Source organism: Talaromyces rugulosus, chromosome III (assembly GCF_013368755.1).
Source record: "Talaromyces rugulosus chromosome III, complete sequence".
Classification (NCBI taxonomy): domain Eukaryota; kingdom Fungi; phylum Ascomycota; class Eurotiomycetes; order Eurotiales; family Trichocomaceae; genus Talaromyces; species Talaromyces rugulosus.
The window spans coordinates 2,559,734-2,678,650 of record NC_049563.1 but is presented as its reverse complement, the minus strand read 5'-3'; the positions used below and the strand labels follow the sequence as shown (position 1 = coordinate 2,678,650).

At 46.7% G+C, this 118,917-nt stretch overlaps 34 protein-coding genes and 2 non-coding genes across 36 annotated transcripts; 20 read left to right on the top strand and 16 right to left on the bottom strand.

Moving 5' to 3' along the window:
* Positions 1-2,316: 2,316 nt before the first annotated feature.
* Positions 2,317-6,222, bottom strand: TRUGW13939_05781 (uncharacterized protein; the record flags this gene model as incomplete). Its single annotated transcript, XM_035488939.1, has 6 exons — positions 2,317-2,571; positions 2,623-3,886; positions 4,142-4,487; positions 4,636-4,823; positions 4,879-5,702; positions 5,758-6,222. The coding sequence occupies 6 exons, from the start codon at positions 6,220-6,222 to the stop codon at positions 2,317-2,319; spliced, it is 3,342 nt and encodes a 1,113-aa protein (XP_035344832.1).
* Positions 6,223-8,526: 2,304 nt separating this feature from the next.
* TRUGW13939_05780 (uncharacterized protein) lies at positions 8,527-10,350 on the top strand (the record flags this gene model as incomplete). Its single annotated transcript, XM_035488938.1, has 7 exons — positions 8,527-8,694; positions 8,753-9,351; positions 9,422-9,440; positions 9,498-9,808; positions 9,865-9,982; positions 10,045-10,197; positions 10,258-10,350. The coding sequence occupies 7 exons, from the start codon at positions 8,527-8,529 to the stop codon at positions 10,348-10,350; spliced, it is 1,461 nt and encodes a 486-aa protein (XP_035344831.1).
* Positions 10,351-12,973: 2,623 nt separating this feature from the next.
* On the top strand, positions 12,974-13,882 carry TRUGW13939_05779 (uncharacterized protein; the record flags this gene model as incomplete). The annotated part of the gene is made up of 3 exons (XM_035488937.1): positions 12,974-13,040; positions 13,178-13,655; positions 13,720-13,882. The coding sequence occupies 3 exons, from the start codon at positions 12,974-12,976 to the stop codon at positions 13,880-13,882; spliced, it is 708 nt and encodes a 235-aa protein (XP_035344830.1).
* Positions 13,883-15,261: 1,379 nt separating this feature from the next.
* On the top strand, positions 15,262-17,528 carry TRUGW13939_05778 (uncharacterized protein; the record flags this gene model as incomplete). Its single annotated transcript, XM_035488936.1, has 8 exons — positions 15,262-15,316; positions 15,379-15,447; positions 15,504-15,850; positions 15,911-16,323; positions 16,383-16,431; positions 16,483-16,858; positions 16,917-17,018; positions 17,074-17,528. 8 exons carry the CDS (start codon positions 15,262-15,264, stop codon positions 17,526-17,528), a joined length of 1,866 nt encoding a protein of 621 aa, XP_035344829.1.
* An 891-nt stretch (positions 17,529-18,419) lies between these two features.
* On the bottom strand, positions 18,420-22,126 carry TRUGW13939_05777 (uncharacterized protein; the record flags this gene model as incomplete). Its single annotated transcript, XM_035488935.1, has 5 exons — positions 18,420-19,379; positions 19,438-19,579; positions 19,627-19,882; positions 20,012-20,048; positions 20,285-22,126. The coding sequence occupies 5 exons, from the start codon at positions 22,124-22,126 to the stop codon at positions 18,420-18,422; spliced, it is 3,237 nt and encodes a 1,078-aa protein (XP_035344828.1).
* An 817-nt stretch (positions 22,127-22,943) lies between these two features.
* TRUGW13939_05776 (uncharacterized protein) lies at positions 22,944-24,296 on the top strand (the record flags this gene model as incomplete). The annotated part of the gene is made up of 1 exon (XM_035488934.1): positions 22,944-24,296. The coding sequence occupies one exon, from the start codon at positions 22,944-22,946 to the stop codon at positions 24,294-24,296; it is 1,353 nt and encodes a 450-aa protein (XP_035344827.1).
* A 2,019-nt stretch (positions 24,297-26,315) lies between these two features.
* On the top strand, positions 26,316-27,290 carry TRUGW13939_05775 (uncharacterized protein; the record flags this gene model as incomplete). The annotated part of the gene is made up of 1 exon (XM_035488933.1): positions 26,316-27,290. One exon carries the CDS (start codon positions 26,316-26,318, stop codon positions 27,288-27,290), a length of 975 nt encoding a protein of 324 aa, XP_035344826.1.
* Positions 27,291-29,033: 1,743 nt separating this feature from the next.
* TRUGW13939_05774 (uncharacterized protein) lies at positions 29,034-32,199 on the bottom strand (the record flags this gene model as incomplete). The annotated part of the gene is made up of 6 exons (XM_035488932.1): positions 29,034-30,347; positions 30,403-30,690; positions 30,749-31,101; positions 31,190-31,307; positions 31,383-31,816; positions 31,905-32,199. The coding sequence occupies 6 exons, from the start codon at positions 32,197-32,199 to the stop codon at positions 29,034-29,036; spliced, it is 2,802 nt and encodes a 933-aa protein (XP_035344825.1).
* Positions 32,200-34,813: 2,614 nt separating this feature from the next.
* Positions 34,814-36,698, top strand: TRUGW13939_05773 (uncharacterized protein; the record flags this gene model as incomplete). Its single annotated transcript, XM_035488931.1, has 6 exons — positions 34,814-35,021; positions 35,075-35,241; positions 35,296-35,532; positions 35,587-35,809; positions 35,858-36,203; positions 36,266-36,698. 6 exons carry the CDS (start codon positions 34,814-34,816, stop codon positions 36,696-36,698), a joined length of 1,614 nt encoding a protein of 537 aa, XP_035344824.1.
* Positions 36,699-37,295: 597 nt separating this feature from the next.
* On the top strand, positions 37,296-40,512 carry TRUGW13939_05772 (uncharacterized protein; the record flags this gene model as incomplete). Its single annotated transcript, XM_035488930.1, has 7 exons — positions 37,296-38,337; positions 38,390-38,998; positions 39,052-39,494; positions 39,551-39,642; positions 39,695-39,863; positions 39,922-39,994; positions 40,049-40,512. 7 exons carry the CDS (start codon positions 37,296-37,298, stop codon positions 40,510-40,512), a joined length of 2,892 nt encoding a protein of 963 aa, XP_035344823.1.
* A 1,167-nt stretch (positions 40,513-41,679) lies between these two features.
* On the top strand, positions 41,680-43,365 carry TRUGW13939_05771 (uncharacterized protein; the record flags this gene model as incomplete). The annotated part of the gene is made up of 6 exons (XM_035488929.1): positions 41,680-41,979; positions 42,052-42,330; positions 42,385-42,563; positions 42,627-42,720; positions 42,779-42,873; positions 42,930-43,365. The coding sequence occupies 6 exons, from the start codon at positions 41,680-41,682 to the stop codon at positions 43,363-43,365; spliced, it is 1,383 nt and encodes a 460-aa protein (XP_035344822.1).
* A 320-nt stretch (positions 43,366-43,685) lies between these two features.
* TRUGW13939_05770 (uncharacterized protein) lies at positions 43,686-47,002 on the bottom strand (the record flags this gene model as incomplete). Its single annotated transcript, XM_035488928.1, has 5 exons — positions 43,686-43,739; positions 43,797-43,919; positions 43,996-44,475; positions 44,565-45,796; positions 46,564-47,002. 5 exons carry the CDS (start codon positions 47,000-47,002, stop codon positions 43,686-43,688), a joined length of 2,328 nt encoding a protein of 775 aa, XP_035344821.1.
* Positions 47,003-48,067: 1,065 nt separating this feature from the next.
* TRUGW13939_05769 (uncharacterized protein) lies at positions 48,068-50,116 on the top strand (the record flags this gene model as incomplete). Its single annotated transcript, XM_035488927.1, has 3 exons — positions 48,068-49,155; positions 49,359-50,016; positions 50,081-50,116. 3 exons carry the CDS (start codon positions 48,068-48,070, stop codon positions 50,114-50,116), a joined length of 1,782 nt encoding a protein of 593 aa, XP_035344820.1.
* Positions 50,117-54,768: 4,652 nt separating this feature from the next.
* TRUGW13939_05768 lies at positions 54,769-54,861 on the top strand. The gene has a single exon. It is a non-coding gene; the product is annotated as a tRNA-Asp (tRNA).
* An 87-nt stretch (positions 54,862-54,948) lies between these two features.
* On the top strand, positions 54,949-55,041 carry TRUGW13939_05767. The gene has a single exon. It is a non-coding gene; the product is annotated as a tRNA-Asp (tRNA).
* A 2,985-nt stretch (positions 55,042-58,026) lies between these two features.
* Positions 58,027-60,402, top strand: TRUGW13939_05766 (uncharacterized protein; the record flags this gene model as incomplete). Its single annotated transcript, XM_035488926.1, has 4 exons — positions 58,027-58,220; positions 58,271-58,346; positions 58,403-58,603; positions 59,053-60,402. The coding sequence occupies 4 exons, from the start codon at positions 58,027-58,029 to the stop codon at positions 60,400-60,402; spliced, it is 1,821 nt and encodes a 606-aa protein (XP_035344819.1).
* A 314-nt stretch (positions 60,403-60,716) lies between these two features.
* TRUGW13939_05765 (uncharacterized protein) lies at positions 60,717-61,803 on the bottom strand (the record flags this gene model as incomplete). Its single annotated transcript, XM_035488925.1, has 3 exons — positions 60,717-61,609; positions 61,669-61,707; positions 61,764-61,803. The coding sequence occupies 3 exons, from the start codon at positions 61,801-61,803 to the stop codon at positions 60,717-60,719; spliced, it is 972 nt and encodes a 323-aa protein (XP_035344818.1).
* Positions 61,804-64,257: 2,454 nt separating this feature from the next.
* On the top strand, positions 64,258-65,262 carry TRUGW13939_05764 (uncharacterized protein; the record flags this gene model as incomplete). The annotated part of the gene is made up of 1 exon (XM_035488924.1): positions 64,258-65,262. One exon carries the CDS (start codon positions 64,258-64,260, stop codon positions 65,260-65,262), a length of 1,005 nt encoding a protein of 334 aa, XP_035344817.1.
* Positions 65,263-66,129: 867 nt separating this feature from the next.
* On the bottom strand, positions 66,130-67,765 carry TRUGW13939_05763 (uncharacterized protein; the record flags this gene model as incomplete). Its single annotated transcript, XM_035488923.1, has 2 exons — positions 66,130-66,868; positions 66,921-67,765. The coding sequence occupies 2 exons, from the start codon at positions 67,763-67,765 to the stop codon at positions 66,130-66,132; spliced, it is 1,584 nt and encodes a 527-aa protein (XP_035344816.1).
* Positions 67,766-68,206: 441 nt separating this feature from the next.
* Positions 68,207-70,523, bottom strand: TRUGW13939_05762 (uncharacterized protein; the record flags this gene model as incomplete). Its single annotated transcript, XM_035488922.1, has 4 exons — positions 68,207-68,241; positions 68,301-68,467; positions 68,532-70,195; positions 70,323-70,523. The coding sequence occupies 4 exons, from the start codon at positions 70,521-70,523 to the stop codon at positions 68,207-68,209; spliced, it is 2,067 nt and encodes a 688-aa protein (XP_035344815.1).
* A 424-nt stretch (positions 70,524-70,947) lies between these two features.
* TRUGW13939_05761 (uncharacterized protein) lies at positions 70,948-72,379 on the bottom strand (the record flags this gene model as incomplete). Its single annotated transcript, XM_035488921.1, has 3 exons — positions 70,948-71,687; positions 71,749-71,832; positions 71,887-72,379. The coding sequence occupies 3 exons, from the start codon at positions 72,377-72,379 to the stop codon at positions 70,948-70,950; spliced, it is 1,317 nt and encodes a 438-aa protein (XP_035344814.1).
* Positions 72,380-72,746: 367 nt separating this feature from the next.
* TRUGW13939_05760 (uncharacterized protein) lies at positions 72,747-74,310 on the top strand (the record flags this gene model as incomplete). The annotated part of the gene is made up of 2 exons (XM_035488920.1): positions 72,747-73,147; positions 73,203-74,310. The coding sequence occupies 2 exons, from the start codon at positions 72,747-72,749 to the stop codon at positions 74,308-74,310; spliced, it is 1,509 nt and encodes a 502-aa protein (XP_035344813.1).
* Positions 74,311-76,729: 2,419 nt separating this feature from the next.
* On the bottom strand, positions 76,730-78,600 carry TRUGW13939_05759 (uncharacterized protein; the record flags this gene model as incomplete). Its single annotated transcript, XM_035488919.1, has 2 exons — positions 76,730-78,319; positions 78,388-78,600. 2 exons carry the CDS (start codon positions 78,598-78,600, stop codon positions 76,730-76,732), a joined length of 1,803 nt encoding a protein of 600 aa, XP_035344812.1.
* A 1,148-nt stretch (positions 78,601-79,748) lies between these two features.
* On the bottom strand, positions 79,749-82,474 carry TRUGW13939_05758 (uncharacterized protein; the record flags this gene model as incomplete). The annotated part of the gene is made up of 5 exons (XM_035488918.1): positions 79,749-79,990; positions 80,066-80,204; positions 80,267-80,802; positions 80,865-82,337; positions 82,393-82,474. The coding sequence occupies 5 exons, from the start codon at positions 82,472-82,474 to the stop codon at positions 79,749-79,751; spliced, it is 2,472 nt and encodes an 823-aa protein (XP_035344811.1).
* A 718-nt stretch (positions 82,475-83,192) lies between these two features.
* On the top strand, positions 83,193-84,673 carry TRUGW13939_05757 (uncharacterized protein; the record flags this gene model as incomplete). Its single annotated transcript, XM_035488917.1, has 4 exons — positions 83,193-83,219; positions 83,287-83,343; positions 83,422-84,591; positions 84,647-84,673. 4 exons carry the CDS (start codon positions 83,193-83,195, stop codon positions 84,671-84,673), a joined length of 1,281 nt encoding a protein of 426 aa, XP_035344810.1.
* A 317-nt stretch (positions 84,674-84,990) lies between these two features.
* On the bottom strand, positions 84,991-86,062 carry TRUGW13939_05756 (uncharacterized protein; the record flags this gene model as incomplete). Its single annotated transcript, XM_035488916.1, has 2 exons — positions 84,991-85,833; positions 85,901-86,062. The coding sequence occupies 2 exons, from the start codon at positions 86,060-86,062 to the stop codon at positions 84,991-84,993; spliced, it is 1,005 nt and encodes a 334-aa protein (XP_035344809.1).
* A 1,055-nt stretch (positions 86,063-87,117) lies between these two features.
* TRUGW13939_05755 (uncharacterized protein) lies at positions 87,118-88,402 on the bottom strand (the record flags this gene model as incomplete). The annotated part of the gene is made up of 3 exons (XM_035488915.1): positions 87,118-87,758; positions 87,941-88,305; positions 88,356-88,402. The coding sequence occupies 3 exons, from the start codon at positions 88,400-88,402 to the stop codon at positions 87,118-87,120; spliced, it is 1,053 nt and encodes a 350-aa protein (XP_035344808.1).
* A 1,501-nt stretch (positions 88,403-89,903) lies between these two features.
* TRUGW13939_05754 (uncharacterized protein) lies at positions 89,904-90,622 on the top strand (the record flags this gene model as incomplete). Its single annotated transcript, XM_035488914.1, has 3 exons — positions 89,904-89,976; positions 90,037-90,432; positions 90,519-90,622. The coding sequence occupies 3 exons, from the start codon at positions 89,904-89,906 to the stop codon at positions 90,620-90,622; spliced, it is 573 nt and encodes a 190-aa protein (XP_035344807.1).
* Positions 90,623-91,127: 505 nt separating this feature from the next.
* Positions 91,128-92,016, top strand: TRUGW13939_05753 (uncharacterized protein; the record flags this gene model as incomplete). The annotated part of the gene is made up of 4 exons (XM_035488913.1): positions 91,128-91,143; positions 91,214-91,585; positions 91,665-91,964; positions 92,012-92,016. The coding sequence occupies 4 exons, from the start codon at positions 91,128-91,130 to the stop codon at positions 92,014-92,016; spliced, it is 693 nt and encodes a 230-aa protein (XP_035344806.1).
* A 207-nt stretch (positions 92,017-92,223) lies between these two features.
* TRUGW13939_05752 (uncharacterized protein) lies at positions 92,224-96,693 on the bottom strand (the record flags this gene model as incomplete). The annotated part of the gene is made up of 5 exons (XM_035488912.1): positions 92,224-94,813; positions 94,895-95,086; positions 95,351-96,333; positions 96,395-96,548; positions 96,602-96,693. The coding sequence occupies 5 exons, from the start codon at positions 96,691-96,693 to the stop codon at positions 92,224-92,226; spliced, it is 4,011 nt and encodes a 1,336-aa protein (XP_035344805.1).
* Positions 96,694-97,203: 510 nt separating this feature from the next.
* TRUGW13939_05751 (uncharacterized protein) lies at positions 97,204-98,785 on the top strand (the record flags this gene model as incomplete). Its single annotated transcript, XM_035488911.1, has 4 exons — positions 97,204-97,329; positions 97,395-97,480; positions 97,539-97,773; positions 97,823-98,785. The coding sequence occupies 4 exons, from the start codon at positions 97,204-97,206 to the stop codon at positions 98,783-98,785; spliced, it is 1,410 nt and encodes a 469-aa protein (XP_035344804.1).
* A 533-nt stretch (positions 98,786-99,318) lies between these two features.
* TRUGW13939_05750 (uncharacterized protein) lies at positions 99,319-100,245 on the bottom strand (the record flags this gene model as incomplete). Its single annotated transcript, XM_035488910.1, has 5 exons — positions 99,319-99,721; positions 99,788-99,867; positions 99,931-99,973; positions 100,026-100,140; positions 100,236-100,245. 5 exons carry the CDS (start codon positions 100,243-100,245, stop codon positions 99,319-99,321), a joined length of 651 nt encoding a protein of 216 aa, XP_035344803.1.
* Positions 100,246-100,711: 466 nt separating this feature from the next.
* Positions 100,712-105,710, top strand: TRUGW13939_05748 (uncharacterized protein; the record flags this gene model as incomplete). Its single annotated transcript, XM_035488908.1, has 13 exons — positions 100,712-100,721; positions 100,775-100,792; positions 100,860-100,908; positions 100,963-101,056; positions 101,110-101,193; positions 101,253-101,542; positions 101,595-102,243; positions 102,298-102,435; positions 102,488-102,672; positions 102,719-102,807; positions 102,860-102,936; positions 104,393-104,408; positions 104,629-105,710. 13 exons carry the CDS (start codon positions 100,712-100,714, stop codon positions 105,708-105,710), a joined length of 2,781 nt encoding a protein of 926 aa, XP_035344801.1.
* Positions 103,253-104,156, bottom strand: TRUGW13939_05749 (uncharacterized protein; the record flags this gene model as incomplete). The annotated part of the gene is made up of 3 exons (XM_035488909.1): positions 103,253-103,923; positions 103,987-104,074; positions 104,139-104,156. 3 exons carry the CDS (start codon positions 104,154-104,156, stop codon positions 103,253-103,255), a joined length of 777 nt encoding a protein of 258 aa, XP_035344802.1.
* Positions 105,711-108,031: 2,321 nt separating the features above from the next.
* TRUGW13939_05747 (uncharacterized protein) lies at positions 108,032-109,273 on the bottom strand (the record flags this gene model as incomplete). The annotated part of the gene is made up of 1 exon (XM_035488907.1): positions 108,032-109,273. The coding sequence occupies one exon, from the start codon at positions 109,271-109,273 to the stop codon at positions 108,032-108,034; it is 1,242 nt and encodes a 413-aa protein (XP_035344800.1).
* A 7,534-nt stretch (positions 109,274-116,807) lies between these two features.
* On the top strand, positions 116,808-118,644 carry TRUGW13939_05746 (uncharacterized protein; the record flags this gene model as incomplete). The annotated part of the gene is made up of 2 exons (XM_035488906.1): positions 116,808-116,904; positions 116,963-118,644. The coding sequence occupies 2 exons, from the start codon at positions 116,808-116,810 to the stop codon at positions 118,642-118,644; spliced, it is 1,779 nt and encodes a 592-aa protein (XP_035344799.1).
* Between the last annotated feature and the right edge of the window lie 273 nt (positions 118,645-118,917).

Here is a 118,917-nt window from a genome sequence, read left to right as displayed (position 1 = left end):
ATAGATTTTCAGTTAATGTGAGTAAAGAATTGAGAGTAATATTGGAAGAGTCAGGTCAATGTATTGTTAAAGACTGCGTCGGGACAAGTGGGTGTAGCCTGGTTGACCGAGTCAGACTCAGACTCAGTCGGTGTGATGCGCATGTGGATGTGGATGTGGATGTGGATGTGGATGTGGATGTGGATGTGGATGTGGGTGGAATGCAAGGGATTGGTTTCTTGGAATGGACCAGACCAGATAATGTGTAACGTAAAAATAGACGAGGCTGGATCAGTTGGTGAATGTATTCAGATGCTGTCACGTCACATGTTGCCAGCCATTATTGAAACTGGTCAACATAGTTTACAAATATTCTAGATGTCAGTAGGTAGTATATTTCAAATACTGTCTCACGCGGTGATAGTCTGTTTATTTGAATACTTTTACTACTAGAATACATTGATAGTTGGACCTGCGAAATTGAGGTTCAAAATGACCCGCAACTATATAACCCTGTTACAGCAGGACTTCTCCCCAGCGAAAAAAAACCACTGCTTTAATATTCATCATATGCTTTATACCGAAGTTTTTACCACCCGCTTAGCCATTAGTTGATTAATTTTTAAATTAGAATCTAACTATCTCTCGCGGGTCATACATCCCGCCGTCGGTATTGGCTGTACATAGTTCAAAGTGAGAAATTTTGTTGCTTGGGGAGCTCATCATATAGTCCTAGAACGAGTCGTCCGCGCACGATTCTGGGCAAGAGTCCAGGCACGGATCCGGGAACTTCCCATATAGAATCCAGATCCCAAAGCAACCCAACTAAGTCGTTGGTCGTCCCATATGCAGATACCAAGGCAGTCTATAAATTGATCGTCGTCGTCGTCGTCGTGACCCGGTTTCGAATTTGAATAACCCAAAAAAGAAAAGTCCTTATCCCTACTCTTCAAACAAGCCATGACACGAAATCCAAGTCTAAGTCCCCTCGACCTGTTTTCGTTCTTCAAACCTTCCAGCACGGGTTCTCTTCGAAAACAGTAGTAAAGACCCATTTCTCAAGCCCCAATTTAAAAAAAGACTGGCGAATCGTAAACGGAGTAAATAATTCAGCGCGAATCATCATGGAGGAAGGCGGGAAAGCTCAAGAAATCACTGAGTAGCACCTAGATACACACTTCATCTCTTCAAGTGGATTCGCTGAACACTTCTTGAATGAATACGGTTTAAAATATGGATCGATGCGATTAATTGTTGCCCTGTATTTAATAAAGTCATAATTATCTGATGTTGTCATCATCAGATTATCGGGACAGATTTCTTGGATATTCCAATAAATAATTAGATTCCAATATGCACGCGTAATTCGCATCTTTTCAACCCTGGACAAAGACCACCATGCAACAGCCTAAAAATCAATCCCAGCCTTGGAATTTTTAATCGAGTAATGATTATGAATCTCTTTATTAGGCAGAATAGGCCATAAAGCCTCATGAATGTTATGGAGGAGCGAGACAAAGCATATGTGTTGAAGAGTCTCTATACGGTATGCGGTTAACACCAGGTAGCGAGGACCCGGTGTTCCCTTCATAAACGCACAAGATGCTGGATCCAGCTGTTGAAAGAAATTTTTTTCGGGAGATTTTTGTACCCATGGACCAGGCTTTCAAAGGTGAAATTCGATGATGATGATGATGACGACGGCCCTAAAAATGTGCCTAGAATAGCAACCATACGAGCTTCAGGCTTAAATTCTGGGATTGAGCGGGCTATCGCAGCATCCAAAATATAAGGCGAGTCGATGTTGAAACCTGCACTTGCATTCACGGAAGCAAAGATAGATTTGTATATCATTGAAAGATCTGGCGCGTGTCGAAGTATAATAATCCACACTTCCAGTGGAAGACGATTGGAGGAGCTGAGCATTGTGGTTGCTAAAAACGTACTTATTGTTGTGACTTTTGAGTCGGAAAAGAGTCAAGTGCTTTGATGCATTAAGGAAAGAATCGCCTTTTGGCAAGCCTGTTGTCTTGGAAGTGGAGTGTCCTATCAGAGAATCGCAATAATACAATATGTGGATGAGAGAGCTTGACAGAGAAAGAAGTTTTAATGGAAGAGTGTACGAAAGCTAGGCAACAATAACTATGACGAGGTGATGGTGTGGTAAAGAGCCGTGGTGACATCTGGACGATACGGTCAATGTACCCAATATTATTACATGTAATGCTGTATGCAATACCAAATGCAAATGCAAATTGTATGTGTATCTATAACTCTGCCAACATATATTTCCATATATACTCTCACATATATATATATATATATTTATATGCAAAATCACCGATACTTATCCATAAACTCGCCATGAAACTTGGTAATCCGTTGCACCCACTCCGTCCCAGGCGCCAAAAATGTCGTCCGGAAATGCAGAGTGCCTTCCTTTTGTCCAAACCCAGAGCCGGGAACGACACAGATGCCCGTGGCGTCCAACAGTGCGAGACAGTAGAACTCGTCGGCCTTTTTGCCGGCGGCTTCGGCGGCGGATATAGCTTTGGCGGGGAGAGTGATGGTGGGGAAGAGGTACATGGCGCCCTGGAATTATATTAGTATTAGAGAGAGAGAGAGAGATAGAGAAAGGAGTACCTGTGGCTCCTGGCAGTCAACACCCTCCATCTTCTTAAACGCCTCATACAGGGCAAAAGCTCGCTGCTTCAACCCCTCCTTGATGCCATTGTACTCCTCATTGTACAACTCAAAGCTGGGCTCGCCTTGTTTGGGAGGGTTGACCATCATCTCCACCAAACACTGGCCAATCACCGACGGACACAACATGATGCTAATAAACTTGTAGATTTGGGCCTGCACATCCGGATGGAAATTGACCAACTCAAAGTATCCGCCCCGGTGGCCGCATTCGCCAACCATACCCTTGGAGACACTGTGCAGCGAGACGAGCTCGATATTGTCGTATTTGCCGGCGACTTCTTGCTGCAGCTGGCGCAGGCGCTTTTTGAAAGAGGTGTGCTCGCCGATAAACACGTTGGTTTGGTAGACCTCATCGGCCATGATGACCAGGCGCTCCTCGACGGCGAGGTCGAGCACGCTCTTGATATCGTCCGGGCTCAGACTGGCACCCGTTGGGTTTCCAGGGTTGATCACCACGATGGCGCGGACATCGATGCCCTCGGCTTTGGCCTTGGTGACGGATTCGCGGATCGTGTTGACGTCGGTGCCCCATGCTTTACCTTCTTCCAGGTAATAAGGCACATAGTGGGCGTTGAGAAGCGAGAGCGTAGCCGTGTACAGAGGGTACTGCGGAATCGGCACCAGAACACCAGACGACTTGTTCTCGCAGATGACATTGAGCAGTGTGTTGACTCCAGACGAAGCACCGCCAGTCAAAAAAATATCCTTGGCTTCTGCCGGAAACCCATCACGCCGCTCAAGAAACTTGGCCACGCTCTCTCGCAGCAAAGGTGCTCCCTGACTGTGGCTGTACGCTCCCACAGTCTGGACTCCTTGCAACAGCCTCTTTGCACGGTCAATCACGTCCTGCTTGTACCCAAATGCCGACTTGAGCGCCTCCTCGTTGTCGAGCAGTGTCGGGTACTCCAAGATACTGAGCACCTGCCGGAAAAAAGTAATGGGCTTCTGGCCCAGTTGCTGCGGGTTGCCAATGTTGGCGAAGATGATGTTGTCAAAGGGTAGCGATTTGTCGCCCTTGTCCAGGCGCTCCTTGAACTCCTCGGCCTTCATTGCCAGCTCTCCGCGCACGGCATACTGGGCATCACGCACCTCGGGGCGGATGTTGTCGTATGTGAGTCGGTGGGTGGCCATGTTGCGACTGTTGTTAATGAATGGATATGCTCGGGTCACTGTAACACGCGGTTGAATCTCATCAGCAATCCTTCGAAGTAGGTATATATATAATGTAAGGTATATACAAGAACAACAAATATATATATAATAAAGTAAAATAAAAACAGTAAACCCGAATAAATCCCGGACCACGATCACACGCCTCGCAAAAAATCAGTCGAGCGAGAGGGGTCTAGTGTGGGGTATGGAGTAGACGAGTGGAGCAGGGACGACGCCAATAGCAGGCGTTCAGGCTTGCTTTCAGGTGCAAATATGACTCTTAAATAAAGTAAATAACTCGTACCTGATATCGGTTTCCCGTGGCCTAGCTGGCGTTGGCCGGCGGCAAACAGTGAATACGAGCATCGTTGTCGCGGGCTCTGGACCAGTCGCGAGACCGGAATCGGCTTGAAATGCATGGCGGAGAAGAAAATAATTAATGATTAATAAATCAAACCAGACGAAGAAACAAAACGAAGAAACAAAACGAATGGACGCGACAGATGCCGTATAACTGTCGAGGTCAGACTCTGAAGTCTGAAGATAACGGTGGGCGGTGAGTCGAGGCCCGGCCGGAGTCGGGCACTTCGCCGATTCGGGACCGGTGAGTCTCTCGTTCGTGTCCACGGAGAACGGGGAACTTTGTCCAACTTGTATGCAGGTAAGCATCACGAGGCGCCAACGATTTATTTACTATTGATAATTGTCTATCGTTGAATTATAATAATAACATGGTTTACTGCAATTCATTGTTGGCCATGCGAGATCAAGACTATGATGTATATTTATACTCTTAACTCCGCTCGCTTCCCCGCAGCCTCACATTCTGGCCGTACTTTTGCAGCTTGGTGATCAGAGCATCGCCTTGCTTGACGAAATCAGTGTACTGCTTGTTCTTGTCGTCCGGGCGGTTCGTCTCGATGACTCCGTTGACGCGGTCGATCGTGCATGATATCCGCTCGGCGGCAATGAATTTGGACAGGTCCCTAGGGTAGTCAATGTCAGATAGTTGTGCTTTAACATGCAGAAATGAGATCTTACCTGTCTAGGAAGTCGACAGTGACACCAAAGTCGCCCGCCATGCTGCTCAGTCCGACCACCCGGTAGCTCTGCAGTAGTTGTTGGTAGCCCCTCAAGCGCATCTCACGCACAAACCAGGCACGGTGCTCGTACAGGTAGCGGTCCTGGCTCAGGAAGTTGTCCTCTACAGCTGCCAGCGCAACGAAGAACGATGTGTAGGTTCCGCTGTAGAGACTGCTCACAAGGTTGGCCAGTGGCGAGAAATCAATGGCCCGCTCACTTTCTGCCTGCGCACTGGATCCCGCGCCTAGGCTGGTCAGGTTGATAGCAGTGGATGCCGCCCCAGGAGTAGAACTCGACGGCACATCTTTCATCTCTTCGTCTCCAGCACCAGGCCCAGAGGACACCGCACCGGAAAGGGCAGACACTACATCCTCACCCTCGCCGAGAATGGCGCGGATTTCCGGGGCATCGACGACCTTGGCTTTGAAATCGACTCGCTTGAGCGAAAGAGATCCTGCGAGAACAGCGTAGATGACGAGAGAGGAATAGCTGCACAGCTCGTAGCTTGTGAAAGTAGACAAACTGTCGAGCAAAAGAGGCGCGGCCAGGCTGTAAGAACGAGTGGTGAGGAGATGCAGGCCCTTGTAAGCCTTGAGGCGATTCCTACGGTCCCAGTCGCCACCGCTCTCCACCAGGGCATTCGCACGTTCCACAGTATTCTTCACAAAAACCTTGTCGCCAAAGAATAGACCAACACGGATCATGGCCAGGACCAAGTCGATTTTCGTTCCCAGGATATTAGTCTTCTCGAGCACTGCTTCGTACGTCTGAATAGCTTTGTCCTAAATCAGAATAGCTTGTTAGTATACGCATATAAAATGAGCAAGACGCATGTACCTTGTCTCCCACGCGAGCCCAGAACTCTGCGCGTTTTCCTTGGGCAGCGAGCACCTCGGTCTCACCCGCGGCCTCGCCAGCCTCGTCTTCCTCCTTCTGGTAAGACTCGAGCTCCTTCTTATTCTCCTCCTTTAATGTGTCGTACAGCTTCTCATCCCATGGAAAGTCCACCCGCTGAGGCAATTTCCGTCCGGTGAGCAAGTTGGACGTGATGATCGGTCGCCCAGAACCAGCTCCATTAGTCGATGGTTGTTGGGCAACTCCTTCGCCCGAGGTATTCAAGATCCCATCAGTAGGGTGTGCAAGATGCCTGTAAAGCGGGGCCATCTTGTGTTCCTTGATGGCATTATGAAGCCTCTTGAGCGAGCTTTGTCGAACCGTCGAAGTGCATGATGGGTTGGAGAGGTTGAAGACGTCCTGTGCGAGGGACAGGTCGGGATACTTGGCGAATTGGGGGTCGGCCATGATGGCGATGAAGGAATATAAATAAGAAAGAAAAAAGGTAGAGTAGAGACAGTCAGATCCTTCTGGTTCAGAGGACAACTGGACTGCGCTGAGGGAAGGGGGACAATAAGAGCAGAGTGGTGCGATCACTCGATGACGGAGCTTGCGTGGATCAGCAGTGCCTGAGCTTCGCGGGCGGTTGTTTTTCCGTTCCGCACGGCGGATGGAATATCGCAGCTCACCACTGTTATGGCAACTTCCAACTATCTCTATATAGTAGCTAATGCAGTAAGCTTTTAAAGGTGAGAAGATCTTTTTGCAACTAACAACTTGGGCTAGTTGGTTGCAATTTCTCCTTTTGATTTTTTGGCGGTGGTTCCTTCCAGCATATATGTATATATATATTACGATATTAATACAGCATGTGGATTAATCAGCCTCAACTAAAATTGATTTTTTACTATATTATGTATAAATTTGATATCATTCTCGCTTCCTTCATAATCTACATATGTTACTAGTGCTAAAATTTGAAAAAGCTACTAGTCTCGATGTATTATAATTATTTTATCGATTAATATATGTCTATAAATTTCTATCTTACAAGTATGTTTAACGTAAAGGATTAATCTATGACCTTAAAACCGTAACCAGAAGTATTTATTACAGAAATAAATATACCCTCTCACTGAAATGATGGTCTAAAGGGCGGATTAATTAATAAACGAGCAGGCTGTCAATTGATGAAAGAAGGATCATAGCACAATACTTTGGTTGGAAATAGAAGCACTAGCTTGATTCTAGAAGCACAACGAGAAGAATACTGCAAGGAACATAGATAGTACTGGAGAAACGAGTTAACGTTAAATGTGCACGTGATGCTTTTTGTTAACAATATACATCAAATGCTAGCTGGATTACCGACAACATTAAAAAAAACCCAAAGTTAAAGCCTTGCTATTCTTGGTATAGTTACCACCTGCTAAATCTATGGCACGCCTCCCAAACACAATAATGACTAGGGTAGTACTTGAAAAATGGATGGCCCCTATGAAACACGGTTCGGCGGATTGCTTGCTGGCTTCTAGAAAAGGGCCAAATAGGGCCAACCTGAGCCGGATTCACCGATTGGACCATCTATTTTGATCGTTCTGATCCGGGATCACCTCAACTTGACCTCTCAGCTAGAGTACGCATACCCCGTGGGCGTGCGAGGGCCATCGATTGGCCTTATTCGGTGGGCCGCCCGTTCGGCCTAAAAAGCTTAGCATTAATACTGCACTGTAAGTTTTTTGTTCTACATAAGGGGTATATTCGTTCCTATTTTTCATTGAAATGTATTGTCGTCCATGGGTGAGTTAGGTATCGAGTAATGTGTGCTTCTAAACAAGTGAAAATGTAGTTTAGAGTTCAGAGCCAGACGGAAATTGCCATGATTGTTTAGATGACCAAGCTAAGCCCTATAAGGAAAATGGCTAGAAAACCAGTTCGTTCCGCGGCGATGCTTGTTGATGCTCTCCCTTCGCTAGACTCTAGAGTATTGAGAACACTCTATTGTGGCGAGTCCAATCAATGCTGCTGTCGGCGGCATGCATTGAATAATAATGTCCAAACATGACGACGCTGGGTGCGAAGTTGGAAATAAATGCTGATAAGAACTGACAGGCATAGTTGGCTAGCGGATCCACTATTGCCTAATACGGCATGGCGGGAATCCGCATGGTCACGTTTCGGGTGGTTAGCCGATCCTTCACCACGCGGTGTTCCTGTCCTGGAGTATTTGAGAAGCCAGGCTATAAGAAAAAAAATAACATATTATAATAGTGCAGCTGACCAGCTTGACCAATTCCATTTCATGTAACAATGTTGCTGATATAGATAAGATAGCATCAATACAGGGCGTATCGGTAATTACGTACGCTGGCCTCGGGGTGGCCGCGTGCGCTTGGAAGCGGGGCTAAGGCTGCCTTGTGATTGGACCTTTTGCGGCCCCAGCAATCAGAAGGCGCGCTCGCGCAGCGTTACAGACGCTATTCCGTATTTGGCTGCGTTCGAGAAAAACACAGGTGGAGATCGCGCCCGCCCGCTCATGTGCCTCAGAGTCAGGACGCAGCAATGGCAATCGTATAAGTAGGCGCGCCAAGCGGCCTGGCTCTTTTTTTTTCTCTCTTCGGTTTCTCTGTCGTTGTTGGATGCTTCAACTTCCTTCATTCCGTCTCGACGCGCCCACTCGCACTCTTTTTTCCTCTTCCGTTTTGTACTTCTGGTCTTGAACAGCGATAGGCTATCCTCGACTCCGGCCCGCTTGACAAGCGACCTCATATCATGGAATACAACACCTCCGTCGATGAAAAGAAGGGGGCTCCCCAGGTCGACGCGGACGTGGAAGTCCACCGCCTCCCCTTGGATGCGGTGCCCAAGGGCCGCTGGGAGCGCATGTGGCCCGTCATTGCTTGCGGTGCCGGTCTGTTCTCGGACGGTTACTTGAACGGGGTGCGTCGAATGTTTGGATGAGAGAGAGAGAGGGATCAATTGCTGACCAGATTTCCAGGTTATCGGCCCTGTCAACACCATTCTTAGCACAATCTACCCCGATACGTATAGTACATCTCCTGCTAGTCAGAATGTCTCGTCTATCGCCTTCGTCGGCACTGTCATCGGCCAATTGGCCTTTGGCATCTCGAGTGATTACTGGTCTCGCAAATGGTCGCTGTTCATCTCGACTATCATTCTCATCGTCTTTGCTGCGTTGGGTGCCGCTTCATACGGATACCATGACAGCCAGACTGGTCTTTTCGCTGCCCTGACCGCCTATCGCTTCTTCCTGGGTATTGGTATCGGCGGCGAATACCCCGCCGGTTCAGTTGCTTGCGCCGAAAGCACCGGCGAGCTCGAGTCGGGCAGTCGAAACCGCTGGTTCATCATCTTCACCGACTTCATGATCGACTCTGGATTTGTGGTCGCCGCCATCGTGCCCACTGTTCTCGTTGCTATCTTTACCGAAGACCATCTGCGCGCCGTCTGGCGCATTTGCCTGGGTCTAGGTGTCATCCCTCCGCTGAGTCTCTTGTGGTTGCGATACAAGTTGAAGGAGCCCGAGGAGTTTAACCGCGAGCGCATGCGCTCCTATCCCTACTTGTTGATTCTCAAGTATGTTCGCTCATTTTTATTTTTATTTTTTTGTTGATGAAAAACTTGATAATGGCTAACAACATGACAGATATTACTGGAAGCGACTGGTTTGTTCAACTGATCGGTTTTGTTATGTGTGTCGTTTTCGCTAATCTTAGCAATAGTCCGTCGTCAGCTTGATTTGGTTCCTTTACAACTTCTCCTCTTTCTCTTTCAGCATTTACTCGTCCAGGTGGATCCAGATCATCATCGGTGACGATGCCCCGCTATGGAAGACCTTTGCTTGGTCCATTGTTACCAACGCCTTCTACCTCCCTGGATCTCTCGGAGGTGCCTACTTGAGTGACTGGATCGGCCCCAAGGCTACCCTGGGCTGGGGTGTTTTGGCCCAAGGTGTTGTCGGTTTCATCATGACCGGCGCTTACGAAAAACTGGCTACGCCCGAGTATGTTGCAGCATTCGTGGTCGTTTTCGGGTGAGTCTCTTCTCTGTATGCATATAAATATTGAATAGAGACTGACTGCGGGATAGCATCTTCTCCGCCCTTGGAGAGCTGGGCCCTGGTGACAACATCGGTCTTCTTGCATCCAAGAGCTGCTCAACTTCGGTTCGAGGCCAATATTATGGAATTGCGGCCGCTGTCGGAAAGGTATTTCTTTCTTTTCTCCTTGTAATGAGATAACAGTTTTCCTGACAGTGATATCAACTCAGATTGGCGCTTTTGTGGGCACCTACGTCCTTCCAATTGCCCAAAAAAATGCCCCGAATGCGACTCGCGCTGGCCAGGATCCCTTTTTGATTTCCAGCGCGCTCTGCATTTTCAGTGCCTTTCTTTGCTGGGCCTTTGTGCCTTATATTGGACAAGTCAGTACTGATTTTTATATTCGACATTTTTTCCCTTCTGGGCTAATAGCTTTGTTATAGGACACAATTTCGGAAGAGGACATTCGCTTCCGCGAATACTTGGTCGCTAACGGATACGACACTTCCACCCTGGGCAACAAGACTGACGAGTAAAATTAGTATATTTTCACTCGTGTTTTGATGCGCCCAGATGAGTAGCTAGAAGTAGCCGTGGTTTGGCCTCTTCTGCTATAATTTCTGTACTATTTGTAACTCGACCCTTGTTTGGCGCTTCTTATCAAGGTCGAGTATATTTGTAAGAATTCGGAGAGGCGTAACCAACAGTAATACGTATATAATTATATCAATTCATGTGCCCAAAGCAGCAATGTGCCATATTAAGTCATTCCTCACGCGACATCTCGGCAGTTTCTTGACATGTAGATGAGCGTTGAAACGTGATTTAAAAAAATATCGATTGATGTAGTTAGACAAATATTTACTTATATTACTACCTCCTATTTCACCAAAATGACTCGGAATAATAATAATCATCATAAGAAGAATTACCACATAACGTATTTTATAACCCCCGTCGGCCACATAAGCCATCTCGGCCACCCCCTCAATTTTCTCCCACTTTCCACCCTACACATATTTGAAAATCGCACCAACACAGCAATATGCCTCGGAACGCTGCAAAAAATCCCTCAAACGATGAGGGTAGACTTCAGCTTGCTGTAAACGCGTTAAAAAAAGGCCAAATCACCAGTGTGCGCGAAGCGGCGCGCCTTTTCAACGTTCCAAGATCGACGCTTCAAGATAGATATAGCGGTTGCTTTCAACGCTCATATAAGCGTGCCCATAACACCAAATTATCAGAAACCAAGGAAATATCACTTCGCGAGTAGATTATTTCTATAGATAAGCGTGGCTGCCCTGTTAGGCCTTCGATAGTAGAGCTTATGGCCAATTGCTTGCTTGCTAAACACAATTCTATTGATTTACCACCTACTGTTGGTAAATGCTGGGTGAATAATTATTTAAGACGCTAGCAAGACCTTAAGACTCGTTACATTCGCAAATATAACTATGAGCGCGCTTTATGCAAGGATCTAATAATTATAAGTGGCTTTTTTGACGATTTTATATACGCTTTTACCAAGTATAGGATTGTTGAAGATGACATTTGGAATTTTGACGAGACTGGGTTCGCTATAGGGATTATTTCTACTGTAAAAGTTGTATGCAGCTCTAATTATAAAGAAAAACCTTGTCTGGTGCAGCCTAGGAATTGGGAATAGGTCACAGCTATAGAATGTGTAAGTATACGTAGAATCGCGTTACCCTTACTTATTATATTGAAGTCAGTCAATAAGCTACTTGACTGATATAATTTATCCTGTTTATTCCCTGATTGATTAATTACTAAGTCGCCAAACGGTTAGACGTCTGACAAACTTGGGATTGAATGGCTTCAAAAGATTTTTAACCTTTGTATAAGACTGATTATAACTGGAAGGTACTGCATGCTGGTTCTTGATGGCTATAGCAGTCATTTTATACCTTTATTCAATCAGTACTACACCTAGAATAATATTATTCCTATATATATACTGCTACACTCGTCTCATCTGCTTCAGCTGCTTGATATAGGTGTTTTTACAGTTCTTAAGCGATTATATAGACATGCAGTCGAAAACCGGATGCGCTGTAGCGTCAACCATATCAATAAAGACAATTTTTTGATGATATATTTGGAAATTTGAGATAAAGCCTATTCCATACAAAATATTAAAAGCAGCTTTACAGCAACTGGTATTTCTCCATTCAACCCAGAACATGTACTATCGAAGCTTGATATTTAATTGTGAACACCTACCCCCCCTAATATAGCCCATTCTAGTGCAAATTAGTCCTTAAAAACACTAAAAAATGTCAAAAATTTGGCCTACCAGGCGAGGACGATAGATTGATTTATAAGACAATGTCTTACTAATTCAAATTCATCCACCAGGCGCGCGTTAGACTAGTTAATAAAAGGATGCTCTTTAGTGATGAATTCTGCTACTATTCTGGCACAAAAAAACCACAATCTACAAGCAGCGAACTATTACCAGAAGTAAAAACGTACAACAAGAAATTGTCCAATTGACCGATTAGGGATTTTGACAGTCTCTGAGGGTCGTGAAATCGCTGCAGCAGCGTTAACAGCCTAGGAAGCTCTACAACTTCCTAATCCAGAAGTGGCTTCGGGGGCACGCAGGCGCGCACCGCGGACCTGTTCTAATTGTAAACAAATCGGGCATATTCGCACGTACTGTCCAAACAATTTGACATAGAAATTATATAGTAATTCTGATTATTTATTCCATTTTTGTCGATATAATAATTTTTTGTGGGGCGGGTGGCCGAGATGGCTTATGTGGCCGACGGGGGTTATAAAATACGTTACCCCACAGGCAAAAGCCGGCCGACAGCTCTGCCTCGGCTCGGGAATCGGAGGAGACCCCGGAATCACTCAATTGCCGCTAAGCCAAGGAAACGCGGGATGCGCTTGGCTTCCCTTTCCGATCCATCGCGACTGTCTTCTCTTCTTCTCTTTCTTCTTTTCCATCTAGCTCTGTCCTCGAACTTTGGTCATTCTATTCTCACGACATTGGAGATTATCAGGTTGGTTATTTATCTTGTTTCTCGTCGCTGAGCCCTGCTATTAGCTTGCTGCCGTGATAACTGCTGCGATTGCGGGATTCTCACGTGAAAGTCCAACAAGGGAGATTCGAGAAAGCTGCTCAATATGGTCGCTGACGCTGTTGTCTACCACCCCTCGGTGGCTCACTACTTGCGCTTTGTCGCTACTACTCGTAAGTGTTGCTTTGGTTTTTGATGATTGGATTTGGTCGCACGTTACTCGGAAACCTGGAAACATGGCGCTGTGGTTGAAACTGGGGAGAGGCAAAAAAGGAGAGAGAAAAGAATGTATGGCTAATAATTTGCCCAGTCGGTCGTGACAAGGTCCTGAGAACACTGCAATACTTTGCCCGCTTCTACTCCTGGTATCTCTTCCGCACCAACAACACCAAAGCCGTCATTGCCCCCTGGGACGCCATCAAGAAACAGTTTGGTTTGACGCGAAAAGTGCTCCGCGCCGGCAAATTTGTCGAGCACCTCAAGGCCGCTGCCGTCGCATTCGACAACAAGAACCCCGCCGACCCCGTCCTGAAGAACCTGGCCATCGGCCGCCAGCTCGGATATGCGGGCTACCTCGGTCTCGATGTTTTGACGCTCGTCGACGCCCTCGGTGTCAAGAAATTTGAGAGCGCCAAGAAGCTCCAGGAGCACGCCTACCGTGCGTGGTTCTCTGGGCTTGTTTTCAGCTTCGCTGCTGGTGTCTACACGCTATACCGCCTGGCCGAGAAGGAGAAGACTGTTGACAGGAAGGAAGGAGAGGGAGTTGTCGAGGCCAAGAAGATTGAGAGGTATGTTACTGCCCTGTCGCAACTTTGTTGTTGTTTTTATGACAACGGGCTAACTGTCTTTAAGGGAGCGCGTCGCTGCTCGAATCCAGCTCGTTTCCGATGTCTGCGATCTGACTGTCCCGATTGCCGCCCTTGGTTATGCTAACCTAGACGATGGCATTGTCGGTATTGCCGGTACCGTCAGTTCCTTGATTGGTGTCTGGTCCGCCTGGAAGAAGACCGCTTAAGCGATTGAGTCTTGGGCGGAGCGGAAATGTGAAATGCTGTCGAGCTGTCGAGCTGTCAAACTGACGAAGAATCCAACGAATTACCAAAATCTCGACTACACACGAGTCATTCAAGGCCCTGTGTCCTTGTCCCTTTTTTTTTCCTTTTTATTTTTTTTTTATAATGTGTCTATCGGTTTGATGTGTATATCCATTTTGCAGGAAAGAGGGAATTCTGCCCTTGTTTTTATCTTTCCCGTTCTTTCAAAGATTCAGTATGTAGTAGATATATTGACCGTATTGCATTGACATTAGTTCATTATACTACGAGCATCAATTGATGCATATGTAGCCAGCCCTTGATTCTAGATTGTCTGCCAAGAGTCCTTATCTAGAGTGTAACTACCACTGTACATGCATGGATGATCTTTTTATGAGACTTGTCTTATCGCAGATGGCTATGGCCCTCGATTTTTAATTACTACTACTACTACTACTACTAAGTAGTACTAGGTATTAACGTCAAACTATTAAAAGGCAGTGTCAAATTGCCTAGCATTTTTGATTACCATGCATGGTGTTTATGCACATTCTTCGCGGCGGCAGCCCGAGAATCAAGCTTTCTCTTGGCAACCACATTCAGACATGGGATGACTCCACAGGGGCATTGGGTTATGCAGTTCTACTATTTGTAGGAGATAAGAGATATTGACATGTGCAATTGCAAGAGGATGTAATTGGCCAGTGGCGGAGGGCTTGTATATTTGGGCTTGTGGTATGACAAGCCTTGATTGATCCTGTATACATACACATACTCTGGGATACCTCATTGACGTCTTGCGTATAGGCATATACATGAGAGAAATATATTTGTTTATTCCATACAATCAGCCTATATACTTGATAGTACCTGTAGTCAACAAGTCGCAACGAGCATGCACAATTGTCTAGCATACCGCATCGGGAGCGATAATTTCCCAATCGGGAAATCCAGGGTACGCAAGCCGCTGCAAGGCAGGCGCGCGGGGACCCACTACGCTGCATTTCACTGTCTCTCTCTCTCTATCTATATCTCTGTCTGTGTCTCTCACGAGCCTGGGCTGAACTCCCCTTGCTTGGCATACCATTCCTGTGTTCGTCATCCCCCATGCCTTGTCGTCACTTTCGGTGTTCCTCGATGGGTAGGTAGTAGGGCAGTGTTCTGCTTGCTTGATGATATGCATTGATGATTCCTTTTGACTTGGAGAAGAAGCTCTTGCGACATAGTACATGTAAGCTGCGAGTATCAAGAATATCCCGCTCATGCTATCTTGTGGTTTTCAGAGCGACCTCGCTTTCTGTGAGCGTCGTCTAGACGTTTTCACCTCTACATCAAGGAGTTACTTGTTTTTCAACCCAAAATGTTGAAGCCTATTTTGGACATTGATAATCTCAATGTCTCGTTGACCGTTTTTGGTATCGTCCAAAGTTCGCAAGGATACAGACAGGCAGAACGCTAACTGGGATGTGATTGACAGGCTTGTTTATTCTGGCGTATGGCTATATTTCGGCAAAGATCCAGCGAACATGGTATCTGGGCGAGGCTTGTCAGTACCCTTTTTTTTTCAGTCCATGTCGCCCAAGCAGTTCTAACTCTAGTTAGTGCCGGCTTTTCTGCTTGGAATCGTGTTTGGTCCGGCTGCTAGCGATTTTATGAATGTTTCCGATTGGGATCGAGATGGAGTTTACCACAATACACACAAGGTTTCATATGTACAGGCAGATAGATACACCCAGAGAGAGATATGGGCAGACAACATGCTAATGGTTTCTAAGGATCTATCGCGCCTTATCATTGGCATTCAGCTCGTCAAGGTTGGCTACGAGCTGCCGAAGCAGTACCAGAAACAGCGCGCGATGGAAATGACTATTTGTCTGTTTCCAGTAATGGCTATGATGTGGCTGTGTACAACGGGGTGTATCAAGTTGATTGTCCCAAAGCTTTCTGTGGTATGCATTTCTTTCTTGGAAAACTTCCTAAGGAAAGATATTGTCCGCTAATTCGCACAGGTATCGGCATTGATAATTGCATCATGCGTCACCTGCACCGATCCCATTCTTTCCCAAGCTATCGCCAAGGGCCCCTTTGCTGAGAATTACGTGCGTCGACCCCTTCGTGAATTTATATCGTCCGAGGCCGGAGGGAACGATGGGTTTGGATTTCCGTTTTTGCTTTTTGCTGTCGCGCTCTTGCGGTATGCCGGAACACGAGCCAATGCAATTTCTCTCGACAATATGGATCTGGCCGAGGGCATTCCTGACCAGCTGGGAGGAGGGGAGATGGGGAGATATGGAGGAGGACTGGAAACTGCCTTGAAGCATTGGCTAATTGAAGGGGTTGTTTTCATGGTGCTTTTGGGGCTTGCGTATGGCGTATTCTTGGGTTGGGTGTGCCGTGTTTTTTTGAACCAGGCAGTTAAAAGGTTTGTTTTTGTTTTGTTTTTTTTGCTACGTCGTTGAAGAACAATGTTGACTTTTATAGGAAATGCGTCGACAACGAAAGTTATTTTCTTTTCCCGTTTGCCATCGGGGTAAGTGGGTAACCGTTTGAAGAGAAGCCCACAGCAATTAACTGATAATAGATCTTCATCGTCGGCACATGTGGCTGTTTCGGCGCAGACGACACGCTTGCATGCTTTGTAGCTGGAAACGCATTAAACTGGGATGGCCGGTTTCTAGCAGAGGCGCATCTCAGACACGACTCGTTCAACAACATCATCGAGAGGGTCCTAAACTTTGTGGCATTCATGTTTATCGGCCTTGTCATGCCATGGCAAGACCTCACTTCGCCTGGAAAAGTCGCGGTCAACGGGCTTACTGCATGGCGACTCGTTGTGCTGGGGATTCTCGTGCTGTTTCTGCGACGCATCCCGGCTATCATGCTCACGTACCGGTTTATGCCAAAGGTGTGCCGGGACTGGAAGGAGGCGTTGTTTTTGGGCTATTTTGGACCGATAGGTTGGTTTCATACAGCTTTTTTTTTTTTTTTCAGAGCGAGTTTTGCTGATAAATGCAGGCATTGGCGCGGTATCCTACGCCGAGTATGCGAGGCAGCTTTTCCCAAACCCAGGTCAGAGCGATAAGGAGATTGATGACCTGACTGGCGCCCTTATTCCAGGTATGTTTTTTGACCTTGGGTGTAAAACTTAACATCGACTAACAGGAAAAACAAGTGGTATATTGGCTAGTCTTTTGCTCCATCATTATACACGGCATTTCCGTGCCCATCCTAAACGCGGCATACAAATATTTCAAAGTCCAACCGGTGCACGACGAACCAGTCGAGATATTACTGCTATCAAACAACGAACCTCTCCCCGCAAACAGTACTGCATGCCCGCACCGCCATGCCGCCGTTCTCAATAATCGCTTCTCGCGACAAGACGGCCTGGATGATGAGCTAGAAGCCGAGGAAGTACGGCGAGCAGCAGCTGCTGCTGCAACAGAAAGAGAATCTGGCTTTGTTATGCATCGGTGCTCGACGCATGCCTCAGATGAGAGTGTGTTGTTGGGGGGAGGGGGTACATGTAGTAGTGAGATGGGCACGATTACGCCGGTGGATACATGTAGTACGCCATCATCGGTGGTGCCGCAGCAGCCGCGTCGCGATACGCGGAATATGGTATGATATTTGGAAGTTTTTTTTTTTTTTTTTTTTTTTTGTGAATAGAAGTAGAATATATGTATACACTGGCGTTTTTTTCTTTTATCTTCTTCTTCTGTTTCTGTCTCAATATTGTTTCAGGTTTATTGTTGGTAGATATCTACAAAGGAAATATAGTAATGCAGTATTCAACATTCCGTCCATTCCATCTCAACCCACTCCCACTTGTAGGATTCGTATGTAGGTAGGTAGACGTAGTTTATTTAAACCGGGCAGCTCTGTATTCGTTTTTTTTTAGTATAACTCCTCTGTCAACGGTATAAGAAAATTTGATACGTACAGCACCGCAGGACGTGCAGCTCTTGGTCTCGCCTGCAATGGAGGCACCGCACTTGGGACAACCGGCGTGGGACATTTTGATCTGCAATATTAAACATATTAGCATGCTGTTTATCACACCGAAGTGAAAGCCGGGGGGGGGGGGGGGGGGGGTTGAACTCACAGATTATTTTCCCGAGAGAGGAACTCTTGGAGATAGATAGAATGGGTTTCTTGAAATATTCAATATTGATGAAGAATAAATTAGATGAATGGGAAAAGAAAGAAAAAAGGCAGTACAAATATATAAATAAAATAAAATAAATAATAAAACTGTAAACCCCCACCTTTCTGACAGTAGCGGGGCAGTGATTCGTTGGAACCCCACCACCCATGGTAGTCATGCTGCGCGGGCGTGTGACCGTGTTTCTTATCGGATTACATATACTATTAGTATACACTGTTTTCTGGTTGATAAACTAGAAAGCCGAAGGGGGCTGTGGTTATTATCTACTAGACCAACAGGGACTGGTACTATTTGCTACGGCAAAAATGATATTAAAGGGTTCTTATACTCTTTTTGGGGAAGGTTTGGATTTAAGACAGAGAGAAAAGACCATGTCCAGCATACAGCTTCGCAGGAACAACCAGAGCCGCACCAACCAGACAGCACGCGCCACTAAACACAGACACCTGCGTAAAAGATTGATAATGCGACACCATAGCACCGCTCGCCGGCGGACCCGCCAGTGTCGCAAACGCCATAACCCCAAACCCCATGCCCAGATACGTGCCGATGTTTCTCGGATCTTTCGGGACGGAGCTGATGGCAATCGAGGTGCCCGATATAATGCCTCCAGAGAAGAACCCAAAAAACGCTGTAATAACTATGATGGAGGTGTTGCTGTGAGCGGCCTGCCAGCACAGGGCTAGCACTCCGCTCGTAAATGAAGCAAAGATGAGCATGTTGAGACGGCCCCATTTGTCAGCCATAAACCCTGTTAGGACTCGTCCGGGAAACGAGGCCGCGTTGAGAATAGCCACTAAATAAAAGGCGAGTTTGGAGCTCATGTTGTGTTGGATGGCGTATGTCGGGAAATAGAACATGGGCGGGTACATGCCCAGAGTAGAGAAAAAGCATGCAGCCACCAATACGAGGTAGTCTGGCTGTTTGAACGCCGAGAACATGAATAGCGACGACTTGCGAGACGGCAGACGCGCCCGGATGAATATGCTAGATGGCAAGATTAAAGCGAGCGTGATGAACCCCACGATTCGCACCGCCCATCCAAACCCGATAGTACTGCTGTGTAGCATTTCATTAAGTGCAATCGGTAAGATAACGCCCCCCAAAGATGAGCCCGCAACTCCCAGGCTCATAGCAAGTCCTCGTTTCTTCCGAAAGTAGTGGCCTACCGCCGAGATTCCAGGCGAGAAAGTCATTCCGGCTGATATTCCGCCGAGGATTCCTTGGGCTAGGATAAGTTGCCAGAGAGTTTTGCATATGCTGTTCATCATGATGGAGAAGACGTAGAGTAGCGCTGGGATTCGCATGGTCTATAATATAATAGTATTAGCCTTTTTGTAGATTTTAATGGAGAGAGAAAAACGTTACCGTCGCTCCGTATCTATCAAACAATGGCCCTCCAAGAAGAATCCCCCCAAACAAGAAAAACGCTTGCAGAGACCCAATCCACGAAATCGCCGATGGACTGGTCGTCTTCAAAAGAGTTTCTTCGTAATACGCTTGAAAGACACTGCTCATTGTGAGAAAAGGTTTATGAAAAGTCTGGCTTCAACATACCCGAAAGAATTGGTATAGCCCAACGTGGAAAATATCACAAAGGAAGCACTAATTGCCACGGACCAGGCCTGGAACCCTCCATCAGGAAAGCCGTCTGATATTTTCTCATCAACTTTGTCGACTTGGTTGCCATCCGGACTCTGAGTTTCATTTGGAATGCCATTTTCAAGTCGAGCAGACTCTTGATCGGTGTCTGTCTGTGCCATCGTAAATGATTCGGTAATAACTGTCGGCTTGCGTTGTAGTGCAAGGAATGCTAAGGAATATTTTGATATTTAAAAATCATGACTGCTGTTGTCAATCCACACATTTATAGCCTTGGTAGCTCCTGACAATAGCCCGTCAATATTTCCTAATTTCGGCTAATCCCCGGGTCTCCATATACTTCGGATATAAGCTGATGCCGGGTTCTCGGATATTACCTAATTCGGTAAATCTCCGTTTAGTCATAAATATCTCTCCAAGCACTTCATCTGTAGCTTTGGTTATTTCCAATGCTGATTGGTGTCAACTCAATTCCTGATCACTAGGAGGATTAAGAAATGTCATCCATATCTCCGGAAAGGAGCCACCATTGATCCACATCCAGCCAGTTGTTACGAGTCTGAGAAGTTTAGCCTAGATCGAAATAAAACAAAACAAAAAAAGGAGCTCTTACTGTAAGAAAATCCTGCCAGGTACCTGCGTCAACCCCCATATCATTTTCATGTATCGTGCCACTGTCGGAATTCGTTTCCTGCAGCCGCCCCCGAAGCACTTCATAACAGGATGCGAGATCATTCCGAATTTTTGCCAGGACTTTTTCTTCAACCGGTAGTTTCTCGCTCGTAGCATCAATTTGAGCTAGCAATGCCGACATCATAACATATGGCCGGATATTGGTTGGCCCGACTTTGAGTCGATCAAATGCCATTTCCAAATAGTATTCGATATACTTGCGAAGGCCATTCTGGCTATCTAAAAGCCTCTTCTCCCTGCTAAAAAATGTAGTATCGGTCTCAAGTTGATAGAGCATCTCTTCTCCGATAAAACCAGCAGCTTGGAGAGGGGTTGCTCGGAAGATACCTCCACCCCACAACTGAAGATGCGCGTATGCATCGTCTTGTATTTGGAGGAATAGCCGGGCTGTGTCGAGACAGACTTTTCTTGAATAATAAAACGCGGGATCCGATTTTGCTTTTATGGCATAGGGGTAGTGGAGAGCAAAAAGGTATTGGTGGGTGAGTAATTCAACCATGAAAATCTGAAAATCGGTAGGAAAATGTGATGACTCTTTGAACGCTCGGAAAGCAGCCGAATTGGAAGTGCAGTTTTCTGTGAGCCTCTTGGCAAGACCTAGGGCTTTGTCGTATTTATTGGAATCGATGCAAAACTCATTGACAAATGCCACGATTTCCAGTCGAAGGAGAAGAGAACTTGTCAACATGATCTGCAGAGACGACTGAGTGTATTTATGCGGTGGCCGCACAGTGGAAAGAGAATGCGCGGTATCTTGATCTAGATTCATGTCTTCCACATTTAATGGCGCTTTGCAGTCAAAATCCGAAGCACGAATAAGGGGAGTGGCACCAGAGTCAACGCTTGTCTGAACCACAAGCTCCAAAACAGTGGCCCACAGCTTTCGTCTCAGCTGGATATCTTCCGCGGAAAGGTTTTCAAAGCCATGCAATTCAGGATCTATATGCAAACCAATTTGCATGGCTGTCGAAAGCAAAGACCCAGAGGATGCTCGAAGAAAGTCACCATCAACATCGTGCGTGAGTTTGGCTAAGATAAGAAGACATTGGATTTGCAGACCTTCGATGGTCAAGCGATACTTATCAAACGGGGTGCTGACCCATGTCTGAGCTACATAGATCCATTGTAAAGCAGACGAGCGAAGCACCGTTGCTTCTTGTCGAGGCTGAAATAGTGTGCCAATAGCCATCATGAGCAATAGCCTGGTTACCATGCCATGACTGCTCGTTCGAGGGTTCATCCAATAGAGCTCATATTCCCTTTGAAATCTGGGAACGTGCATAATCCGGTATATAGGATCAAAAGTTTGTAGATATGACTGTAAAAGCTTGTCTGCAGTTTCACGTGGTGGAACATAATCGCTGGGATGAGAAGCAATGCTTGAAAAAATCTTTTCCTGAACCTTGATGTCTCTGCTAGCTATTTTGCATTTGTTGGTCAAATCGTATAATTCCGATTCCGGGTCCGTCTCATACTGTACCACCAGCCTCTGGATAGCCTGAAATGGAGTAACGTAATTCATCCAATGGCTCTGGCCGAAATATCGATTTTTGGAGACGACGCCTTTCAAGTCTCCTTGCCAACTACACGGAATCCAGCCATTATCTGCTGGAGGGGCCATAGAAGATTCCGAGGACGATTTTTGTTCTATTCGTCCTATTGACTGGGTTTTCTGGCTTGCTGGGGTACTTGTCTGTGTTGAGGGGCTGTCCTTGGGTGAATTAGATCGCGGACCCTGGGAAAGGCTGAACACCGAGGTCATTGAATCGACCGGTTTCCCATTCTCAACAGAATGATAAGAACAATCCAATCCCGATGACCTGCAATGTTCGCAGGGTTTACCTCGATCGCATCTATTGTCAAGTTGTTAATACAGCTTGGAAGACGAAGTCAGATATCCCACCGAGTCTCACTTGATCTTCTTTTGCCGACATTCTTTGCACGAAAGCGGCAGTCGCCTCCTCTTTCGCACCGCCGACATATCAGATATTATTGGGATATCCCACTCAAATTAACAACTGGGATATAAGTTTGGCACTAGCAAGTGGTACGCCTCGAATTTTGTGGAGTGATGTGAAAGGTTGAAGTTGGCAGGCAGGTCGGCTGTCTTGGCATTGATTAGTCTTCGTGGTATAGCCCGTCTAGTCCCCCATACACAGTATTACAATGATGATGATGATGACGATGATACCCCAGTATTATTTGGTAGTGGAGGGTCTTGTATAATTTTTTTATGATTTTGTCACGTTTAACATCCAACCAGGCTATTGGCTATTGTATATTGTAGACCGTAAAATTTTGATGCGGCTGAAAGCCTTTGAAATTATGCCTGATTATTTGGTTGGAGCATATTACTGTGAATTGGCTACATAAAGTAATGAACCGGCCATGTAGATTAGAACTAGAATTTTATGTTTTCTGGTTAAAATCAATCCAACAACATAATCTTGGCAGGAATCGCCGCAGGATGCCGAAGCTCCACCAGTTGGTTGGTAAGTTGGCAGCTTCTTCCTCTTCAACCCAACCATCGAGCCTCCAAGCAGAATTTTAGCAGTATATCAGGCAATAGATCGAGCAGCATGCCTTGGAGTCCAGTAAACGATAAAAAATACGAGCGCGCGGTCGGCGAGAATGAAACATTCATTAAAATACTCGGCGATGCCTCGCATCCCCTCAACCGGGAGCACTGGTCGATTAATGCTGTTGCCGCAATCACTCCGCTAGGCTCGTTCGCCCAGGAAGACTTGTGTTTGGTCTTGCGCGATGCCTGGAAAGCGTTGCGTTTCCATCATCCCACAATTGCCGCCTACATTGTGGACGAGAGATACGTCTATGATGTCCCCGACGGCGTGGCGCTCGAAAAATGGGCGTCGGAAACCTTTCAAGTGATTGAGGATAAGACGGCAGATGAAGTTATCGCATCGACTGCTACCCTTTGTCCTTATGCGACAGTGACATATCTTCCCCAGACGGGTGAGGTACTGCTCCACACGCAACACTGGCGAACAGATGGCGTTGGCGTGTTTATTCTCTTGGACGAGTTCCTTGCCCTAGTGGCTCAATCTCCTGTCGATGTGTCCTCCCTTCCATGGGGTGAAGAAACTGCCCGGTTGGCACCCTCCATTGAAGAAGCAGCTGGTATTTCTCTTAATCCATCAGAAGAAGACAAACGAATAGGCCAGCAGTGTGTTGCAAGTTTCGGCCATGCCGTTGGAGCTGTTGGGACTGTCTCTCGCGCCCCCCTTGAGACTCAACCAGGCGGTACACGTAGTGCTCGTCTTTTCTTTACCGAAGAAGAGACCAAAACCGTGATACAGGCTTGCAAAAGCCAAAACATTTCCGTGACATCAGCTGTACATGCCTCAGTTGCTGCAGCCAACTATGCACTGGCTGGTCCTGAAGATCAAAAAAAGCATTACACCAGTACCATCCGCTACAGTTTCCGCCGTTTTCTACCAAAACCGTATTCTGGCCGCGAGTATGCCAGCACCATATTTACTACGGGGTGGATGTTTCCTGTTTCGGCCGATTCCTCGTGGACAGAGCGGGCAAGAGCATATCATGACGAGTATCACAAGGGTCTTAGCCCGGATTTCATCTCGGCGCATCGCGAATATGCGATCGGACTCTGCAATCTTCTTCGGAGTCTGCCGGTGGGAGCTCCGTCACCGACGGATGTAGACATCAGCAGTCTGGGTGTGCTCGAGAACTTCGTGGCTAGGGAGAGGGGAACTGCAGAGCGAGGGATCCGCATTGGCCAATTGTCCCTGGGGCTAGATATGGTGAACCGCCAGTGTGGGTGCTATGTATGGACCTTTCGAGATCAGCTGTGCTTGAACTTGGTATATAATGAGGCCTTTTACGACAAGGCAAGTATGGATAGCTTTATAGAGATCGTCAAGGATTCTCTGCTCCGGGAATTGACTTCTTAGACGTGTCTGTGAATTCACTTGTCTTTTACGTGTATGAGCATGGCCTTGATAATGTGAGCGCTTTCCGGCAGTACACATCGTTTATATTGCTGCAGAGTCTGCTCATAGTTCTACCTATGCTATACATGTAATAAATGATGTTGACATGATAAACCATAGATTGACTGCCCGATAGACCAGAGATCCTTTGTGCACTAAATACAATATTGTCAAAATCAAGTACTTTAAACAGAGTAAAAAAACTCAAAGTAACTTGATCTTAGTGGAGAATTAAACGATCGATGGGGTTATGGAGAGGCATCGTTGGGGACTAAGGAAGCCAAGTGGACTTTCTGGGCTTCTTCCGGGCCTGTAATAGGGCTGCCGTAGGACGTGAAGAGAACAAGATACTGGTCAGAGCACGCTTCAGAATCGCGAGCTGCGCTGTAGACGCGAAGGAGTTTGGTGTCCAGTAGAGAACCCGGAGCGACAGGAGACGCAGCAGATATCTGTCTTAGACGGTTCGATCGGCGAGTACTATCAGGCTCCGGACTCAGCTACTACCGCTTTACGATTTGATGAGACCAAGCCAAAGATTATCATCTCTATATGGCATTTGCGTTTAGTCAAGAATAATGACTACATTGTTGTTGGCCAGAGTGGTGGATGCGCACTGAGCTTGAAGTATGGATTGAATCGGTTCCACGTGTGCAATAGTTGAGCCCATACCTCGGTCGTTCCGGTTGCCTTCGCAGCGCTGATCATTTCTTGCGTGAAGGCCATGGGTGATTTGCCGTCACGGATGTCGGCGATGAGTAACGAAGTTGTTGCTGCTGTTTTAAAATATGGGAATAAAGATGCTTTTATAACCGCCTGCTCTCGAGGCCAGTGATGCTTGTAGAGTCCCGTATTTTTCAGTTATGATAGTGAGCAGAGAGAAGGCGAGCGAAGACTGTCTTTCCTGATGCTGTCGTCCCTCGTACATAGACAACCCTATCCCGATCGAGTATTCTCGCTAGTTCTTGGGCTGTCTTCCCGTGGACATCTGAAGGTACTCTGCAGGCTTTTAGTTAGAAACTGAGACATGGATGTGGCCAAGAAAAAGAGATCAAGAAGCATGCCCATAATCCAGTAAGGGTCTTTCTTTGTCTGCTGTCTGTTGATAGCTAAATGTTGACGCCTGTGATAAACCATAATAGACCACAGATCTTTTGGTGCAGCTGTCAACATATGCTCCGTAGTAACTCCCTGGTGTAAAGTGTCTGATGAGCATAACTGTGCGTGCGGGAGTGAAGCGGATGAACGTCGAGGGAAGGAACAAAGCGTGGAGAGGAGCAATTACATATCACGTGTGTGATATATAGACCGCCAGCATCTGACCGCCTGGAGAAGAATGCGTTGCAGCAACAGTGATTCGAGGTATATTAGCATACCAATCCATTGATTTGAAAGGCACTCTTCTATCTAACAATATGCCAGTTATAGTATTTCCAATTTAGGAACTAAATTCCCTAAAGGCGTATAGGCTCGTACTATTTTGGGAGTTCTATCATCTCATCTAAAATGTTAAATATCTGCCTTAGGTAACTCTTAGCCACGTGTAAGTGAACAAAGAAAAAAATTTTCCTAAGCGAGCCACCCACAAATTCTGTCATAATCCTTAGGTGCGATTCTCCTCAAGGGACTAAATAACATCTGGGGGACTTCCCCAAGCCCGAACCCTACCTACCTTAGCAGCCCAGATCAAATACACCGCCGTAGTGACTGTGTTGTCCGGATCCTATAGCCTTGCTCTCTTTGTCTTATTGATACTATAATCCTATTAGATTCAATTAAATAGCACAGTACGAAAATTAAAATAAAAAACCTGGCAGCTGTATTCGCATTGCTTAGTCATCGCGTGGTTTGACTTCATGTTTCCTGCCTTTGTGCCTCCGTGTGTATACATCCCGCGAAGTGTGTCACTTATAATCATGTCCCATGACATATTGCTGGTTGTGTTGAGCTTCTCTGTAATTGTCGCACATTGCACGGTGTGGCATGGCTTCCACCGCCCAGCCTCTTACTCGCATCAAACTTCGTGGACATCGAAGGCGCAGAGTTGCTGATGTCCTCATCAATGCGCACCGAGTGAACAACAGCTCAGCACCACTGCTACGGAAAAGCCCAAATAGATCTTTGATTCGGGTAGTCTGTATTTCCGACACACATAACAAGAACCCAACGGTACCCTTAGGAGATATCCTGATTCACGCCGGAGATCTAACAGAGAATGGCTCCTTCGAGGAGGTGCAGAATGGCTTGAGGTGGCTTTCATCGCAGCCTCACAAATACAAAGTGTTTGTTGCGGGGAACCACGATGTCTTACTTGATGAGGCATTCCTTATGAAATATCCTGAACGGCGCTATGGGCAAAGCAAGACTAAGCAAGATCTTGATTGGGGAGATGTGATCTATCTACAAGATTCGGCCATTACCTTGGAGATCCCTGTGTGCACAAATGATGACGTTCAGGATATGAGGAATCTAAAGATTTTCGGCAGCCCATGGACGCCACAGTATGGAATCTCAGCTTTTCAATACCCCCCAAATGAACCTCACCATTGGGATGATATATTTGCGTCCCTCGATAAAACTAGCCCGCATATTATCGTCACCCACGGCCCGCCGCATCTACACCTCGACCAGCGCGACTTTCATCGTGCTGGATGTCCGTACTTGGCGGAACAAACTTTCCGCCTTCGACCTCGTCTTCATGTATTTGGCCATATCCATGCGTCATACGGCCGTGAGGATATAGTCCTTGATAGTGCACAGAGGGCCTATGAAGAAGTGAAGACGGGATGGACAGGCTGGGAAGGTGTTGCATTGATGGCCCTTATGGTTGTCTGGGCTAGAGTAAAGCGCTTTTTCATGGGGCCAAGCAAGCACAGTATGACGACTTTTGTCAATGCTGCGGTTGTTGGAGGTACCCATGATGAGCTACGAAATGACGCAGTTGTCATCGATATATAGTACTATTCAACTGAATCACTCCTTGGTTTAATCTTTGTCAATGCTTAAGTTTTCAGGGAGTTCGTAAGTAGTAACTCGATTGGATAATGGCATTCTGACGACTTTTTTACACTGTGTCAAAAGTGACTCCTTCACCACTAAATGCACCATTCTATTTAATGTTTGATCTTTGGAAATATTTGATTATTTATCAATGAATATTTCATGGTAGCTTGACTAAATGCAATTTTGTGTGAATCACATGATTTTAGTCTGGTATCAATTGATATCCTGTGTGTAGGAATTGTACTGGTCAGTTGACAGGAGTGGACTCTTTTTCTAACACATTTACCCAGGCATATATATATATATACAAAGTCAAACCTGATCAATTTAATGTTAGTTAATAGCACAGAATATCTATATATGTAGTTGACGGCGTACATCCAACCTTGGAAATGAACAGGTATTAATTGATATTTTAGGTAGGATCGAGGGCGATACTTTCAATGTTCCTAGTTTCCCAACCTGTCAACTGTTGCTATTCACCGATGGTCATACATCAAATTTTGAATGTTTTCCACTATATAAGCCAGTATATTCTTTATTCTAGTACATACGACCATAGGGTGTGGAAAACAGGGCTTCCCGTCCGCTCAGCCGTACTTAAGCCACACGCCGGCTGGTTAGTAGTTGGGTGGGTGACCACCAGCGAATCCCAGCTGTTGTATGTACATTTTTTTTCGTTTTTTGACTCTTTTGCTACGCTGCCAGCCCTAAATCCGCTGCCTACCCTAAGCCAGAATGTTCAGGGAACCGCCGTGAACTTCCGGCCCGCTCCGACCGGGTGCTTGCTATCTCCACCTGCTCTTCATCAGCTCTCCATCATCTTAAGTACGCTGTCTGGTTACATCACAATTGCGACATCATTATTAATTACTACTATACCTATTCGCCAAGCATTGCTGAAAATCGGTCTCGTTTGATCAGTAAACTATTTGACATCTTCAATTTGTTTAGACTGGATGTTTAGTCCTATAATTAGCAGTCGGAAACTGAGCTTTGGTCGCCTGACGGTCTTTCTAATCTTTACTGTTTTCTGAACATTCATTTCGCAATTTGCTCATCTAGTAATCTTTTTATTCAGTCATATTTACATGTATTAGTGATTGAGTAGATTCAAACGTAAGAGAGGGAAAAAAATCCATTAGAGGTTATGTCAGCATATATCTATGCAAAATGCACTTATACTTCTATGAAATTTGAAAAAGATCTGGTCATATTCATCAGTTGATCTCATGCAAATGCAGATCTGATGAACAGGATTATAATGTTCACTGTTAGTCACTTCTGAAGCCAGCAAAAATAAACAGGTTCCTTTTTATCATTTCTTATCTCTCATTTGGTATCTAACACCCTCTTACAAAAAGCTCTTAAGACTATATATCACCCTACATTTTCAAGATATAGTATTTCAGTGAAGTTAGAGTAAACATTATTAATAGCCTGACCCCGCTAACCTTGGATTTGCCTTATATCTTGTAATGTGATAAATTTTTTTGAAGCGAATTCATTGCTATCATTTCCAAATAAACGGATAGAGATGTTAAAATGTTGATCAGTTAGGAAAATACCTAAAAACAAATGACAGAGAGAAAAAAATACCGAAATTGGATTATTGATTTACTCATCAAAAGAGCCGTGCAGCATACCAAGGAAAAATCAATATTAGGGAGCAGCTTAGCTCTGAGGTAGAGCGTTAAGTTAACCAAATAGCAACGATTGTACGCTCTTAATCAACGAAGCCGTCTCATCTCCGTCTTCATCTTTGCCTTCATCTTCGTCTTCGTTGAAACTCAAGTTGTCTTTTCGTTCGACCATAGCTCGTATGAGTTTATCGACTTCATCAGGGCTGCCCTCCAAAAAGGGTGCCAATTTGTGAATAGCCCGACGTGTAGACGACTGGCCAAGCAAGGCAACATCTCCAAAGATACTCTTAACCTTTTGCTGGATTAGCCTTGATAAACTGAGCGCAGTGTCTCTATCTGATTTGCAGGCAAATGTGGCCTCCTTTATCCAGCTGACCATTCCTTGAAGTTGCGCGCAGGTTTCTTGCACCCAGGATTGAGATGACACAAGCAGCCTTTTTAGCCGATCAAAGTCTTCATCACCGCCATATTTCAATGTCAAAGGAATGTCAAATGGAGGCAATTTGTCCTCAAACTCGCAAAATTCAACTGGGTTATCAAGAAGATAAATTTCCTCGCCTCCAATTAGACTCTTGAGCTCCAACCAGCGTAGGCCTTCACGGATATACAACAATACCCCTCTGCGTTCCTTTCGATAAGAAGAATGCATTGCTGTATTTTCCTTGGACATTAATTCCTTGATAAGATTCTCCAGATCCTGAACAAATGTCTGTGGAATAAAGCCATCTTTAGCATAATTTGCTTTGATGGCAGAGCATCCCTGAGTCATATATAAGCGGGATCTCAATATGCAGGCCAAATGAAATAATAACATGTCATTGACATTGTCACCGTCAAAATGGCCCAACGAAAGACGCTCGATTGCGAGCTCCCAGTCAATATTCGCAAGACTATAGAACTTGGAGACCCGCACTTCATCGAAATTTCCGGACATGGTCGCTGATAATAGTCCATCCATATGAAGTAGGTCAAATTGCTCATATGCTTCGTCCACCAGGCCACTTTGAAGTTTCCTCGGGAATTCAAAGAAGTCTTCCGGTAATTCAAATTGATCAGGTGTTTCTTCTTCGAAGTTGGGATAAAATTCTTCTAGTATTTTAGATCGAAGCGAGAGACGATCTAAAGGCGCCGATATCTGTTTTTCTTTTACTTCCAACTTCGATTTGAAAGATTCAAAGTCAGTAAACATATCTCGAAATTCTTGTTGCGTGAATTTAATCAAAAACTTTCGTTCTAGCTCCTCCCAGCAGCTCGACCAAGACGGGAGGTTTGAAATCGCGATGTTAGCATAAACGAAGAGAGCCATATACAGGCGTTGATGGCGGTCTGTCCATTTCCTGATCGTTTCTTGGTCAAGAGACTGTTGCTTCTAGTCATGTTAGTTGAATATCCTCAATTACACATTCCGGTGTTTAGTATCATACTGGAGATAATTCAGCAGAATGTTCCCAATAGCCTGATAGTAGCCCAATTACCCCAAGAAGTGAAGTAATGACGTCATAGAGATCCGAAATTGAAAGTTTATATAACTTATTTACTGACTTCTGCAGGTAGCAAAATATGTCAATTTCAAAATAGCGTGTTGCAAACCAATCCACTAGCTGGGCTGCATTTTGAACGGCTTCGTTATCACCCATATCGTGTAGGGTGGCTGTTGAATCGTATAGTGCGAAAGTACGAGAACGACATGCACAGAAGAGAAGTTTTTTTGTCTATTAGGAATCAGTAAAACCTCAATAATTCAGGAAGGAGAATCTATAATAGACATACAAACAACGTCCTATGATCCAAATTCTTAAGACTGGGATCAAAGAAACATGGGGGCCTTCCACCTTTAAATTCCTCCGTTTTCATGAGTTCAGTTGGTGCTTTCTTTATGAATGGCGCAAGTGGTGGCAGGAGGTTGAAGTCAGCAGTTATCGCAAGATCCCTAATTGCAGGAACTGACATAAACATCAGAACTGCGATATTCCAGGAGGTCATAGCCCCTGCATAGAGTGGAATATCGGGAACCAGCTCTAGCCAAAATCCGGCTTCTGCGAGGCTAAAGGCTGTAACGAATTGCTGGAGAAAAGACATGTTATCGCATGTTTCAATAACAAGAGTCTGGTAAATATTAGAGACTAGAGTATTTCATCAGCTCTCTGAGTTGTAAAACCAATAGCACACCAATAAGCCGGCAGAGTTATACATGTAGCAATAAATACATACATTCAAAACAAGGGTTTTGCTCAACTATGTCAGAGAACGTGGCCTTTGTACAAGGCTGCTTTGAGAGCTTTGGTCCTAGATTCTTCAGACAGAAGCTACACGGAATTTCGCCATTACACTGTAAACACAAAGTTACTTTATATTTCCTTTCTTCGCTGTTTTTGAGCAGTAAATCATCATAGAGGTCACATACCTTTTTTTTCTTCTTACGGCATGTAATACAAGCCCCCTGTTCCCTCATTCTCTCGTGGTTCTCTCGCTCTGTTTGAGTCATCTTCCGACGCCTTCCACCTTTTTTCAATGGAGGCAGTACATAGTCTCGAGAAGGCCCAAAATTCTTCCTCTTCTGGGAGGTGATAGTCATCGAGATAGGTGCATCCGAACCAGAGGGCATAGAATTTTTAGATTCTATAACCCGACTCTCAAGGTCTTCTGATGCAGATAACAGCATGCTGCAAGACATACGCTCAGGCTGTCTAAGCTCGGTAAGATCTAATGGACCAGCTTCTCCATCGAATAAACAAGGATTAGGGGAAGGAATATCTTGTATCAGATCGGAGATATTCTCATCGCAGTTTTGTACTAGGAGAGAAGGATCTATGAAATGTGTAGAGGTTTCGCTAGACTCTTGCAAAATGTTAGATGCGCTAAAAAAGGAAAAAAGAAATAAAAAAGTAAAAAAATTTCACATCTGCTTATAGTTGTGGGTGCTCACGGTTTGAAGACTCTAGAATGAGTCTATTTGAAGGATCGCCAACAGTATTTATAGGGTCTTCCTGAGTTGGTCCCGGAGTTTGGCTCTCTGACATGAACACATCGTTATCTGGTTCTGGAAAATGACCAAAGAGTTCCACTGCACCACTAGATATATAATCATTTGGAAAGTCATGATGCCAAGGCACAGAGTGAGATTCAATATGGTCAGGAAGGAAAGGTGGCAATAAAGGGTCATCTGGAAGAGAGACGGTGGAGAAAAATTCATTGACATAAAGATCCTCGGGGTCCGACATTTTCGAAAGTGTTGACGCGTCTGCTGAATAGCTACTGAATGGAATTCCAGCCAGTATTTATACACAAGCCTAGCAGTGAAATATCAACACAATGAACGTATTGTCAGGCCCTCAGTTGTCAACAGAAGCAACGAATCAGAGGCTACGCATAGAAATTGACCAATAGTGTCCATAGGCGGCTAGGAAATATGGGGGCGTGAGAGACTAAAAAGTACCCATAAATTCAGGCATCCAATAAGACAAGGAGGCGGCTAGACCCTCACCCCGCTAGTTAGGTCTGTGCCGACCAGTTATACAATCTACTCCCATTCTCAGGGTTTTGTTAAGGCTAACGTTAAGTTTTGCTGACATCTTTCCAGCTTAAGAATTGTGAAAAGCTATATTGATATATCTGCCTTGCTGGACTTACCGTCAGTTTACATTTTTTGAACGCACCTGGCTGCAAAATGCCGTTCCTTTGGGACGCAAGCTGCACGAACTGGATCAGGATGAGTACACGCGATCTCCCACTCTATTAAATACATTGTTTGGTGTTAAATTTGTGGCGTTTACATCTGACGGCCAGTCATGACCACTTCAGTCGTAGCTGGCTCTCTTCAGGCTAGCCAATCGGAAGTTCCATCAAACTAGAACCCTCCCTACTCACACAGGAGCTGGTTTCAAATAACCAATGCACCATATCGACGAAGGACAGTCGTTAGCGTCCGTGTGCTGATAACTTATCCTAGTACGCAGCAGCAACAAAGCCTGATCGATTTTTTAAAGAAGCGATACCTACCCTACATTGTTGCCTGTATTGCTGCCTCTGTTTCAACTGTATATTAAGTCCTCTCTAGTAGAGGATTCCAAGCAAGTTAGCTAGTATCCTTGAATACTTACTTATTTCCCTCCAAGTCCATATCATGACCCTGAGTTCGTAACAGTTGTGTAAGAAATTATTGGGTGGTCGGCCATCGCTTCGAGTTGGCTCTGGCCGATGGGTAGATCGGTTGTTTATGAGTGTTCAGGTCGATTCAGGGTGTGCCAAGAAGCGTTCCCGCAACGGGCGCGAAGAGTTCAGATTCGAAGCGGCGGCAACTTTGGTGAGCACCGCCATGTAATTGATGTTGTATGTTTTTTGCTCTCGCTCACCCGTTCTCTTATCTTTTTATCTAGGCCATTCTGGACGTGAATTGCCTGGATTTAACAACTTTTGTGCATGCTGAGGTTGTTGTGTATACTGGCTAGTGTGTCAACCACAGGAGATTGTAGATAAGTACGTACACCTTTCTTCATAAATTCAAGCCGGATAATCTCGTTGAACCAATACAACGTATGACGCTCTGGCAGTTTCCTAAACGTTGATATAGATCCTGCTCAAGCTGGATAGACTCAATAATTGCCTGAACTTCAACATCACTACTATTCCCCCGTCTAATAGGTAATTTGACGGCTGTTTCATTGCGGAGGATAACTGAACCGGTTTTGCCAATTCCTAAAATCTGATCTGGAGGGGAGGAGCCAACAGATTCGATAGATAATAACGCAGACATTGAAAATTTTTTGCAAGGTAAATTGTAAGGAATTGATATAAGACCAAGTAAAAGTACTCGTGTGAAAGAATGTACAAGTATCAACAGTAAAATTTCCCAGAGAAGTTGTAAACAAGTCAGACCATACCAAAGCAGCCAACCTACGCAAGCCTATATACGTGCCACCTTGCCAAAATTCGGGTTTCAATTTCAAACTAAAATTCCATAAAATTACGCTAATGACCCAGACTCCCAATAGAATATAATTGGTGGAAATAACAGGTACGTATTGATTTCCAAATTTATTAAAAAAAGACGAATTTTGGCAAGGTGGAACGTATAATCTTCAGAATCTTGGCACGATTAATAAGCGTGTAAATTAAGAATAGAGTATAGATATAGTCCTATTGAATATAATATTCTAATTAATATAATCAATCTATTACTGTATGTAAATTAATTCACTTCTTGCACTTCTTCTAGACGCGCAACAGCGCGCTATTCTGATTTGAAATCTAAATAAAGACATTGTGTTTCAGTTGGCGCCTCGAACGACGCTCTTGAGTCTGGAGCAGCGTTACTTTCCAGCCACTACCTAGCATATATTCTGGTTGGTTAAATTATTAGACACATTAATAATTACTAAAATAACCCAAATCTACTAGTTCATTTGATCTATTGTCTGTGTCAACCATCATTTGGGCTTCAAGTGCCTTGCAACTGAATTTCCGATGTCATTGTTTTGGGTTATGTCAAGCGCCAAGCACACATTATTGAAAAATACGCAATGCGTATTGTATTGTTACTAATTATTAATTATTAGTATTCATTAGGTGAGCAAGTACAGAGTGCTCGAAAAGCGGATACGTGCCGGCAGGCAAATTATTGTTAGTATTCAAAATTAGCCTACTTGTCATGTGCATCCTTATCCTGTGTCGGTCAGTATTTCTGCCACAACCTCGACAACTGAACATCGACACAACAATTAGTTATAGACGGATTGTTGGTTGACAGCAATCAACCCTGCTTTGCGCATAACACCAAACCTTCGTCGTTTGTATTTACGTCCTCTTTTGTTTTGGTGTTCCCAAGTCAGCTGTACCATGTCTACGACCGCCGCGCTGGAAATCATATCCTCGACAAGTCTGTCGCCAACTGAACACCTAATTTTGAAAAATTTCATTAATGAAGCTGCGGACTCTGAGCTTGCTGCAAATTATTTGCTTTCAAGGATTGCCCGGGATACCCCGCTAGATACAGAAATCAGTTTGCGTGATTTCAAAAAGAATTGGAGACGGTTGGCGACACTGAGTAAGAACTTCTGTCTTCTTGACATCATTTATTCTCAGGCTAAATTACCGTAGTTAGCGGTTTAGATCCAGTCTCTAAACAATTGGGCGCTTCGGTTCGCCTTAGAGATGGTCCTCGATGTTCTATCACCAAGGATGCACGCGGTGGCTCGGTGGTTACCGCAGAGCTTGCATACGTAGTCCCTCCTTCAATGCTCCATGAGATTGAAACGGCAGAAGAGGTAAACTATAACCTATAACTGCTTGGATTCCAGATGTCTTAAAAATGAATATAGGGACGTCTTCTCATGATGCTCGAAGCACATCTATCTCCTTCTTACGTCGCCAAACTGCGGACTCAGCTTTCAAGCCAAATCGAAGATAATGAAGCTTCATTGCGAAATCTCTGGCTACTATTGCCAAGCGTTCATAGGGCTTTTCGAGAGGGCCACGTCTCTGTAAGGCTAACATCTCAGCCGTTCGGCGACTCCGAATCTAAGTGCGAGGCAGACGAAGAAATCCAGGATGCTTGGGTGAGTGGTATTATATCCGAAGCTACCTATTTTTCTAAAACATTTCATGCACAGTATACTATAGAGACCGGTTTCCCCGAGGAGATCTCGGGCCTTCTCCTCAGAGATGGGACCACACTTGAAAGCATGGCACTCTTTAAATTTTCCACGGCCAATGCTGAGACTCGACCAATCCCAGGCGTTTTTCTCTTTAAGATTCATCGTCGATTTGCCAACGCATTGCATCTTTTTTATATCGATGATAAAGCTGCAAGCGGCTGGTCACAACCACCTAGAGGTACGTAAGGTAGTTTTCTTATGTTACTGAGTGCTAAATATTTTTCAGACTACTTATCCTTTAATATTCCTATTCTCCGACAAGCTTTTTACAGATTATGGCTTTGCATACCGTTACAGATGCGCCTACGGTGCTATATTATCCTCAAGGATATTGGAAATTGGTTATATGGCCCTACGTTGGCGCCGTGGGTACATCGGCTACCGCTTGGGTTAATGTTGAAGCAGTATGTCCACTCCCAGCAGAATGAACCAAATTCATTGAGACTCGTCGAACGGTATACATCTATACCAGCACCTAGAGTAGTCGATGTCGGAGAGTATGGTGGCACAACATATCTGGTGATGACCCGTCTGCGTGGACAGATGCTTAACGAAGTCGTCCATCTAATGTCGTACGTCGAGCGCGATCTCTTCGCGGACGATCTTGGATCTTATGCCATGCAGTTGCGGAAAGTCCCCCCAATCAAACGGAGTTCTTGTTTTGCAACTCACTAGGAGGCCCGATTGTCGATCACCGTATACCTAATGGCACCGGAGGGCCATTTCACTCCGAGTCTGATTTCAACGCCCATCTGACAAACCATCTAGGATGCTCACCAGCAGAAGTAGTCGGCGAAGAGAACGTTCCACAGGGCCACCACTCGTACTTCACGCATTCTGATTTCCACCATACCAACTTACTCGTCGACCGCGGACGTTTAAGTGGTATTATCGATTGGGAGTGTAGCGGCTATATGCCTGAATATTGGGACTTCACTAAGGCAATGTACACTTCTCTTCAGAATCCTATTTTTGAAAACATATTTCGACGTGCATTTGGACACCGCTACGAGTCAGAGCTCAGTGGGGAGCGAAATTTTTGGTTTTACACCCCTTTTGGAGTATAGTTTTAAACCTGGCATATCCAGCGCATTCATGTCGGGTGGTGGTCAACTATTTTGGACCTGTCAAGAATTTCATTGTTGAATAGTGATATGATGTTTAATTATGCCCTCGAATTGTTCCCTGAACGGGCCTGAAGCCTGAATTAAAGTGACAGCGCCTGTTTTCAATGACAGTGAGCAGAACTATAGTTATCGCTATTGTATTTTTTTGATCACTTTTCCTTTTTTTGCTTTTATAATTTTTTGCTGGGCTTGATTCTAGTTGGTATGTACACCCTTAGGGTGGTGAGTATTTTTACTCACAAAAGTTCTACGTGAACATGAGCGATTGGACCCTAATTTTGTTCATGCACCCTGCTAATTTAAGGAGAATAACGTGACTTGACCTGCAGGCTGGGCAGATTTTGGACAGACGAGGCTGAACGTCGGACAAGGCTTCAGAGTAGAGTAAAATATTACCTTGCGAAACTCTTACCCGTGAATAAAAATCCCACGACACACAATTTTAGCATCAGCACTGTGATCGCTGATAGCTATATTAGACAAGTTAATTAGCTGGGTTCTTTAACTAGCGGTGCTCGGTCTAGAGAGTTGGGCAAAATGCGCCAGAATGCGCCAACAAACCGTGACGGGTTTAGTATCGCTATTATTTGCGCCCTCCCTCTCGAGGCCGACGCTGTCGAGGCGTTATTCGACGAAACATACGACAAATTCGGTAAGATATATGGCAAAAGTTTTCGAGACAACAACGTATATATCAATGGAAGAATTGGCCAGCATGATGTTGTCCTATGCTACTTGCCGAACATGGGAAAAGGAAGCGCTGCGAGTGCAGCTGCCAACCTCAGAGTCAGCTACACCGAGATTCAGCTGGCTCTAGTGGTTGGCATCTGTGGAGGTGTTCCGTTTCCCTCTGAAAACGCCGAGATTGTACTGGGAGACGTGATTATTAGCGATAGTGTGGTCGAATATGATTTTGGCGGCCAATATCCTGATGGATTTCGACGAAAAAAGGGTATTAAGGGCATGCTTGGGCCGCCTCCCCCTATAATCAGAAGCCATCTTGAAGCTCTCAAGAGTCACAAGGCGCAGAGCGAATTCCGAGGGCGGGTTTATCAACATCTTCAAGCTCTCCAGCAGGCCGGGCAGGAAGTAGAATGGCAGCACCCGGGTATTGAGCGTGACGTGCTCTTTGAGGCTTGTTATCGTCATAAACACTATCAGGAAAAAGAAATGGCGGTCAAATGTGTTTGTTTGCAATGCAGGTCCAGCAGTGATCCTATCTGTGAAGAGGCACTGGAGGGAAGTTGCGATGGTGTTGGATGCTATGGCCAGAAAGTCCCTCGCAACCGACATAACGCCGGAACTACCAATCCGTTTGTCCACATCGGGACGATTGCATCCGCAGACACGGTGATGAAATCCGGAGAGCACCGTGACAAAATGGCCAAAAGAGATAATGTCATTGGATTTGAAATGGAAGGTGCTGGGGTATGGAGAAACATGCCTTGCATAATCATCAAAGGCGTATGCGATTATGCGGACAGCCATAAGAATAAGACATGGCAAAGATATGCCTCAGCAACTGGAGCATCTGCTGCCAAAACCTTCCTGGAGTATTGGATACATACCACCAGAGGAAGTCAGTAAAATCATCTAAACCCCGAATCTGATAGTAACTAATTATAATTAAGGTATGACCGTGCCACTAGGTTCTGCCCAAGATCTACTCACTGCGATCCGTGGTTCAAGAGATGATAATATTCAGTTCAGCCGAGGAATATATGCAACCGTTCAACAGCAGACTGATTATCAAGTTTCTGCATTGAGAAAATTCTCTACCTCTTTTGCTGCAAATCAAAACACACTACAAACCCAAATATCTTCAATGAACAATACTGTAGAAGCAGTATCATCGGTTTCGCAGGGAAAAATGGATACCATGATGGGAATGCTCCAGAAGATATCTGGAAGACTTGAGCCTTCTCATATTCAGACAAGTGGTCAAAAAGATAGTTCAGGTCTAGATTTAGAGATGATCCGCAGCATTGAACGGCTTTGTGGCTTAGTCCAAGAGAAAGAAAGTACCATTGATACATACGACGACGACCAGGCAGATGGTATTATAGATGATTTGCAGGTTATATTGGCATCGGCACAGAAGAAAGTCGAGACGACTTGGCAGATGCCGGATAAGTGGTCGTCAGAAGAAAGTGAAAGGGCTAACAGCACGGATATTGTTCGCAAAATACAACGCTTTAATCGCCGCTTTGGTCGGGACGGGCTGGGATTAAACCAAGGAGGTAAGTGAATCCTCATTGCATTGCTTAAGTTGGAGTCAGCCAACACTTTACAGTTCAAAGGCGCATGTTTCAGAATAACACATTCACTCAACAAGAAAGTTCGTACAACAGGATTGATATTGGCATAGGAAAATTAACCGTCAGGTTCAATAAAAGAACCCGACCGTTGAGGATCACAAGAAAAGATGAAAGTTTCCATTTGCAAACCGATAGAGACCTCACAGACTACTCAATGACAGTTTTATTCACGCCAACTAACCCACAGCGGTTCCATATGCTGGTTGCGTCCTTCTTTGAGGAGGAGATTTACCATGAGAAGATGCAACGAAGGTCTATATCCTCCATATCCCGACTCACAGTGAATAGGGTTCTACCCAATGACTCACCCATTTTTCTATTAGTGCGGATGGGATATCTATCTACAGTTCAGGAAATGATTTTTAATGACCCATCCTTATTGAGATGTCATGATGACAATGGCAGGTCTCTATTGTTTGTAAGTGGTACCAATTACAGTTTTGAGGCTTTTAATAACCAAAATTTATACTAAAGTTTTCGATGCTGCAACCGGAAATGTGCAAGTTTCTGGTTGAAAATGGGTTAGACGTGGACCACGTAGCCTACTCCGACAATGGATGGTTACAGTACATATCTGTGATCCTCTACTTAAACCAAATATTTTAACTAGCTCTACAGGTCTCCTCTAGAGGTGGAATACCCTTGTCTTGGGGAAAGCAACAGTGAAGAAATCCGGGCGGTGGGTCAATGTTATCGACTACTTTTGGAGGCAGGGGCCGACCCAACCATTTCCTTGGACAAAGCTTCCTCTCCGTTCCTTTCCGGCGCCGTGGTTATTGGTATACCGGTTTGTTTAGCTCACCGCAACAACAATAGTATCAAAATCCGCACTAATGAGGCCATAGGATATTATTCGCATAGCCTGGAATCCTGAAATAGTTGGACATTTTGCTGATATCAACACGTATGATATAGACAGTATGCCTATGTTTCTTTTACACTGTTATAACTATGCCCATGGCTACATAAAAGATTGTTTTGCCGAGATGCTCCGAGCGGGGGCAAATATCAACATTCGCAATGCCGACGGACTGACATGTCTCCATATATGTCTCCAAAGTTCGGGCACTGGCCTGAGAGCAACCCTATGGCAACGACCTATTACAGAGTACGAAACACTGAAATTTCTTGTGGAGAGTGGTGCCGATCCCAGGGCAGTGAACTTCTCAGGAATGACAGTTTCAGATGTTGCGTACACTACATCAGGCCGGGGCTTTTGTGGAAGCTATCCTGGTGACCTCTGGGATTGTGTCCTACAGAGCTGCGACTACAATATTAAAGAATTCAGGTCGATATACCGTCGAAAAGCAAAGTACACACGTTTTTATACACGAGAAGTCTTCGAAAATCTTTGGCAAGGGAGAGAAGAGTTTTGCCCTTACTGGGATGACTCGCCATGGCCACCACGGGAGGATAGGAAATTAAAAGTCAAGTGACGATTATGAGGCAGAAGAGTGATTTTTCTGACGGATGGTCGATCTACTGTATCTGATAATTCAAGCTCGGAAAGAGTTACAGAGCCGGGTCAACAATGAAACGATTCGGCTCCTTATTTCTGCATTAAATGAGTGGTTAGGTTGGAATTATTTTATTGATATATAGTAGAGTTTGGCCTGGGATTTATAAATGCGCCGGTATTGCTGAAGGTCACTACGTCTATATATCTTTAAATGTTATATCTATTTATACCTATAGGGGTGACTAGTGTGTTGAACTAATGAGCTTGGTAATAAACACCTCTTTTGTCAAATCTCCCTTCTCCACAAGAATTTTTATTCGCTTTCCCTTCGCCGTCGTATTGTTTTAACTCGGCTACTTCCCGCTTATTGGAAGGGGGATGTACGTATCAATAAAGAGTTGTTTTGCCTCATTACTTTGTTTTTAGTGTATAGAGGTTGTCTAGATTATATGCGTAACATGGCTTGCTGACCGGTTCTCTTATTGGTCATGTTGCTTGATATGTGCCGGGTGTATCCTTTGTTTTAACTATGTTCATTTGTTGTACAAAAACTAAATTAGTTCTGCTAATCAAGGTTTCAATAAACGCTCTTTGGAGTTAGTAGATAGTAGAGATTTCAACAATTCTACTATCTCGATTCCCCTCTTCCTTTAGACATGAACTAGTCTACGGCATAGCCGCTTCAATTTCTAATAGATTCTTATTTTTAATTGTTATTTTAGATGAGAAATTGAGCGTAAAAAACTTAAGTATCCACTAAATCATTATTGACACTTATATTTAGTAACCAATACCGATATACATAATGACAATTATCCCGAACCGCTTGAGCTGGCAGCCAATTTTACCAAGTTGTGGCTTGATATTTTTTTGGTCAACCTTCAATAGATATGTTTTCGCCGCATAGAAAAGCGGATAAAAAAACCTTTTGATTTGCTGCTCACTTTTATGTTGGCTCTCGGGGCTCCACACTTTTACCGCTGAGATGAAATGAGATGAGTAAATTTAAGAGCAGGGAGAAGTTTGCTTTTTCAAGCCTGGCTCTTGACAGACAGGCAACAACTAAATTTCTCTCTCCTTTATCATCCCCCCAACTCACCGTTTTCCGACTACTATACGTTGAAGCCACTGCTACCTTGAAACAATGCAGTCTATCAAGCCAACTGGTACTCAGGCATCACTGGACTTATCCGTATACCCCAAGTTGTCTGACGAACAAACTGGCCACCTTCGCTACTTCCATAATCTGTGCTCGGCCGCTGATGGGAACTGGCCTCACATGGGGGCACAGGAACCCGGCCAAGAATTCCTCGATGCCAACCGCTACCAGCTGGCAACCATGGCATACGCAACCGGGCTCACGCATTACCACCGCCTTCCAGTTTTGCGCGGGCTCTTCAAGCCCCTTATTCGTGGTCTGATTCTCAAGATGCTGCAGCGCGAAGTATAGGGTTATTGGTATCTCACGTCCCAGTCCGGTAAGAGGTGCGATCCAGACCTAAAAGAGCTTCGCAAGCCGTGGGCCGACCTCATTGTGCGTGAGAATATCATGTACAGTGGGCATTTGTTGTTGATGACCAGTCTGTATGTCATGCTCTTTGACGACGACGAGTTTGAGCGCCCCGGCAGTTTGACGTTTAATTGGGATCCGATATTCTGGGGGATGGGGCCTGAGTCTTTTAGTTACGACAATCGAAGCCTTCAGAAAGCCATTCTTGCGGAAATGAGGCGGAATGATTGGGTTGGTGCTTGCTGTGAACCGAATCTGGTCTTCATTGTTTGCAATCAGTTTCCGGTATGGTGATCGATCCTTTTTACAAAAGAATTTGCTACTGATAGACAATAAAAGATCATCACTATGCATTACAATGATGTGCGAGATGGAACCGATGTAGTCAGTGGTGTTCTACAGAAATACAGTGCTGCCCTGGAGAAGAAAAACATGATTTCGCGCGATTTATTCCAGGATTGGGTGAGCGTTAAGCAGGGACGCACGGCACCTCCGAAGAGTGTTGGGCTAACTGCATGGTATGTTTTGACCTTCCTTTAATCATTTAATGTTTACCATGGATGCTAAGAAAAGGATAACAGGTCCGCTGCGTTTATGAATACCTGGAACTCAGAAGTTGTCCGCGCTGGTTTCACCAAGCAATCCGTGGGCTTCATTACCAAGATTGACGGCCGAGTCGAACTCCCAACATCCCATGATTGCGGATGCATACCGACGCATAATAGCTGAACAGAAACTTTCGTCCGGGAAGGCGCTGCGAAATGCCCGCGAAGTCGCAAAATGGCTTTCGGAACTTGGTAAAAAGGAAGAGCTCGAGGAATTGCTGACGTACGCTGATCACGTTTGCACCCGACGTGGGAGAACGGTGGTCTATTCTATCCCAGAAACGATCAGGCCACGGACAGTCAAGGATGCTGGACTCACATGGATCCATTTTCTGGAAATGCGGCCGTCGTTTACGCCAGACTGAACGTTGACGATGGTCAAAAGAAGATGTGGGGGCAGCCTTGGACGAAAGAATATCTGCAAACCCAGCCGTGGGTAGACGGACTGGAGTTCAACCAGGGGTTGGATTGTTTGAGAGGGGTGTGGGATGAACAGGCCAAAGCAATGATTATCACGGTTCGAGAGTGGGCTAGCAGAGCCACTTATGTAGGCTCCGCAGTCCATGGTCTTCCTTCTGGAACGTGGACAGTGTACCTAAAAAAAGATACAACACTAAATTACGAAGTGCCCACCGGGGAAAAAGGTGTTGCCATGGCGATGGAAACAATGGAGGCTGGAGAGGAGGTTGACTTTGTTATCATGAGAGATGTGTGAAGACAGATTACATAGATAACATCGTGCAAAATAAAGGTTGCCTATCCTAATATACATGTAGTTCATGCAGCTTGCCCCCCTAGTGAGTGGTAGGATACGATCAGATGAGGTATTTTATATTTAGCTATCTTTATAGCTTTCCTTGATCAGATATTATAAAACTAGGGTTTAGTTAAATCTATCTATAGTATCATAATGGTTCGGATATAGTTAGATTAAGGCTAAACCAAACTACTATAGTTTAATTTAAATGATTTTTAGATAACTAATTGGCAGTGATTACTCATAGTTTTTGCGTGAATAAGGACACTTTTTTCCCCCTACTGTATAGGCTCAGAAATAGCACCCAAGCTGACAAGACCTTCTTCTGGGTGCTTTATGAAGCGAACTCGGTAAGCTAACGAACTGGAATTCATAAGAGGATCGCTTACTTGGCTAGCATAAAACCCCGTAAGAATAGTTCCAGCTGCAATTGGTAATGGGGTTAAGCTTGATGAATCGGCCGAGTTTCCCTGAGGTTGAAAATGGATAGACCTCCCACGATTTGTCGAAATCTGTGTTTCGTTTGTAAATGGTTTATTAATAATTGCATCAATATACAGCCAAACACGTGGGCTCAAAATTACTAACCTTGAACGAGTTCAGTTTTCCATGCCTATAAAAATCGTACACATTATCGCCGTCTAGACGGATAAGACTGACTTCGACAGACTGTACGAGTTCCCCACCAGGGCCATCTATGGGAAAACGCATAGTGTCTGAGAAACTTGTTAATTTGCGACGGCCTAATCTCTGTGTTTTCAGTGATGCGGCCTTGGTTTCATAGTGAAACTCAATAGAGCACAAGGCCCCTAAGCGAATAACACAGATTTCAGTCAGGGATCGGAGATACACTCCATTAGGACCTCCAAATTGAATCCAGCATAAGGGCTGATATCCAGCAATAAGTGGGCTTTCCCCGGTAAAGGATTCATCGTTTAAATAGAAGTTCAGATGAGGGACAGCAGGATACCATAACGCAACTTCTCTCAATGAAAAATTCTGTGATATAAGTTTCGACATGTGAGAAGGCCCTTGCCCAGCTAGTGAAAGAGAAATTATTTTATACCCCTGATATTGTTAATAATGTTCTTAGCATGGAGGGTGGCAGACATTACATCTAGGCCTATTTCTAAGGCACTGATGGCCTCAGAACCTACCAGGCGCTCTGTCACTGGAGAGTTTCTGGGGCATCCAAACCATCTTGTAACCCTCCCATCACCGTTGACAACTTTGAGTGCCTGGATTCCTCGTGATCCCATCGCCAAAACGAACCCTTTCAGAGTTGCGATGTCGACAGAGAGTTCCTTATCCTCAGCAATGTAGCCCAGACAAATATGCGAACCATCCTTTGACGTGAAACGTATCCCAGCGAGATAGCCACTAATCCCTTCTTCCGTGACTGAAAAGGCGATTTTGACAAGATCCCTAGGTAAAATTGTAGATTGTTTTTCAAAAAGCCGACAACCTTCGTTAAAAGAATAGTTGGAAACTGTGCCTTGCTTAATATCCGCGGCTACCGTCCATCTAGGATCAGGATCCAGAATTACATGAGAGTAATCCGTATATTGAACCAGTTGGAAACGGAGCAAGTTAACCACCGCCTTGGTCAGACTCCAGATTCTCTTTCTATTCTTCAAACCTGGCGGGCTCTGTGCATCATTCGTCATTTGATAAAGGTAAATCCAATCTTTTGGCCGCTTGGCTCTGATTTCAAAAACAAAATCACGATCTCTACCACCTTGGAACCTAGATCTCCAAAAGGTCTGACTGTTCAAAAGTGGGAGAAAGGTCTTTGAGGACATAAGAAGGTTTGCCATATCTCTGGTCGACAAATGTATAGCAATTGCTTCACGGATCTCCCATGGAAGTACTGAAAAACAATTTTTGCTATTCGTGCGTAAGTCAGAATTTCGATCCTCTTGAGAGGACATTGATAGTAATTCATGTAACTCCGGGACGTCATATGGGTTATATCTGGCATATTGATAGGCTTCCGACTTGCTATATTGTTCCACAAGTCGGTCCTCCCATGGATAATGATCCTGGTTATTGATTGTACTTAAGCCCATATAATCATGGCCCCAAGATACGCCAATCCCTTGTATAGGAAAGGGTAAGGAGCTGCAAATCCTGTAAAGCCGCTCTAGAGGGATATCATCGAGCTCTACAGCTTTCCGTAGAAGACCCCAACAAGCATCATGGACAATATAGCCATGTCGATTGTTCTCTGGACGTTGTTTCATAACTGGAATCTCATCTCTAATTTGTTTTGTATAACCGTGATCGTCCCAACGCATATGTGGAAGAGGAGGTGCGATCCATACACCATCACTGGGGTCATCATAGCAACCGACGCCAGAAATGGAAATTCCTTTATGGCTAGAATAGACTGACTGACTCAGCAATAGATTATGGATTAAATGGTGAAAATCGTACTTTCACGAAACTCCTTCAACCAAAATTGAGTGACGGATCTGGTGTAACCATCAACCGCGTATCCACATATGATACAACCGAAAATGACAGGACTCATGATAATTTCAGAGGTGAAGAATTTTTTCGATTACTTTGGCGTCAATAGGGCAATGTATTGTTAAAGATATATTCTTCGAATCGGCAGGCGGGGCATAGTGGTGTTCCTTGCTCTTTCTACAGGACCCTCCAACTCCGCGCTAGTCACGCCAGAAGCGCGCAAACATCGCGCCTCACACAATTTTGTATATAAACCTATGTAATTGAATATTTTTATATGAAATGCCTCCAATACGGCGCACTGAGCGCAGAGAACTTGACCCTTGTATGAGGGCTCGTATATGCGAGATTTATCTAATGGCGTCTGTGCTGTAGAAATAATGTGGAGATAACAGGGACTGTTTTTCATATTCGGAATCAAAGCGACCACCACACAGCAGATTCGAAAGCAACCCCACGACTCATAACCTCTCAGCATGTTAGCTACTAACAAAAACTCTTCGACTGTTTTGATCGGCCCTTATTGTCCAACATGTTTTATCTTCTTCGATATAAACGATTTCCTTCTATTTATTTCCCCGTAGAAGGAACCAGGACTAAATGGAACCTCGAATCTCGTGTTTTTTCTCAGGGGAAATTGGACATAGGTGCGATCATGGCAGTGTTGAACCTTTCTTGGAGAACATGATCCACCATCAGTAAAAGATTCCGCTTCCTGGTACTTATTTTTCTGCTGGCGGACTCGTTCCATAGAAGGCTCGTTGAGGTACCAGGAAAAAACAAGACAGAAAATATCATGATCCCAATCTTCATCAAAGTCGACAGTATATTTTCCACCAGACTTGAGCTCCTTCATGATCGTAGAGATGATCGTGTCCCGCAAGAGCCGACATTCTGGAGTCACGCCCATATACCAGCTAAATTTGGCTGGATCAACGTAAAAATTAAAATCATCGACGATCAAATAACGTAGAATTGGATCAACAATTGGGTAGCATTGTTCATAGAATATAGGCATGCATTGCCTAAACATGTCGATAGTCATCAGAGCATCTTCACTGGAGTCGCTCAAGGTTGGTCGTGGGTCGTCAAGTGAAATGCAGTCTGCAGTAGGAGTCGCCATCTTGAAGTGAGACGTAGGAATATTGTCGAATACGATGATAACCAGAGGTCATAAAGCTTCGGAATATTGATGGCTTGAATAGATTAAATTTATTAGGAAACTAGAAGTAATCTGGGCAAGCGAAATCTTTTAATGTGCGAGGCGGTGCTTATACTGGCACCGCGATATGTGACAGACTCTTTTGTCTACCTTTAGCGAGGGCGGTAGGGCATTGCCAATGTGCCTCAGGTCACCAATAATAAAAGAATGGAAATTTTGTTGGAAACAAGGCTGACTAAACTGTCTATGGCTTTTTGTTAAGCGGTAACTTCATACTAAGAGTGTGGCTTTGTCTTGAAGAACTGTGTGCTTTGATTTTAGTATCGCCTTTGTTTATTTTCTGTAAAAAGAATATGTGATAAAACCGCCCGCCTAAAATAGGTTCCCATAAAGATTAATAGAATGTATATATTTTCCTGGGGATCTATTCTGGTCACCTTACAGGGATGTGTTTGATATAAGGCGGACCAAACTATCCATAACTTGGCCAAGAGGTAATTTCGTGCTGAGAAAATTGAGGAAACTCCAGAGTGTGACGGCTGAGCCTGAGGCTATCCCCAAGGGTAGGAGCGGCCTCGTGGCCGGATGGGAGGCCTCAGGCAGGAAGGGCATCAACCCTAACCCGCGGTGCCAGATCTGGGGATAGCCTCACCCCGGGGCCATAAGGGGTCAAGCTGGTTACCTAAGCACACAAGATAAAACCTTCCCGCAGGTCCTGGTAGTTAGATTCCTTTCCCATGCTTGTTGTTTTAGAGAATCGCACCCCTAGATAGGAATCGAATATCTTTGGAAAAGGCACGTCACATTACAACAAGCATCGCTACACTTTATCTTTGTCTTTCTCACGACTAGCACAGCCAGCACTCAGCTGCAGTCAGCGCTCTGGTCGGGGGTAGACTTTTCTTTATCTCAACCTCTTTGTGTTCAGCACGGTCCGTACAGCCACGACAAACGCCTTGTCAGCGCTCTGACCCTGAACCTTCATTTACCTTCATTCGAAACCTGGAAATCTTGTGAGCCAGCACGATGGCAAGACCAAGTACCGCTGACGGACGTCAGCATGGCGAGAGCGCCAGCAACGACGATGTGGGAGAGCCCAGTCGCCGCTTGACCGTTAACCTCGAAGAACTGAAGCTTGGAGATGTTCCTGAGGGACCACTCAATAAGGATGAATTCCTTGAGCTTTGCAGAAGCGACCCTGGAGGCCTGTTTGAAGGTTTATTCCAACACCTCTCCATGCAGGAGAAACGACTAGAAGAGGCTCTCGCTGAGTCTAGCAACAACGACACAGAGGAAATCGACTCTATGAGAGAGGAGATTCAGAACCTCAAGAGCAACCTGGCCGACCATCGCCAGGCCATGTCCGAACTGATCACGGAGCGTGATGCCGCAATCGCCAATACCTCTCCAGCCGGGGGAGACCACAAGAAGAAGACCACCAAGCTGCCAGATGGCCAGCTGCTATCGGATGGAATCGATCCCAAGTACGAATCATGGGAGATCGACGTCGAGAACAAGTTGGAAGCCAACGCCGACCATTACCCAACAGCCCTGGCCCGTATGGCGTACGTGAAGGGGATGTGTAAGGGAGAAGCGGCCAACCACTTGCTCCCACGATTCCGGAAGGACTCAGCACAACGTTACCAGGATGTCGGTGACATCTTCGAGCATCTGAGAACAATCTACATGGACGAGAACCGCGTGATCAATGCGAAGATGGAACTCCGTCGCCTAGCAATGAGAGATTCGAAGTTTCAGATCTTTTTGTCGAAATTCACGCTTCTTGCCCAGGAAGCTGGCCTCGCCCTATCAGAATGGAAGGAGGAACTCTACCACAAACTCTCGTTCGACATGCAGCGCGCCATGATCAAGGAAAGCACCGACCCAATGGTGTCGTACCAGACCTTTGTACAAGGATGCCACACTACTGCCAACCGCCTCGAGCAGATCGCTGAAGGGGAACGACGCGCCCGCAGCCGTGGGATTGGGAGCAGCAAAGGCCACAGCCAGGGAGGCCACCAGTCGAATACCTCCGGAGGATCGAAGCCGAAGAATGAAGCCCCTCAACCGCAGCTCTCCTGGGAAGAAAAGAAGAAGCTAATGAGCGAGGACAAGTGCTTCAATTGCAAACTGAGCGGTCACCGTGCTGACAAGTGCCCCCTCAAGAAGAAGGCTCCGGATCTGAAGGCCTTGGAGGATGACGCAGGCAAGGAGTCGGAAAACGCCCACGCCTAGGAGAAGTCTCCTTCTTAGGCGCATCAAGTACGGACAACGAAGCTTTGGATCTCTCACAGCTGATGGGGAGAGAGAAGGATAGCATGACTGTATCTATTCAGCTAGCTAAGAATGGATATTCAATTTGCACCAAAGCTTTGGCCGATACTGGAGCCAACGGATTTGCCTTTTTAGATGTATTTTTAGCGGAGAAGCTTGCACGACACTTTCAGACATACACAGTACCCGTTTCTGAACCCTGTGGGGTGAGAGGGTATGATGGGAAGACAGTGGAACCGGTCACGCACCTCATGATCTTAACACTGGTTGTTGATGGCCGGATGCAGCGGCATCTACCCTTTCTCTTAGTGCGACTAGGCCGTCACGATGTCATTTTGGGTCGTATGTGGCTGGAGAAGTACAATGTGTTGGTGGATTGCAGAAACCGTCGCCTTTTATGGCCGGAGGATGTGTCTCTCAAAGATCAAATGGAGAGAGAGCAGTTCATCCGCATGCCAAAGACAATACTAAGGAGAAATGGACCAGTCAATCTCGAGCACCAAGCTGATATGGAGCGCCGAGATCGGTTGATGGAAGAACCTGTCCCACTCCTACAACCAGAACCCCAAAGGAAAGCGCCTGCAGTTACAGGAAGAACGCAAAGGACGCAATCAAGGATGGAACTGCAGAAAATGGAGAAAGCCTTACGATCAGAGAACGCCACAGGACCCTTTGGCAGTACCAAGGAAGCGTCACCAGTTGTCAGTCCGACGAGAAACCCACATCGCCAACGCTCAGAAAGAAGGACGTATGGAATGGACATAGCAATCATCGGAGCTGCCGGATTCCATCGTTGTGTGAAAAGCAAGACTACAGATGTCTTCATGACTAGTCTTTGCGAGATAGAGCAGGCGCTGGAAACTGAGAAGGAAAGAACGGCCAAGTCGACTGAAAGCGAGGAGATCAAGCAGCAGCTGCCGGATCAGTATCGCGAGTTCGCCGACGTCTTCTCGAAGATCCGCTCAGACGAGTTGCCAGTTCACCAGAAGTATGACCACAAGATCGAGTTGAATCAGGACCTAGAGTTGGGTTATAGTCCTTTATATCGAATGTCAGAGGAACAGCTCCAAGCAGCCCGAGACTATATTATTGATAACCTGGATAAAGGATTTATCGTCCCTAGCAATGCACCATTCGCGTCTCCAATCCTCATGGCCAAGAAAGCCGATGGCGGATTCCGCTTCTGTGTTGATTACCGCAAGCTGAACGCTTTGACCAGAAAGGACCGATATCCACTGCCACTTATCGAGGAAGTCTTTGAGCGCTTGAGTAAGGCAAAGATCTTCACTAAGCTGGACATTAGGCAGGGGTTCCACCGAATCCGAATGCACCCAGACTCCACAGATCTGACCACCTTCCGTTGTCGGTATGGCACTTTTAAGTATGAGGTAATGCCGTTTGGCCTCACCAATGGACCAGCGACGTTTCAACGACTGATCAACGATATCTTCATGGACTACCTTGACCAGTTCGTGATTGCGTTCATCGACGATCTATTGATATACAGCGAGAACGAGCTAGAGCATGAGATGCATGTGCGACAGGTGTTGGAGAGACTCCGAGAGGCAGGACTGCAAGCCAGTATCAAAAAATGCGAGTTCCATGTCACATCGACCAAGTATCTGGGCTTTATCATTACCTCAGAGGGGATAGAGGTCGACCCAGCAAAGATTGAGGTTATCCTTTCCTGGAAGACGCCAATGACAGTTTTGGGAGTACAGTCATTCCTTGGTTTCTGCAACTTCTATCGGAAGTTCATAAAGGCCTACAGCCGAACTGCAAGGCCATTGCATTACCTCACTCGAACTGACGTTCCATTTATATGGAGTAAGGAGTGCGAAGAAGCATTTGAAAGTCTGAAAAAGAAATTATCGGAAGCCCCGGTGCTAGCCCATTACGACCCCAATCGCCAAACCCGCGTGGAAACGGACGCGTCAGACGGAGTAGTGGCCGCAGTCCTATCTCAACTGTGTGAGGATGAGGAATGGCATCCGGTCGCGTACTACTCCGCATCGATGACCCCAGCCGAGCATAATTACGACATCCATGACAAGGAACTACTGGCAGTAATAAAGGCTCTGAGGGAATGGAAGTCCGAATTGGTCGGACTGAGAGGACAGGAGTCCTTTGATGTCCTATCGGATCACCGGGCTCTTGAGTACTTTATGACTACCAAAGCTCTGAACGCCCGACAAGCCCGATGGTGCGAGTTCTTGGAGGAATACCACTTTGTACTCAGATACCGACCAGGAAAAGCGAATGTATTGGCGGACACCCTCACCCGGAGAGAAGATGAAAAGGCGAAAAACCTCGACCACCGGAACCGAACGCTACTGCCGCGGCATAAAATCGACGATAAGATCGCACTTGAGATGGCATATGCAGAACTGGTCACCCTAACTGCAGAGGATGATATTGTCACCAAGGTGTTGGCGGCCAACGAGGAATATGTGGCCGAGAAAGGTGCCGAAGTCTTACTCTCAGGGAAAGGGGAGAGCCATAGGGTGATTGAAGGACGACTTTTCTTTAATGAACGACTCTATGTTCCCAAGAAGGACGATTTACGAGCACGACTGCTAGACGAAGTACATCGACAACCCGCAACAGCGCACCCAGGACGTACAAAGATGCTGAAGCTAGTCCGAGAACGGTTCTACTGGGAGGCATGGAGCAATGATGTGAACCGGTATGTGGACAATTGCAAGACATGCAAGAGGACGAACACGCGCAGGGACAGGGCCCCTGGACTCCTCCAACCGTTACCTATCCCAGTACGACCTTGGCAGCATTTGTCGATGGACTTCATGGAGCTGCCCCAGGACAAACGGGGATTCGATAACGTTTTTGTCACCGTCGACCGCTTGACCAAAAGACCGGTCTCCATACCGTGCCACAAGGGGGTGACAGCTAGAGACATGGCAAAGTTATGGATTCGGTATATCTTCCCGTGGACAGGCCTGCCAGACAGCATTGTATCAGACCGAGGAGGCCAGTTCATCTCTGAGTTCTGGGGAGAGGCGTGCCGAATCCTTCACATCAAGGTAAAGCTGTCGACAGCACGGCATGCCCAGACAGATGGACAAACAGAGATAGCGAATCAGTATCTTCAGCAGCGGCTGCGGCCATATGTTAACTTTGCAATGGACGACTGGTCGGAGTACCTACCAATCATCGACTTTGCAGCTGCGTCACTGCCACAGGAATCTACAGGGATGTCCCCATTTGAGATAGAAAAAGGTTATGCTCCTCGGATGTCGTTTGATTGGGCGCCACCAACGCCGCCTAGAAGCTACACACTGAACGAGAAGGAAGCCCGAGCATGGGTACAGCGTTTAGAGCGCATATGGGACCACGCCCGCAATAATATTGCGGAAGCACAAGGCAGACAGCAACGGCAAGCGAACAAGCGCAGACGGGAGATAGACTTCGGAGTTGGTGACCACGTCTACGTCAGTAACGAAGGATGGGATACAGGACGACCAGGCAGGAAGCTGGGCCATCAGTCCGAAGGGCCATACAAGATACTGCGTAAGATAGGACATGCCTTTGAATTGGATTTGCCGCAGGGCGTACGAGTGCACCGTATCTTTTCCCCGGACAAGCTCCGCCGCGCCGCTTCGACCGAGCCCCTCGCTGGTCAACTGGAGGAGGAATGTCCTGAGCTCCAGGTCAACGGAAATTCGGAATGGGAAGTCGACAGGATCCTGGACTCCCGGATGCGCTGGAAGAAGCTGTGCTATCGAGTAAGCTGGCTAGGCAGGGACCCAGATCCAGTATGGTATCCAGCAGGGTACTTTTCGAACGCTCCACTGGCGCTGAAATCGTTCCATGATGCCAACCCCGAGAAGCCAGGTCCGCCGCGCCGGTTGGATGCGTGGATGAAAGCCATGGAGGAGGATCGATTTGTTGAAGAGCATGCAGATGATGACAGACCGGCAACCAACGCTTGAGGGCAAGCGTTTCCGAAGGGGGGGGTGATGTGACGGCTGAGCCTGAGGCTATCCCCAAGGGTAGGAGCGGCCTCGTGGCCGGATGGGAGGCCTCAGGCAGGAAGGGCATCAACCCTAACCCGCGGTGCCAGATCTGGGGATAGCCTCACCCCGGGGCCATAAGGGGTCAAGCTGGTTACCTAAGCACACAAGATAAAACCTTCCCGCAGGTCCTGGTAGTTAGATTCCTTTCCCATGCTTGTTGTTTTAGAGAATCGCACCCCTAGATAGGAATCGAATATCTTTGGAAAAGGCACGTCACACAGAGACCGCTCACTAACCAGATTGTAGGCTTTTTAGGATTAGCGATAGGCATGAGAACATATTCTTATATATACAATAATGAAAACCGATTTTTTGAATTGGCAGATCCATGAAATAACATTGAAACCAGACGCGTCCATGTCAATTGCATGTGGTGTTTACTCTAAGGGGGTTGATCCCAAAGTTGTAAAGATATATATCAACACTACATATGTGCCTTCAATGTTTCAAGGTATATATAAAACCATGCTTCTCATCCCTCCATGTCCCCCCTTTCTCTTCTAAATGTCTCACTAGCCAGTGTGCGCAGGTAAGCCTCGCTGCAAGCTTCCTCAGTAATTGATTTTGTAATCCTCTTATAAAGCCTTATTAACTAGCTTGCAGTCTTCTCAGGCGTGTTAAATTGGTGTGCGCAGGCCTACAGGCCTCGCTGCAGCTTCTTAATCTATAATTAGAATACTACATGTAAAAATACAAGCGATTTTTATGTAAATTATAATTCAATTTTCAATGTATTAAGAAATATAGACGTATCAATTTTCCGCAATGTATCGGATATTTGTAATTTGCAAGTGATTATAACTGTTTATATTTTGTAATATTATCGAACGTTATTATATTGCTGATATGTTGCAGAAAATCACTACGCTCATAAAATTATCTACGTAGTGACTTTGGTAACGGTAAGAGGTATGTGTTGCAATGTTGCAGAACGGTATCCGCGTTCCCCCCAAAACCGGTATTGAGTAGCTTCTATAAGATTATTACAACATTTCAAACCCATAAAGCATACAACTAATACAGGAATTTAATTTTAGTGTTATATTTTTAAGACATTTCATGATTTTTTAGATGTCTGTGATGCGGCCGGAACCGCTCTCGGAAGGTGTCAGAATGGACGGATCGGATGAGCCTACGAGGGCCCGACTAAGGTAGGTGTAAAGAAAATGAATATCTATCACCTGAAAGGTGATTCTAGCAATTGATAGCTGCAAGATGATTTTATACCGCGGCAAGCGCCTGACTTCCGGACGAATCGGGGAATCCGGCCCCGACCCAATCGGACATGCCGTTCGAGGTGAGATCTTTACAAATCCTTTTTTCTGTAAACTAGTATATTATTATTATTTATTTGACGGCGACCAACACTGTCTATTCGGAAGCAGAATATAATTTTAATATATACTAGATATACATCAATCCCCATTGGTCTAGTGGTCATGATTTCCGCTTGTCATTTTTCAAATGAAATTTCAAGCGCGGGAGACCGGGGTTCGATTCCCCGATGAGGAGCTTATTTTTTTTACATGTTGTTACATTTTGTAAGCCCCCGAATTTCAATTGTTTTTATAATAAAAAAAGCTGCTAGATATACATCAATCCCCATTGGTCTAGTGGTTATGATTTCCGCTTGTCATTTTTCAAATGAAATTTCAAGCGCGGGAGACCGGGGTTCGATTCCCCGATGAGGAGCTTATTTTTTTTTACATGTTATTACATTTTGTAGCCTCCGAATTTCAATTGTTTTTATAATAAGAAAAAGGTCTTGTGGGAAACATGGTGGCCGGGTGGGAGGTACTCGGCCCGGGGAGAGTTCTCTTGACGGGTTGTGGTCCGATTTCTAGCATACACAGACCACGACGAATGATGACCTGTGGTTTCCTAATGTGAAACCAAGCCTCGTCTTCGGTCTTTTGCACAGTAATTGAACCGACCCATCACGAACATTTCTCACTCACGCCTACTCTACCGGGTTTACACATATTCCACATTTATAATATATACGTGTATTTTATGCTATTAGGAAATAATATATTTCGTTTTCTTTTTCAAATAAAAATGAACCGCGCGAAAGCGCTACGCCAGACAGCGGCGAATTTTTATCACCGGCCCCTTCCCCCAGAGGAAATATTAGGAGAAATTGAAGTTAAATTCGCATATAAAGACGTCTAGAGAGATGAGTTCTTTGCAACTTAGGCTTGTATCTCAATCCAATCAAATTTGTCATCCAACTTAGTCTGTTCTAACATACAAAGTTCAATAGTTATAACCCTGGATCATTCAAAATTATTAATATTAATAGGGATTCTTGCAGTTTCTGTAAGAGCTTGAGCTTTTCTGGTGTAAAAAATAGGTTAATTCGATGAGCCAACATTGGGACGTCATTTCCGAACTGGGTTTAATGTATCGATACTTCACCATATGATTACAAGACGGGATAACTGCCCAAAACTCAGGCAAGTCAAGTAAAGGAATGAGGGAAGATTTCGAATAGTAATGAGTCTAGAACGTGCATCTTTAAACTCAGACTCCCGAATTGCGTCCTTTTAAGGCTTTTTCTTGTCGCTCCTTAGGAGCAAGCCGTATGAACTAGATTGGGACAGGTAAGCCCAATCTCGCATGATGTGATATATGTACATGCTGTAGTGCTAGGTTCAACTTGAAAGAAGGGAATAAGAATTATACCTTTATTTCGTATTTTTCGGTTGATTTATAATATACTATTGGTAAAGGTTATTTCAAACTTGAGAGCAGATGGCTAGTTACTACTAAGTGAAGATACTTAGACATGATGCCAACTAATACCAATACTAGGTACATATCGCTATGACGACATGTTCTCATGTCTCATTCACATGCAAATAACAATTAATAGTATACTCCGACTAATCAAGAGCCGTGTATATTCACTCGGGACATATCGGGACTGCCAACCAATCACGTCCAGTCTACTATACGCCCGCGGGGCCAATCAGGACCTCGTCACGACATTCGACGAAAATGGTCACGATTGCAATAATACAAAATAACACATGGTATCGAACAAACTTCGTTTACTAAGAAAATAATATCCAGAAAAATTGGTGCAGTGCTTGGGGGAAAGCATGTGTTTTCATCAGCTGATATTCCCTGGCAGTAGAGCCTAATACCCCACATAGTTACTAAGGACTGATCAAAAGGCGGGGGACGCTAGAAGGGTCTCGACAGGGCGATGACATAATGGAACCGGGAAGTACGTAGACGAAAACGAATTGTTTTTTTCTTTCTTTTTTCGCTCCTTTGAAATAATTATGCCTGCATGTGCAGGGATGGTATGTACTTCTGGTTGTTATCGGGTGATTGGCCCGGAGGAAACACCGAGATCAATAGATACGTCAAATAAATGCATACTCGCAGATTTTAATGGCGACGGAAGAAAAAAAGTGGATTTGCCTCTCCAATGACTTTGCTTTTGTTTCTGCTTTGTCAAAGCGTCGGGACATGTAGGGACTGAAACATGTTAAAAGTCGGCTTCTCCAGGGCCCATCGGGATCTTTGTTCGGCTAAGGTACAGAGACCCCCCACTAATCTAAATCATAATATGATTCTATTATGATGAAACAAGTCAGACTTGAATTTGAGCGGTGTATCACAGAAAACCAACCGGGAAGAGCAGGCCCAAAAAGGAAAAGGACGCTACCCGCAAAGAAGCGCGTACGCAGTAGTCTTTACCCGCGAATCTCTCAGTCTTATCCAAATGCGGAACTATTCGGAAGATGTCCTAAATCTACAGACCCTGAAACATTTGGGGCGAGTCTAATAAAAGCAAGTAGGATGGGCTTACGCGGACCATGAATCAGTATTATCGGAACGACAACTAAACAAAACTTGCCAAGCTTGGCCACATTCTCGTCGAGATTCTGGGGTTTTGATCCAGACCGTCGACAAGCCTCGCGCGTATCCGGAACGGCTCTAGCGCCGCGATCATATCCTCGGCTAGCCGAGCTGTATAGACTCTTAGACTCATAGCGTCAATCATCTGATTGTGCGAGGCAATATTAGGCCTGGCCCCACGAAAACCTTTTCTCCGCAATTGTGTGGATCGCCATCAGGGAGGAGGCGACTTCCTGCAGCCATTCAGAGACTGTTTCTTGCGACCTGTGCAGTTGTGCTTCAAGAATGAGGTCACTTTTGGTCTTTGGACTGTTCCCATGAGATCATCACTCGTAGGCTTTTTGCTGGGAATACCACAGAAATAAAGACCAGACTTAAAAAGGCAGAAATAATGTATTGAGTTTTCCCGCAAGTCAAGTGACCCCTCGTGACTTCTCGCTCCTCCTCCTTCCCACAAAGCCCAAAGCCCAGAACGAGTCATTTTATTTTCTTCAAACAAACAACCTGCTGCGCCCGCTCCCGATCTCTCGCAATTCTTGCCATCTGGTCCGCCTACGCCTGAAGCTAACGAACCCCAAACCCCTCGAGAACCAATCCTCTGGTCCCTTGCCCATATCTCGGCCCATCTGCGTCCGCCTTCGGGTCATTTCGGGCACATCGTCACGGCGTCAACCAGCAGCTGAATGCCTGAATCTCCATCATCGATCGCCATCCTTGCTTAACCCTCGAATTCGCCCGGTATTCTCCGTCCTGCCTGTGGAGCACCACATGGGATAGCCAGACTAATAGCAGCTTGCAGTCGCAATGAATCCCGCCGCCGCAATCTCCTCGACTGCTATTAATATACCCCAGCGCCGCCCTGTGTCTCCTGGTCCTATGCACTCAGATTTCATCCGGCAACAAGTCGCGAAGCAATCTTCCAACAATTACCACTCGTCCTCCCTCAAGATGATTACTCAATCCGTCAACAGAACTGCTCTGCACCCCGGTGGTGTCCAGTATGTTGCCTGCCTACTTTCTTCTTGTCATCCCACTGACGCTTTGACAGACCGGGCAAGAGCCACACTGAACTCGAGGAAGAACTCCACGAAACCGCCCACATTGACTATGACCGCGTTGCCATTGTATGACAACCATCGAACTGACTTGACGCTCGTTGTTGCTAACTGACTGTTCTCAGGTTGCCAACCCCTCCGTTGCTGCCCTCTACGAAGATGCCCTTGTCTACGAAACCGGTACTGCCATCACATCGAGCGGTGCGCTCACTGCATACTCTGGTGCCAAAACTGGCCGTTCCCCGTCCGACAAGCGTATTGTCCAAGAATCGACGTCCGAGAACGATATCTGGTGGGGACCCGTCAACAAACCCATGACCCCTGAGGTATGTTCTGAAAATAAAATCCCTCAAAGCTCCCTTACATTTTCGTTGCGGCTTTTTTTTGTTGGTCTTTTTGGCTCTTCACCTACACTCTGGGGAGACGTTGATGCTGTCGCGTGTGCCGTTACCTTGCAGGGCTCCACCCCTGCAAACTAAGGTGCTCCTTGCATACGTCGGGCTCCCCTTCCGATGCTTGTTTTTTTTCTGTATCATCCCGTGCCCCAGCAGTCCTGTCCTGATCGATGGAATGCGCGATTTTTGGCCAGCTGCACATGCTCGAGCGAGAAATTCCATTTCCCTCGGTTTTCATGTGGAACTCAGCCATTCCTCCCCTTGGATCGGCTGTCGTCGGCAGTTCGCCTGGTTTCCCCGAAGTTTCCCCCCCGCAAATTCCCGAAATAGTCTAGCGCATCCACATATGACATCACCGTATACTGACCAGCAAAACACAGGTCTGGCGAATCAACCGAGAGCGCGCAGTCGACTATCTCAACACCCGCAATCGTATCTACGTCGTCGATGGCTTTGCCGGCTGGGACGAGCGCTACCGCATCAACGTCCGTGTCGTCTGCGCTCGTGCCTACCATGCCCTCTTCATGCGCAACATGCTCATCCGCCCTTCGCGCGAGGAGCTCGAGCACTTCCACCCTCACTATGTCATCTACAACGCTGGATCCTTCCCTGCCAACCGCTTCACAGAGGGTATGACCTCGGCCACCTCGGTGGCTATCAACTTCGCCGAGAAGGAGATGGTCATTTTGGGTACCGAATATGCCGGTGAAATGAAGAAGGGTGTCTTCACTGTCCTCTTCTACGAAATGCCTGTCAAGCACAACGTCCTGACCCTGCACTCTTCGGCCAACGAGGGCGAGAACGGCGATGTCACTGTCTTCTTCGGTCTTTCGGGCACTGGCAAGACGACTCTCTCTGCTGACCCCAAGCGTGCTCTTATCGGTGATGACGAGCACTGCTGGTCCGACAAGGGTGTCTTCAACATTGAGGGTGGATGCTACGCCAAGTGCATTGGCTTGTCTGCTGAGAAGGAACCCGATATTTTCAACGCCATCAGGTTCGGCTCTGTTTTGGAGAATGTTGTCTTTGACCCAACTACCCGTGTTGTCGACTACGATGACTCGACCCTGACCGAGAACACTCGCTGCGCTTACCCCATCGACTACATCGAAAACGCAAAGATCCCATGTATCTCCCAGAATCACCCAACCAACATCATCCTGTTGACTTGCGACGCTCGTGGTGTCCTACCCCCCATTTCCAAGCTCACCACGGAGCAGACCATGTTCCACTTCATTTCCGGTTACACCTCCAAGATGGCTGGTACTGAGGATGGTGTCACCGAGCCCCAAGCTACATTCTCGTCCTGCTTCGCCCAACCTTTCCTGGCCCTCCACCCGATGCGCTACGCGACCATGCTTGCCGAAAAGATCTCCCAGCACAAGGTCAACGCCTGGTTGCTCAACACCGGCTGGGTCGGTGCTGGCGCCACCACTGGCGGCAAGCGTTGCCCACTGAAGTACACTCGTGCCATCTTGGACGCCATCCACAGCGGAGAGCTCGCCCAGGTGGAATACGAGACCTACCCGATCTTCAACCTCAACGTTCCCAAGACGTGCCCTGGTGTTCCGGCCGAGCTGCTCAACCCCCAGAACAGCTGGACCGCCTCGGTGCCGTTCTCGGATGAGGTCAACAAACTTGCCAAACTTTTCAACAGCAACTTTGAAAAATACGCCGACCAGGCCACACCAGAGGTCATTGCCGCTGGCCCTGTCGAGCAAACAGTTTGAGAGCCATTTCTTTGTTTTGTTTAGAGTGTATGAAATGTTTGCATCTTGTCCTGCATTGATTCCCAGCATCAGTTATGCGATACGATTTTTTTTTTTTTTGTTTCTGTCTCATTAATTTTGTCCGTCCACGGATTATATGTGATAGGGCTTATTGGATAGGCTTTTAAATAGCCAACGAATAGGAATGAATTATACCAAAACAATTTATACGCGTACATGTAGTGTTTGAAGTTCATGTAGTATTTCTCATGTAGAAGTATATGCATGCATTTTATCCATGCCCCGGATGTTATGTTAAGTCATCACAGGAAGGATCAATTAATCCAATTCCCCTCTTCGTCTTCGAATCCGAATTCTGCCCTAGTCCATCCCAACAAACCCTTGCCCTTTCCTGGGATATCAAACATCAGACCAGGAACTTCATCCGAAAAACGACATTTCCGAATCGTCTTGTGCGCATTATCCATAATCTCCATGTCTTCCGCAGGCAGCGTGATAAGCTTGATATTTTCCTCAATACGAGCCTGGTTAGAACTCATGGGGATAACAACCACGCCGCGCTGAACAACCCACGAAAGCGAGATGACCGCAGGCGAAACACCGTGTTTTTGGGCCAGATCAGTGAATAAAGAGTGTGCTAGGATCTCTGGCGCTTTACGACTGCCCAGTGTACTCCAGCTCATCACGCGCACGCCGCGCTCATGGCACCAGGGCACCAACTTGAGAGCCGGGTTGAAAGCGTGTAATTCGACTTGGTTAACGGCCGGTGATATAGTAGCTTCACGCAACAGAATTTCGAGTGTGCGTTGAGTGAAATTGCTTACACCGATGGCACGGCACTGGGGTCCAACCAGCTTCTCCATGTCTTGCCACACCTCTACAAACGTCGGCGACTCCTCCGGCCGCAAAGGTCGTGAGCCATCTTCTGTAAACGCTTGTGGCCAGTGCATCAGAAAAAGATCAATATAATCCAGTTTTAGAGCCGCAATGGAACGCGCGAGTGCAGCTGCGGGATCGTGCAACGAGGCTCCAAAGAGCTTTGTCACGACGGTTATTTCCTCGCGTGGGACACCGCTGGCCCGGATGGCTTCGCCGACAATGTCCTCGACGCCGTAAACTTGGGCAGTGTCGATGAGACGATAGCCCGATTTGAGGGCGTGGATGATGGTGTTGCGCATTTGGAGGGCATCCTCGCTGCCGGGTTGACCTGTGGCTGTTAGGTTTACTCTCTTTTTTTTTATTTATTTTGAAGGTTGAATTATGTACCTTGCCATGTACCGAGCCCAACAGCAGGAATACTGGCTCCTGATTAATATAAAGTTAACTTTTTGTTTCTATTTAAATGGGAGTATGGGATGTACCATTGTTGAGTTTAAAAGTCGTTTGACACACGTCGGCCATGTTGTATTTGATCAAGAAGTAGAAATAAAGACCAGGTAGATAAGACTGTAATGGCTGCAAAGACCGTGTTCTGTTACTTTAAATAGTTGAAAATGAGAAAAGTCGATGCTGTTGATTTGGGTAACAATTCTGGGTTGTAAGAAATTCTTCAGTCTTGTGTGAGCGGGGTTGTTGTTGGCGATCCACATTTTTGTTGTATACGACGTCGTTAGCAGCCTGGATAACACTAAACCTGAGGGATTATTATTGCTGCTTATCAAAGACTTGGCAGGTAAATTGATCATTTCAGTTGGGTTTCAGTTGACTTTTTTTGGTGTAGCAAGACTACTTAAGGGGAATTGAGTAGAGAGCTAATCGAGTTATGTATCAAAATCTATTTGTTATCAGGCTAACGTATTAGCCAGTTAGAACATATTAATTAATATTAAATACTACTATTAACCATCTCTTATTGGGCGAACCATAAAGCGTACATGTACATACATATATTACTAGCAATAGACGTGCGAGACGTCTGGTTCCCAATACTAATTTCCCAATACTAATGAAATTGTCAAGCTAGATAGCTATGCGTTCGAATAGGTAGATAGATCCTACTTCTCGTCCGAAAGAATTGGACGCCTGACGTTGACCGGTCTTTATATATACGCGCGGTTAGGTGCAGCCTGATAGGATCAAGTATAGCCCCGAGTCTTGCTACTCACGATAGGCTTAGGCCGACCACGAACCATGAACCCCTTAGAAGAAATAAACCAATATCACAAAACCTGCGCTCTAGACTCATCTAAACAATAATTGAGAGTTAGCTTTGACCTTTTTTTTTTTGTTGAGGATTCGTGATCGGATTAACCGATATATAGCCGTCGGTAGGACTCTTCGGCACAACTTTTCGGAACAGCTTGGTTGGTGGATTCCATCTTTCCGTCATTATTCTCTCATATATCCGATAAATCTAAGTCGGCATGGAAATATGGTAAAAAGTATAGCAATCAAAATGACAAGATCCGATGTTCGGGAGCTTCGCTCTGTTGTTGTTGCCATGAGAAATCCGGCCGATTCGGAAAAGCCTTCGTTTTACTGCCGATAACAGGCGGAATGCTCATAACCCTTTACGAAGAGTTAAACAAGCTAGATGCCGACTTCGCACCCCGTCTGGCGGGCCCGGGGGGCCTGTTTCAATCGGAACGAGCGAGTCAACCACGATATCTAGATCAGGGGCCCATCAGGCACACGTTGGCAAGCTATGCCGAAGACAGTTTAAAGCCTCATCCTCAATATCGCAGCGATTCAGAGCGTCCCGCGAGTAGCCAGCCAAGTCCCGCAAACGTGGCCCGGGTTGCCGAGGTCATAGCTAGGTGGCATCGGCACGGCAGTTAACAGAGGGACTGTCTGTATATACTGTATACTGTATGGTATACTGTATGTTGTTGTAGAGAAAAGAAGTTAAGGTCGAGACGGAATGGGTCGGAGGGAATCGCCGCTAGGCCGAAAACGGAAAGGCGACAGCACGGGGCGGGTCTGCCCTAATTCATACAGCTGCTAAGCTGCCTAAACAAGACGTTGATATTGTCGAGTCGACGATAGAATTATATCGATGTGCGCTCCTCAACCAGCACTACAGCCTCCTCGCCTCCTCACCCGGTTTCATCCCGCTGCGACCAGCATGCAGCGTATCAGAGTCGCGCATCGCCTTGATTGGCTTTGTCTGTGACGCAATGGAGGCCGCATACCCCGCATTATCATGCCTGGGATGGACAAAGTACCCCAGAAAGCACCAGACTACCAGTTGATCTGCTGCTGGTCCTGGCGGCGAATCAGGTTGTTCGTGTAGCAAATCCTGGGTGACTGCGTCGTCCACCCGGAGTCATCCGATAGATGGCCCTCTGCTGTCACACTAGCCTGGGGCCTTTCTCTAGGTTAGCTGATTACTTTAATTCATTTGTAAATCAGTGACATGTGTTGTAGATGGCTGCTTGATATGGAGCGACCCCCCTTTGTCCGTGCTGCCGTGTGAGCCGTTCTCCATAGTACTTCTGAGGTACACTTGTGTCAATTGGTATATAACCCTTTCCCTGCCCGGTTTCTTGTTTTCTTGTCTGTACTTGCACTGGACTCTTATATCCTCCTTGGTTCTCTATATCCCCCCATTACTCGGCTACTTCGTAAAGTAAGTATTGTCCGTTTCCTTCCACTGGCTTGGTAACGTGTGTTATATGATGAGGTATATTCTCTATCGGGCCATTCCCGTGCACCTGACAGGTGTTTGACTTTGCTGCCAACCTTATTCGTCTTGTGTCATCTTCCCAGCCTTGACTTCCCCTCCTTTCCCTCTTGTGTGTTTTTGCATTCCGGTATAATAGACGATCGCACGTCTGACTTTCCATCTCCTTTGATCAGATATATTCGCACTTGATATTAGGACTGTCCCTCCAGTCCGAAAATATATTCGAAATCATGGCATCCAGGTCCTTTACCGAGTCGGCCAGCAACGCGACCAAATCAGCCAGAGAAACAACCAAGAATGCGCTGGAGAACCCCTCGGCGACAGCCAGCAACGTCCTGCGCCAGCCTTATATGCGCGCCGCGTTACCCTTTATCAATGGCGGAATCGCAGGCATGACCGCCACCATAGTCATCCAACCCGTCGACATGATCAAGGTGCGTCTCCAGCTGGCCGGCGAAGGCCAAAAGACCGGTCCAAAGCCCACCGCACTCGGGGTGACCAGGAACATCATTGCCTCGGGCAAAGCCCTCGATCTGTATACGGGCCTTAGCGCGGGCTTACTCCGGCAAGCCGTCTATACCACCGCGCGCCTCGGGTTTTTTGATACATTCATCGGCATGGCCAAGACCCGTGCTGAGGATCAGTCCCGGAACGTCAGTTTCGGTGAGCGAGCCTTTGCCGGTCTCACGGCTGGAGGTCTGGCGGCCATGATTGGCAACCCGGCCGACCTCGCTCTGATTCGAATGCAGTCCGACGGACTGAAAGCTCCGGAGGCACGAGCCAACTATCGCTCTGTCATTGACGCCCTCACCCGGATCGCGAAGAGTGAAGGTATCGGCGCATTGTGGTCTGGAGCCACTCCGACGGTGGTGCGCGCCATGGCGTTGAACCTAGGTCAGCTGGGTTTCTTCGCCGAGTCGAAATCACAGCTCAAAGCCCACACGAACCTCTCCACCCAAACCCAGACTTTTGCAGCCTCTGCTATTGCGGGATTCTTTGCTAGTTTCCTCTCGCTGCCATTCGACTTTATCAAGACTCGTCTGCAGAAACAGCAAAAGAACCCACAGACTGGAGAGTTGCCATACAAGGGCGTACTCGACTGCGCGCGTAAAGTGGCTCAGGAAGAAGGCTGGCTCCGATTCTACCGCGGATTCGGCACATACTACATTCGCATTGCGCCACATGCCATGGTCACGCTGATTGTCGCTGATTACCTTAATTTGATCACCAAGTAAACCGGTTAGATTTCTTGAACAAGAAATATATAAGACTTGAGTCTGTTTGTACCGGAAACGATGGCTTCAAGCGTCTGCCAATGCCCTTTTTTCTTATATCGGTTGGATATAGACTGCGATGGCTTCAACACGTTTGTTCTTGGCACACACATGTTCTGATGACATGCGAGAGAGCGGACTGCTCTCGGATTGCTTCTAGTGATGCTATTGAGAGAGGGTTGTCTCACTGAGCGTATGACATAAGTGGTATTCTAATCAGGCGTGGGACCCAGCGTGTAGATCCATGACTATAGTCATGATCACTTCCAAATACTTAAAAGTCCGGATACCTTGTTGAGGGCTATGGAGCTTATGGAGAGCGAGAAGCAGTATGCGTAATTAATGATATGATTGGAATGTATTATTTCTTTTTTGTCTTGTGCACGTATACTGGTTTTATCGTGCTGTAGCGGTGTCATTGATTGATAGCGATTTTTTGATGTGATTAATAAATTTACCAGCAAATATATCTAATATTGAAAAAGTATTAAACTGTCAGCGTATTTCTTGCACGGGAAAAAAAGGCAATTAGTCTGATCGTAGTCAGTAAACTTTCCCGATTAGGAAATGCATGCCGTTATTGTCAGCCGTCCTCTTCAAATGTCTGACAGTCAAGTCATTATGACATTAATTTTTAGATTATGCCTACTAATAAATTGATTTGAATGTAAACATTAAGTAGCACGGCCATTTTCTCAGTTTATGGCTTACGTGTAAGTTCTTATAGATAAATGTTTCAAGGTTCAAATGCTAAAAGTGGCATTACATAGCGTTACAGCTTGACTAGAATACATCAAACAACCGAAAATGAAAAATAGCGGCGTTCGTCTAATCGTCTTGAATTTCATCGACAGCATACGGCGCCCTAGACGAATACCTCGATCGTTCCCTCTTAATCCTGTTTCTCGTATCCTCCTGATCGTCTTCCACTTCTACCTCGTCTTCATCGTCATCGTCAATACTAACCTCATCATCGTCATCCGAAGCAATCGTAAAACCACTCTTTCTGCCACCCTTTCGATGATGGCGTTTTCCTTCAAACTGCGTTTCTTCCTCTTCGCGCTGTTCTGCAGCTTTCGCTCGCAGCACGCGTCTAAGCAAAACGGGGTCTCGCTTGAGGTCATTTAACGTCAGCGCAACAGAGCAAACAGGACACTGCACAGCGCGCACACGGCGCGCGCGAGCACCACGGCCGCCGCCTTGAAAGTCCTGGTCTCCAGCAGCAATGGTCATGGTGCTGTTCTTAATGAGATCCTGGATGGCCTGACGCTCAAAGCTGTGTACGCATTTTGTGCTCTTGACGGGATCTTCGAATGTGCTGAATGTCAGCGGGCATTTCAATGAGATGCGTTCGCGTTCAATGGCGATTTCCTCGTCCTCGTCGTCGGGTGACTGATCGTCTCGGATTCTTCCATGGACTGGCGAGGCACTGCCATTTCTAGCCATGCCGGATTCGAGGTGTGAGAACCATGTCGATGGATGCGGCACTGGAGGAATTTCGTCGCCGGGATGTTTGGAATCATGCACAATGCGGTAGAACCCGACATAGGTGTTGTTTTGTGCGTACCTGAAACATTCATAAGTCAAGTTTTCTCATTATAAGAGAGGTGAGATCTTACCGTTGCCCCAAGGACTGTTCCTCCCATTGCGCATCAACCTCGTTCAGCTTATCGTTCAAGATCTGGCTTGGGATGATGGTAACGGTTTCATCTTCGTCTTCGTCCTCTTCCATGCGCGAATCCTCCATTTCTTCATCCTCATCCACATGCCTCCGGCTTCTAAGCCTGGATTGCCTCTCTCGTGCATTTGCCTCCGCCCCAGCTTCCTCGGCTGCTTTATGCACTTCTTCCACCACCTCTTTCATTGCGTTCAACTTGTACTCTCCGTCGACAATACCTCGCATCCTCTCTTCGAGCTGGACTGTAACTTCCTTGACTTTTTCATCTAGTTGGTCAAGTTTTCGGGCTCTCGAGGTGTCTTCATTCTCCCCTTCCTCTTCTTCTTCTTCCTCCTCCTCGTTTTCCCCATCCTCCATCTCTTCATCCTCTTGTTCCTCATCATCTATACTTTCATCTCCATCCCCGCTCCTCTTTCTTGATGCTGCCTTTTTCTTATTCCGCTCCGCACGTTTCTTCCTCCTTGAATTGTCATACCGAACTCTCGAATCGGTCGCCCGCTCATTCACCTCGGCGGCAACCTCGGTCAGTTTTTCGCCGGCTTGATTCAGGTGTTTTGCCATCTGCTGAAAGGAAGGCCCGGAAAGGAGCGCGGCGAGTGCGCGTTGGCCTGTCGGGTTCAGAGGCGTGCACATTGGTTCGTATTCTGGTGTGGACGGTCGCTGTCTGCCATTGTTGTTGTTGCTATTACCACCATGGCGACTTGAAGCAGGTGTGCGTGATGGCCTTGCTGTGGCGCGAGACGAGTGCATCTGAGATCGGCGCGAGGAAGACATTATACTCGACATGTTGCTGCTCTTTTTTTTTTTCTGTTCGTGATCCGAGATGCGAGATGTGGGTGTATCATATGAGATTCTGACAATCAGTCACATTCGTCAGACAATATACCACGACTGAAGAACCCCGATTATCACCCACGCGCTGAGCATATAACCCACAAGAGTGAAGTTCAATAGTCAACTAATCAAAGTACCGCGCGAAACCTGAGGTCAAACTTGGAGCTGATAAGATAAAGGTTCAACGCGCAACGTGACGTACGCGACACGCTAGACTATATTAGGATATACCTACAAAAAGAAAACCAAAGGCATATTTTCTATCTCAATATGTAATCTAGATGCATTTTTGATCCCCCGTTACTTTTTTTTTTTCTGTTATTATGGCCGTAAGACATGAAGTTTCAAAAAAAGAAGAATATACAAAAAGAACCCCCGATGTCCCTGTCCTTACTAAACCTTGTTGAAGACGAAGGCATGGTAAAAGCCTACATACTGCGTCAGATACTTTTGAACCCAAATCTATAGGGAAATGTCAAAAACTTACTGGCTGCTTCAAGTTCCTCGTCTGTGACTTGTGTCGGTCCACCATTACGAGCACGAACGCCCATGCGTTCGCTCAAGGGACCCAGTTCGGGATCATCCTTTTCTTCGTTCCAAATGTCTAGAAATGGCTTGCGGTACAAGAGCTCTAGGTTGTATTCCGTAGTCAAACTGAAGATTAAAAACGTTAGCTTCTCCCATTCAGGTCCGTGAAGGGACAAAAAGGTAAACTCACTATCGGAAAGCCTCCCACGGTACGACGTATTCAGGAATCTCTTCAACTGCTTCTTCCATGAAATAGCTGTATTTCCACCCAAATGGAGGACGGAAAACCCCATCTTCGGGCGTGCTTCCTGGGAACCGTACGCGATAGATGTCATTTCCCCATCCGAGTGTCTCATCCTCTACTTCTCCATCTTCTGGGGCTTCGCTCTGACCCTTGTCACCATCAGCTTTCTGTGCTTTACGCTTTGCATGGAATTCTGCGACTTTGGCGCTGATGACGTCCGAGTTCGGCCCGACGCCAATGAAGCGCCCTCCCTTTTTAAGAGCGCCAGAAACGTTTTTCAGCATCTGTCGCGCTTTTGTCTCGGACTCAAAGGCGTAATGCATCGCAAACATGCTCACAACGATGTCGAAACCACCACCACCCCAACGAGCGTGCATTAGGTTGGCATCCGGCCCGACATGGGCATCAATACCAACTTCCTGTATAATTGGAACATCACCTAACCATTCTCCAAAACAGTCCTTGGCAACAAACTCGGCGTGGAAGAGAGGGTTCCCACGTCGCTGTCGCGGGTTGCGATTCTGTCTCATTCCAACGTACCGCTCACGTGCTTGGTCGATGGATATCTCAGCAGGGTCCAACCCGACGTAGAGATCCACTGGCTGAGGAGCCTGCTGCCACTTCCCAAGATCGCCGCCTTTGCCACAGCCCAGATCAAGGACCAAAAGCTTCTTATCTTCCACAGCGGCGGGAATGGCATCAGCTGCCCAGTCTGAGCCTGTCTTGCGTGACAGGAACTCCTCATCAGGCGAGAATTTTTGAATGACAGCACTCTTGATCCAGTTGTTGAAGCTCCGAAGACCTTTGATCTTGCTGTCCGTCTTTCTCCACTCTCGACCTCGCTGCGGAACGGCGTTGTAGTGTTGGCGAACGACATCCGAAACTCCTCGGTCTCGTAAATCCCGCTCGACTACCTGTTGTTGAGCTCGTTCTCGCTCCTCCTGTCGGCGTCTCAGTAGGTCTTTCGTATTGCCCATACGAGCTCCACCGCCAGGTCGTTTCCGTTGGCGAGCCTGTGACTCTGGGGTTGGCGATCGGTCACGGGGCCGTGGAGACCGAGATCTTCTGGATTCGGCAGCTCGGTTTCTAGGCGACACTGAGCGAGAATTTCGAGAAGCGCCATGTCGAGGTGAACGGTCTCTCCGCGAATAGGCAGAAGGAGCTTCACGCTTGGGGGGCCTTTGAGGTCGCTCCTCTCGACGCCTGCGCTTTAGAGATGGCTGGCTTCCAGGCTGACCTGAAGCTCCTGCACCAGAAGTGTCATCGACATGTCCCTCGTGTACCTGGGTGGATCCATTTTTCGACTGCGGTTCCTGAGCTTCGTTGCTCCGAGAATTACCACCTGCGTAGGGTGAGCTTGACCTGTCGGCCATTGGTTCACTCGGTCGCTGTGATGGTGTTTTGCGTTGAGGAGCGGGTTGACTAGGAGAGCTTTGAGGATGGGCTCGTGCGGACGACGATTTCGGTGAGATGCCGGTATTCGCCCCAGGAGGAGCGCGTTGGTTCCGCTGTGGAGCTTCGCCTTGATTTGGAAGAGCTTCGATATTATTGTTGTTGTTGCTCTGGCTTCGATAAGGAGAGGGTGGAGCAGCCTGCAGGTAATAGTTTAACTATGGTTTCATGAGAAAGAATCCTGTGGAGCAAGCAAACACCCGACTGGGAAACAGCAAAGCGCCGCCAAGAATTCAGCCGAAATTGAGTCATGAAGAGTGACAGTTGGGGAAGGTCTTTACCTACCGAAGAAGTCTTATTGTTTGATTCTGGCAGCGTTTGTTGCTGGTCAACAGTGGCCCCGACGTTTGCCCGCTGGCCTTTACTGTCCTGGCGCGACTCGCGTTCTGCCGAGCGGTCGAGATCCTCCTGCTCCATCGAGAAGATGTCCCGAGCTGGATCGTACATCGAGGGCCGTCGATTGCGCTTTGTCGCTCTGCCCGCCATGACGTGTGATCGTTGTTGTCAAGCTGGGGATCTCTTTGACACGTTTCTGAGATACTTTCAAGGTGGCAGAAACCTTGCGACAAACGCAATCCCATCCATTGCCTCGCTCTTTCGGGCCTAGCGCCGGCTGCCAGCCCTTCCGCATTCGACCAGGCTGGATTGACCCTATATATAGCTTCTTTCATTTCAATGCTATTCCTGGTTATTTCATTTCAATGCTATTCCTGGTTATGAACCGGCTGATGCTTGAGGAATCAATGCTTTTAGACTGAGAAATAATGTATATTCTACCATATCCTTCGTAGCCAACGCCTGAACATGCACCTTGAACTATGCTATCAAAAACCCAAACACCTCGCTTCAAAGAGAGAAATAAGTAAACTGTAGTGAATAGTAAATAGTGAATGCGTTAATACCATCATCACTATTTCTCGGAGACATTCTTCTTTGGCCCTTTCACATGCAAAACATCTCGCATCCTACGGAGCTTCGACCACCATTCTCGGTCTTTGGCTTTCTGAGCAGCGTCATCTTCAGCCGTCGTAGTATCGAACGAGCTAGCATCGGAATCTCTAGACGGGGTTTCTGCTGAGGAGCCCCCTATTGATTTGAGATGTCGTCGATGCTTTGTTCGTATATCCTGAGCCAGCACCTGCCAGCCGCTGAGCAGGTCTTCTGGTCGTTGTCCAGACTTGCCGGTACCGCTTTGTGCTTTTCCATCAATCCAAGGACAATATTCCATGTGCTCATTGTGGACGGCGAGCTTGTCGTATACAGCCTCCTTTCCATCCTCTTTTGGCTTGTATAGCCACAGACCCAGGCGTCTGAAGCAGGCCCGGCATTCTAATAAACCACTCGACCCATCCTTGACCACATCCCAGCCAAAAAAAGCAAAAGCAAATGCTTTCTCGTCGATCGTTTGGATCCCGTCTGGATTACTGTTCTGCTCATCAGATTCAGATGGTCCCTTTTTGGAAGCAGGTTTTCCATCGAGAAAGTCGGGAGGTAGTATGTTGATTATATCACTCAGAATCACTTGGTCGGGTAATTCGATTGTTTCACTGGCAGGTAACTGGTCATAGATGCCCGCAACTTTCAAATATCGGTCCCGTAAAGTCGAAATGGCGGTTTCTGGATGCGACAGAGCCAGACGATGGATTGTAGCTGGAATTATAATTAGTTTCCCTCAGAACCATCATAATTGTTTTTTAACGAGGACACTCACCATCACATGCATTATTCCTCCACGGGCAATTTTCCTTGTGGCCATTTTGAATCATCTTCCTGTATTCTTCGACGACCCTTTCCCCTGAGAAACCGTGAGCAACAAAAACCACGTAGAGTAAGATGACAGTCAACTTACGAACTTCTCTCCGTTCCTGCACCTTGTCGCTATCCAAATCCTCAAAGTCGTCGGTTTCATCCGGAAGCTTCACAACCAGCGTGGCTCCACATCCACCAACACATGCAACTCGCATATAGTCCGTACAAGACCATCCTCGTTTCGCCCACTCCACCTCGTTTATCGGCGCCGGCTTGGACAACCATCGAGTAACAGGCCGAAAAGTCTCCAAGCGTTCGAGAAAACGTTCGCGGTCCCAGGGGACAAAATTGGGGCGGACACTTGAAGAGGTAGACGATACCCTGGGTAGTTGAGAAGCTGTTGTTTTTGATGTCACGGCGTCGTTGCCAACACGGACTCTCTTTATCGAAGCTGGGGCGGCCAGTCGCTCTCGAGCAGCCGTGATCGGGTCCTTTGCGGCCTTGGTTGTTCCATCGCTAGGAGTCAAGGGCTTGGATATGGATTCCAACACTCTGGTGAATTTGCGCTTTTTCGTCTCCAAAGCGTAAGACATGCTGGCACCTAGTAGGTTGTGGTTGTTATCGGTGTTGAATGTTGAAGCTTGTTTGGGGATCCGCGCCAAAGAGCTGCAGGAAGCCACGCTTAACCCGATTGGGACGTATACAAAGAAATTACGCGGGCTGGCAATTGTCGACCTTTGAGCACTGTAGTGACTAGAATAGAGTGTGTCTCTGACTAACAAAATCAAGAAAACTAGCTATTGCTCAATTGCTTCTCAGGCCAAGCAATCGATAATGCCTGTTGCGTGATTGGCCGGTAGTCCGTCGGCTGACATCGGATCCGGGCTTCACCTCAAGATAATAATTTCTCCCCTCAGTTCGAACCATCACGGTTTTCCGACCAAAAGCACATCGCTCATCATGGCGGCCTTCAATGCCTCGAGGTCCCTTTTGCGGGGCTTCAGCGCTCGGGTCCCCCCTTCTGAGCTATTCGCCTGTCGACAATGTTTACAGAATCGCGGTCACGTCGCAAGGCCATTCAGCAGCCGGACTGCGACCCCCGTGTCTCCACGACAAGCGAATCGCCTCAATTCGTATGTTGCCGCGCTCAGAAGCAAATTCAAGCCATCGGCATTCACTCGGGCAGCTTCTCTATCTACTACGGCAGCAGAACAACCGTTGAAACAAGGGGCCGACGCCAAAGGGAAATCCAGTTTCCCAGATGTGAGCAGCAAGTCCGTCGCGTACTGGCTTCTGGGTAGTGCGCTGAGTGTGTTTGGAATTGTCGTGTTTGGTGGATTAACTAGGTTGACGGAATCTGGGTAAGTTACTTTGGCAGGCTAATTGCTTACAAAAATTGCTAACGATCTCCTACAGACTCAGCATCACCGAATGGAAACCAGTTACAGGCTCGCTACCTCCCATGAACGACGAGGACTGGGAGGCGGAATTCGCAAAATACCGAAATTCGCCCGAATACAAAATCTTGAACCCTAATATGAACCTCTCCGAGTTCAAGTCGATTTACTACATGGAATGGATCCATCGACTCTGGGGCAGATTCGTGGGACTGTCATTCGTCATTCCTGCAGTGTACTTTGTGGCTAGGAAAAAGGTCTCGAAGCCGATGGCCTTGCGCCTGGCCGGTATCTCAGGGCTCATCGGATTCCAAGGGTTTATCGGATGGTGGATGGTGAAATCAGGCCTAAAAGACGACCTTTTCGCACCCGGAAGCCACCCAAGAGTTAGCCAGTACCGACTGACAGCTCATCTCGGTGCTGCTTTCATTTGCTATGTCGCCATGCTCTGGAATGGACTTGCTATTTTACGAACTCGCCGTCTCTTGGCCAACCCGACGGCTGGTATCAAGACTCTCCAGGAACTCCAAAACCCCAAGCTTGCGATATTCCGTCGATCTGTTGCCGGTCTGGCACTCTTGGTATTCACCACGGCAATGTCTGGCGCACTTGTCGCTGGCCTCGACGCCGGTCTCATCTACAACGAGTTCCCGTACATGGGCAACGGCCTGGCTCCACCCAAGGACGAACTCCTCGACGAGAGATATTCACGACACTCTGACAAATCGGATCTTTGGTGGAGAAACATTCTTGAGAACCCGTCTCTAGTACAGCTCGACCACCGTATCCTCGCCATGACCACATTCACCACCGTAATGGCCCTCTGGGCGTACTCACGAAGACCCGGAATGCGAAACATCTTGCCGCGACCTGCATCTAAGGGCATGCATGGTGTTGTTGGTTTCACGTTTCTACAGGTTGCGCTGGGGATTTCAACGCTGATCTACCTTGTCCCTACTCACCTTGCCTCGTCGCACCAGGCTGGCAGTCTTTTCCTGTTGACCTGGGTTCTTGTGCTCGGTAGCAGGGTATGGCATCCATCGAGAACAGCCAAGTTGTTGCAGATGGCAGCAAAGGCAAAAAATACGCCTGTGAATGCGTCTACCTTTAATGCGATTAAGAAATAAGCGTTTCAAAAAGGGCATAGCAGACTTTTTACATGCTTGTAATATCATTTTGTGTATAACACCCCTCTCATGTATTATAGTTATCTAGCTTTGATAATAAAGTTGGAAATTAGAAGCTTCTACTGTTATAAAATTATCAAGTAAAGAAAGTACCTTTTTGGGTTAGCGCCATCTCGGGCAAGACCTGACGTCGTTTACATGCAAAAGGGCTTCCATAGATCCCAAAACACTTTACCCTCCGGAACCTTTGTCAAAGAGATGGGGTGTAGAGGGCTCTGGAACCTACAAATCAACGGTTGGCTATGGTCCGTACTGTACGACTTGAAAATGCTAACATACCTTCTTAGGGACATGGTACCGCTTCTATCGACCTCGAGGGCGGATATGCCCCCCTGACGATGAGTCGACATTACGAACAATCAAATCTTTATGCGACAAGCCCGACAATCTTGATGGATGGGAACCAGTCCCGTTTCCTAGCCCAATTAACTCGAATCTTGATTATGTATACACTGTCGATCTAGATGCAGGTACCTTCACAATCTCATTATGGATTGAGCTTGACGGATTATTGACACCTTCGGCAACACGAATGGATCTTGCCAAGATCCATGAGACATCTAGCATAGATTATCATATGACGCAGAAACCTCAATATATGTTCGGTGAATATATTTGTGAGAACAACAAGGCGCAAGCAAAGGAATTCGAGACGTTTGAAATAGACTTTGGCATCCCTACACCCATGAACGAGTTACAGGGACGATTCTTTACCGACCTCGTTTTTATTTGGCGCTTTTATATCGATGACCCTTCGACATGGAGATAAAATTCTCTTGTATTCAGGGTACTATGTATTGCTTTCCTGCGTCTTGCAGCCTGGGATTTTGTGGTGTCTTTCGATTGCATCGTTGAGCTTCCAATCTCTTTTGCGTCGATTCCCCTTTGGAGCTACCCCGACTCGGACGTCTATTGGTTTCATGGATACCTTGTTGTTTTACAGGATGAAGTTGAATCCAAAGCCATGATAGACGGAGCCGTCTCAAAAGCCGAGTCATATATTGGCGACTCCCGGCTCAGACATGACGACGTTCGTTTAATTGTCATTTCACCACGTCATGTCACTTTTGTGGAGCTTTCTCGCGAGGTTGTTCTGTTCTCTAGGAGCTTAATATTGCTTTCCAATAATTCAGCAACCCATTGTTCATCTGGGTTCCGTGCTCTAGCCCGGGTTCTAACATCAAACTGTTGGAAGGAGCCTCGTGCCCATAGGGAGAAGTGGCCCGTCAACATCCCGCCTGAGATTATTCAGATGATTCTTCATGAACTGGAGCCGCGAGATGCCATAGCATTTTCGCAGGCATTCTTTGCAGCTGAGAAATGCTACTACGCTTCAGAATCCCAGTTCAAGAACATTGACGTGCGAAGTTTCAAGTCCTCAATACCTTGCTGCGGCAAGCGCACTGGGCTGGAGACGCACGGTATTTGCTGTTCTAAATGCCATGTTTGGCAACACTTGGAATGTGTCGGTCTGAAAGATTATTCTTCCAGCCATCAGTACGTTTGTACGGGCTGCCAGGAAAGAGCCAGTATGGCACTTGATCCTGGCGGGATAAATAGATTCAGCCGTCGGAAAATTAGAGAAGGATGCCTTGTTACAGTTGGAGGTATTGTTAAATCGCTTCAATTGCGACTCTCTAAACCTTCCCATTTACGACCAGAGCTACGATTTGTAGGAAATCTTGTCTCAGTTGCGCCTTTGCTCATACAGTGTACAATCCGTTTTAACCACTCCTTCTCTGGATTGGCTTATGGCTTTGAAGACAGCTCCTAATTCGCTGTCGTTAATAATTCGATTGCATTAAATGGGCCAGGAATCTGGCTCCACGAATCATAATCGCCCAACATCCTCAAATTGAATGTTGGCATGCTCAAGGGCATTCTCAAGTTGTTCTAACGACGCCTATAGGCCATCGCTTATGAGGACTAGCTTCTGACAAAGGGCGTGTACATCTGTAGCAACCTTTTTTTTTTTGTTCCTAGGAGAGGCGTTCTCATTTTATTCCAGTGATATTTCCTGGTGAGGGACAATGATCCACTGCTCAAGTCCCAAAATGTCACCTTGCACAACCCGGGGACCCCTATATTCTATATGTAAACTTGTTTAACTTCAATGGCAGACACTCAGCTCGCTTTTAGGGGACCAATCAACTGACTTTACGTATACATTAGATGTTTGAATATTGAAAATACTTGATTTCTGAAAGATTCAACAGAGAGAATATGCATAACACTAAACCTAAACTAAGCCAGGGCTGCCATTATTTTTCTTTTTATTTTGAAAAAAATTGAAATACCGTATGCCGTCGTAACCCTCTATGCCCCCTTTATTGACCCTTTTTTTTCCGGGTTTGTTCGTCTACTTGTGTGGGATGCCCTCTTCAGGCTGGGGAGTAATACCGACAACCTCTGCGGCAGTAGCCTTCTTCTCTCCGTCGTCTCGCATGAACGGGAATGTGAGTACCTCCTTAATACTGTAGTTGTTGGTCAGGAACATGACGAGACGGTCAATACCCATTCCCCAGCCACCGGTTGGGGGAAGACCGTATTCCAAACTGGTGCAAAAGTTCTCGTCAATCAGCTGTGCCTCATCGTCACCTTGCGACTTTTGTCTGGCCTGCTCCTCGAAACGAAGACGCTGGTCAAAGGGGTCGTTCAACTCGGTGTAGGCGTTGACAATCTCCTTCTTGCAGACAAAGGCTTCAAACCGCTCGCAGAGACCGGCGGTGGTGCGATGGTACTTGGCCAAGGGGGACATCATTTGCGGGTGTCCTGTGATGAAAGTGGGGTTGACGCAGGTCTCTTCGATGAATTCGCCGACCAGCTTGTCGAGCATGCGCGCGTTGGTCATGGGAGGGGTGCATTCTACGCCGGTCTTTGCGAGGACCTTCTTGAGGAAAGCGTTGGTCTCGTCAGTGTGTAGTTGGTCGCCAGGAGGGAACTTTTCGCCGGTGGCCTCCTCGAGTCCCGGAATCATCTCAACTCGCCTCCAGGGGGCCTTCCAGTTGACGTTGTAGGTTTCGCCCTGCGGCGTGGTGAATGTGGTTTCGTAGCCACCGGTGACGTGCTTGACAAGGCCAGACACGAGCTCCTCGGTCAGATCCATGACATCGTAGACATCAGCATATGCCCAGTAGAACTCGCAAGTGGTGAATTCCGGGTTGTGAGTAAGATCGGTTGCTTCGTTACGGAACTGACGACCAATCTCATACACACGCTCCAGACCGCCGACAACCAGCATCTTGAGGTACAGCTCGGGAGCGACACGCATGAAAAGGTTCATGTCGAGGTCGTTGTGGTGGGTAATGAACGGCTTGGCAGTAGCACCGCCGGCGATGGCGTTCATCATCGGGGTCTCGACCTCGGTGAAGTCACGGTCATCAAAGTACTTGCGGATGTACTTGAGGATCTTGTGGCGGGTAGTAAAGACACTGCGCGAAGAGTCGTGCACGATCAAGTCGAGATACCGTTGACGGAAACGCAGCTCCGGGTCCGAGAGACCACCCGAATAGGGCAGAGCATGCAGACATGGCGAGAGAAGGATAACTTCGGTAGCAAAGATGGACAGTTCACCCTCGTCACGGTTCTTTGGGTTACTACGGCCGGGGAAACCCTTGATACCAATAATGTCTCCGCGACGTAGCTGTTCGTGCTGCTGCTCAAAGGGGACGTCACCCTTGGCAAATTGGGCCTGGCACAGGACCTGAACCTTGACATTCTCGGCGCGAATATCGTAAAAGACCAGCTTGTTACCGGCGGCACGCTTGTTGAAGATACGACCAGCGACCTGCAGAGTCACGTCGGTCCTCTGCTCGCCCTTGGCCAGAGGCTCGTAGTCCTTCAAAAACTGCCGCGCATCGGCGGTGACTTGGAACTTGTGAGGATAAGGATCGGGGTTCTTGGTTTGGCGCAGCTTGTTGATCTTGTTGGAGCGAAGTTCAAAGTATTGCTATTTGGAGAAAAAAAACAACCATTAATCCATAGTCTCATATGTTTCATGCGATGATACAAACTCACATTCGGCGCCAAATCCGACTCTTCGTCTTCAGTCGACTTTTGCTTCTCAGTCTTGGGCGGGGCAGCAGCCTCCTTCTCCTTCTTCTTTGCGTCCTTTTCTCTGTTCTTCTGGCGTCTCTTGTACTCGGACTTGGACACCTTCTCGCCAGTGACTTCGTCTAGGATGAGATTGGAGAGGGCAGCTTCGGCCTCCTTGACACCGGAATCCGCCATGATGCAAAGTGTTTTATGCAGTTCCGTGTTTCGAGAAGATGTTCTTCTAGAAAGAAGTGAATGCGATGGTGGCTCTTTCTTTTTTTTTTTACCCTTGCGAAAACTAGGGTGGGGTTCGCACCGGAAAAAAAGGCTGTGCGGGGAACAAGAGGGAAGAAAGAGTGGCGGGAGTGTAAAGTAGTGAGTGAGTCACCCGATGTTTGGAACGCCAACCAGCTTTGAGTCTTCAAATATATCCATCTACTTGGTTTTGCTTCCAGGTGGTCAATAACTACCCTTTTATACCCTTTTGATCAGACGGTATTCTTCAATTTTATGATGTCAAGGCTGAATGGACATCAGTGAGTCATATTTTGCCTCAGAACTTGGCCAACAGTCCCATTTTTTTGTATTTGCATTGTCTCATCAATGATACTTTGTAGTCTTTTGGTTTGTTATTTAGAACGTATCGGCCGTATCGACCATGTAAGACCATGTAAAACCATGTCACTTTTGAGTAGTACCTGGTTTCATTCTATGCAGATCTCAAATACATGTACTGTAGCAATCGGGAAAAAAAAACAAGTTAGCGCTTATCGTATATACGCATGAGTCAGGCTAAATATTCGATCTGATTGCGACGCTAAAAGTTCCTAGACCCCCCTAGTCCCCCGAGTTCTGAACATGTCTGACGACAAAATCTTTCACATATACACCTGGTCTGTCCGTTTTGAGTTAGCTTGACCATACACCCCTGGCTAGGGTATAGGGCTAGGGCAACCAACTAATGAGGGGCAGGCAACCTCATCGATTGATCATTCACATGTTTCTACTATCGCTGTAACTAATGAAAAAGATATTTGTCAAATTCTATTCCGAACCTTTTGTCATTCTCACAAATCGAGACCTGACCCAAGGAAACTGAACTTTTGTTTCTGAAATTTACATACCACTTACATACCACCTCCCCTCTCGCATGTATCGCTCATATGTATCGCAGACACCAAAGAAATCGATAGTTTTTTAACCCTTGTAAAGAGCTAATTCAGTAAAAGAGAAAGAAATAAAAAAATCCCACATGTGGTTGTTAGACTGTCAAGATACTGCACAAAATATCGTAGAAATCTCTTCCAGCACGACAAGGAAAGGAGAAAAGACAGACTCGCTCATTAGAAGACCCTTGTCTTATCGTCCGCACCACCCACGTCGTCTGCGTCGCCTGTATCTGACAACAAAAATGAGTCGACTAGCTGCCCATAGTCATCGGCCAGATTGTCTTCGTCGTCTTTTTTCGAGCTTTCTGAAAGCCATTGCTGCGCAATGGTTAGTTTTTCTAGTTGAGTCACCAGACGCTCGCGCTGCTGTCGATGCTCAATGTTGGGATCCATCAGACGTGTGCATCTTTCCGCCGCTACAGGGACCGACTGTTAGTATAATGAAAGAAAGAAAGAAAGAAAGAAAGAAAAAAAAATCGCCAAGAACATACCGTCATTCCCGTGAATCTGAAGCTTCTCCTCGATCACAGAGCACAAGTTGTTACACTTTCGAAAAAGCCTCAAATGCACTTTCTGGGCAAGCGAATCCACAAAGCGAGTAGATGCAAGGTCGTAGTAAGCTCGAGTACCCTATCCAAGTAATCAGTTAGCCGCGCTAGTTATAAAAAACAAAAAGATGACATGTAACGCACTGCCATCATCTTGACTTCGTTGTCAAACGGATCCGGCCCGACATCAATTTGTTTTGCTTTTTGCGTGGCCTTGGCACCATCCTCAGGTAACTCATTCTGGGACTTGAGATACGCCTTGGCTCTAGTGATTCGGCGTCGATAGGTCAAGTGTTCGTAGTGCCTTTTTTCCTCTGCTTGAACGTACGTGAATGCCGTGGTCAATGGCTTGGATTTCTCCTGATCGAGAAGCTCCAAGGCTTGCAGCTCCAAGTCATTCTTGAGTTGAGACAGGTTCCGAGAGACGATGTTTGAAATAAGCCGATGTAGTTCCGTTTCCTGGTATTGTGCGAATACTTTGTTAACCTGGTTGATGATTGTGCTTCTGACTAGCTTGTTGGTGATGTCGAGGAAAATCCCCATAGGGCCGCCCCAGTGAGATACGCTAATTTTGTTCAGAGCCTCGCTGGCACGAGGGTGGTTTTGACTGTGTATATGTCCGTAAGAGTAACTTTCATTGATACTCCTGATTTCAGGTAGCTGGAACCGATGTTTCGGTCCTATATATAAATATATGGGTAAGCGCAAATACACCATTCACACGAACATTATGAATGCTTACCTTTAAAGTCACCAAATAATTCAGTCTTGTACTGAAGGTTCGGCTGAGAAATTCTCTGGGTGGGAATTACTACCTTTGTATCGGTCGCGGGTGTTCTGGGCTTATTAGGCGTCCGTGCCTGCTGTACGCCGACTATCTCGCAGTCAACGTCGCTTCCATCCTCAACCACCTTGGGAAAGGCGTCTTCATCTGTCTCCGTGTTCAAGGATGGTCGGGTATGCTGGAGGGAGAGGCGAAAATCAGATGCAATATAGTCCCATTGCCTCAACATCTGTGAATCTTTCGATCCACCATCGAAGCATGACTCGATAGCACTCTGAAAGTCTCGAAGCTTATTTACAAGGTCAACAATCGCGCTCTTGGTAACCGGCTGAGGCAGTAGTTGAAGTTCTGCCTTGATCCTCTCCGCTTTCTCATTGATTTGAGTGACAACATTCGGGAGAGAATTTCTGATCTGGTCAAGCAATAGTTGAGACAGGGCGGTTTGTAGCCTTCGCGTACCAAACTTCTCCTGGAAACCACCCAGGTCACTGGTCCAAGGGGGCTGGGAAAAGAAATATTCCTCTTCAAATCGAGCTTGTTCATTATCGACGGCAGGATTGGGGTTGTTGCGAATGACAAAATAGCCGTGGCCGAGAAGAAACTTGTTGCCGGTTAAGATTTCACACCACTGGGTCGTATCTTCCATACGATCCGGTTTTGTCAAAACTCCCAATGTTCTCTGAGTGGCTTTGATTTCACGAACGATACGTGCGGCGCTGGAGTTGGTAGCATCGTCTGTCATGGGAAGCGTCAAGAGAATGATGCAGCTTTCTTGTAACACGTACTGTTTGACAAGGTTTTCGACCAGCGTCACGAGGTAGGCTTCTTCATCGACTTCGGCCTGGCTAATGACACCTGGCAAATCATAAAAGGCCAAGTTGGAAAACCCGGGAGCTGAGATGTCTAGACGGACGACATTTGGGGAGAACTTGACACGAGTCGATGTTTTATCCATAGCTGAAAACGAGCTGGGCACATACGACGACGGATCATTTTGGGGGTTCAAAATAGCCAGCTGGGCACACTGAATGGCTTCTTGCACCTCGTCTTTGTTATCCAACGTAACGAAATGCTCTTCCTGAGGATCCATAGCCACCCACGGCCCCAGGGGTTTAGCTTTCGATATCTTTTTGAGGCTCAGGTTACTACTGTAGTAATGGTTTCGGCTCAGGGATATTCTGCAACGCCATGGTTCATTGCTCTCGGATAGATTGATCTCCATAGGGCAACGAGTGCAAGTTCCAGCGCTGCGAGGGACTTTGATTTCAGACATGCCTTCGATGAGAGACGATTTTCCTGTCGACTGGTCGCCGACGACACAAATTTTTGGCAAGGCAATTTTGTTGTCTTCGATCCCAAGGTGTCTCAACTCTTGGATTTTCTTGACAAGGTTTCGCATGTCATGTGTCATGCGGCCGATAGTCTCAGAGCCTGCAATGGGTTAACGGATTAGCCAAATTGCACAAATCTTGCAGGAACAACTAACCCTCGCTCTGGCGTTCTGTTTCACCCAGTTCGACTTTGGGGACAACCTCCAGTGGAAGAAGGAGAGGAACTGCAGAGGGCATCTTGTCTTGGATGTTGATGCGTTGGCTAGGGAAACGGATTTGAGGATGACTTGGTCTAGTTCTCAGATAGAGAGTATTGAGAGATGATGATGAGATAAAAGAAAAGGATCTCCCAAGGTCAAGAAAAGACGAAAAGATGAAAAGGAGACGAGGTGAAGGAAGGAAGGAGACAACAGAGGGGAGGAGAGAGGGGAGAGGCAGAGGCTGGGTTGCCCGGCAGCAAACAAGACAAAGAGGCTGGAAGAGCTGTAGCATGTAATAACACCCATGCTACCAGTGTTTATGAGATGTTGGATGAGCATGAGATTTATCAAAGCTCCTTCAAAAGAGCTATTTATTTTGGTGTTGAGATATTTCAGCCAAATATGAACTATGTTATGCCTACTTTACATAAATATCTATACAACGAATATCATATACAAAAAAGAATGGATAATAATATTATATAGTGACTGGCAAGTGAAGCAGATGCATGGTGGGGCTCTTGCCCGATTCGGACTCACTAGTAGCGCCAACTGACCGCCTGGTCCAGCCAGATAGAACTATTTCATATTTGCTGTACGACGAGTCCTTCGCTTGCTGAGCACGTTTTTCATATACATATATAGCACGAGTCCACAGACACCTCCAAGCTACATCGACCGCGATCCTGCCTCTACCGTCCATGTCGCCTTCCATGTTGCATGTGCCGATCCGGGAACACAGCAGCAACAACAACATGGCCTCGACAAAAGCTGTCATTCTGGTCAGTCGTTCACCGGCCACGCACGCTGGTTGTTTCGCTCGTTTTTGTTAACATTTCTCTTCTGCAGGTCGGAGGCCCCTCGCGAGGCACTCGATTCAGGCCACTGTCGCTGGATGTGCCCAAGGTACGTCACCGACGCAAACCGCCCCTAACAACCCCGCGATTGATTGATTGATTTGCTAAATTACACGCGCTGCTGCAGCCACTCTTTGACGTCGCCGGCCATCCGATTATTTACCACTCGCTGAAAGCCGTCGCCAAAGTGCCAGGTCTCCGTGAAGTCGTCCTGGTTGGGTACTACGACGAGACCGTGTTCCGGGACTTCATCAAGGACGCGGGCAAAGAATTCCCCCACCTGCGCATTCAATACCTGCGAGAATACCAAGCTCTGGGCACCGCTGGGGGTCTGTACCATTTCCGCGATGCGATTCTGAAGAACAAGCCTGAGCGCTTCTTTGTGCTCAACTCGGATGTCTGCTGCTCATTCCCGCTCGGGGAAATGCTGGACCTCTTCGAGGAGAAGGACGCCGAAGCCGTCATTCTGGGAACGCGAGTCGGCAACGACGCAGCAACCAACTTTGGTTGCATTGTATCTGACGCGCACACGAAGCGAGTTCTGCACTATGTCGAAAAACCAGAGTCGCACATTTCGAACCTGATCAATTGCGGTGTCTACCTGTTTGCGACGGAAACCATCTTCCCCTCGATCCGCAGCGTCATCAAGCGCCGCACCACCCGTCCTCGTTTGGTTTCGTACCCGTCGTCCGAGAACCTCGAGTCGTCGTTTATTGCCGAAGACGAAGACGCTGAGAAGCCAGAAATGCTGCGTTTGGAGCAGGACATTCTCTCCGACCTTGCCGATAGCAACCGTTTCTTCGTTCACGAGACCAAAGACTTTTGGCGCCAGATCAAGACAGCCGGCTCAGCTGTGCCAGCCAATGCCCTTTACTTGCAGCAGGCCTTCCAGGCGCAGTCGGACGAACTCATCGCCCCCTCTGCCGTCATCGTGCCCCCCGTCTACATCCACCCGACGGCTGAAGTTGACCCAACGGCGAAATTGGGTCCCAACGTGTCCATCGGACCCCGTGCCATTGTTGGCGCTGGTGCCCGAGTCAAGGAGGCAATTATCCTTGAGGATGCAGAGATCAAACACGACGCCTGCGTGCTGTACGCGATTATTGGCTGGGGCAGCCGTGTCGGCGCCTGGGCCCGTGTCGAAGGCACCCCGATTGTGGCGGGCAGTCACTCGACAAGCGTGATCAAGAACGGTGTCAAGGTCCAGAGCATTACGATATTGGGTAAAGAGTGCGGTGTGGGCGATGAAGTCCGTGTCCAAAACTGTGTGTGTCTGCCGTACAAGGAACTGAAACGGGTATGTACCTTTACTTTCTCTCATTCGTTCACTACTAACGAAACTACTCTTGTAGGATGTTACAAACGAAGTCATCATGTAGTTCAGTCAGCACTAGACATGTGTTTTTCTTTTCTTTTGTCTTATCAGCATATCATTCGAAGCCTGATTTAGCACCGTGTCTATCGGAAGCGAATTTGTTTGCCCCAAAAAAATAATGAAGAGCTCTTTATTTCTTAATACTTCCTGTTTCATCTCATTCTGAATATATATGCTATTCTGAGATAATGATGTGACTCAAAAAAATGAATGATTATACGCCTCTAAAATGTTTGCCCTAGTCTGAAAACGCCATTCCTATTGAATCCGTCGCGATGATAAACCCGAAATTCCGAAAAAAGAAGAAGAAAAAAAAAAAAATCAACGAGTATAGTCATATCGGTCATAAGGCGTGTGCTGATATTGTTGGGTCGGTTGAGGTCGATACGATTCATACCCCGTTTGCTCATCGAATCGCGAATTCAACGGCGAATACGGCGTCGAGTTGTTATTGGAAACAGCGGCCCATCGAGAACCGGGAACAGCAGGAATGTCTGGCACGCCGTCGTAATATTCATGGTTATTGTTGTTGCTGCTGCTGCTGCTGACTGCGGCGGCGTGGTGATGATGGGCTGGCTGCGGTTCGTTTTCGAAACCATCATCGTGATATGGGTTGGTTGTCATGTTGTGACTGGGATAGTCGTCCTCGGGGACAGGATGGCGATGCGTGTACTGCGGTTCCTCGGGTCTTACAGTGCCAAAAGCATTATACGCATCTGCGCCGCGATGATGGCCGGATGGATCCTCTGTCAGAGCGCCGCCAGACAGCGCGGGGACGCTGCTCTCAGTGCGGTCGTTCAGCTTGATATCCTCGTCACGGTAGCGCATAGAGCCGACTCTGCTGAGATTGTAGCGGTCGCGGCGCGCGACAACATCGAGAATGATGTGCAAAAAGGTCATGGCGAGTGAGATGACGACAAAGGAGAAGAGCGTCTTGTACAGTCGACACACCATGACTCCGGTCGATGTGCCCCAGTTGCTGGTGTCGCAGGTGACGCTGATGGTTCCCTTCATGCTATATCCAAGTAAACCGATCGAGGCGATCCAGAGGATGAATAAGATGATGTTGAGGACCATGGAGAGCACGGGGCTGAGGCGGTTGCTGCAGTGTAAGATGCCCGTGAGGATGAGGCTGAAGAGAGTGAGGAAGCAGGCAATGAGCAGCTGTTGATTCTATATGTTAGCAACAAACAACAATATAAATGTTCTAGACTCTTGTCGTGCCACTCACGATAACAAATGCAAATGGCAGTTTGAAGCCATCAGCGTGCAGATGAATAGCAAAGTAGATCATTATCGCCGTCACGATCACGGTCGAAATCGCCCAAAGACCTCTGGCAAAATAAAACGGCCCTGCCGAGTAGGGCGACGACATAAACGAGGCTCTCCCCATGGTTGCTTTAGCGATGTGTTTGACTCGTAGATGTTTTGAGATGCAGTTCCTGGTCAGGAATCAAGAGGTTGACTGGCGGCACACAAAGTCATCGATTCAACGGCATATAAAACAGCCGACAGAAGGCAGCGAGCAAGCAGACGACGAGACAGCGGGCATTGTCAGAAGGAGAATTTATGAAGTGATTTTTAAATACGAAATATTCCTGTTGTTGCGCAGCTCTGAAACACAAAGGAGGCGATGCGCGCTGTCATTGCGCGGCCGTGCCCCACTAGCCGGGCAACTGATCGACATGCCTGGATGCACTGCCCTGTCCAGTGTCGACCCCTTTCGTGGTGATAAAAATAGGATTATTATTATAATAGGAATAAAAGGGAAGAGAGAAAAGATATACATCTTATTTGCATGTGTAGAGCCTGGAGAAATCACCTTTTTGGTGCATTCTCATACGTATCTGGAAGCATGATATTGGCATACGCACGTACATGTAAGTGATCTAAACCCGGCTGAATATGTACTCTGGGCCGATACGTAGTTGTTAATAATAGCAATCGTGGGCAGGCTGAGTCGTGTGTATTATGAGCAATCCTCATATACTTCGACAACGTGTATGGCTGTATAGCGCTAACCCTATTCCTTGCCCTATGCGGGCATAAGCCCTAATTGCGGAACAGAGTGAAGCAGTTATATTTACTTTCTTTGTAGAGAATCTGAACACAATTGAATAGTATGCTACGATCAGATAATGATAACCTGCCATCGATAATAACACTATGTATTAAGGTACAATGAGCATCGAGGTTTCCGAAAGTCGTTGGCTTAGATGTGGTAGTATATTGGACCAAAAATTTAACCGGATTTTAACTTAATAAAAGTGTAGGGAGATCTAATCTATAAATTAATTAATAACATTTGAAGACATAACCAAACAAATCAGTGTTCGGCGTAATTTCAATGTTGATTGATACATGCAATTGACATATATCGATACACCAATTCACACACGCATGCCTAGATTGGGTTCGTCAATTACTTAGATTTCACCCATACAGCAATTACTCATTCTCATCATGATCATCAAAAGGCCAATGTTTCCGGATTTGTTCTACAGTTTTTTCAGAGTCTGCCAGAGCTATTGCTTCAGCTTTGAAGCTTTCACTCAGCTCTTTGGCAACATCATATCTTTCATGAGTCACCCACCCATCAATGGACACGCCGAGGCAATTTCGAGATTTCTCCATATCTTCGTCAGCCAGTTTTTGCTCGACTTCCAGACCGAGACACTCATCGATCTCCGCTGTGGTGTAACTAAGCGGGCAACAGGATGAGGTGTCGTTAGCAATTTGCTGCCAGCGTTGACTGGCTCGTATAAGATCAGCCCTTAGTGTGACACTATCCCCTTCCCAAGGATCTCCGGCGTGCTGGAATGGCTTTTGTTTGAGGATTACTCCATCATCAGTGCATGCATCAAAATGGTCTTTGTTGAACTTGGCCGTCGCTGCGAAATAATAGTAGTGGAGATGACGTTTTCGAAAAGCCTCATTGGCAGCCATTTTTTCATTTTCATCCAAGTCATCAAAATTTGCAGGAAGCTGCGGTTTAATAAGATTTTCCGACTCAGCGTCACCATAATTTTGGAAATATTTTGGCGGCCCTGCATGGAGGAACAGGGGAAGTACTGAACAGTGTTGCCAGTCTATCAATGAAATGATATCAAATGAGTCAGAGACCAGTATATTGTTTGGCTGGAGGTCTGGATGGCGAATGATTGGTTTGTTGAAAAAATGCCCTGCTGGCGGGGAAAGAAGGCGAGCAATTTGCAAATAATCACGCAGGTTCCGCACATGTTCAGCAGGGTCTACTTTCTCATAGGCATACAAAGCTCATTTCCAACAGCCTTTTCCATTATAATATACTCAGTCCCAACGGGGTTTTTATCGTCGGCTGAATATGCCAGGACACGGGGTACTGGTATACCTTGCAATCTCACAAAATCCAACGTTGCCACCTCGCTTGCAATGGCAAAGTGCTTCGGTTCGGTTATTGAGTATGGAATACGAGCCACAAGCTGGACTCCATCTCGCATTACGATCTCGAATGTCCGGTTGAATCCCCCCTCGGCAAGTTTCCGGAAAGATGAGATATCCGACTCTGAACGGTCGATGGATGCAGCTGCAACACTTTTTAACTTGGGGATATCGAAAGGCACATATCGTTCGGAAAGGCGGAGTGATTCGTTATAGCTTGAGGGATTCGTTAATCACAGCTTAGAATTGGTGGGAGTTACATTTACACCCATCGACCCGAAGTATAGCTAAAGAAGTCGTGCAAGTCGCTCATCGCACCGCAGCGAGTCGAAAATGGCCGTGATGAGGGAAGAGCATTAGGATTTGGTCTATACTTGAGATAATACACTCCAGTATTGACGTTTACTAGGTGTCGCTTCACTCTAATGGGCGAAGCAACATGAAACATCTTTGGAAGAGCGGTGCATAAGCAAGGGGAAGATGGTTAAACAAAGACAACGCCAACGTTTGAACGCTAAGCCACTTTCGCTCTCGGTCGGTATTAAGCAATCTTCAATTAAATAACCAAAGCAACCAAATACCATGCTAAATTTAAATATGTCGCCGGCCTTGGTTGGCGCTGCGCCAGTTTTACCTAACCGAGGTTCTATTTTATCTACGGGCTCAACAGCGTAATACTTTAGGACTTGGGGATCGATATTCGCTCCATGAATTAAAATAGCTGATTTTATAAAAACTCATGCATTATTTTATGGTGGATGATCTCAACGTGTAAACCGCTAATCAAAAAAGCCCTTGGCAGGCCATCTTCAACCTACCCTAATATCTACTGGATTTTCCATGAAGAACGGAGGACAAAAAGTCTGCATCTGATGGTATATTAATTGCAAGAGGTACCTTGTATGTTCACAGTGAGTCTTGCCTCAACTGAGTTTCAACTCCATGATGTGCGTCTTAGAAATCATTGTCTGTTTCATGCTTTTCTTAATCTTCCTTCCTCCCCCTTTTTCGGTTTTCTTCTTTCATTCTATCTTTCTTGATTCTTCTAAATATAAACATTTGCCTTGAAAGTCAGTGTCACTACCAAGCATGAATTGCCCCATTTATTGTTTTATTGAAGAGCTCGAAAACTCTAGTTCGCAAACACTAATTTCTTTTCTTTCGTCCGATCAACTTCACACAAAAAATAGCTATACTGGCAAACTATATTTCCTCTCATCATTTCTACTAGATGAAATTTAGTTTATTTATATAGAGTAGTGGCTTTGCTTATTCACTTATAATCGGCACTTTATGAGGTTATGAGGCCGGTGATGTGTAGAGTTCTCGGATATTATAGCAAGCCGTTTCAGACTCACCAAACAGTCCAATAACGGGACCTAACCAGGGGGCATGTCATCCAACAACAAAGAATAATCCCAGTTGCGTATTGGAGTTCAACACGGAAGAGCATTCTAGATCTCCGACTACTAGTATGACTAGTCGAGTATTCACCAATCAAAAGACAACTCAAGAGACACCGGCTACGATTAATGAGCAGTGTACAAAGACTCACCAATAAGTCCATGACCCTTTGAAACACCATGTTTTGATGACACATTACCACTCTAGCCCAGTCAAAAACACGCCAACTAGTGACTCAAACCTACATGTAGGTGAGTTAAGGACTTGGTTATAAAAAGGCTTCGTAACACCCTCCTCTTTTTCCTCTTACATCTCACTCAAACTTTATCTTCTTCCTCTCGGTTCAGTGTATCCCAAGCAACTAGTCGTATACTACCAAGTTAACCCATCCAAATAACCTGACCATCAAAATGCACCGAGCAATCTTCCAGTCTTTGTGTATGATGCTTTTTGCCATCTTCGTGGCAGCATCTCCTTTTCATGGTAGGTCTCCCACTGGCATATTATCTTGATATCGACCTGGAACTGACGGGACATACAAAGGCGTCACACGCAGAACAATCGGCCTGGCCAAGCGTGGTAGCCGTGACGTAGATGGAGGAAACCTGTATTGTCTCTCAGAAAACAACGACCACATTCCGGAAGATTCAAATTACTTCATGACTCAAGAAGGCGCGCAAACTTTTGCCACCGCAGCCTGTAACGCCTGGGCAAAGAGAAATTCCACGCTCCATTTGTCATCTAAAACCAACAGTACTCTGGATCTGATGCTGTCTGATTTCTTGTCCCCTCCTACCGATGACAACGATCCGCAGTATGGCAGGGTGATTGCCACGGCAGGATATTCTGCTAGTGAAACATGCAACGGAACTATCAATTTTGCAGATAAGTACATACACGACAGGTGCAATATAGGGCTGTTCACTGCCATCAACGGGTGTAAGTATTTCCCTTTGCATCGCTTTCATTAGGCTGCTGCTTGCCCCAAAAGAAAGGATGGCTGACCAACTCTGGACTTCAAACAGGCGATACCAAAAATACCAATTTCACCCTTTGGAAACAGGGAGGGCGGTTCCACCACGGCTGCGTTACCTGGACTATCTCCAAACTGGCGGTTAATGATCTATAATAATAAGGGTCGAAGCCTCTAGGGCCGTTCTCGAGCTAGCTCTAATACTTGAGGCTGTATTTCAGGCTATCTTTCATCCTTGAGTGTTTGAAAATGGCTACCACTAGAGTTATAGTGTTAGTGTTAGATTTCTTCATGACCCTTTGGTCCAACCTACTTACCCATCGTTTACCTTTTTAATCTGTTCCAAGAAAAAGAAATAAAAAACAAGTTATGTTAGAGAATCCTGACGTGTTTGTAGAGTGAGTTGATGTAGTCACGGAAGTGCCTCTCATGTGGGGAAGGAAGGCGCTGACGCATGGAGGCTTCTGCCTTGCGCCGCCGGGCATCGCGTGCTACCTCCGACCTGTTTCACCCACACCCCCCAAGTGGCTATACATCAATTGGCAGTGAACGAGAATACTCGACCTGCAGAAGCCACTTTTTTTCTTCTACAAGCACTTGCTAGAACACAATTCCGAGTATCTACTGTGCGCTGGGAGCCACCCCGCACCGCAATAACAAAATGGCGACATACGAGGGTTAGTAGAATCAAAAGAATCCTACCCATAATCGTGTCAACTCTCTAACATGCTGGAAAAAAACAAATAGTCGAACACAATACTACCGACCCCAGGATAACCAACCAAGACCGCCCGCGCCGTCCAGACCTGTCAACCTTCTTCGCAACTCTGTCCGAAATCACTCCCAACCCCGCCGAAACCCGTACGAGAGAACATGCTGTCCCCGTACCTGGCGATGTCAGTGCGGCTTTCCGCTCACTCGCAGAGGCATTTGATGTGATGAGACGGGAACATGACATTGGAGGCGCTGGTGATGATGGTGGTGGTGAGGGTGGTGACGAGACGGCAGGCGAGGACCATCACGGTGCTGCTCTGATTGATCAAATGATCGAGGCATTGGTCCAGGGTGCGGAATTGCCACCAAGGGAAGTGGAAGGAGTCAACGAAGAGTTCTGCGATTGTATGTGTTTTCTTCTTTTCTTGCTACCCCCATACTGTATGGATATTCTGTATTCCTTGAGAAACTAACTAGACTCCAGCTCTCGACCGTGTCCCTCGCTCAACACTCAACGACTCACAGTCATGTCCGATTTGCAGTAACCCATTCCTCGACGACCCTTACCCCCTTGTTGTGCGACTACCCTGCCATACCACGCATCTTTTTGATCTCGAATGCGTCCGGCCCTGGCTCCGCCTCCGAGGAACATGCCCGTTAGACCGAACGGATTTTGGAAAGAAGCAGCGCGAGAAGGAATTGGAGCGAAGAAAACAGCAGGAAAAACGGAGAGCTGCAGCTGCAGCTGTGGAGGACGATGAAGACGATCTGGATGGGATGTATGGTTAGTACCATAATAGTGTGAAGCACCGAAGAACTTAATGAGTCAAGTCTGATCTCGAAATTCTACATACAAATTTTTACGACAAGATGAGAGCACTTTTTTTTTTGAGTATATTTATTCTATACCTCTTAGCTATACGAATCAGAAAACACTTTTTTTCACATGTCATTCCGTTCATTTCTTTCGTACATTCGTCTCATTATGCATGATGGTTCATAAAAAAGGTCTATGTGGAAGTTCCCAGCAGAGCCGGAAAAAATTATTCCTCTTCTAACAATTCCTCAATACGACTCGTGGCCGACGTTGGCCCAGTCTTCTTCTGGATAGCCAGTTTGCCCACCTCGTCAATGACCGCTTCGTAGCCACTCTTTTCCAGCACGCCGTTTTCGTCTCGAACGACTTCCCTGGCCTCGAGTTCCTCGACGATTTTCTGGTTTTCTTTGTTATTTTCAAGAAGGAATTTCAAGCACATGACCGCATGTTCCTTCATGTAAGGATTGTGTGCATCGAAACTGGTGCAGGACAGGATACATTCTACACCGCGATGCTCGCGAATCTGGGTTTGGACTTCAGGAGATCGCCACACGAGGGAGGACAGCACCAGTAGGACAAGTTTTTTGAGGTTGCGCCATTCGAATTCACAGGGATCTTCGGTGATAGGCGCAGAGTCGGCTCGGGAGCCAGAATCATCGCCGTTATCGTCTACTGGGTCAACATCGGTGGGGTCGTACGGGCGTTCCACCGCAACTGGTTGCGCAGATTCCTTGGTAGGACTGTTGGCACCCTGGAAAGCTGAAGCTGGCGGCGGGTTGGTCATCATTGAACTAAGGGAACCTTTGGGAATGTTCGCGTCCAACTCCTTCAGCAGTGTAACCAAATCATAGGCGAGCTCCCATTTGATAAGCAATTTCTTCCAGTCGTTGTTCTCTGTGAGCACTGCGAAAAATTCCACAAGCTGATATACGCCTTCGTATACCCTCTCCATATCCCAAAGGTTTAGCGGGAAATCCTCTGGCAATGCTCTGTTTGCTCGGATTTGGCCTTGAAGATAGATCAGGCCGCATGACTCTGGTATGATGGTTCCTCGAAAGATGGTAAAGATATATCGCGTTGTGAGTACATCTACCCTTGTTAAACTGGCTGGAATCGGGGGCTCAGCTGGCGGAATGTCTTTGGGTTGCTTTAATGACCCTGGTGTATACTTCTTTCTGAAAATTTGTGTCAGGATCTTCACCACGACCGCTTGTGCTGGAGAGATGATATCCTTCTGCTGGCCGAAATCAGCATAAGCGTGAGACATTAAGCCATTTTTCAGGATCGCCTCCATAATCTGCTCCATATATTTAAAGTATTGCTCCTCGTCAGGGAGATCCCAAGCCGCGATGAAAATCAATAATTCACGGAGCAAGTTGCGGCCGGTTTCCTGTGTCAGCAGGATGTGACATCGAATTGCTTGCATGTTCTGAATCACTTCTCGGTCCCCATTCTTCACCCCTAGATTGTCCACTATACCAGCTTTGACGATCATTGGAAGTGCCTCAATTTCGGCTGGGCCCAAGACAAGAGGAATATCCGTCAACAGCCCTCGCTGTTGATCACCGGGTCTACCCCGATAGTCGTCGTCGTCATCTTCGTCTTCTTCCTCTTCATCTTCTTCATCAAGACTGCCTTCCACACCGTCGTCAAGGCTCTGGCCATCATCATCACCAACGCCGTCATCATGGTCATAGGGATCGTCGCCTTCGCCGAGTGCTTGAGAAGCTTCTTGTGCACGAGCCATCAACTCTTGCTTGGCTAATTGCAAGGCGTCAACCCCAGACTGATAAGTCCGAGACATGGTCGTATCCTCTTCGGTTATAGGCGAGTCTGCTGCAAATGCACTGTACCTCTCGAAGTCGGGAAGATCTGCCCAACAGATTCGTGGATACCCTGCTGTGGCGCTTCGGTCTATGCAGAGTATAGGTTGCTTTTTGATATCTTCCTCTGGTTCCGGAGGATCTTGTGTTCGGTCTTTTAATCCTCTCATTTCGTCCGCTTTATGTCCAAGGATTGCCGTTAGTGCGGTACGTATTTCCTTCACTTGTTCCGGGTCCTTGCCCATCTCTTGAATTTCTCTCAGGTCACGTCCAAGAAGCTTCTCCATGTGATCTTTGATTTGTGCCAACAATAGCATGGCGGCTTCCTCCTTGATGTTGGCGGGCTCTCTCGGAAAACTTGAGATAGTCTCAATCAACAAGTCTTCGGCTGCTTGCTCGCTCCGAGGAGGGTCGATCGATCGCTCACCCGTCCTCACAATCGGAGCAACGCCTTGTGGTGAAGGGCTTGCGGGATCAAGTGGTTCCATTGGCGTGATGAGTTTGTAATCGCCATTTGAGTGGTATCCGAACACATCCAACCACAGAACAAGCTTGCGCTGTTCGTTTTGCATGATGAAATTGTTCAAAAATTGCAGGCATATAATCAACAGACTTTTGTACAGGTTGACAACCTTTTGCCAACGCTCCTCGTTTCTCGCATTTGCATCTCCGTCGAAACCTCGGGCGGTGACCCGAACGCATGTATCAATCAAAGCCAGTATCCGCTGGTCAAACCCTTTCTCTGCTGCCAAATTCTGCGCTCTGTTGGTGGTGGCGAGAAGGTTTCGAGCGATGGTACAGAGGTCACGAAGTCGTTCGATGTCCTTGACTAGGTTAAGGTAATTGTATGCTATCAAATTAGAGGACGAATGATCGTAGTTTGCCGTCGGCGGGCATTTCCAGGCAAACGATTGCGATTCTAAGACTGGGATCGCTTTGGTGAGAACGTCGGTGAGGCCTTGCCAGATATCCGTAGACAGGGCAAGACTTTGTCTGTACGAGTGTTTGTTAGATTCAGTCCAAAACTATATGAAAACGTTTGTCAAAAGAAGAAGAAAAGGTTAAACGACATACCGGACTTCCATTTCATGGCGCGTCTTCAGAACAATCTTCTTCCCCGCAATCAGCATCTCCTCCAACTGTTTGTCGTCGATCATGCCTCGCGTCTCATAGTGACTCAATGTCCCCGCAAGAACGACCTTGAGCAGCAGCTCGGCGGGGGTGCATTTTGGCTCGCTTCCTCTAAAATTGTGTTCTGTCATATTGCTACGAGAACCGGCCGTGGGCCAACAGTGAGGGGTCAAGTCGCAGCAGCACAATAAAGACAGCAGAGCCAGTTGCAAAAGAAAAAAAAAGAGCGGACAAGATGCGGAGGAAATGATCCTAACTTTCAATCATCATTTCAAACTTGGCGGCGGCCGGGCCCGGTTTTTCCGCTCCGGGCGTTATCTTATCGCTTGTTCACAGGAAATTCCATTCACTTCTTAATTTGATATTTATTCATGTATATCCAAAGATAGTCATAGTCACTATTGTACATCCCAGTTCATCGTATCTCTCAGATTCCGCCAAAACCCCAGGTCATATATATTGTCGATAGTTCGAATGTTTCCGATGCGATGGAACCGCGGATCGGCAGGTGCATTTTCATCTTCAGGTTGCAGGATGCAACTGGACTGCGTGGCAATGGAAAAACCGACCCTGGGTGGCTCACCACCTGTCATTATCAGGACCTGGTCAGTGGTCCCGGGCCAGCGTGACTTTGGCTCGATAGAGTCGTTCCGCGGCTTCGGGGTTCTGTAGATTTCCCTCTTGCTTGCCCTGTAAACCAACCCGTCCGCAATATCTTCCTTCCAGTCATCCCACTTTGACGTCTCATTGGTGGTCATTCCAGCCCAGATAAGATAGCAATGGTAGACCAGGAATCCCAAAGCAAGCGGCGTTGTCATAACTGTTAGCAGAAAAATAGAGCCGATTCGAAGTTCATCGGTGACGGCATAACCCCAGTAGTTGATAAACGTAGACCAGGATAGCCCGGCGCTCCAGCGTGAGCTTCGACTGTGGGAGAGCGTCATTTGTAAATTTTCATCGAGGATGACGTAGCCCAGTCTCACACCGTATGCGAGCAAGACCGTGAGAGACAGTAGCAAGCCTATAAAGTAGCGATGGTTATTGCGACCCACGCAATTGCTAAGCCAGACACAGTGGTGGTCATGCTTGGAGACGCAGACGTTGCAAACACTACAATGCTTGCTCCGCGCAGGCTTCAGAACACGACACGTAGAGCACTCGTTCCCCGGGTGGAAAAGAACTCGGTCATATGGATACCGAGCCAACTCGCTTCTGACATTCTCCGGAGTGATGGAAGATTTTGTTGTCACACTGGCATATAAGTAGATATATGGCAGGCTGATTGATATTGGAACAGCGATCCGGTGTAGATCGTTCAGTCTAGACCATGCAGCCGGTACAAATACCAGCTCGGAGATTGACAAGAGCGATGCGAAGAATATCTAGCATTGGTAAGCGCAAGTTTTCAGAATAGAAAAAAAAAACCAAAAAAAAAGTACGTACCAACACGACCGGATGGTTTTCGTACATCAAATACTTGCCAGCGCCAGTACAGCACGAGAGCAACCGGCCCCCGGTGAGAAATGAGTCGATTCGAGTCAGGCCACGCGGAATGTATATCCAGAGAGCTCTATGCAAAAAACCGATGGGTGTTTTCCTATCCCACGCATGAGGACATGGCTCCACTAGAACGACATAGAACAAGCGTACCTAAATGCTGGCAATCGGCCAAAAAGCGCGATGAATACAAGAAGCGAAATGGACAGCACGGCCAGCGCGACATTTCGCAACACACCACCCATTTTGAGGGTTTGAAAAACAAAAGCAGCTAGCTGTGTCGTGATCTAGTCATTATCTATAAATTCAGATTTCGATCACACCAAGTAATGATGCCGGACGAGCTAAACATAGGGCCGAAACGTTAAAAGGAAAGGGGGGAGAAGCGTAGCATGCATAGTGGATGTTTGAGGCTAGTGACGAAGCTGATCTCGCCGCGTCGAAAATGGACTCAGCGTTCCCGTGCTTTCACGTGACCCGTTTTTAAAAGTCGTGCACTCCTTTAATTCTGTTTTTGTCCTCTGGGGATTGCTTCGATCAGAAGCATGAAATGAACTTTCGGGATTCGACTGTGCTCGAACGCGCCTAGCGACCATTAGCTCTCCAGGAACAGTCGGATTGAATGACTAACGAGTTCTCTTCTTGAGCGCGTCACGTCCCCTGTATGCGCCTCGCCAGCTCTATCCAGACAAGGTCATTAGCATGAACAAGCTCAAATTCGAACTCGATATTCTCACTGGAATTATTAACCAAATATGATCGCGACTGTAGTTTATACAAAACCCCATCCAGATGGGCGCACTGGAACCCTGTTTCAAGGCAAACGCTTCTGGCTGTCGCTGAATGTCCCCCAACGAGATAGGTTCAAAGAAGTCATCAAGGTAAATCTTCATTTAATTTGATTAGATTATATTTTGGAGTTTCAGACTAATTTTATTATATTTAGCTGAATGGTGGTGATGTTGTTCTTCAAGAGAAAGATGCAAATATTAAGCTAGTGGATCACACAAAACGTGAAATTCCGCTGGATACGTAAGTTATGGAGTCATATGTTGAATTTGTGTATTCATGTGCTGAATATAAAAACAAGGTACTCATACAAATATGTGGAAAAGTCCATATTGAACGGTCAACTTGAAGACCTGGAAGCTCACAGAGCTGGCAAAACCCACCGTCCAGTTGGTGCACACAACATACCCGCGAGGACCCGTAGAACACCTTACACGCTTGAGGATGATCAGGTTCTGTGGGACTGGTTGAATCCATATGAACAGAGAGGAGATCAGGTTTCGGGCAATTTGATCTATCAACACCTGGCTAAAGATGTAAGCATGCAATGAAAGTGAGAGAAGATCATATTAACCAGTTTTTCAGCATCCTCGACACACATTTCAGTCATACCGGGATCGTTATTTGAAACACATCCGTGGAAAGCCTCGTCCTGGTGGCCCTCCTAAAGAAGACCAACAGCAAGACACAGCCGCCGAAGACCAAAGCTCGTCAGAGCGAGGATCACAACGAGGATATTCTCAGCAGCTTTCTGCTGTTCGAAATGCCCAGTCCGACTCCATCCCACGTACTCCAGAGTCTTCTGTGTGGAGAAATGCATCTTCTCAGGCAGAGAATCAACCATCCGCAGCCGAGGCTGGCCCTTCTGAAGCAACGGAGCTGGTCAGGCAGCCTGCAAGAAGCAACCTGAAAGTAATTAAGCGGAAGCGGCTCTCCAATGAAGACCCTCCAGCCGTGCCAAAATTTGACACGGATAATAACCCGGCAAAGCGTAGACGACATGCGACAGAAGCTGGTCCGTCTACACCTAGCCAGTCTGATAATGTCCCTACAACAGAAAAACAAACCGATCGGGGCCCAGCACCCGAATCTATTCGATCACAATCAAAAACCACGTCGCAATACGAAGAGGAAACCAACCTCGCGGCCTTGCTGGAGCTACCACTGGCTGGACCTGCTCTTGGAGGCGAGGACGACAGTGATGAAGACCCGGACGAGGACGGTGACAGTGAAGGTGTTGCGGCCTGGATGGAAGAACACATACGCAACGGTAAAACCGGCGAGCATCTTATCATGGCTCTAGACTGCACTTCTATGAATGCAGAGTTAGCAGACCGTGTTGTGGCTTTGCTCAGTGCAGGCCATGAAATTCCGAGCGACATCCCGGGTGTTTGGACAAAGGACGAAGACGAGATTCTCCTAGGCTCTGAAACGCGGAAAATTCAAAGTTTACTTCAAAAGCATGGATCCGACTTTTATAACGAGCGTTTCAAGTATCTGGAAGAGCGCCAGAAAGCTCAAGATGTGGTTATGAGGGAAGAAGACTGATCGACTTGCGTGTATTTGTCGTTCAGAAGAAACGAAAATGACGTTGAACTACTTTATCTCGCCTAATCATTGGCCTTGAGCTGTTGGAAAATTCACATGAAACGCTTGGTTGATATTCCCTAAAGACGATAGAATGGCCGTATAGAAAGCACAAGCAGGAGCATCGAATACAAGAAACGGCGGTGGTAATGTTAAAATTACATGTAGAAAAAAGAAAGAAAGAACGAAAATGTTGCCGGTAATCAAATAAGCTGGTAAATCCAAAGATAACAAACAATTCCTGTTCACATAACAAGGTAAAACGGTACGCCCTCCACAAAGCTAAGTATTAAGGATCTTAGCTGCCCTTCGACGGGGCCCTGAAAAGGGGGTTCAAGGCCATTGTCGTCTAATTAGTAGTTTCTTTGAATGTGCTTGAATATATGGTCAGTTAATTTCTCCATTTTGATAGGTTCGTGAAACATACAGATGTGCCTCGTAGAATTTTAACATCTAGTTGATTGTAAGCGCAGGTCAATATATATATGGGAATATTAAATTCCACTGGGTATAGGCTGACTCACCTTCATTGGCATTTTCTCATAGCATTGTTCGATTGCAATTTTGACGGATTTGCCATTTTTAAACTGTGCGTACGCATAAAGGTTTCCTTTCTCATCCGGCACTATCGTCTCGACCTTGTCGACATCTTTTTCCTCCCAATCCTCTGGGCTGATATCCCTTTCGTCGTCGTCAGGTGAGACATGGGCTTCTCTCTTTGCGGAAGTCTCAGTGCCGTTCGCCGTGCCCCTAGGCTTCTTCGTTTTCTTTGGATCGGGTGTTGATTTGGCTTCACTCATGGATTTTCGCTTTCTCCCTGGGGCTTGCTTTCCGGGTGGCTGTGGTCGGCCGCCCAGTTGGGAGAAGTATTCTTGGACGACTTCTGTTGCGCCCTCCCTGTATGAACAAAAATAGTAAGCAAGGCTGGCTGTGTTGGCCGCGTCGATGGAGAATCAACCATACAGTAATCCATCCACAGGCTCCAGAGTCTGGTCTTCGGGGTCATCGTATCCTTTCCACTTGACATTTAACAATAAATCGCCCTGGTGTCGGAGTTAGCTGGCGGGCCGTTCATTCACTTTGCGGATTTGTTGCACTAGACGTACGTTCTTCTTAAACTCATGACCGACAATTTTTTCAACGACGTATCTAATATACCCGTCAGCCATCGGTGCAGGCGATTGGAGAATTAGTGGCATACACGTCCTCTTCCTCGCTCTCAGAATCCTCGTCACCACTCTCCTCCGTTTTTTTGTTCTTGACCTCAAACGGAATTGGGCCACCAGTGGACTCGTCACCGGAGGAATGTTCGCGCTCTAATAAAACCCAATGTTAGCACCCATGCAAAAAAAAGCACTCCTAGATCCAAGCTATTGCAAAGCGCAAAGCAGATAGCCTTTGTGCCACTCACGAGGGCTCATGTCGGGTCCTGGCTTAAACCGAGAGACGACGTTGCGTATGATATCCAATTTCGCTTCGAAGGGCGCCCAAAAGGTAGGCGCAAATTATCTCGACCAGGTGAAAAACAAAACCGACGAGGCTAGCGGGGGGGCGACAGCTCTGAGTGCTCAAGAAATGGCAGCAGAGACAATTCGCAAGGCGCGCAAACCAAGTCGCGTGGAGAAGAAGCGGCGGTCGACCTTGGCGCTAAGCCTGTTGCGGGAAGGAGCTCTCACACTAGCCCGATCGGCACATCCCCATAAATCCCAAAAAACTGTTTAGGCCTTGTCGCTTGGGAACGCCGCACTTGTCGACTACCAGGCTTCGACGAGACTTTGCTGATTCTGTCAGAGCACTTTCTGCTGGAATTCGGTGCATTATATTTTTTCGTCTTCTCTTTTTTGTTGCGCTCCGGGTATTCTGCTCCCTCAGCAGACTTCCTTCAAAATGGCAATGCGTATGTCCGCAATACCCCTCACTGGCGAACAATTACTGACTGATGCACCCCAGAACTCGATCTATCGCAAGGTACGCCCATTTCATCCAACAAGATTGGCTCGTATAACCTCTTCGTTTACTGATGATTTTTCTTCAGCTTCGGTGGTGAAAGATGAGCAGGGACGGCCCTTCATCGTCGTGCGGGAGTATGTTTACTCGACATCTGAAGGTGCTACAGGCGGCGGCTGACAGGAATAAAGTCAAGGAAAAAAGACGAGACAACATGGTATCGATGCGGTCAAGTCACATATTGTTGCGGCGAAAACCGTTGCGAGCATCGTCAAGACATCCCTGGTACAGTGTCCGGCTTCACATTGGGCGTGAATTGGTCTAACGCCGCAACTTAGGGTCCTCGTGGGCTGGACAAGATCCTCATCTCCCCGGACGGCGATATTACTGTAACAAATGATGGAGCTACGATTTTGTCGCAGGTTTGTGGCGTGTTACAACAATAATTGAAGGGGCAAATTGCTGATGATGGCCGGGCCAGATGGAAATTTCGAACAACGTCGCCAAGCTTCTTGTTGAATTGTCAAAGTCTCAAGATGACGAGATTGGAGATGGAACAACCGGTGTCGTCGTATTGGCCGCTTCGCTTCTCGAGCAAGCATCTGAATTGATCGACAAAGGAATTCACCCTATCCGTATTGCCGACGGTTACGACCAAGCTTGCGAGATCGCCATTGCAGAACTCGACAAGATCAGTGACGCAATCCCATTTTCAAAAGACAACACAGAAAACTTGACAAGGGTTGCAAAGACGTGTTTGGGCAGCAAAATGTACGCATGTGCTAGCTGTTTTCCCCCTGCACTTGCTAACGGTATAAAATAGCGTCTCGAAATCTCACGAACAATTCGCCAATATCGCCGTGGATGCCGTACTTTCTGTTGCTGATCTAGACCGAAAAGATGTGGACTTTGAACTTATCAAGGTCGATGGCAAGGTTGGCGGTTCACTCGAGGATTCGATTCTGGTCAAGGGAGTCATTGTCGACAAGGATTTCTCACACCCCCAGATGCCTTCCGAGGTCCGCGACGCGAAGCTGGCCATCCTCACATGCCCATTCGAGCCCCCGAAGCCCAAGACAAAGCACAAGCTTGATATCACATCCGTGGAGGAGTTCAAACGGTTACAGTCATACGAGAAGGACAAGTTCACAGAGATGATTCAACAACTCAAAGATTCCGGCGCCAACCTCGTCATTTGCCAGTGGGGTTTTGATGACGAGGCCAACCATTTGCTTCTACAGAACAAATTGCCGGCTGTTCGATGGGTCGGTGGTCCTGAGATTGAGTTGATTGCCATCGCGACGAACGGACGCATTGTTCCACGTTTCGAGGACCTGAACGAAGACAAACTCGGAACAGCTGGACTAGTCCGAGAATTGACTTTTGGAACAACTCGGGAGAAGATGCTTGTCATCGAAGAGTGCGCCAACAGCCGTGCGGTTACAGTGTTTGTGCGCGGTAGCAACAAGATGGTATGTTTTCCTCTGCCTTTAGTGGCTCCGTGGTTGTTAACGTTTGTTTCATAGATCATCGATGAGGCCAAGCGATCGCTACACGACGCTCTTTGCGTTGTCCGTAACTTGGTCACAGATAACCGTATCGTTTACGGTGGCGGTGCAGCTGAAATTGCGTGCTCAATCGCTGTCGAGGACGCTGCTGTTAAGGTTTGTCTCTTTTCTTATGAACCCTATCTATTCCATGCTGACTCCGCTTCAGAGCCCTGGCATTGAACAATATGCCATGCGTGCCTTTGCTGATGCTCTGGACGCCGTTCCGTTGACGCTGGCCGAGAACTCTGGCCTGAACCCCATTGAAACACTCGCTTCTATCAAGTCACGACAAGTCAAGGAGAAGAACACCCGACTTGGTGTCGACTGCATGTTGACGGGCAATAACGGTATGTCAAATTGTCTTTTTTCTCCCGAAGTTCGAACTGACTCTTCATAGACATGAGAGAACACTTTGTCATCGACCCTCTTATCGGAAAACGCCAGCAACTGCTGCTCGCGACACAGCTATGCCGCATGGTTCTGAAGGTAAACACGGTCAAACATTCGTTTTCCCTACAAAGCTCTAACACACTTCCAGATCAACAATGTGATCATCGCTGGCGACGACCAAAACGACTTCTAGATACGTTAATGTGTACACCAGAGTTGTGCGAGGTACGATGGGATTGTTTTCTTGCGGCGTAAGGCCAGAAAAAAAGCCATTATTCTACCATACGAACTTTCTATGGACATAATGAACTAGTTGTTTTTGATGTGATTAGAAAAAAGGACTTATCAGGGGTTGATTGACAAACTGTCATTTTACAACGTAGGTGATAGACTTTACTGAGCATAGCCAAACTGGCACACAATGTCAACAGGTGTGGTTGTTTCTTATATAAAATTTTATGAGTCAAATTAATTGAAAAGGCTAAAATCTCATATTAAATACACTGAAAACCACGAAATATCATATACTCAACTAGCGTTTTCAAGAAACGACATGTACAGGTGGCTTGCTGACCACATCGTGGTACAAAAAAGGCTCCTCACCCCTCAACGCCCGCCATTTGTTCGTTGCTTGAATCAGTTCTGGGCAGCCGGTCAGCATCCAACCCCATTTTTGTACAAACCCTTCCATGAGCTCCCACGAGTTGACGTCCCAGGGGTCTCCCCAAACGACTAACCCGTTCCTCTCGTCGTGCGCCTCTACCTGGTCGTCCCACATTGCGCCTAAGATGTCATCGCACAGATCACAAGTGTCAATAGTTTCCTGGAGTTGTATCAGATTATCACGCAGCGTTGGTAGTGGAAATACATCGATCCAGGAGTAATGAGGAACCGAGCGCTGCAGGGAAGTCGGCATCAAAGCAAGAGGCATTGCTTTGGGGAGTGGCAGAGCAACAACTCTCATATTAGGTGGCTCGGCGGCACAGAATAAAATGTCTGGAAGACAGAGTATTTGCATATTCGTGACAAACCCGCGAAACGCATTGAATTGTACGAGTGTCAAAAGATGGTCAACCGAAAGAGGAAATACGAATGGATGCGGAATCCCAGTCTCAGTTTTTATTGACTGCTGGGAAGAGCCCTTCGTCAGCGTTGAATTGCCTAGAGAAACTGTGAAGGATTTAGATGCAGTCTCCTTTTCCTTTCGACGTCCTGTACTGATTATGAGCTATGTTCATTCGAACTACTACGCTAACACGGAGATTGCGTTCTTACGGCGTGCCCGCTGGTTGAGGCGGTTCTGGAGTTTGCGTCTAGCTTTGGCGTCTGTCAAGCCAGTCCAATTATCATCGTGAACAACAGCCTTGCCATCAACTATTAGAACAACATGCCCCCAACATGTAGTTGACGATCCACAAACGGCTTACGTCGTGCATTGGCCGCATCGGCTGTAGCCGGATGTTGCTATAGATCTCGTTCTCCATTTCCATATTATTATTAAGACTCAGATTCAGCCTGCTGACAGTAGCGCAAATCTTGAAGAAGACACGATTAAATGCAAGATGAAAAATTGAAGCAAGTTGAAAGACGCCGACGCTGATATCAAGTAACGTTTTAAGCTTATCTTGATAAGGTTAGAACTTCTCCACTTTATATGCAGGATGCTGACAATTTGCGCTAGTCTTGTTTTGATAAGGGTAATTCGTCACTGCGTTTATGCCTCGCATAGGCCAAATGGAGATATAAAATGTCTATTCAACAATTAGGCAGCCACTCGCGTTGACGTTTCAAGGCTTTCATTAAGGAGCTAATCCAGTCGGCTTGGTTATAAAACGAGCGTGGGCGGGCGAGCGAGCTCACTTAACTCTTCATTTCCTTCACCTTCTTTCATCGCACCATCGCCTATTCATCTAAAAGACTACTACCATCCTTCACTAATGTCGGACAAACCCCTCGTCCTCGTCACTGGAGGAACTGGCTTCCTCGGCGCATGGGTCATTGTCCACCTCTTCGGACAAGGTTACAATGTACGCACAACAGTGCGCTCACTATCGCGCGCCGACGGTATCAAGGACCAGCTGCGCCAGGCCAAAATCAGCGATGACCAAATCTCGTCGTTGCAGGTTGTCCAAGCCGACCTACTCAAGGATGACGGATGGACCGAAGCTATGAAAGACGTCACGTTTGTTCAGCACGTTGCGTCCCCTTTCCCATCGAGCCCGCCCAAGCATGAGAACGATCTCATCAGGCCGGCGCGTGATGGTACTCTGCGTGTCCTTCGTTTCGCTCGCGATGCGGGATCAGTCAGTCGGATCGTGGTAACCAGCAGTTTTGCCGCGGTTGGGGCTGACTTCCCTGAGCAACGCCGCAAGTTCGGTCCCCCGTTTACAGAGGAGGACTGGACTGATACCGAGTCCAAAACCCTTGCTCCTTATCCCAAATCCAAAACTCTCGCAGAGCGGGCTGCGTGGGATTTTATCAAAAGAGAAGGAGGCAAGCTTGAGCTCGCTGTCATCAATCCTGTTGCAATTTTCGGCCCTGTGCTGGGGAAAGACCTCAGTACTAGCGTGCACGCAGTCAGTGAACTCTTGGAAGGCAGCATACCAGGTATTCCCCGTTTGAATGTGGCGGTCATCGATGTCCGCGACTGTGCTGATATGCATTTGCGCGCCATGACTAATCCCAAGGCCAAGGGGGAGCGATTCATATGTATTGGTGAAGGGGGCATCTGGCTTGAGGACGTAGCAAAGACGTTGCGAGAGAACTTGGGCGACAAAGCACGAAATGTCCCAAAGTTTGTTCTGCCCAATTTGCTTGTTCGTGTGGTAGCCATTTTCCTACCTATTGCCCGGCTCATTGTGAAGGATTTGGATGAAGAGCACAGACTCAGCAATGAAAAGGCCAAGGACGTTTTGGGATGGCAGTGGCAGTATAGCACCAAGGAGGCTATTATGGCATCGGCGAATAGTCTGATCGAGCTAGACGCTGTGAAGGTTTAAAAGCAAGCCTTGCTTTCGATTGTTATTATTGTTGTTGTCTGTACTTAATACCAGGAATTGATTAACAATCACCATAATGCCGTATATTAGTTGTACCTAGAATCATAAGTATAGTACATTTTCCTTGGTTTGGATATACAAATACACGCCAACCACCATTGACGCCTCGTCCATGACACATTTAGTAACAAATGTCAGTGATTTACAGCTAAATAAAAATTGAAATAATACTGACAATAATTACATGAGGCATGTATTACTGACAAAACTGAGAGAAATCCTGTGGATAAATTATTTCACATTAAAATGATGTATGGAAAAAATAAAAAAGCCGGCTAGCCTGAGCATGTATCTACTAATAGCAAGATCACATAAAGTGAAAACTACACTGCTAAATTGGATGTCGGCAGGCTAATATATGGATTACTCCGTACGAAGCGTATTATTAGGCTAAAGACGACCTATATCTTACCTAAACCCTAGAAAGCTATTGAGCCTTTAGGATGAATCCTTCCGGATAACATTCATTCTCATGTTAATATTCTACCGTTACATGATACAGCGTGTTGGTGGTTTCAATGTTACATGTGTATTTTCAGGTTTGATATATCCCCCTCAGCGTTTAGTCACTTTAGTGGGCTGGGGTTTCCACGCGGCGTATATTATTCCAGGGGGTACCAGTGGGCGGATACTCGGCCTATATCATTAGGCTGTTAACCCTTTCTAACAACATCCGGTGGGGGAGGGTATCATCGTCTCCCACATGGCAACAGTTACCAAGACCTATTCTCCGGGACAGCGCTATCGAAGCCGGTGGCGATAGGAATTTGTATTCATCCGTCTGTTGCAACCCTTTTTGCCGTTCCATCGTCTTTTCTTTTCTTTTTTCCCCTTTTTTCCAACAGTTGGTTTGTTCTTGGTATCAGCTTGTATCGAAACCTGACAGGACAGACATCGAGTTGGTAAGACAGCCTACGGGGGAAAACACCAAATTCGAACAAGTCATGCGGAAGATCTGCGTCGTTTTGCGCGCCGACCCGTAGGAGCTAAATTATTCTACAGAGGTCATAAACTAAGCAGTCATCAGCGCTCGCTAAAGTCGACACAGTGTCTTCACAAGCTGCAGGGGCCGAAACTTAGCCCTAACCAAGGCGTTCCCGGCGCTGCCGGTCGGTGGGATAGGGGTGGCTGGTTGGCCCGCAATAATAATAACAATCCGATTGAAATTCGAAATTTGTCAATGAGCGGTGATCCTAGCTTGAATATTACTACCGCGACCGAGCTAGAGACATTAATGAGGAATCCTATATTCATAGTTTCAGGCTATGGAAGCTAGCTCCTGTTCCCCGGTGATGAACAGTGGGGACTCGGCACATGGCTGGGCACCGTCTGTCCGGTCGAGCGTGCATGTGCATAGGAATATACGCGGTGATACGAGAATCCGGATATCTAGTTCTGGCCGTAATGATAAATACTGTACGGAGCACGGAGTAACTCGGAGTACTTCTTGAACAATCAATACTCAACTAGTACAGACTTTACAGAGTATACTACTGTACAGTCCGCATCGGCTAGACATTGCCTGTCCACTCTTAACTTGAAGTAGTATACGGAATACCCTCGGCTCCTCAATTCCAGCCAGCCTCGTCCACTTATGGCCTGTTGATCTCTGACCCAGAGATCAGCTGGTCTAGACTGAATATCAGTTTTGTAGGGAGACCAACAGCCGGCGCTTATTGACACATGGATTATTGGCCCATAAATTTTTCCGGGGCATACTACTTCTAGGATGCAGGATTCCATCCCATGACCTGGACCGTTACGTCACTTTTAATATCAATCCAAACACCCATTCGGGATAGATATTCGTTTATCATTCTGATTTTCAATGGATCTTTTTTTTGTACTATCCCTAGTAGTGGTGGTGAAATAAGGATAATCCGCACTGGACGATCTCGAAAAGCCTATGATATCATACCCGCTTTTACCGCCATTTTTATGCTGTAATAGTTGAACACTATGCCGCTTCAACATGGTTTTTTATTTTGAAATCATCAGTTGTTACTAGCTCGACTTGTGTATATTCATTCGAAAATGACAATGTACGAGGACGTAACATAATTTTAAAATATAGCTTTATATATAACTTCAAATGTTGGCGCTAGAACATGGATCGAAGGGGATCCACTCGTAAAGTATCCATTACATGTAGAAGAATACATGTAGAAGTCCAATATTGAAGAGCGTAGTTAAACATCAATCGATTGATACCCATTGAGTCTACCAACTTATGTTAATTTTCAATTCGCACAACAAAATTCCTACGAGCGCATGCTTTTCGTCAACTCATTCAACTTGGCCAATTCCCTTTCCCTCCAAAGACGTATCCACTCATCCAGCCTCTCACGACATCCAGCGCGATCAAACCCACTCAAATCAAGCCGATCTTTCACGTCTGGGGGGATCCTCTCCTCCCGGCCCGAGACTTTCCACTCAAAGGCTGGCATTGGCCATCCATGCGAGACGTAAATCGAAATTAACTCTCTCATGTCTTTTCTTCTTGCGATAGAGAATTCTGTAAAATAGTGCTTTTCGTCGGCTTTTGCTATTCTGGTGAGAAGGAATAGCATGCTGCGGTTTCGCTTTGATGGTCGATCGTCGTCGTTGTTGTTGTTGTTGTTGTTGTTGTTGTCTTCATTCACTTCATGGGAAGGATCAGGCTCGGCGAGGGAGAGTTCCTCGATCTCTGCGCGAATAGACTCTATTTCTTCGCACGTCTCTTCGCCCGTCTCTTCACCACTGTCATCCATCTCGTCGTCATCATCCTCATCTGAAGAAATCGAGTCAGGCAGATAGTCCTCTTCATCTTCCGAATCCGATGGCAAGAGACTATCCTCAAACAAATGCCTCGGATCCTTGAAAAACGTCTCGGCAGTGCCCACATACGATTTCCCATCTCCAACAATAACAAAACTCATCGTCATGTGGCGCCATTTCCACAGATAAAAGTACTCGTCTGCCGGCATCCTGCTATACGCAGTCCACTTGATCTCCACGGGCAGAGCCTCATACGTCTTATAATCAACTTCTATACTTTCACCCAAAAGCGTATACTCGATGATATCCCAAGTCTGTGTATTGAGCAGTAAATAGTATCCCGCGCGCTCAAAGCCTTTAGAGAGCCAGATGATATGGCCAGGAAGTGGCAAGACAGCCTGGTCTTTTTCTAGAAAATCATCGTAGAGCTCACCATTGGCATAGTTTATGTGCAAGGTATTGTAGGACAGAGTCCAATGATGGCTATATAGCTCCTGGTCAAGATACGGGAGATGCCGGAGCAGGTCGATGACCTCGTCGGTTTTGCCGCGTCTTTGTAGTTCCTCGGCGTTGACTCCGTCCCAGCCTGTCCCAGAAGGGATCATCAGCTTTTCGGGTGGGATGTAGGGGATGTCAGTGAGGAAGCGGTAGAAGTCGAGGATTGCGTCTATTGCTTTGGAGCGTGTGCAGGACGACCCCGCGTTTGCGGATGCTATATATTTATTCTCATGCTCGGCCGCCAACATGTTGGATACAGGTTGGCTATTGAATTGAAAGTTGAAAGTCAAAATATTGCAGAAAAATTAAGCAACGTCAATCAAGACTTTCAAGTGTCTACATGTCTTGGATTGATATTGATGCCTGGTGGGATTGCAGCTAGTGCCACTGTGCTAAAAGTCTTTCCGAATTGGGTTAACGTGTTAGACGAACGCCTCTTAATATTTTGGGCTAATAGATTATAATATTTTGTCAATGGAGATGGTATTTCCATTAAACATCAATTACACGGGGATCACCGAGTGATGCCTGGCAAATACATAGTAAATCTAAAAGATGTCGTTGCAACGTCAACCATCTCAGATTGACACCCGGATACATAAACCGCTATTATATGTAACTGCACACATCAAGTAATGATTTCTATCTGCCAAACCATGCTAATTAAATCCAATTATTCAAATATTTCAAGCACTCCAGTGCTGACTAGATTGGGCAGCGAAACCAACATTTGAACTATAAAATGTCAACTTTGCTGGACAAAGTAAAGCAGGCTGCAGCAACATTTGAAGCTTTCAATTTGCAAACCCTGCTAGTCACGGCTTAATACAAACGATTATTTCACCGTGTCCGCCGCTCACGTGCAGAACTGACTCGAAAAGATATGCAATACCCTCTATCTAATACAAACAGTCATATCCGCTCATCTCGTCTCGTCATCCCGCCCCGGTCTAGATCCAAACTCAGTTTCAAATAAGCCCCGTATTCTCTCGAAATTCATTTGCCCAAATAGGCATATATATATACAGAAAAAATTGTTACAAATGCAAATCTACTGCAAGATTTGGCCAGACCTCGAGAGGCTGGTGTTATCCGACCAAGGTCCGATTACACTTAGGGCGGGTTGCACAATTCCGTTAGGGCGGTAGGCTGTGATGTCAGGCACCGCTGCGTGATTGGGCCAGGCCGATTGAAGATCGACCTAGAATTAGGGAGACAAGTGTTGTTATAGATGAGGGGCTTTTCGTGACTATCAATTACTGACTATCGATTACGGGGGTGTACTATATGTAGATTCAGATGCATGTGGTCTGGTGATGTGGTCGGGATCGGAGTAGTCGACGTGTTATCAATATCGATGGTATCAGATATAGTCTTTTAGGTTACTGATTGACTCGTCAATTTGACAACTAGCCAAGATTAGAAAAAGGTCATCATGTATTCAATGTTGGTATTCACTTGTATCTGAAAAAGATAATACACCTGCATAACGAAAACCATACACGTATCTTTCTCCTCCATTATCAATTAGCTATTATGGGGTAATTAAAGCCAGAGTATTATTTAGTTTGCATGGATACCTCATAAAAGCACAGACTCGATTTTTTTTAAAAAAAAAAAAACGCAGGTACAATGCGCCAGCTGTGGATCTCCCTCCCAGCCATGCACCAGGGTGCACCCGTGCATACCCAGAGAACTGGGAATATGAGAGGCTCAAATGATTTGGAATTTGAATCAAGGGGCTCCGATTTCTATCTACCTACGTAGGGTGCCCCGCAGAGGACAGCCGGGCTTTGATAACGAAGGTTGATAACACTACTACGTATATGGGATTAACAGATAAATGGATCAAGGTGGAAGAAGACTGCAAACAAAAAATGTGATAGACGCTACTCGTCGTAAAACATGCAAGATCCTCCCAAAGAGGATATAGGGGTGGTCGAAGAAAAGGGTACGTGTAGTTTGAGCAACATTTGCAAGGGTCATGTTTACATGTTTGAATTTCAATGAATGCCACGCCAAACGCCAGGATTTGGGAAATAGTGCAGCTGACTCATAGCAAAACGCATCAAGTGCATAATCTCGACTATCAACATTATCATTATTGCAGTACAGGTTCTACGTAATAGCCCCTCCCAAAAACCCCAGATTTGGGACCAACCCCCCCCTGCGCGGGCCTATCGGGAGGTCCACCTGCATCGACAGATTAAACGCAGAAAAGATGGGATGATATGCAGTAAGTTCCTAATTTAAGGAATGCAAGATTATGGATTTTATGTTCTCCGTGCTACCTCCGTTCGTACATAGCAGATTACATTACTCCATGTAGAACAGTGCAGGACTAAACTATAAAAAGACCCAGACTAGTGAACCGGAAGGCTTGGGCTGAGGTTCCGCGGAATCCACCTCCCGGACATCCGCACTCACAGTCCCCTTGCTTGAGACAGGCCTGGGGAAGCTTTCCTTTCTATTGGGAATCGCCTGCATTTGAATCTTGATTTCTATCTTTCCTAATCCGATTAATTATGTGGCAAGATGGTGTTTGATCTGTGCGGCGCGTCACCTGGTGTGGTAGTATGCGGTTTGATAATGCAAACCCGGTCTAGAACCAACAGAACCAACAACATGTAACCACATCTGATACTGTTATAATTTTCAAGTCTCATGATCGTAAAAAAAACAAACAAAGCCTCTTTGTTGTTTTAGTTTTCGGGCCGTTGGTCAACCAGTTGGCCGTTTGATCACGACAAAGAACACTTATTTCCTAATTCGGGTAAAATCTTAAACAGACCCAGAACATGGACAAAACAGTGAACAAACGGCAAGGTTCAAAACTATCGACTCGTCGACATCGAGTCATGATTGTCCTTTTTTTAGTAGTAAACGGACTGTTTAGTTGGGTTTGGTGGAATGTGATAGATCGACATTCTTTATTTTCTGGAGCCGTACGGGATAAACTCCCGCCGCTATGACCTTTAAACATTGACCCCTTGAATACATGGCGCGATCTAGAACTTTAGTCGTGTTTTATTTTCGATGGATAGATGGGGTTTGCCATCAAAGGGGTTGTGTTGTTGAGACAGTCACTAGTGATTTAGCTGGTCGATAGTTGATTGACAGGTTCAAAGAATGGCAAGATTGAAATGAAACCAGCTGTTTGTAATGGTAAACGTATTGTACGTTACTGCATGTTTAATTTCTGCCTAGAGTATGTTATTATTATTCTACTTGCCCGAAACACACAAAGGAGTAACTGTACAACTCGGCCGTAGGATGATACTGGCCGATGCCTGAGGCAGGTAGAGTCCGGCGGCGCTTTGCAGGCAATTTTACAAAGTAACTCCACGTCAGCAGCACCTCCCGTGACGTGCAATTGAGGATGTCTGTGAAACGATGGCGCCGTCAACAATCCGAAGTGGCTTTAATGATTTTACTCATTTTGCTCATTTTACTCCTTCGGGCGGCCTTTTTTTTTTTTGCCCCCCCCCCGGTGCGGCGTATTTTATTCGAAACCATGTCATCTGATTGATACGTACGTATCCGTTAAATAATTTGATTGTTGACTGTATTCTTCTTCGGTCAAGCGTATGCAATGTATGCATACAATACGTACGGAGAATCCTTTTACGGTGAATTAGAGAAAATCATCACAAAAGGATCTGGTCAGATGAAGACCTCTCTCTCCACAGCATGAATAATTAGGGCTAACGATTGGCCCAAATTGTAGAATTCGCGCAGGCGTGATTAGCTAGTTAGAATTAAGGCTGGAAATGCGCTGTCCTATGGCAGCCTGATATCGCAGGATTTAATTGTTTATTTTTATTTTCTGCTTTTCGTTTCATGTTGTGTCACGAGCGATCTTGTATGTAGATCAGGGTATTTGAAGAATTGTATTGGCTCGAAACAGTATTCGTGATGGGGATGCCGAGAAAGGCTGAGCCTGTCATTGCTGTCACTGCCAGCAAGAAGACGCGCCTCTCATCACATCACGGGCATGACAAGAACAAGACATGGCGTGCATCCTGCCATGCAAGGCTTATGCAGAGAGCCTAGAGGTAACCTGGTAGGCGTTCATGTTCCCGTGATCTTGCCACAGCCGCGGCCAGCGAAAAGCTCTCAGCACGCCACGTATTTGATTGATGATTTTCGGCCGGACAAATCTTCCCTGTCAGTTTAGTCACGAGGCCGATCCACTTGTATTCAAATATTTACTCACCATTGCCTTTTATTGTTGTCGATTGGCATATACCTTTTATTCGTTTATAGCTATCAGTAGTATTTCTATTTATTTCAGCTGTCCATGTGCACAGCCTTCGCGGCCACGGCCACGGCCACGTCGGCAGTCTCCGAGGCCATGGGATCATATTCATCATAATCAGAGTGATGCGTTGTACTGCTAATATTATTACAACATAGGTTGCTCACTGCGACGAGAGAAGAGGGGGCGAGAGTAGTGAAACAGCAAGGCTGTAACCCTGGCAAAAAACGGCGTCGGTTGGTTTGCCATGTGCGAGCTGTCACTGCTACTATTTACTAGTGTCTACTAGCGGTGGTTCTACCAAGCCACAATGATATTATTGCAAAGGATTATTATTCATTACCAGGTGAATAATATTGTGGCCACTGACAAGTACGGGTACGAGTATGGAGTAGAGCTACTAGTAGAGTAAAGTGAAGAAAACATGTGATTGATTAGACGATTCATCAAAAAAACTCCATTCGTCGAGAGAATCGGACGATCATTGCAGTTTGCTTCACCCCGTCGAGTGGTAGTTTGGCTTGGCTGCAGCCCTAGATCTGACATTTTTTGCTTAATTTTCTCTCTCTTTTGGTCCACCTGGTTTGGGCATTTTTTATTCGTTGGTATTTTCTTGACTATCTGTACTGTATTTACTGTGGTAGATACGTGTATGAATAGTAAATACTCTCTACCAGTATTTTTGCTGTACACACTCTAAAAGTGCGGGGTCTGTGAGTCGATCAGATGAAGATATATGAATTCTGATATTGTTGCCTGTCGGCAATAGCAATAGGAGTACGTGGTGCTGTAAAGAGCCGAGGCTGCCAAGACTCTGCAAGTCACGAGGCCGGGGACCGGGCTTACATAAGGAAATAATTCCCCTTTTGACACGGGATTCCGTTTTAGGCCTCCCCCCGCATCCCGATTGGGAAGTCCTACGGACGCATTCGCTGTATTTTAAATTTACGATTCAGGATGTCTGCACCCGGGAAGTTGAAAGTCAAGCTTGGGATGTTGGAATTATTTATGAAGAGGAGCGAATTGATTTGCAGGCCGGTCAGTTACTACTACTATGTTACATAGAGTTGCAGCGCCAATTTATCCGCGATACCCGATTGCGGCTAGTCTTCTCCCCGATGACTAAGCCCTTGGTCACGGGAGAGGGAGGATTGCCAATGCCGATAGCAGTTGCCGATATTGTATTATTCCCATGGAACTCTTAGCTATAGAGTTTGAACCCTAACCATGTTGTATGTCCCGTGATTCTGCCGCCGTGGTTACTGGTAGAGACTGTGTCAGTGGCGTCCGCCTCCTCTTCCTCCTGAATCCTAAATAATTGCTGAATGCTAATCCCTAGCGCTGTGATTCGTTTGCAACTATCCGCATCGGCGGGTCGGGGAACTTTCGTAGCGCAGCCGCCGGGCTTGAGGATGATAATAATGATGAGGCTGCGATCATGTGCCTGATGATTTTTTTACTTTTCGCTTTTGACTTTTGACTGTTTGCCTTTTCCGGATTCTTTTATTCTGCTTTGGATATGACGCATGGAGTATGTTCCATGTTGGATTTGCACGTAAAATATTACTCTGTATGTTGTGGTAGTATTATTATTATTATTATTCGACCGTCCCAGGCCCAAGGATCCGGATCGCAGCCCAATCGACTTAAATAGATTAATTTACATGTATCAGTCAAATATAGGCGATCGGTGAACATGTTCTCCTGGGTATAGCGTTCGCGCTTCGGGGAAACTAGGGCCGGCGGGGTCTTTTCTCATTTCTCTACGGAATACTCGGAGTACTTCCGTATTCACCGCTTTGTTAATGTGTCTTGTTTTTCTCGTTGTGTTTCTAATTTGTTGTAGTTGTAATTGAAAGGAAATTTTTCTTTTTCTCTTCAGCTTGAAACCCGGGGAGAACAAAGGACATAAATTATTATACCCCGTAGTCCTGTTTCACGAAACAAAGAGACGATCGCCCCCATTAACTACTGTTTTGCTCTCCGCATTGTCTGTCATACGGGGGTAAACTCCGGGGGAAGAATGATAATAGTGTTGCTGTTCCCGTCCAAATTTTAAAAGAGTCATATGCCCAGACGCTTCCGGCAAAAGACTTGTCCATGTACTAGCACCAACTACCATTGAGCGATTTATGTATTTTTTTTTTTCTTTTTACAAAACGAACTCGTCAACTCAGCCGAGTGGCGGAAAATAAAAGTAATACGTTTGTTGGTAGTACAGTAATAATAACAATAATAATAAATTCAACCGGCGAGTTAACAATAGACTGAGACTTTCCAGTAAATGTAAAGGGTTAACTAAGTATGTAACTACTAACTATGTAGGATAGTATTGCCGGCAAACACAGTCACATGACTGAAACATGGTACTTACGTACCACCGTTCCGGCTTCCATAAGGCTTCTAGAACACATGCTCGTCACGAATGCTTTGTTTATGTCTGTTTTGGAATCTATTTTTTTTTAGAAGAAAATAACAATGATCTTAACAATGATAATAATACTACTAATAATAATAATTTCGAATGTCCAGGTCATCCGACTCCAGGTCATGATGAGAGAAAAAAAAAACCAATGCCAACGCATCGCCCTACGGAAACCATGCCAGAGCAAGTCCCGAGGAGCGCCCACATGCGGAGAAGATCAGGTGTGTATGAAAAAAAAAAAAAGAATAAATACTGTCGGTGAAGGGCAAACGGGTAATTTCGCGTATGGACGCATTACGGGGGCGAACGCGTACTGTACGGTACGGGCGTACGTACCAGTGACGGCTGTTCTCAGTCCGTTCCCTCGGTACGGGCGGTGTGGCACTAAAACCCAGGGCTAGCGACCGGTCCCCACCCAGGCTCTTGCCTCCCGCACACCCTACCCTTGCCCTTCCTGCCCCCCTCCCTCCCATATCAGCCGAGCTGTTCGCTGCTGCTAAACCCAGCAAACAAAACCACTACGTACCCGCGCCCACTCATCCTCGCTCCTGCTCCTCCACACTCCCCATCTTCCTCCTTGACTTTATCTTCACTTTTCGCTCCCTCTCCCCCATTCCGCCAATCCTACATACCTCTCGTCGATCTCCCCAAAAGCAGCCTGCACTCGACTCTCTGCCGGGAACAGCATCTCACATTCCTGCCGATCTCGTCGCACTCGGGCCACCGTTAAATCCCCATTTCTTGGTCCGCTCGCCCAGACCAGAAGACTGCGTATGGCAGCGGAGGAAGACTAGGAAGCTCAATTGCGCCTCACAATTCGCCCTGTTGTCGCGCTTCGGTGCTACTTGTTTTGCTGTTGCACAACAATCTCCAGCCAGGAACCATCTTCGTCCACCGTACCACCTCGGCCAGGAACACCTCTTCCCGCCTTGCTTCTAGAAGAAGAACAAGATAAACCAAACCCAAAAAACGCGAGATCCCCGCCAGAAGGTGTCTTCTTCTTTTCGTCAACGCCGTTCGAACACGCTTGGGAACCACGGCGACCCCAACCTTCATGTCTAGCTTTCCAGATCGTTTACACTCCCGTGTAGCCGCGACCATGCCTAAATTCTCAACCCCCGTCTTGACCGTTGACCCGGCCAAGATGCAAAAGGTCGACACGGCAAACACACAGAGCCTGCACGGGATGTGGCTAGGTGAGTTTCCTAGTCCGCTAGCTCTTAACACCGACACCCGTACTAACCAATGGCACAGTTTTTTCAAAATGCGCAGATTATATGGAGGAAGGCCGCCGCTTAGAGAACCTCACCTGGCGCCTGTGGACGCGTGAGACGTTTTGCGTCGAACCCGCCAGCTCCAATGATACCTCGGCCATCCCGCTTCTACGCGCCGAATCTACCGAAGTTCCCTCCTTGTCCGCCAGCGTTGACTCAGTGGCCTCGGTCGACGCAGATCGCATAGAATCGCATATTAAACCGCGTCCGGTCGACCTGAAACCAACCGTCGTCGGCGAAGACGTGTTGATGTCCGGAAGGGAAAAGCACATTACTTCTTCCGACCTCGAACGCATGGTTCTCAGCATTAAGGAAAGAAAAGCCCTGGAGCCGCTGCCCACCCATGCTCCTACGCCTATCAGCCCCCAGGTCCTCGACGTCACTCCTCGCGCTTCGTCGCCGCCCAGTACTACCCCAGAACCAACCAGCACGTATCTGCACCATCAGGCCATCCATTCCGCCGAATCCTGCTCAACCACCGCTCCTGAAGGCAACGAAAGCGATCAGGCGCCCTCGAACGAATCCGACACCAGTGTCTCCTCATCCGGTGTTTTGCCCGCCAAGCCGCCTCTGACAAAGACTCCTAGTATCGTCCGAGGCTTTTCGCCATCTCAGATTTCCTCGTCTTACCGGTCGACGAGTCGTCTTGCAGCGGAGCAAGACCAAGTCTCCAAGACGCAACTGCAACAAAAGACCACACCGACCAAGCGCAAAGGCGGCATGTTCACTCTCGGAGGATCGTCTGGCGACGACGAGAGCTCGTTTGAAGAGCGCATGACCCCCAACGCCCACCGCAGCTCTCTCTCAGAGGAGCTCAGCCGACCGGGCGTTCGTGCTGCTACTGCCAACGCTACTGCCGCTGCCAACGCTTCCGTCAACGCTTCAGCACACACTTCCGCAAACACTTCCGCAAATACCTCCAACACTTCCGTCAACGCTGCAAAGAAAAATGCATCCTTCAGAGACATTGTCGAATCGAGAACAATTAAGCCTATTACGGAAGGAATCTACGAAGATGAAGATGCTATTGCTACAGACGAAGAGGACGAGCCTTCCGAAAGCGCGATCGAAGACGAGGACGATGAAGACTGGGAAGACTCGATCAGCGAGAGCGGGCAGTCGAGTGTGGACGAAAGGGAACTATTCCAACGAGTCGACTCGCGACCGAATCTCGTGTCGAGACCGTCTCTTCTCACAATGATGATGCACCAGCCAGCCAAGATGGGCATGCCCACACGGTCGACACCTGCTCTCCAACGCTCTCGAATTACTCCACCTAACGGCCCATCTTCGGGTGCTTCTCCTGATGACGGGGACAATTTGACGATGCGCGGGCCTGATGTACCTCGGTCCAAGCCAATCATCGTCAAGCCAACAACCCAGCCGTCGGGTGCACACTCGCCTCGCACGACACGCCGAAACATGCTGGCGACCGAGCTCACCGAATCTCTCCGTCGACATCTCCTGTGGGAGCGGCAACAAAAGAGCACTACGGTGAATGCCTTTTTCAAGCGCCGCCACACTACACACGACATGGCCAACCTGAAAGAGTATCCACAACCCAACGGAAGTAGCGGAGGCAAGGGCGATGGCTCCAAGAACAGTTCGTGGAACAACTATAATGACTACGGACCCTGGGAATACCACGTCAAGGGATGGTGATTTGACACCTCCCTCTGTACAATTTTATACTGATGATTTGGTTTTGCATTTTCACGGCGTTGATCTTTTACAAGGCCTGCCTTTCACATTGCATTGCGCGGTCGGCTGTTTGAATTTTTTGTTTTTTTTTTTTTTTCCTGTTGTCTCTATTGTTGCGGAAGATTCATTGTTGGTAGACCTGACATGATTTGATGCAAACACTGCATGGAGGGACATTGTTAAAAGCTTGCTGTCATTAATAGTTTATGATGGTACGCTTTACGGCCTTTGCCT